Genomic DNA, 132,564 nt, shown 5'->3' on the forward strand with positions numbered 1-132,564 from the left:
CATACATACATAATATGGGACTTTTGGTTTTTCATGAAATTATGTAAACTCTTATCAAAATATTTTCAGCATATCAAGAGATTACACAGACTGTCTCCCTGCAATATCACAGTACAGTGCTCCGGACTAGCCCTCCATCTAACGGTTAGAGCTCGAGCCTGCCAGATATTTCAACTGTACAGGATTCGAAAGATTGCTTGGACTAGGTAGTGAATAGTGTCTTCTTCCTGAAGCCTCCCCCGTTTCAGCCCTGAATTATGGGGGGAGGCTTTGGGGATGGTGGCTCAGGCGGTAGAGCTGGTGGTCTAGTGATCTAAAGGTTGCTGGTTCGATCCCAGGCTCCTCCTGCTAGCAGGCTGTAGTGTCCTTGAGCAAGACAATTAACCCCTCATTGCTCCTGATGGCTGCGTCCGTCGGTGATTGAACAATTGTAAGTCGCTTTGGATAAAAGCGTCTGATCAATGACTAAATGTAAATGAATTATACCCCCTCAGTAACCCTACAAACGAAAGGATATGACTCAAAAGGCCACTCCAGTTAACAACAGCTCTATTCTAATGAGTGCCAGTTGGTGTGGTTGCTGGGTGTTCATTTAACGACAAGTATACTTTTGTCCAAAGGAGATGTTTCTAATTGGGGGCTAGGCTAACCATTATGATCCTATAATGCACTCTTGCAAACTTTTTACCATCTACAAGAAGGGTACTCAGGCTTAGGTGTCTTGTTTCTCAAACCTAAAAAAATAACTAAAACAGATACTTTTAATGCAGGTAAAGTATTTATTAAAGCAGTGCAAAAGGGTAATTAATCATTACATCTTCTTCTTCTTCTTTCGGCTGCTCCTGTTAGGGGTTGCCACAGCGGATCATCTGCCTCCAATACCTTCTGTTCTGCGCATCTTCCTCCCTTAGACCAACCGCCTGCATGTCCTCCCTCACCGCATCCATAAACCTTCTCTTTGGCCTTCCTCTTTTCCTCTTGCCTGGCAGCTCCATCCTCCATCTCCCAATGTAACTCTCATCTCTCCTACACACGTGTCCAAACCATCTCAATCTCGCCTCTCTCACTTTTTCACCAAACTGTCCAACCTGAGCTGTCCCTCTAATGTACTCATTATTAATCCTGTCCATCCTTGTCACTCCCAATGAAAATCTCAACGTCCTCAACTCTGCCACCTCCAGTTCAGCCACCTGCCTTTTTGTCAGTGCCACCGCCTCCTAACCATACAACATAGCTGGTCTCACTACCATCCTGTAGACCTTCCCCTTCACTCTTGCTGGAACCCTTCTGTCACAGATCACTCCGGCCACTCCTCTCCACCCACTCCACCCTGCCTGAACTCTCTTCTTCACCTCTCTCCCGCACTCTTCACTGCTTTGGATAGTCGACCCCAAGTACTTGAACTCATCCGCCTTCTCCACCTGCACTCCTTGCATTCTCAACATTTTGCCGCCCTCCCTCCCTCCCATTCAGGCACATGTATTCTGTCTTACTCCTGCTGACTTTCATTCCTCTTCTCTCTGATGCATGCCTCCACTTCTCTTCAACCTGCTCCCTACTCTTGCTACAGATCACAATGTAATCCGCGAACGTCATAGTCCACGGAGGCTCCTGCCTGATTTAATCTGTTAACCTTTCCATCACCATTGCAAACAAGAAAGGGCTCAGAGGTGATCCTTGATGCAATCCCACCTCCACTTTGAATGCCTTCGTCACGCCTACTGCACACCTTACGACTGTCTGACTGCCCTCATACACATCCTGTACCACTCTTACGTACTTCTCTGCCACCCCTGACTTCCTCATGCTCTACCACATGCAATACCACACTTCCTCTCTTGGCACGCTATCATATGCTTTCTCTAAATCCACAAAGATGTAGTGCAAGTCCCTCTGGCCTTCCATCAGCATTCTTAAAGCAAACATCGCATCTGTAGTACTTTTTACATTACATTTAGCAGACGCTTTTATCCAAAGCGACTTACAACTTACACCTCTGTGTAAAGACGCACGTCTACCTCTGCACGTCAACCGAAGCAAGGACACCGAACAAGGCAAACCTGCCTTCTTTCTCTCACTCCATACAAAATGTGCTACTACCGCATCCCTACAACTTCAAGGTCACCCAGAAAGCCTCGTTATACCATACGCCGATGCAGTCCGGGTAACCTCAGGTCCCTGCAGCAAACATCTTCTGCAAAGACCTCCTTCTCTGTTGGCTTGTGGAATTGTCGATCTGCAGTTAACAAGGCAGACTTCATTTCTGGTCATGCCAACTACCTCTCCTTGGAGCTCCTTGCTCTCACTGAGACATGGATTAAACCGGAAGATAGCGCAACCCCGGCTGCACTCTCCACGAACTACACATTCTCCCACACATCCAGACCATCTGGCCGTGGCGGTGGGACTGGCCTGCTAATTTCCAACACATGGAAATTGAATCCACTGCTGCCTTTAAACAACTTTGCCTCCTTTGAATATCACGCCGTCTTGGTGACTGCTCCGGTGAAAGCCTATGTGGTCGTCATCTACCGTCCACCAGGACAACTAGGTGACTTCCTACATGAGCTTGACACCCTGCTGTCATCAATTCCTGAGCATGAGTGTCCCATGCTCGTCCTCGGAGACATGAACATCCACTTGGACAGTGTGAGCTCGGCTGACTTCCTGTCTTTGGTTTCGCTCATTCGACCTAAGACAGGTCCCGACTCCACCGACTCACAAGGCTGGCAAAGGGCTTGATCTCATTCTTGCTCGGAGCTGCACCACGGACAACCTAAGGGTCACTCCTCTTCATCTCTCTGACCACTTCTCCACCACTCCTCTCTGCAGGTAAATGATGCCACTGACTCTCTCTGCTCCACCTTGAGCTCATGTCTGGATAGCCTGTGTCCACTATCCACCAGACCTGCTCGATCTACCCAGTCGCACCCTTGGCTGACTGACACCCTCCGGACAACGCAAACTGACCTCAGAGCAGCCGAGGGGAAATGGCACAAATCCAAAACAATTGAGGATCTTGCAAGCTACCGGACACTGCTGTCCTCCTTCTATTCCAGCATCACTGCTGCCAAGAAGGCCTTCTTCAACGATAGGATCAACGGTGCCACAGACACACGTAAGTTATTCACCACCTTCAAGTCTCTGCTTTACCCTCCATCACCTCCCCCAGCTACTAACCTCACTGCTGACTGCCTTGCCTCCTTTTTTACTAACAAAGTGGCAGCCATCAGCAGCCAATTCACTAATCAACTTACTCAAAACCTGTCTTCTCCAGCCCTAGGCTCATCATTCCCTGGTTTCACCCCCCTCGCTGAAAGTGAAGTATCTAAACTACTAACATGTAGCCGTCCTACTACCTGTCCGCTAGATCCAATCCCATCTAACCTCCTTCAAGCCATATCACCGACTATCACCCCGGCAATCACACATATGATTAATTCTTCCCTAACTTCCGGCACTTTCCCTTCCGCTTTCAAAGCGGCTCGGGTCGCACCACTGCTCAAATAACCCTCACTCGATCCCAATCAAGTAGAAAACTATCGGCCGGTCTCTCTCCTCCCATTCCTTTCCAAAACCTTAGAGAGGGCGGTTTCTAGGCAGGTTACAGAGTACCTGTCAAGTAACAACCTTCTTGATACACTTCAATCTGGCTTCAAAAGTGGTCACTCCACCGAAACAGCCCTGTTGTCTGTGACAGAGGCCTGAAAAACTGCTAGAGCTGCTGCCAAATCCTCGGTTCTCATTCTGCTAGACTTATCAGCTGCTTTTGACACTGTCAATCACATACTCCTGTCCATACTCTCAAGTATGGGCATCTCTGGCAGTACACTTTCCTGGTTCGAATCTTACCTCACCAGGCGCTCGTTCAGTGTGACATGGCGAGGCCAGCTGTCTGTGCCTCACAACCTCACCACAGGGGTGCCCCAAGGCTCGGTGCTTGGACCCCTCCTCTTTGCCATATACACCACCTCACTGGGCCCGATCATCCGCTCACATGGCTTTTCATATCACTGCTATGCGGATGATACTCAACTCTATCTGTCCTTCCCACCCGACGACCCCACTGTCTCGACGCGGATCTCGGATTGTCTCGCTGACATATCCACATGGATGAAGGATTATCATCTTCAACTAAATCTGGCGAAAACGGAACTGCTGGTTTATCACACATTATCACACATTTATCACAACATTGATATTAAAATCGACTCTCTATCTCTTGTTCCTACCAAGGCTACAAGGAATCTTGGTGTCATTATTGATGACCAACTGACATTCTCGGACCATGTTGCCGCCGTCTCCCGGTCCTGCCGCTTCGCACTACTCAACATCCGAAAAGTCAGGCCGTACCTGACCCAATATGCCACTCAACTGCTGGTACAAACCTTGGTGATGTCCCGTCTCGACTACTGCAATGCCCTCTTAACAGGCTTGCCGGCCTGTGCGGTGAAGCCACTACAGATGATACAGAATGCGGCGGCGCGACTGGTGTTCAACCAGCCAAAGAGGGCACATGTCACTCCGCTGCTCATCGAGCTCCACTGGTTACCTGTAGCCGCCCGCATCAAGTTCAAGTCTCTTATGCTGGCCTACAGAGTGATTGCTGGGAATGCTCCCGCCTACTTAAATGCTCTTGTAAGAGCACATATATTGATATATAAATATATAATCAATATGGGGTTAAGTGTCTTGCTCAAGGACACTACAGCATGCTAGCAGGAGGAGCCTGGGATCGAACCAGCAACCTTTAGATCACTAGACGACCAGCTCTACCTCCTGAGCTACCGTCCCCCCTTATACACATGTTGTCCCCCGGATGCTGCGCTCCTCAAATGAGCGTCGCCTGGCTCTGCCGGCCATACAGCCACGGCAATCCAGGCTCTTCTCATTTGTAGTTCCACGTTGGTGGAACGAGCTGCCAAAAATGACCAGAGCAGGGACCTCCCTCTCTGTCTTTAAGAAGCACTTGAAGACCCAGCTCTTCAGTGAGTACCTCCTGTCCTAACCTACAATTACTTAGCACTACCTAGCAGTATTTATTGTTACACACCTCTCCTCTTAACCTAGCCTCGTTTTCCCGGAGCTTCATGCTGTGGCTGATCAACTTTATTCCCCCGTATTTACTACAGCTCTGTACGTCTCCCTTATTCTTGAAGATGGGTACCAGTACACTTCTTCTCCACTCCTCCACCATCCTCTTCCTTTCCAGGATGGTGTTAAACAGTCTCGTTAGGAACACCACTGCCATCTCACATAAACATTTCCATGCTTCCCGACGTATGTCATCGGGGCCAACTGCCTTTCCACTGTTCATCTTCTTTCATGCTGTTCTCACATCATCCTTGCTAATTTGCTGCACTTCCTGATCCACTATCCACACATCATCCCCTCCTCTCTCCTTCTAATTTTCTTCATTCATCAAGTACTCAAAGTACTCCTTCCACCTTCTCAACACACTCTCCTCACTAGTCAGCACATTCCCATCATTATCTTTCATCACCCTAAGCTGCTGTACATCCTTCCCAGATTGGTCCCTTTGTCTTGCCAATCGGTACAAGTCCTTTGCTCCTTCCTTACTGTCCAACCTCTCATACAACTCGTCCTATGCCTTTTCCTTTGCCTTTGCGCCTTCTCTATTTGCTTTTTCGCCGCATCAGCTTGTACTACTGTCTACTTTCTTCATCTCTCTGACTATCCAATTTATTTTTAGTCAACCTCTTCTGCTCTATGCTCTCCTGTACTTCCTCATTCCACCACCAAGAGTCCTTGTCTTCCTTCCTCTTCCCGCATGATACACCGAGTACCTTCCTGGCTGTCTCCCTCACCACTTCTGCAGTTGATTCCCAGTCATCTGGTAACCGTTCATTCCCACCTATTGCCTGCCTTTACCGCTTCCCAAAATTGCATGCAACACTCCTCCTTTTTGAACTTCCACCATTTTATCTTTGGCGCTTCTTTCACGCTCTTCTTGGCCTTCTTGGCCAGAGTCATCCTACAGACCACCATCGGATGCTGCCTAGCAACACCTTCCCCTAAAACCACTTTGCAGTCACTAATCTCTTTCAGATTGCATCTCCTGCATAAGATGTAGTCCACCTGTGTGCACCTTCCTCCACTCTTGTATGTTACCCTGTGTTCCTCCCTCTTCTTGAAATACGTATTCACAACAGCCAATTCCATCCTTTTGGTGAAATCCACCACCATCTGTCCTTCCACATTCCTCTCCTTGACACCATACCTACTCACCTTCTCGTCAACTGTGTCACTGATCCCTTGGCCAACATGCCCATTGAGATCTGCTCCAACGACCACTCTCTCTCCCTTGGGGACGTTCACCACCACTACATCCAACTCACTAAAGAATTCTTCTTTCTCTTCCATCTCACACCCAACTTGGGGAGGATATGCACTGACCACATTCATTATCACCCAATCAAGTTCCAGCTTCATGCTCATCACTCTGTCTGACACTCTCATCACCTCCAAAACACTCTTGACATATTTTTCCTTCAAGACTATCCCTACCCCATTTCTCCTGCCATCCACTCCATGGTGGAACAGTTTATACCCGGCTCCGATACTCCTGGCCTTACTCGCCTTCCACCTGGTCTCTTGTACACATAGTACATCTACCTTCCTTCTCTCTATCATGTCAGCCAGCTCTCTCTTTTTACCCTTCATAGCGCCAACGTTCAAAGTTCCTTCTCTCAACTCTAGTCTCCTTCTTTGTCTCCTGCTGTCTCCGGACACGCCTTCCTCCTCTTCTTCTTCGGCTGACAGTAGTACAATTTTTTTCGCTGGCACCCTGTTGGCTAACGGCACCAGTGGCAGTTGTTGTCGACCTGGGCCTTGACAGATCCGGTATGGAAATCAGATTTGTTCTCGGCATGTTTGATTTGGCATGGTTTTTATGCCGGATGCCCTTCCTGACGCAACCGTCTCTATTCATCTGGGCTTGGGTCTGGCACTGATGATACACTGGATTGTGCACCCCAGTGGCTAGATTTATAATTAGCCAGTGGCTAATAAGATTAATAAATTAATCTAATAATTAGGGTAATTAATCATTACATGACCCAGAGCAATAGTAATTATTGGTATAAATATAATCAAACTGATTATCAAAATTGGTAAAATGAGAAAGAAAGGAAAATATTTAAGACATACCCTCATGCTTTCCCTACCCTATTCTAATTTGGCCTAATTTCAGTTTGGAAGCCAGCCGACGGATCTGATCAGGGACCTCCAAGCTTACTTTACCAGCGGCGATTGGAGTAACGATGTCTTCCAGAACAGCCCCCCAGTACATGGAGCCCAGGCCTCACTACAGTCGAACAGCTCACTGGCTAAATGCACATATCTGTATATACATAGGCATATTCCTTCTATCTATTCCATTTTATTTCAATTTATTTTTATTGTATTTTATTCTTTATATTTTTATCTTATTCTATAAGTATTCCACTTACTGTATTACGTTTTAGGAGTCAGTTAGTCGGTCTATTAGAAAGGAATTTTCTACTTTTTATTTTATTTTATTTTTTATTTTTTCCTAGGACTTATTGTGTGCTATCACCGGGTGCGTTGCATTACATTTCACTGCATATATGTATGGAAGTATGTATATGTATGTGACAAATAAAAAAATCTTGAAATCTCTCTCTCTTGAAATCTTGATTCAGGTGTCCGAAAAATCCAGAGAAGGGCTGCCCTGACAAAGTCCCAGATTCCAAGTTGCTTCTTGGTCCAGTGTTGCAATCCTCTTTCAGTTCTTGCCATGTCTTCCCCAGAGCAAAGAATCCCAATGTATTCTGCTCATTTCCTCTTTTCATAACTTCTGCCAACATCTCTCTTTTTACATTACGCAGACGCTTTTATCCAAAGCGACTTACAATTATTCAAACACTGACGGACGCAGCCATTAGGAGCAATTAGGGATTAAGTGTCTTGCTCAAGGACACTACAGCATGCTAGCAGGAGAAGCCTGGGATCTAACCAGCAACGTTTAGATTACTAGACAACCAGCTCTACCTCCTGAGCTACCTAGCTCCTGAGCTCCTGAGCTACCATCCCCCTCTTTTTGGAACACATGATCGGTTACTCGGTTACGTTATTCTATTCTGTGCGTCTGCAAAGATAACGTGTTCTGGTGTTCTTTCCACATGATTCATCCCCCCGTGATTTCTCCAACGTTTTAGGTTGTCTCCTAAAATTGCCGTTCCAGGTCAGCCCATATAAAGCCCCATATTACATGTAAAATTAGATTTTACCCTAAATACATTCATTCATTTTTTCTGACTTCCCCAGAGTATATATATACGTTTTTCTTTATCTTACAATTCTCTTTCCCAAATTCTTACACATCATCATTCTATCAATTACAACATTTTCTTCTCACATTAAACCATTTGCTAAACATGGGCACATCATTACCGTTCGGTAATTATCTATCAGTATTACTTGTAGAAATAAAGTAATCCCATAATAATTTGTTATCTCATTTTATTTCATTTTATTTATCTATTTTTTTGTTAAAGATTATTATTATTATTATTATTATTATTATTATTATTATTAATATTATTATTATTAATATTATTTTAAGACATCTTTCTTAATTGATTCATTTCATTCATTCTCTTCTTCCACTTCCCCAAGTATGGGCAAGTCCATCAGATGATCCGATAGCTCCCACTCCAGAACCCTGGCTATCCTCCCGCAATTCTTCACATAGGCCTGCGAGGCCTTCGCTTCTTGCCTCCTCCACCTCTTTCACTCGGAGTGGAGATTCCGCTGGGGATATGTCCTCTAATCCTTTCTCTTCACTGCGTCTGGCTCTGGTGTCAACTTCGGTGGTAGCCAATCTTGTTCTCCTCCCCTGGTCCCAGCGGATGATTTCTTCTTTTTCTCCCTTCCTGCCATTGTCTGGGCCCTGGTCTTTGGCTTTATCTTTCCTATCTCTTTCTTCTTGGGCTTATCAGTACCTGTGCTGGGTACTGATTCTGGTGTGCTGTCTTTCACAGGAACTAGCTCCTTCTCCTTACTGCAGTCCTGTTTCGGGTCTCACCAGGGACGACGCCTCCATGTTTTGCTCCTCAGCCCTTTTGGTTGTACCATATCCTCCTTTCTTAGCGGTCGTTTATCCTTCAGGGTCCAACGTATCTAAGGTGCGTCAGGGTGGTGGAAGCCCATACTCCGGCTTTTGCCGACAAGACACATGCTTGGAGTAAGTATCATCTTCATATATATATCATGTGAAAATTACATCATATCAATCATATATTTGCAAAAAATATATATAATAATATTATTTATTACTGCTTTTGATTCTATTGCAACCCAGGGGACTTCCCAGGGCAAGATTCACAATAAAGTAGGCAACTCAGAGACAGTGGACAGGATAAATAATTAGTTATTTTAATAAAACTGTGCATTTACGTCTCACACTGGGACAACCTGAGAGTCCCCCAGCCTCTCCATGGGAATCGGCAGAAAGGGTCCAGGGTCCAGCTACAGACCTATCAGCTGAGGCCCGTACTCCATCCTGAGTCCACTAGTTCTGTGAGCCACTGGTCGGAGGATGTATTTTCTTTTGCCAGGTCATGTTCGCAAAATGTAATTATATGACAACTTTATATTAGAAATCCAATTATAAATACATTTAGATAATTAAATGTAAAATGCATTACAAATGTAAAAAAAAAAATCAATATTGGTCATTAAAATAATTAATGCACAAAAAATCCCCATGTATTCATATCATTAATATATTCATATGTATGAGTTACTTTTCAATCATTCTAAACTACAGGGGATAAGTATGAGCTCTGAAGCTCCACAAACTTTCATTACATTGATAATTCTCACACAGTTATGTAAAACTTATCAGAGTAAGAAATGACAAATTCCAGTGTAGCTGCAGGCGGCGATTGTAGGTAACACAATTGGTAGGCTAATGGTTCCCAACAATTAAATTCTAGCGCACATGGGAATGTCAAGAGAGTCTCTGACTTCCAACATGAACAATTTGCAGTCATCTCGACGTTCAAACTCAAACAAAAAATTCCCTATAAACTCCTGACATTCTTTATCATGTACTTCAAGCAGTTGCTCTTCCCGTTCCTTTTGTTGTCTTGATCCCAACATGAAATGGTGGCTGGGTGTTGACATGGGCAAACCACAGGCTTGCAAATGCCTGCATATACTGTATCATCTTTCCTTATTATTGTGACATGACAAGCACGGCAGTGGAAATGACCATCTGTCTTGCAGCCTTGGTGGCACTTGCAAATTCTCATGTATACAGAAAGAAAGAGCATTTTAAAGTACAGTGGATCTATACAGTGGATTACACAATTTGCTAAAATTATTTGGATTGTTTCTCACAGACCTATACCATTTATATGAGGTTACAACTTAAATAAGTGGAAAAATAGGATGACCAAAATAATCAATCATTGTTTTATTAGGGGTTAACAATCTTGATTTCACTTTGGATATACATATGTATATCCTTGATTTCTGTCTTGAGATGTATTCCCCAATGCTGGAGTACTTTGGATCTTTTTGTAGATTTTATGCATGGACAGATGGTGCAGTGAGAGAAGCTACAACATGTAATGCCATGGGCACACTAGATGACTTTCAAAGTCGTGAGATCGCTGTACTGTTCACACTACACAACTTTCTGTTTTGTGATTGGGAATCTTGCAGTCTTGTGGTTTCACATTACATGACTGATCAGCGACAGGGGGTCACACATTACAGGAGGAATCCCAGACGAGTCTATCGGGTCTCCAAACAACGTGTTGTTGCGAAAACACAGAGACTGACGTGGGCGCAGACCAAATATGGCGGACCTCCCCCATAGACATTTTCGTCAGGAAACACGTCACATCAGCAGCGAAAGTTGGCGTTAATATCTGCACTCTCATGTGTGTAGTCCACTCATGTAAAAAAGGAAGACAACGACTTTACAGCTTATACAAAGTTTGTTTGCTTTTCAAAGGTTTTCTTCAATGTTGTCTATCAAAATGTAATATATTGAAGAATCCAGTGAGCGGAGGCAACTCTCTCTTTCAACGTCTCTGTCCATAACTAGACCACAACTAACCATCTGTACAGTAGGGTCATTGTTTAATCACTGTCCGGGAAACCAGCTCATAATGTAAGCTATGTGTGTGTTAAGTCACTTTAAAATAACAACCTAGAATGACCTGAAATAACAACAATAATAATACTAAACTGTTTTCCAGAAACCCCTTTGAGAAATCCTAATATGAACCATAACCGGAACACTCAGTGGATATTGACTAGATACTGTATATTCACTTGGAAACCCAGCTGTGTTATGAATAACATTATTAACTGTTAGTTCTTCTTTTCAGGAATTCAGCCAGCCATCTTCTTGGCGTGGAAAAAAATACACTTTACTCAGCTCTACAATTAAATGGTGAATAAAAAAATTAAGAAATTGTGGTATGTATGTATATGGTTTATAAGGTGTATAAGGTAAGTTTAATTTAGAATGGTTTAAATGTATATTTAATACAACACAGACAATTAATGCTATTATATAATTATAGAATGCAGAATCGTGATCGTGGTGCCGTCCTTTGCGATCGCCTGTGCGAGTGCCTTTGTGGGTTGCAATGACATTTCACTGTATATATGTATGAAGGTATGCATATGTATGTGTCAAATAAACCTCTTGAATCTTGAATCTATGTATGGGAAACCCTGGACTGGCAGGCCAAAGGTATGGGGGTGCTAGGAGTATTGGGGCATAGGAATTTGCTTAACCATCTGAAAAGGTTTTAAGCCTAGTGCTTTTAAAAGAAAAAATTGGGGGGCATATCACAAAGGGACTGGGAAGCTGTTCCAACACATGGGAGCATAAAAAGAGAAGGCTGCTCTGCCAGCTTCAGTATTAACTCTCGGAATGTGTAAAAGGCCAGAGGACCTGAGAGACCTAACCTCCGGCCCGGAGCCAGGTCCCGCGCTGACAGAAACGACACCCCTCCCAAACCAGCGGGGCCAGTGCTCCAGGTGTTTCCCCACCTCCAGCAACACCCTGCGCAAAGGCGAGGCCTGCCTTACCTCAACTGGCCCCACCCAGCTGAAAGCCCTGAGCGCCCATCAACATAGTTACATCACCATCCCCGGCACCCGGGACACCAGAGAAGCCACACAGCGGGAGCAAAGGGCGACAGCCGCCTCCCGCACCCCAGCCCACACCCAAGGCTGGACTGGGGTGCGGGAAGGCACCAGGTGCCTTCCGGGGCTCCTTGGAGTCTGCTGTCGTGGGTGTAGGTTGGGGTGCAGAAGGCGGCTGTGTCCTGTGCTGAGCACAATTGGCTACACGCACGGGACTTGCGGCTGGATGGGGCGCCTGGCCGGTTGCGGTGGGGCAGGCCACGCCCTTGCGCTGAGGGTTCGTGGACATGGGGGTCCCACCGGCTTGCCTGTGGTGTGGCCGTTTGGGGCGGGATGTCGGTCTGTCAGTGCGGGACCTGGCCACGGGCCTGCAGTCCATGCCTGGCCTGCATGTGGGGGTGGGTTGTATGTGTGCGCCTCGGGGGGGGCAGTGTCTCCTCGGGTTTTCTGGGACTGGTAAATGCTCCTCTGGGCTGGGCATGGGTATTGGGCATTGCTCCGTAGGCTTCCGGCTTCTCTGGGGACTGACAGGTCTTCTGTGGCTGCAGGCCAGGGTGCTTGGGGCTTTCCTGCAGTCATGGGGTGTCTATATGGCTACGACATAATACCGACTTTATACACCAGAATCAATTTGGACAAGTCCCGTACACTCACCCGTGGACACATCACACGGAGACACACATCACACGCACGCACACACACAAACACACACACACACACATACATACAGGGGGACTCATCACCTGGACACAGGCATACACACACCACCAGCATCTGGTTTGAACATACCCCCAACACCCTCCTGGTTTCCTTTCCTCCCTCATTTACTGCCATAACTAGGACAGGAACAGGCCACGTTCCACCAGCATCTGGTTTGAACATACCCCCAACACCCTCCTGGTTTCCTTTCGTCCCTCATTTACTGCCATAACTAGGACAGGAACAGGCCACGTTTTGAATTGCTGTTCCCGTTTTCCTGGACTTAGTTAACTCTGTTTTGTCAATACATGTTGTTACCTGACGTTTCTATGTTTGTTTTACCATGTACATGTTGTTGTTTGTTTCTATGTTTATTCATATCACCTGTAATGATTCTCCCCCTCTTGGAGTAGTAATGATGATTAGTTGTTTAAAGACCAAACCATGGTAAGACGTTCTCCAAAGAGGGGGATTAGTGGTGGTTCTGTGTAACAAAAAGCTGTGCTATTGTCATCCTACAGATTGTCCACAGGACAGAGTTATTACAGCAGTTCTTGATGATTAAAAAAAATTATATATATATATATATATATATATATATATATATATATATATATATCTACCTTGATTCTTGATACACACACACCCACACACACACACACACACACACACACACACACACACACACACACACACACATATATAAAAAGAATATGAGCCAAAATATATCCAGAATCAAAATATATATTTATGTCTGTATTTAGAAGGGACAATTATAATAGTATACAAATGTACTCTCACGTGCTTTGCCTGTGATAATAAAGTGGAAATTTATCGCCATGTTCATAAAGTTTGAATACAAAAATTCCAGAATCGCTTTTGTGACATTACGGGATTTTACGCTTTTACGAGATTATGGCGGATAAATGTACATTTAAACCAGCATGTTTGGAAACAGACACTTTGAATAGATGACAACGAGATTAATAATATATTTCTATAATAGATATTCTAATATGAATTATAGACAATTAATAAAGATCACATTGAAAATATAGTACATTTTTCATGTGATATTTATTAATTTAAATAATAATAAAATTGTAGTCATTAAACTTGAACTTGTCATTTGTTTTGTTAATAAAGTTTGACTTGGCAAAAGAACGCTCAAGAAGAAAGTACGACTGCGCACGCGCGGCTTGGTGACGGCTGGTGTCATAGCAACTGAAGCAAATATCTACATGGTAAGTGATTATGCCCTATGTATGTATCCAAGTCGAATGTCTCGGAACGTTTGGATAATTCAATTTGCATTCGCGGATCAAGTGACGTGTTGACTACGTGTTTCCCAGTCGTTGAATTAGCGCCATTGATTTTGGTTGGCTTGGGTTAGGAAATTAGCCACTGGAAGCTAATTACCCAGGTGGCTCATTTACTATGACTTTAAATTTGTTCAGTTTTACGAACGAACGTTTACGCGGGTTGACGCATCCCTAGCGCTTGCCGACGTTAACAAACACGGCGATGTGTCTGACTGATGGGAAACATAAGCCTGTAACATAGCCTGACATCTGTTTGAAAATGCCTGCGTGCCTGCGTCTGTTTAGGGTGGACAGCTTTGTGTATCAGGTTTGTCTTATCTAGCTAATTTTTTGCTATGTCACCAGGCTAAAGCAACGACCATAAAGGAGGCGCTAGTGAAATGGGTAGGTGGTCTGCAAACACAAAAAGATGTGATGATATTAGTGATAGATATTTGTGTACATCTACAATGAAACGTGTCTTTGTGAAATTAGCTTAATCGTAATTGTAGTAAAGTTACAATTATGCTGTCCAAACCCCACGGTGAATGATGGTGAATCTTTATTTAAACAAAACTTTGTGGATACCCTACGCTTTTTATTCACACAGTATGATCTGTAAACATAAAATCATTACGTTAAACTTTGACAGAAACAAGAAAACATCCAGTACTACTCGCATCTGTAACTGCGACTTTAAATGTCCACGTCAGCTGCATTAAGCTGATTCAGATAAGCGAGGTTAGGCTTTAGCAGGGTCCTGCTTGAGTCATTTATGTTTTGTCTGTGTCTGCATGGATGGTATGGATGTCCAGGAGGAAAGGGCCGGAGAGAAAGCTGGCGAGGCTACTGCGGTGAAGCTGTATGGTCAGGCTCCTCCTATAGAGAAGATGGACGCCTCCTTGTCTACACTCATCAACTGCGAGTGAGTGCCGGTCCAGCTATTGATCATGTGATTCAAGAGGTTTATTCGTCACATACATATACATACTTTCATACATATATGCAGTGAAATGTAATGCAACGCACCCAGTGATAACATACAATATGTCCTAGGAAAAAATTATTTCTAAAAGACCTACTAACTGACTCCTAACACGTAATACAGTAAGTCAAATACTTATAGAATAAAAATAAAAATATATAGAATAAAATAAATGAAATGAAACAGAATAGATAGAGGGAATATGCTTATGTATATGGAATAGGCAATTATGTATATACAGATATGTGCATTAAAGTGGCATGTGAATTAAAGTGGCATGTGAATAAAGTGAGGTAGTGTTTGGGATAATACAGCACAGTATACAGCAGTACGGCGCAGCAATACGGCATCATGAACAACCCTGAACAGTGACACAGTATGCGGTACAGTATGCTACATACAGTACAGTAGGTAGTGGAGCCTAGTGCATGGCTCAGTTAGGACCCCTGGTGAGGTCAGCGTTGACAGTTCTAATGGCTTGCAGGAAAAAACTCTGACTCAGTCTCTCTGTTCTCGCTGTGTGACTGCGGAGGCGCTTGCCTGACCGCAGCAGCTGGAACAGTCCGTTGTTGGGGTGATGAGGATCCTTCATGATCCTGCGGGCTCTGCTACTACACCTCCTGGTGTATAACTCCTGCAAGGGGGGGAGGGTAGTTCCAGTGGTACGTTCAGCTGAACGCACCACCCTCTGCAGGGCCCGCCTGTCCTGAGCATTACTGCTCCCAAACCAGGGAGTAATGTTGCCTGTCAGGATGCTCTCCACTGCTCCAGAGTAGAAGGACTTGAGGATCCTCACCGAGACCCTGAATTTCCTCAGCTGCCTGAGGTGGTAAGGACGCTGCCTCGCCTTTCTCACCAGAGTGTCTGTATGTACAGTCCATGTTAAGTCCTCTGTGATGTGGACTCCCAGGTATTTGAAGCTGCTCACCCTATCGACAGAAGTCCCATTAATCACCAAGGGCGTGTGCGTCCTCGATTGTGATCCTCGCCTTAAGTCCACAATCAGCTCCTTAGTTTTGCTGGCATTCAGGTGGAGGCTGTTGTCCTGGCACCAGAGCGACAGGTCAGCCACCTCCTTGCGGTAGGCCTTCTCATCGCAGTCGGTGATCAGGCCCACGACGGTGTCTGTGTCGTCAGCAAACTTTATGATGGTGTTGGAGCTGGATCCTGTATTCAGGGTGAGGGAGCTTGACATGTGCTTCCCCACCCTGACCACCTGGGGGCGGGCTGTGAGGAAGTCCAGGATCCAGGCACACAGCGGAGCATTCAGTCGAGCTCCTTCAGCTTGACAGCCAGTCTTGTAGGGACTATGGTATTGAAAGCTGAACTATAATCAATGAACAGCATTCTCACATAGGCCCCCTTCTGGCCATCCAGGTGTGTGAGCGTGGTGTGCAGTACCTGGGAGCCATTGATCATGCAATGGATGACCTTTTTTTTTTTTTTTTTTTTTTTTCCCCCCCCTCAAACATTTGACATGATTATTTTCCCTCCACAGGAGACTGTCCCTCTCCACAAACTGCATCGAGAAAATCGCAAATCTTAACGGCCTGAGTAAGTTCATACTGTGCGTAGATTGCCATCCCCACATACATACATATTCAGATGGGGGATTGATAAGATGTGAGCTTACCTTACCAGGTCCTTGAGGTGTTTGAAGTTCTTGAATTTTGTCCTCAGAAATGAAAGTACTGGAATACCTTGAAAAAAGCCACTTTTGTGCTGAAGTGCTTGAAAAGTTCTTAAAAAAACATGATCATTGAAACCTCTGATATTCCCCTGCTTCTATTATTCAAATTGTAGCGTAATAAAACATTTACGACAAACATCTTTTTATGACATGATATATACATGACATGACAGATTATGCCTGGGGAATGTCAATTGAATCCAGCATGATTGGAAATTGACACTTATAACAGTAGATGACAATGAATATATATATATATATATATATATATATATATATATATATATATATATATATATAATAGACAATGAGACTAAGATTGTATTATATTTTAAATAATAAAGATCAGATTGAAAGTGTACTATCTTTGCTTTGCGTGAAGTGCTTGAAAATGAAAAAAGAATGCTTTAAAGTCCTTGAATTTAATTTTGTAATGCCAGAATGAACCCTGTGTAGTGTCATGTTTGAATTTTGTTTGAGACAAATCCCTTTTCATATCAGAATCCGATGTAATTGCCAAGTGCATGTTCAGACACATGGCACATAAAAGGTTAATAATGACGTTAAGTCATTGGGAAAGCATAAGATAACACGTATCTAAACCAAATCTGAATATGATGATGACTGCTTTTTCTGTTAATTAACTATGGTTGGACTTAGCTTTCTCAAACTCATTGATGTTTTCACGTGCCGATCTCCTTTGCAGAGAACTTGACAATATTATCCCTTGGGAGAAACAACATCAAGAATCTCAACGGATTAGTAAGTTTGGCACTGTATAATAATGATACAACAGCAACTTTTGATTTTTTTTTTTTTTCTTTTTTCATCAGTATGTTGGATCCTCTCTCTCTCTCTCTCTCTCTCTCTCTCTCTCTCTCTCTCTCTCTCTCTCTCTCTCTCTCTCTCTCTGTGTAGGAGGCGGTAGGAGACACGCTGGTAGAGTTGTGGATATCTTATAATCTCATTGAGAAACTGAAGGGAATCCACATCATGAAGAAACTTAAAGTGCTCTACATGTCCAACAACCTGGTCAAAGAGTGGGGTAAGGCTCCACTTTGCCCTACTTACAACCCAAGATGGCACCTTGTACGGTCGCCTCGGTCGGTGCACGTTGTTTTGTTTGTTAATTTCGTTTTTTGTGACAATTCCGGGAGCTCGTACACCAGAGAAGAGCTCATGAATATCAGGGCTGCAAGCCCTGTGGATTTATTTCCCACTTTCATAGCCACATCCGTGGAATTACTGAGCATTCTGGTCAAAGGTGCGCTCACCTTTGTGCACCGAGTGAAACGCCGGAGGAGAGGAAGACGCGCCGGTGCACTTCTGCGTCTCCGCCGACGCGGACATCACACACCGTTATCTGGAATATTTCTCTCTAATAAGCGTTCACTGGGAAACAAACTGGACAAACTTCAGCTACTGTTGGGGAAGAACAGAGACTTTTCTTCATCTTTTGTTTTGTGCTTCACGGAGACGTGGTTGAGTCGACTGATACCAGACTCTGCGCTGCAGCTGGCAGGCTTCCAACTCTCGAGAGCTGATCGGGACACAGAACTCTCTGGCGGCAAAACCAAACGTGGAGGTTTATGTTTTTACATAAACAGTAGCCGGTGTAATGACGTGACAGTGATCCTACAGCACTGTTCTCCTGATCTGGAATCTTTCTTCATTAACTGCAAACCCTTCTTTTCTCCCCGTGAGTTTGTTTCATTCATACTGGCTGGTGTTTACATACCACTGCAAGCCAACATGTAGGATGCACAGCGCATGCTTGCCAACCAGATACGTTGTGTGGAATGGACAAACCTGGATTCCTTGGTCATTGTCCTTGGCGACTTTAACAAAGGAAATCTCAGCCATCAACTCCCCAAATATAGACGGTTTATAAAAGGCCCCACCAGAGAGGAGAACACTTTGGACCACTGCTACACCACATGTAGCAGTGTCTGTCACACCGTCCCCCAAGCTGCACATGGTCCACCTGATTCCTGCATACAGGCAGAAATTAAAGCTTTGTAAACCTGTGGTGAGGACATCAAAGAAGTAGACCAGGGAAGCTGTGGAGGATCTTCAGGGATGCTTGGGCTGCACCGACTGGGACGTTTTCAGGACTGCTACCAACAGCCTGGATGAGTACACAGAGGCTGTGACATCATACACCAGCTTCTATGAAGAGAGCTGTGTACCATCACGCACCAGGATGAGTTACAACAACGACAAGCTCTGGTTCACAGCTAAACTCAGACAGCTAAGGTTAGAGAAGGAAGAAGCATTTAGGAGTGCAGACAGAGACATGTCGAAAGTGGCTACAGGTTTAGCAAAGGGTTGCTAAAAGACTGTACTGAAAGAGACTCCAACAACAGTTTTCAGCCAATGACTCTGCCTCTGTCTGTAAATGGTTCAGACAAATCACAAACTTCAAACCAAAAACAACTCACTCCATGAAGAACTCAGGCCTGGCCAACTTCTACTGTCGCTTTGAAAGACAATGGGACAGTCGTGAGACTGGACCTCTTCATAACTACTTACCTTAGAGCCCCCCCCCACCCACCCACCCACCACCACCACCACCACCACAGTGACGACTCTTTCAATCCTGGAGAGGGACGTCAACAGGCTTTTCAAGAGGCAGAACCCCCGCAAAGCAGCCGGACCAGACTCTCTCTCCATCCACCTGAAGCACTGTGCTGATCAGCTGTCTCCGGTGTTGACAGAAATTTTCAACGCCTCACTGGAGACATGCCATGTACCAGCCTGCTTTAGCTCCTCCACCATCATCCCAGTCCCAAAGAAGTCAAGGACCACATGACTTAATGATTACAGACCTGTTGCCCTGACCTCTGTGGTGATTAAGTCTTTTGAACGTGCTTTCCCCACCTCAATTCCATCTCCTGGACCCCTTGCAGTTCACCTACAGAGCCAACAGGTCTGTAGACGATGCTGTAAACTTGGCCCTCCACTTCATCCTCCAGCACCTGGACTCCTCAGGAACCTATGCCAGGATCCTGTTTGTGGATTTCAGCTCCGCCTTCAACACAATCACCTCTTCTGCAGGAGAAGCTCTCCCAGCTGAGCGTGCCTGACTCCACCTGCAGGTGGATCACAGACTTCCTGTCTGACAGGAAGCAGCACGTGAAGCTGGGTAAACACTTCTCTGACTCCTGGACCATCAGCACCAGTTCCCATCAAGGCTGTGTTCTTTCTCCTCTGCTCTTCTCCCTGTACACCAACAGCTGCACCTCAAGCCACCAGTCTGTCAAGCTCCTGAAATTTGCGGACAACACCACCCTCATTGGGCTCATCTCTGGTGGGGATGAGTCCGCCTACAGGTGAGAGCTTGGTCATCTGGTGACTTGGTGCAGCCAGGACAACCTGGAGCTCAACGCTGTGAAGACAGTGGAGATGGTTGTGGACTTCAGGAGGAACGCAGCCCCACTCACCCCCATCACCCTGTGTGACTCCACAGTTGACACTGCAGAGTTTTGCCGCTTCCTGGGAACAGTCATCTCCCAGGACCTCAAGTGGGAGCTGAACATCAGAGGACGTTCAACCTGCCTGAGATGATGATGGTGCACTTCTACACCTCCCTCACTGAGTCCACTCTCACCTCCTCCATCACCATCTGGTTTGCTGCTGCAACCACCAAGGACAAGGGCAGACTGCAGCGTGTCACTCGCTCTGCTGAGAAAGTGATTGACTGCAATCTACCATCTCTCTCCAGGACCCTGAGGCGTGCAGGTAAGATTGTGGCTGACCCCTTCCACAAACTGTTTGAAACACTTCCCTCTGGCAGGAGGCTGCGGTCCAACAAGGTCAAAACCTCTTGCCACAAGAACAATTTCTTCCCGTCTGCAACAGGCCTCATCAATGACCAAGGACAAGGTCATTGATGACCCCCCCCCCCCCCCCCCCCAACTACACGGTCCTGTGCGCCTTAAATTGAATGGGTATGTCAATGCATTACATTAACACATATTCCTCATTCTTCTGGACTCTTATCCATGAACATTGCACATACTGTTACACTTTAGACAAAACATTTTCAAATTCCTGTACAAACTGTATAGCTTTAAAAAAAAAAACAGCCTTATTTACATATTCTTATATATTTTACTTATTGTGTTACATTTGTGTTTAATGTATGCACTGTACACCAAGACAAATTCCTTGTACGTGTAAACTTACTTGGCAATAAAGGTGATTCTGATTATTGCGCATTCTTTTGAATTTAATTTTGTGTTAAAACTTTTTGACGTTGTGATTGTATTTTGTCCTGTTTTCCCATACCTATGGTTTGTGAAACCACCATAAAACTGTCACAAAGTGTCCCAAATGAATTGATACACATTAATTTAATACTTTTTTTGATAAGAAAACCACATGAAAAAATGTCATCATTTAAAAACAAATAAGTGGCCCACTAGTAGGCCTTACACCAATCAGCCACAACATTAAAATATATATATTACGCAGCAAGTGAACAGTAGGGATGCAACAGTACACGGTATATTATCGAACCTTCGGGTACGCACCCTACGGTTCAATACGGACACCTGAACCGCTCGGTATTTCGGTAGCCCACGCGTAAGTGCTGCTTCCTATTGAATCCACTGTTGCAGCTCCACCGGCTACGTCAGCTGTGTGGGGCCTGCACAGAGCCGCGTGGCATTCTCTATTTTTGCGCAAGTTATTTTATTTTTTTTAACTGCATGCGGCCTTGCAGCGTTTGCCATAGAAACCGAAGGTAAAACAACATGGGGGGGGGATTAAAAAAAATAATAATAATAATCATATATATATATATATATATATATATATATATATATATATATATATATACTCACTCACTCACTCACTCACTCACTCACCGGCCACCTTATTAGGTACACCTGTTCAATTGCTTGTTAACAAATAGCTAATCAGCCAGTCACATGGCAGCAACTCGTTGCATTAAGGAATGTAGACATGGTGAGGATGACTTGCTGAAGTTCAAGCCGAGCATCAGAATGGGGAAGAAAGGGGATTTAAGTGACTTTGAACGTGGCATGGTTGTTGGTGCCAGACGGGCTGGTCTGAGTATTTCAGAAACTGCTGACCTACTGGGATTTTCACGCACAACCATCTCTAGGGTTTACAGACTGGTCGAAAAAGAGAAAATATCCAGTGAGTGGCAGTTGTGTGGACGAAAATGCCTTGTTGATGTCAGAGGTCAGAGAAGAATGGGCAGACTGGTTCGAGACGATAGAAAGGCAACAGTAACTCTAACCACTTACAACCAAGGTATGCAGAATACCATCTCTGAACGCACATGTCGAACCTTGTAGCAGATGGGCTACAGCAGCAGAAGACCACACCAAGTGGCACTCCTGTCAGCTAAGAGCAGGAAACTGAGGCTACAATTCACACAGGCTCACCAAAAGTGGACAATAGAAGATGGAAAAATGTTGCCTGGTCTGATGAGTCTTGATTTCAGCAGCGACATTCAGATGGTAGGGTCAGAATTTAGCGTAAACAACATGAAAGCATGGATCCATCCTGCCTTGTATCAACGGTTCAGGCTGGTGGTAGTGGTGTAATGGTGTGGGGGATATTTTCTATCTAAAGGTTGCTGGTTCGATCCCAGGCTCCTCCTGCTAGTATGCTGTAGTGTCCTTTAGCAAGACACTTAACCCCTAATTGCTCCTGATGGCTCCGTCCGTCGATGTTTGAATAATTGTAAGTCGCTTTGGATAAAAGCGTCTGCTAAATGCAATGTAATGTACCAATTGAGCATGGTTTAAATGCCACAGCATACCTGAGTATTGTTGCTGACCATGTCCAACCCTTTATGACCACAGTGTACCCATTGTTACAGAAATTAAAGGGTTGCTTTAATCTGCAGTTTGTCAATCGGTGGTCGTAAATAAAGAGGCAGACAGACGTTGGTTTTACTTGTCACAAGGGTAGGATCAGAGTTGTGCTAAGGAGCAGCTCTCTGAGTCCAACAGTTTATTTTGGGAAGTCGGAAACCGTATATAGTCAGTTTGGCGTCACATATTCGTACTGTTTAAAGTTAAGGTGAACTCTGTGACAAATGTTTTTCTCGCTCTCCACAGCTGCGTCGCGGTGAGGTCTGATAGCTGATAGCTGTGTCTGGACTCCAAGGCTGGGATGTCTGTGGGAGTTAACACTGTGTGCTGAAAACAAAAATATGTGACTGGGGTTATATTAGATTGTGTTCGTCATTATGTGTGTGCATATATGTTTATGTGATTACATAGATTTATATATATTGTGACATTATTTTGGTCCACCATCTTCTGATGGCTACTTCCAGCAGGATAATGCACCATGTCACGAAGCTCAAATCATCTCAAACTGGTTTCTTGAACATGACAATGAGTTCACTGTACTCCAATGGCCTCCACAGTCACCAGATCTCAATCCAATAGAGCACCTTTGGTGTGTGGTCGAACGGGAGATTCGTATCATGGATGTGCAGCCGACAAATCTGCAGCAACTGCATGATGCTATCATGTCAATATGGACCAAAATCTCTGAGGAATGTTTCCAACACCTTGTTGAATCTATGCCACGAAGAATTAAGGCAGTTCTGAAGGCAAAAGGGGGTCCAACCCGGTACTAGCAAGGTGTAGTGTGTGTGTGTGTGTGTGTGTGTGTGTGTGTGTGTGTGTGTGTGTGTGTGTGTGTGTGTGTGTGTGTGTGTGTGTGTGTGTGTGTGTGTGTGTGTGTGTGTGTGTGTGTGTGTGTGTGTGTGTGTGCACTCTTCCCATCTAATTAGATGAACTTATGCAAGTTATAATTATTGGCCATAAGAAATAAAATAATTGAATTAACTTTACAGGGACTTTAAATCTCCTTTTTGAAAAAGGGGAACTAACGTTGCCTAAGTGTATTTGTGTAGAATTGGGGCAGCTTCCTGTTTCTAGTCTCATGTTTGTGTATAGGAACGGATAAAGATAAAAGAGATGATTTGTGGAAGTTCAGAAGAGTCAATTAACCCCCCCCCCCCCCCCAAAAAAAAAACAACCCTGTAATGCACAGGGTGTAATAGAGTGAATAGATCACTACTAAAAAAACAGGTACCATGGAGTTCTGAGCTGTCATCCATGGTTTTATAGCCATAGCCAATAGTAGAAATATAGCTTAATGCAGCTTTAATAATTAAAAATAAGTAATTATTTCATCCATTTATTGTATTAAAGCAACACTTCAAAATCATCTTGATGGTACACTGTAATATGGAGACTGCCTTTTTTTTTTTTTTTTCCAACCAGGAAAAATCTTTGAGAGTTGTAACAGTGTAAAGTGCAGTTTTCTGTGTTCTGAAACGGCTGGGGAGAGGAGGCTCTCGCTCTCTCTGCTCTGAGCTGTCGAGTCACCACTGGTGATCGGGTCTCATTTTCCCGCTGCAGTCGTGTATAGAGACTCTTAGGGGCAGGTGCTCAAAAAATAAAAGAAAAGGCACAGACCCCCAGTTCCAGTTCTAGGCATTTTGCCGCTCTGGGCAAATGGAGCAGCATAGCAGAGCCGCTGTACGCACATTGCAGGTGCACCGAGGTGTGAGGTACATGAGGTGCTCCTCATTAATATATCTTTCTCAGACGATCTGCTACCTCGATTCCCATTAATTAAAAGGAGGGGGAGAAAAAAAAAAAAGCCTGATTAAAAAATGGCACCGCGGGGTCCATGAGGCAGGTGCTTGGACACCCTCCCCAACCTGCATGTACCTGCCGCTCAATATGCAAATCTTGTGATAATAATATAGCAATATATAACATGATCTCATAGAGAAAGATTTAGATTATTTTGTTTTGTTAGTTTCTTACTTGTATGGGAAATGAAAGACGTAACTCAGAGAATTGGAGCAGTTTTTTTTGTTTCTCCTCCAGACAGCGGTTTGGCCCGCTCCCCGTGCCTGTCTTTTTATTTTAGATCTATTTATTTTTGTTTGTTTCCTACATGTATGAATTTTTTTTTTTTAAACACAACTGAGTTAAGGGACTGTCCAAATCCTTACTCCGTACTGTACCAAAAAAACCTGTGCCTCCCCACTATTGGAACACACGTCTCCTTGTTGCTTTCCGTTGCTATGGGACATAATTCAGTAAAAACTGGATGTTTTGTGTATATACTTGTAAATAATAAATCCTGCACTTCTGGAACAGGGAGACTGCATTTCCCGCATTACATTAAGTTCTATGCACGCACGAACCCCAACGCACGCCCCTGATAAAATCGCCGATGCAAAATTCCAATCGCCAATTGCTGCCTCCCAGCGATTGGAATTTTGCATCGCCCAAGCCTACTAGGTGTACATTATATTTGCGTTTGTAACAGACTGTTATTGAAACATAGACGATATGGTTCAAATTTGTCCGGTTAAAATATACAACTTTTACACCACTTCGACAGTGGCGTAAAAAGTGCAATTGCACTCAAAGTGTTGGGACGCCAAATACCAAAAGTTACAAATTAAAGTTAAAAGTGCTGCTTTAAAGTATGGTCTTCATATACTTTACACCTCATAAGATGGAAGTTGAAATTCCATGCATCTCAATCACCAGTCTGTGTTCCTTAGGTGAGTTTGCAAAGCTGGCCGAACTGCCCTGTCTGTTGGACCTGGTGTTTGTAGGAAACCCCCTGGAGGAAAAGTTTTCGGCCGAGGGAACCTGGATGGACGAGGCCTCCAAGAGGCTGCCTAAACTGAAGAAACTTGATGGTGAGGCCCAAAGTTGTGGATTTAGATTTTGAGAATCCTTTTCAGAACTGCCTGAGCCCTTCCATGTACTTAAGTGGGGTACACACTACAAGATAATCAAGCCGTTTAGCCCTTAACACACCCTTTCAACAATCGTGAGCAAAGTCCAGATTTTTTTAATCGTTCTAAATATTATCATGTAAGATCATCCTGTGGTGTGAGATATGTCATGTTTGTTCGCCCGATCTGCTCGGAAGTCTGTCCTGGCGACACCGATCGCAAATATTAAACATCTTCAATATTTACAATCCAGTGTGCGGTAGTGTGGTGGGAACTCCAAGAACGCGGCCTGTGGATTGTCACGTGGGAAAGAACAAGTCATTAACACAACAGCAGGCATGGCGGTAAATGCTGCGAAGAATAAAGTAACATGTACTGCCCATGTTCATGCCGTCTCCATGACTTCATCCATTGTCTTGCTTTTTTAGTGTTGGATTTTCTGTAAAATATAGTGCAAAAAATAGCATCTCTAGTTCTAGCCTGTCTTTCGCCATGTTTGTTTACCCTAGAGTTTTCGTTAGAAATTAATTGAGCTGGTCAACGTTTCCTGGAAGATTTCAATTTCCCGGACAAATGGCAGAGATTCCGGTCAAATATTATCTGTGTTTATTGAGCTTAAAAACAATTGATAAGCAGTCCATATAGAGAATGACATCAACAAGGCATGTAGATTGATTGAATATTCAAAATAAAACAAGTCCTGTCAGTTAATGCCATTTAAAATAAATAAATATTACGAATATTACTACTTGAAATCAACTCATTTCCATTTGTGAACAATAAGTAAATGCAGCTGCTTTAATTAAAATTTGTATAAAATAACATTTTGATCAAATCAAAAACAAAATAAATGACAAGTGTGGTGTTGTCCATATTCGCAGGACGTCCCGTCGACATATTTTACACAATGAATATTTACCGTCTGCTTTGGGTCGGAACTTAAATATCCCAAAAAAACGCCAAACTATGGATGTATGTGTCCCTGTTGTCAGCGACGCATCATCTTTCTGCTTCTCTTCTGGACGCTGTGCTTTGTGTCCACTCCGCCTGTGTGTCTACTGTGTTTACAAGTGCAACCGGAAAGGGAAAGGGCGGGGATTAGTTCTATATCGACAAACGTGATTGGTCAGAGGTGAAGCTTTCAGATCAGCTTTAGATTGTCCAAACTGATTGCGGAGCGCGGAAATGAACAGATGTGCCGACTTTTTTTTTTGTCAAAGTGATCCATCCAGCACAAATTCAAATTGTGCTTGGAAGGAATTATTTTCACTAGACATTATGCCCGGAGAGAATTAAATATGTCGGACTTCAACAGATTTTCCCAGTCAAAAACCAGCAATTACCAGATAACGTAAACTCTGGTTTACCCTAAAGTCACGTTCGATCATGTGAGAATTCTGGTTTTGGAGTTTTGGAGTTGGGCCTCTGGTAATCTTGCGTAGCTGCACCTCTCTGTCAAATGTCGTGTGGCTTCTGAGATTAGGATTCTGGTTGTTGGTGAATGGAATCTGTGAGTGTGATGTGCTGTTTTTGGCCAAATAGTCGCTCTCCACACACTATAGGAACAAAACTTTTTTATTAAGTTATCATGATATGTTGTTATGTGTGGGGTCTCTCACATTTTCATCATCTGTTGAGATTTGAAAAAATCTTGTATTGTGGGCCAGGCTTTAGTAAAACATTTTACTAGGACAGAAGGCTGACAGAATGTATCTAACCCACTCTTACAAAGAAATATGTTTTGTGCCTTTGTTGCTCACTCAACTTTTCCTTATTTTCACTATTTCAGTTAGCTCCATAGATATATGTCGAGCTGGGGTGGGCGTGGTAATATAGGTTCCCATTCCAGGTAATTACAAGCCTTGGGTGCATATGAAACTAGTCTACCGGCTGTCTCATTGGCGCTTACAATTTCCATCAACCTGAAAAACAAAAATTGTGATTCCCTGAAAAAAGTAGAATGTGTGTACCGAAGACTGTGAACGTACCAGCGTTAGAAGACGAGTCCCACACAGAATTGCTTCAATCACCAATGTCCATTGTCCACACCTTAGTTTGCTATGAGATATTTTCAAATATTCAGATTCCACTGGACTGTTTTAGTGAAATAGAGGGTTTCCAAATGCCGCCGTGGCACTAGTTTGTCACTAGTCAGACCAAATTCGGCTGGTAAGAATCTTGGCTCTTGCCGGTTCTGCTCGGCACATCACCATAGCAACTGCTGCTGAAGAGCATTTGAACTGTATTTTAGAGCATTTTATCATTTTAGACACTGAACTGACAGAAAACTCCTAATGGGGTCCAACCATAAGTAACAGAGGTCTGTGTTGTGATGTGTTGCTTCCCAAACTTATCGTTTGAAACCAAATCATATACTTCTGGAATCAGTAGGACCACCCCTGTTTTTTCTTTATAGTTCATAATAACAATAATCTGAGTGATCCTACAGTGGGTTTATTGTTTTAAATGTCTTAGGTTTAGTGTATATTGCCTTTTTTCTATTTTATTGCTTTGCCTATTTGTGCCTATCTGCTTTGCTTTTTGGGTGGCTTAGTACAATGGTTTATTTCTTTGGCTATGTATGTTTCTATTTTTTATTTGTCAGCATTGGGTTTATTGTACTGTATATTTCCAGATTTCATTGGCAATCACTTATTGTTAGGCTTTTTTCTATTGTTAATTTGAGGTTAGATAACACATAATTTACGTATGTCGTAATATTATTTATATTGTTTATATTTTGGTTTATTTTTGTTTATTTCACATTCCCTATCTTTTATCTTCAAATTAATCTTAAGCTTTACTGTATATTCTTTAGGTTATCCTCAGGTTTATTGTTGATTGCATATTTCAATTCTGTCTTACTATTCGTGTTATTATTAATCTATGTCTGTTAATCATGACTTCTTACCTTATTATAATAATCATTTGAATTTTCTGTTTGACTTGTCTCAAGGAACCCCAGTCATTAAAGCAGAAGATGACGAAGGAGAAGATGGCTAAGAATATTTGTCTGACCAGCCCACCATATTTTTATGATTAATATTTTCCTATTTTTTACTCATTTGCACATTTTACACACTAAGGCAAATCTCTCTGTCAGGGAGACGAGCACAGATAAGCAGCAGATACATGTAGCCTGTACCAGTATGTGTGAAGAGTAGGGGGGGGGGGGGGGGGATTAGTAGCTGGTGTGTTTGTTGTGTTATGTGGTAGCTCCAACCCTGGGTGGAATTGAGGCTTGTTGACAGGGGAGACAAACTGAATCCTGGAAAAAAGGCTGCAGTGCTCTGTGAGCACGAACGATATTTAGAAGATAAGTACAACCCTGGATGATGTATGTAATTGTCAAACTGTGAGGGTAATATTGAAGGGAATTGTATTACATAAATAAATAAAACGTGAAGGAATTGATAGCCAGGGCTGGAGCGTATTTCTCTTAATATTTCATCCGCTAAACTGAAGTCGGCCACTGGTTTTTGATGGATCCAAATTTAACTCGTAACGATGAGTTCATTTGGTCACTTGGTGAAATTTTAAAGTACAAGAGTTCTGTCTTTAATTTTCAAAAATATATTTTTGAAGGAGGGTACTGACAGATTTAGTGTTTATGGTAGGGAAATCAGCCAGGACAATGACACCTGGCACACTCCTGACCTTGTGGCAAAAGGTACATCTCCTATTTTGGAATGGCCTTAACCAGATTTCCTTCCAAAGATCCTTTTTTTTTTTCCTCTTTCTTTTTGTCAGGTAGATATAAAGCACAGCGTACCATAAACCTTCAACCGAATGTGTTTACACTATGGGGGAGTTTACATTGGCCACTTTTATAAAAACAAACAGTAAACATGCCATTGTTTACCTAATTCTGGAACGGTAGGGAGGTGGCCAATATGTTCATGATGAGCTTCAACAATGCTTCTTCTATTTCATATTGCAATGAATCGGGAGTTGTTGAGCCAAAATGCCGCCTCTGGCCCTCAAGTGATAGCTTGCTTTGTTACAGTTTGATGAGGTGTTCCTGACTTTATAACATTGAGGCCATGGTGCACTATTTTAAATGACTAAAATGCCGGATCCAGTGTCACTATGCATTTTATAAATGGCTTTCTTTGAAATTGAAGTTTTAGAATAATTTATCCTCTACATTTTTCTCACTTTCTTCCTCCATGCATCGTATCCCCATTTCCGTATTTTGTCTGGAGTCCTGATATGTGAATTAAGGGGAGTACTTTAAGTTAACAAATTGGTATCCATCTCTTAGTAAATGGCTAACATCACTGCATTCTCAATGTTGTAATACTATTTTTTTTTTGTAATACAAATTGTTGGTGATTTGTAATCTTTTAATGGCTCCATGTGAATGGAATGTTGGCATGGGTCACATAAGGTGTACTATTTGTCTGTATCAATAATATGAATAAATTGAATCATTTCAGGTGATTTTTTTTTCTTATCGGTGTGGTGTTTGGGTGCAGTGACCTATTTTTGACCAGCAGATGCCAGCAGTGTACAGTGTGTCGAGTGTTTTGAAAGCAGCAGTGAAGTGTGTTTTTTTGTTTTTTTTGGGGGGGGGGGGTTGTGTAACGTGCCGAATGGTTTGTTTCGAAATCGGTATGTTGTACAATTGCAATTTCTAATAAACCGAAATTGATTCACCTTTAGTTTGGTTCCATTAGTAGTAGTCGGCAGAAAAAAGTTATGTGAAATCCACCTTTCTTGTTTTCACAAATAGAATAAAGGTTTCACAGATCTTAAATAGGGTTATACATGCTGTTTAATATCAATACAATAATACAAATGTTATGTTTTTATTGAAGTTCAGCCATGCACAAGTCAAGAGGCACAGTATGTTACTGAAAATTCCAAGGTTTTTGAACATTACTCAATCCAAGGTTCTTCAACGCCTTAGCTCAAGATTCAAGACGTTTGTCACACACATATACATACGATCATACATATATGCAGTGAAATGACATTGCAATGCACCTGGAAATTATGCCCAATAACTACTAACTGGCACATTAGCTATCTAACTAAACTAACCGATTCCTAAAACGTAATTCAGTTAGTAAACAAAATAAAATGAGTAAAAATGTAATAAGTGGGAATACAAATAAGAAACATACTTATGTACATACAGAAATGTGCAGTAAAGTGGCATGTGAATAAAGTGAGGTAGTGTGTGTGGAGGTATGCCGTACAGTATGCAACATACAGTACAGTAAGGCAGTGGGGCCAATGTGTGTGTCTCAGTGGGGGTTCCTGGTGAGTTCAGTCTCTGTTCTCACTGCGTGATTGCGGAGGTGCTTGCCGACCACAGCAGCTGGAACAGTCCGTTGTTGGCGTGTGAGTATCCTTCGTAATTCTGCAGGCTCTGCTACTACACCTTATGTATAAGTCCTGCAGGGAGGGGAGGTTAGTTCCATTGGTACATTCGGCTGAACACACCACCCTCTGCAGGGCCCGCCTGTCCTGAGCAGTACAGTTCCCAAACCAGGCAGTGATGTTGGCTGTCAGGATGCTCTCCACCGCTCCAGTGTAGAAGGACTTGATGATCCTGCCTGAGGTGGTAAAGACTCTGCCTCGACCTTTTCACCAGTGTCTGTATGTATAGTCCATGTTAAGTTCTCCATGATGTGGACTCCAAAGTGGTTGAAGCTGCTCACCCTGTCGACAGACGTCCCATTGATCATCCTCGGTTGTAATCCTCTCCTGAAGTCCACAATCAGCTCCTTAGTTTGGCTGACGTTGAGGAGGAAGCTGTTGTCCCGACACCAGAGTGACAGGTCAGCCACCTCCTCACGGTAGGCCTTCTCGTTCAGTCCTTGCTCCCGCAGCTTGACAGCCAGTCTGGTGGGGACTATGGTATTGAAAGCTTAACTGTGGGAGATGAACAGCGATCTCACATAGGCCCCCTTTCGGCCATCAAGGTGCGTGAGCGTGGTGTGCAGTACCTGGAGACCGGGTCGTCCGTGGATCTGTTCGGATGTAATCCTTAATCCGCCTCTCGAAGTAGTTCATGGCCACCTAGGTGAGGGCCACCGGACGGTCGTCACTCAAGCAGGCTGGAGAGGCGATCTTCGGCACAGGGATGACGGTGGACCTCTTGATTACATTTCACTGCATATATGTATGAAAGTATGTATATGTATGTGACAAATAAAAAATCTTGAATCTTGAATCTTGATGCAGGACGGGACCACCGACTCGGCCAGGGAGGTGTTGAATATTGTAGTGAGCACCGGGTCTAGCAGGTTAGCACAGGTCTTCAGTGCTCGACGAGATAGGCCATCTGGGCCCGCAGCTTTCCTGGTGTTCACACGCGTCAGAGCCCTCCAGACATCATGCTCTGACACTGAGAGTGTTTGCTCATCCCCAGCGGTGTAACTCCAATTAGCCGGCGAGCTAGCGGTGCTGCCGCCTGCCTCGAACCGCGCATAACGCGAGTTGAGTTGGTTGGCGAGGGAGGCGCTAGGGGGTTTGCCATGAACGGTCACGTGATTTCCATCTTGTTTTCCATTGGTTGAAATGCAGCCTTTTCCCTACGACACTAGAACCGGATGCTGCGTGACAACACGACTCCCATTTTTAAGCGTTAAAAAGAAAATAATAGTTTAACTGAGGATTGTAGTCTTTTTGTCCTGCTCTATGTTACATGTACAGCTTCATACCCGCTCTAAAATCGTTGCGGCCCGTTAATATTTAGCCAAGCAACGCCACGGCTGTCTATCATAAACAGGAAATAAGTTGTGAAAAATTCTTAAGCTAGTAGTAGCTAACTATTGCTAGCTTGCGTTATCTTCATTTACGCGGAAAAAAGAAGCAGCAGAGAGCTGTTGAGATGCAGCCCGGTCACAGGGCTGTGAAAGTGAAGGATGTCATCGGGGCTCTGTGCTCACTGCTCACAGCAGGCGGCGTGGAGTCTGTCCCCACACCGGAGGGCTTCAGACGGGCTAAATTCAACTGTGGAAGCGAGGTGGCGGTAGTTCACTACTCTCTCTTTCGACTTTTAATCACTAACTTTCACATTTTTTACATAATCGACTGATCTCAATTGTTTATTATAATGCTAATAATAAAAATAAACGTTATTTCTATAGCACCTTTCATACAATATGCAAGAATACGTTCTTTTCAGGTATTTGAGAATAAATAATTTACAGTAATTAATGATTTAAAGTGAATGAAGTGAATCGTAGTTTAATGACCGAAATCATTGTCGTCTATCCAATGTTAAAAAACAATATAATGTACAAAATGTCACAGGTGCATTTCCATCATACATACACACATTTTGATTGTGTATCACTTTTGCTTGTATTTTCTTTTCTTATTTTGTGATTTAGAAATGAAAAAAATGTGCCATTCATATTAAACTGGCTGTTTAATGTGGAGTATATCTTTACAAGGTCTCTTGTGAAGCTCTTGCGTTTCTGCAATTCAGGAAATGATAGTTGCACACAAATAATGGTAAATTGAGGGTAGCTGTATGCACCTGCATTGGGTTTTCCAATATAAAATAAAATATTATTACATCAAGTTGCTGTTTGTAAAATGACCTGGTTATTTCTTATGTGTGTGTGTGTGTGTGTGTGTGTGTGTGTGTGTGTGTGTGTGTGTATATATATATATGTATATATATATATATATTATTTTTTTTTTTTTAGGATGAACAGTTTTGGCAACTGCTAGCCAATGTCCTTCAAACATCTAATATTGTTTCGGCTGAAGCTTTCTCACAACTTACAGGAGGTTGGTATTACTTTGTGAATCTATGTCTTTGTGGCTCTCTAATAAAGGAATTTGGAACATTTTTTTAACGATCACCTACCCATGAGTGAGATATTCGAGCTTGGCTGCCTGAGTTGCTTGGTTAAATTCCTCTTGATTATAATTATGACCTTTATTCATCACGTCGATTTTCCGAATAGAGAAATTAATTTATTTAGCCTGTCAACTCTTAACTGATTTTGAAAATCCCCACACATCACGACATATGATGAATTTAACAGTTTTTTTCCTATAGTGTGTGGAGAGCAACGATTTGCCAAAACAGCACATCACACACAAATAGATTCCATTCACCAACAACCATAGTCACGAAGCCACACAAGATTTGACATGGAAGTGCAGCTACGCAAGATTACAGATAGTCCCGATTCCCAAAACCGGAAATCATGCGCTGTCCAACGTGACTTTAGAGTGAACAAACATATCAGGCTATTTTTTTAAACTATTTTTTACAGAAAATCCAAAACAAAAAAAGAATGGAGTCATGGAGATGACGTGAACATGGGCTGTACGTGTTACTTTATGCTTTGCATTTCGCATTCGCCGCCATGGCTGCTGTTGTACTTATGACTTGTTCCGTTTCAGTCAGCTTGGCTCCAAATTGGCTTTCGATCTTTCTCATGTAACAATCCACAGCCTGCCTCCTCGGACTACAGGATATCGGATCGTAAACATAAGACTACCGAGCAGAACGGAGAAGTAAAAAATACTCCTAACATACCTCACACCACAGGATAATCTGCCATGATAACCTTTAGATTCATCAAAATATCTGCACTGCCCACGATTGTCGGAAGGGGGGAATCGGGGCCAACATCGACTTGAGTGTCTTGTAGTGTGTAACTTGCTTTAGTCTTGTTCTGTCCCTCGCTCTGTCCAGCCTCTGACTGGAGGGCGCTGGTGGCTTTGGGCATGTGGCAGATCGGCTATCATGCTGAATGGATATGTGTGACGGAAGGAGAAGAGTCAATCGTGGGCAGTCGAGATCTCCTCCTGGCCCTGGGCTGGCTCCTCGCTACAGGAACACTGGACCGAGTGCTGTTGCATCGCACGCAGCAGCTAGACATCACGCTGCTGAATCTTCCAGCAGTAGGGATTGTTTTGCTGTACAACGTTAGCATCTGACATACTGTTTAATTTGCATTTGTAACTAAATAGACCTATAGATATTACTATGGCTGCAATTAATCAATCTGTTAACCAGTCAATTAATCCGTCAATTGGTTCATTTATGTGTCTGTGGGATTAATTTACACAGTAAAATTATGGTCAAATAATGATCAAAACCAGAAGTCAACTGATCTTAAATAGACATTGACATTGCTTTATGGATTCATCCAGCAGTCTGAAACATAACTTTTCATTCTATAATATGAAACCAAGACAAGAATTCCCATTTTGGAAAATGTACACATTACATTATCTGTAAATGGCAACACATGAATTAGACTACATTTTTTCTTGACTGATCCATTCATGTATTATTATATTTGTAAAATTGCATGCTGTGGGAAACTCCTGCTCAGATCAGGTATATTACATCTCACAATGTTGGAGCTTGTTTCTTCATCTGTGTGCCTCAGGTGAATCTTTTGACTCCTCAAGCAACCCAATTGGACCATGCCTCCTTGAGGAGACTTCAGTGGCTGATTGGCTGCCTGAGGTTCCAAAGGCGGAGCTTGCTGTCTGTGCAAGAAGAACGAGCCAGGCTGCTTCATGCGGTAAGCAAACCCCGCCCCCACACGGCCACGTCTCGCACGAACGTTGACATTATCAAGGTTATCATGAACAAAAACTGAAATTGATATATTAAAGAATGGGTTGAGAAAGGTGCGACTCTGCTGCAGCTTCTCACTATGTTCAAAGGCAGTCTGTTTGGGCAAACGTTTAACCCTTAAAAAAACACCGTAAATCTCCTCTTTTGATAGTCAATTGTCTCCTTTTAATATTATTAAAATTGGACAGTTGCAGGTAGGAAAAATTAGCACATGGGTTTATTTTGTGCCTTTTAGGTGTCATGAAAGTCCAAGGCTCCATTGAAATAAGAAAATAATTAGCTGAGGAACGCTTATTGGGAAGTCCCCACTAGCTGATGACGCTAGCTATCCAACCAGTTAAAAACTCACAAAAACTCGACGACAAAGGTGTTGATTCATGAAGTTAACTCAGAATCTTGAAGCGGTAAGGACAGAAATATCATCAAACTTACTAAACAGTAGGCAGACAGCATAGAGATACCGTGTTAGCTTAGCCACATGGCGATTTAGCTACTATAAAATATATGCTTTGACAGTCGTTCAAACAAAAAAAAAACATGCCGGTTATGTTACTCTATGTTGCAAGATGAACCATCTACACAGACATTGCTTTAGCGATCGGAAAAATTAAGAACAGCGTTTAAATCCAGGAGCTGATGACTACTAACAGAGCGTATCGCCGATCATGAGTTTTACTTTTGCGGTATTATTACTAGAGTCGGGTTCACACAGGAATAATGGAGTCTGTGTACTACCTTGAATTGTACTAAGGAGTGCCTGGCATTCATAGAGCTATGGTGTATTCTATCAAGAATTGCCTCCCAGACAACTTCAGAGATTTCAGTTCCTGTTCCCACTTGGTTTTCAGTTTAAGGTTGAGATTACTACAATCGCCTATAGAGTATCGCACAGAGAAGAGGCTGATCCCTTAATGCCAGGTGCATGACAAAGGATTCTGTCTAGTGTTTTATGTTTGGCCATATGTTCAAAATGTGGTGTATGGGTCGTAATAAAATTCCTACCCTGAAGGTACCTATAAAAACGTGCTGCCGGCAGATCATAGGTCAGTTGCAGTTGGAAAGAAGCAAGGTACCCCTCACCATACATGTCCCTTATTATGGCAATATTTCCGCCCTTCCAGATGGAGAAGATTGGGTCAACCAAAGCAGGAGGAAAGGCATGGTTGTGGCAGATTGGGGCTGTCTAAGTAAACATTAGGCAGTTTAAGGAAAGATTGGATTTTTTTCATATCTTTATTGAGTGAAGAATAATTGGGTTGTTTATATAGATTGGAATCTTTGTCCTGACTCGGTTATTAAGTAGTGCAGGGAGGGAAGTACGACTGCATGTGGCCAGTTCAATTTGAAGCCATGAGGGTCTGCTCTCATGAGTGCGGCAGGCAGCCGCGCCAAAAGCTTAGTGCATTCAGATTGTCTGCCTAGTAGTAGGGTTTGAATTGCGATAAACCAAAGCCACCTTCTTTTTTGTATTTACATAGATGTTTTTTCGATATTCTGGCCGTTTTTTTGTTCCAAATAAAAGATGATATGATGGAGTCCAACTTCTTAAAATAGTAAAGAGGAATAAAAAAGGGATGGATTGAAAAATGTATAAAAGTCTAGGGAGGGCAACAATCTTTATGCCGTTTATTCGATCAACCATTGAGATGGGCAATGCATTCCAAAATTCAATATTCTGTTTTAACTGATGCATCTTGGATTCCCAGTTGCTTTTCAAGAGTTCCCTGTGCTCTCTTGTGGTGATAATGCCTAACGTACGAATTGGTCCCTTAAAATTTGAAAGGGAGTGGTTTGTAGAAAGCCTAGGACTACTTTGTCTGATATGGGCATCAGTTTGCTTTTCTCCCAATTTATCTTGAATCCTGAAAAGCAGGCACGCCTCTCTGAAGATGGAAGGGCTGCAAAACCTCGCAGTTAGTAATAATTGATGCTTGAGGGTGGGCATACTGTATTTGATATCAATCCAGTCAATAAACCCTTTACCAAAACCAAAGTGTTTCAAGGTGGTCAACATATATTTCCATTCGAAAGCCTATTGGGCATGCAAGGGAATTACCTCAGACTCTTCTGTATGTTTATGATACATGATGTTAAAGAGGCGGCGTAAGTTGAAGTATACAGTATGTGTGTTTTAATCTCATCCAACGTTATATCAGAATCCATTACCTTTGCTGCTTCTTCGTCGAGTGTGGGAAGTTGGCTGTTGTCTAGGAATTCATTCATTATCTGGGGATCAGTTGTTTTACATTTGGATTGGTATAGCTCCTCATAGAATTGTGCAAACCATTTATTAATCCCAACCGGATCTGTTATAGATTTACCTTTTCTGTCCTTTATTTTATGGATGGCACGACTTGTGTGTGTCGCAGCTGCCTTGCGAGTAAGCTATGGGGTTTATCACCCAACTCAAAATATTTTTGTTGCATCTTAGCAAGCAGTGAGCTTACTTTTTGTGACAGGATAGTATTGTATTCATGTTTTTAGTTAGTGATTGACTCAAGAGAAGCATCATCAGGATTGTTCTTAAATGACTGTTCTTGGTCTCGTTCTATACCTTTCAGTCTACTAATATCCCTTTTCCTTTTAATAGAGGCAAAAGCTATGATGTGACCTCTGATCACTGCCTTTAGAGATTCCCATAAAATGGAATCATTAATATCACCGGTGTCATTCTCAATGATAAAGAGGGAAATCTGTTCTTGGAAGAACGTAGTGAACTTCTTATCGTATAAAAGTGTAGGAGGAGATTTTGAAGACAGCTTATCTAAAAGAGGGTCTAGGATGCAGTTAAAGTCTCCCCCAATTAGAATATTCGTCTCTAGCCTTCTTGAAGAAAGAAGGGTCATCAAAGTTGGGGGCATACAAGTTCACTAAGGTTATAGGTACGGAATTTAAAACGCCAGCTACTATAAGGAACCTACCATTGGGATCGTTGATTGTGGAAAAGTGGATGAAAGGAACATTTTTCCTAATCAAAATTGCCACCCCCATCTGCTTTAGTGCTAAACATTGATTGATATGATTGGTCAACCCAGCTAACCTTGAGTCTCCTTTTTGCGTTATGCTTTATGTGCGTTTCTTGTAAAAACATTATGTCCACCAATGAAGATTTCAGGTAAGCAAATACTTTGGCCCTCTTTATTACATGGCCCAATCCTCTCACGTTCCGACTCACAAACTTATAACCTCTCCCATGCACTTGAGATGCAGATGTATTATGTGTTGTCCTCTAGCCTTGTTAAACAAGGAAAACACTCGCTGTCAAAAAGGAAAAAGTATATTATACTTATATCAGCTGGTACAAAAAGAAGAAATATAAAGCCCCTAAGAAAACCTCCCCCCACCTTCTCAACTGGGTAGCTACCCCAAATGTAGTCCCCGCTACCTCTTACCACCATTAGGGCTCGCTATTCTTGGACCCGCAACCCACAGAATTGTGAGGGTGCCCAAAAATGGCAAGATCCAATAACATCAGTTGAACATTATTTAACACTGGCATTATCAAGTACAACCTTGACCACATTATTGAGTTATAGCAACTAGCTGTCCAGTAAGATGAACTGTGGTGAATTAAAAAATGTTTGTACAGTAGGAGCCACTGGAAGAGGGCTCTTCCAGCTGGCTGACAGCCGAATTGCAACCAGTTTCCAGTCAACTTCCAGTCAACCACAAGGCGCCTCCCAGCCGGCTGCCATTTGGCTGGAATCCCCTCTCCTTCTCATATGTCCTGACAGGGCGTGTTTAATTTCGACTGTAAACACACCTATTTATTCAATTGCAGTGTGTCATCATGAGATGGCGCTAACATCACAAAAAATACAATCACATTCCAGAGAGAGATTTCAGATTTTCAACCCTAACCCTAACCCTGAGATATTGTCCTTTGAACCTTGACCAGAGGTCATCTTTCAAAGTTCAATAGTTTTTTTGTCATATGAATAAGAACGGGTCTTAATGATTTATTTTAATCTACATGTTGCACAGCTTTTCAATTTCAAAATGGGAGCTGTTTTATTTTATTTACATTTTTAAAACTACAAAGTTCAATAGCTTTGTAATGAGAGCAGTCACACTAGGTTAATGTAATTATAGTTTCAAGTTTATTGTCAAATACTTGATAACAATGCAAGCATCATTACCAGTAATGAGATTCTTATTCTCAGAGCTAACTCAACTTTTCACAATATGTAAAATAAGGGTATAGTAGTGATTAAAATAAAACAGTATTTAAAAACAGAATTTAAAGAGTACAGAGAAAAAGTTCATTTTTAAACAAAATTTTAAAATCTAAAATGGAAAGAAGTTGTGTAGTTTAAGTAATATAAAAGTATTTACCCAAAAGAAAGACAAAATAAAATGCAGGCTATAATTGACAGCAAGTCAACTTGATAGTGGACATCTTAAATAGTCGTGGGCCACAACAATGCAGTGTCATACTGAATGGTAATATAGACACAGTGTTGTTAGACAAACTCTGCAATGTACTACTAAGATGTATGTAACAAATAAACCTCTTGAATCTTGATCTTGAATCTTAAGAGGTAAGACAAAACAGGTCTGCAATACTTGATAAATTAAAGTGACTAGTTTTAAAGTTTTACTATTTTTTTTTTTAAATGGCCAAGTGTGTGGATTTAAATAAATGTCAAAATAAAATGTTAAAAATCAATCAATAAAAGTTGATTGAATAAAATCAAATTATATATATATATATAATAATTCATACAAATGTTAAAGAGACTAAACAGTATATGGGTCCTTCTGAACACTCAAGATTGTTTTGCTGTTGATACAGTTTAAACTGCATGGTTTGCTTCACGGATTATTTGTCAACTATTTAATAAATCGCCATATGATAGTAAACCGGTTATTGAGGAATTTTCACCTCTCAGTGAGAAAGGGGTGGATTTCTCCATTGAGATGTAGAGATTTTCGTCAATGGGTTGCGGTCTGCGTTTGCATATGTATGGGTTAGGTGTGAGGGCTTCCAGACCTGTTGAGTTACAGTGACCGGCCATTAAGTGTAAACAAAGAGATGGCCCAAGGATTTATCTGCGGTCTGCTTCGTAGTCACTCAAAATATGTGTACTGTGGCAATTAGAGACCCTTGTGTAAAAGTTGTAGACTGGGAGGCTCTGATACAAATGATTATTATAAAAAAGAACAGTGTTTTCACTGTGAAGTCCTTGCTAGCTGATGACACTAGCTATCCAACCAGTTAAACACTCCTAAAAACTCCACGGCAAAGATGTAGATTCATGAAGTTTTCCGAGAATCTTGTGAAATGGTAAGCGCAATACAGAAATGTATTTTCACTGTGAAGTCCTTGTTAGCTGATGACGCTAGCTATCCAACTAGTTAAACACTCCTAAAAACTCCACGGCAAAGATGAAGATTCATGAAGTTTACCGAGAATCTTGTGAAACAATAAGCGCAATACAGAAATATATCAAATATCAAACTTAGTAATCAGTACAAACGATGAGCATAGAACAGGTTATGGTAAGTACTGTATATGGCAGACAGCATAGAGATATGGAGTTAGTAAGATATGCTTGGAGAGTCGTTCAAACAGAAAATAACCTGCTAGTTATGTTAATATATGTTGCCAGATGAACCCTACTCACAGACTTTGCTTTACCTATCAGAAAAATGAAGAACAGTCTTTAAATCCAGGAGCTGACGACTACTAATGGAGCGTATAGCCGTGAATTGACTTTCGGAGTATCCTTACTAGAGTAGGGTTCACACAGGAGGTGAATATGTAAATAAAAAACGGACCTGTACATACATTACCACAAGGTGGTGCTATTATATAGGATAAACAATTTAAACATATTAAACTACATTGTAGGAGCAGGGCACTTGTTTTTACCCCTAATTTATTTGATTTCTGTTTCATTATTTTATTATTCTACTTTTTAAATGCATTCAATTAAATGTCATTGTCATTGACACAATGTGCAGGCAACTTAAGTAAACAAAAAGAGGGTTGCGGCTTCACCAAACGATGCAAGGGAGAGCGGGCACACGAGTCATACATAGCATTAAATAAGTGCAGATAAAAACACAATAATATCAACATATTTACAACCTTGCACTGGATGTGGTAATATATATCTGAGGTAATTGTAATTGAGCTGTGCAAATGGAATTGTAAACATGGCGTTAGTGCAGTAGTGCAATGCTTTGCTTGCATTGTCACTATCTGATGGCCTTTTAATGTAAAGCACTTTGAGTTACATGTAGTGTATGAAAGGTGCTATACAAATAAAGGTTATTATTATTATTATTATAGTGACAATATAATAATATAAAAAATGTATGTATCTACTGTATTTGTTTTTAGATGGCAAAGATAAGATCTTTGTGTCATTGGATGCTGATGCCCGCATCAAGGTCTGCGGCGGGAAAAGATACCTGTGTGTTACGGATTATATATTTTTTATTTTATTATGGTAAAGGTTACAAAACTTTGGTTGTCCTTTTTATGTAGAATCAGCTGTTTGTGAAATACTGAAGATTGAGGAGCAATTTCTGAATTATAGTATTATACTCAGGTCCTGTCTGTGGACTCCCACTCTTCCTACTCCTTCTCCTCTTCCTCCAGTCAAATTTCCTCAGCACTGCAGAAGGTACAGTATGTGTGCTCATTTGTGTGCTTGTTCATTAAGTTGCACTGTGGTAGCAGAATATATTTTTGAACTGTAATGCTGTAATGTCATGCAGGACTATACAGCGGGTGGATGAAATCAATTGTCGATAGAATTTTTTTTTCCCCACTTCAACTTAAAGTTTTGTTTACAGTCTCAACATTGGACCTTAAAATACACTTCCTCTGTCAATAGTTGATAACATGCCTTGTACTATCAAATTCATTTTTTATATCCCTGCATTGGATGGTTAGACCTGCTCAGTACTTTTTTTTTGTTTTTTTTCTACTTGATTTGCAAAAGCCATCAGTCAATGGAGAGAAGGAAAAAAAATCATCTTCATTCGGTTTTGTCCTTGTTTTGAAATAAGAAAGATATACAATCAAATGTTCCATGTAGCTTTAAATACTGATTTGAAATCACCTTTGGAACTTGACAGGTTGAAATGATCGTACACACACACACGGTGTGTGTGTGGGGGGGTGTGGGTGTGGGTGGGTGGGTGTTTTTTAAATGTTTGTTTGTTATTTAGGAATGCACACGATTACAGGAGCTGTTTGATCTTCTAGAGGCATTTGTGAACTGGAAACATGTAGAGAAGCTGTTCTGGGCCTGGATGGTGAGTCAGATAATTGAGGACCATGCACATTGCAAATGACATTGAAAATGTATTTGTTTTGCATGAAGTCCTTAAAAATGAAAAAAATAGTGCTTAAAAATGTGCTTGAAAGTCCTTGAATTTCATTGTGTAATGCCAGAATGAACCCTGCTTGTACTGTTGTAGAACACCTGTAAACATACTGGTCAATGTGACCATCTTTTTTCGCCCCACATTTTCTCCTCAGCTACATTGGCCAAGGCAGTGCTGACTGCAAAGCTTAGAAAATTGTCTGAACTGTTTTCAGTCAATGTTTATGGTTAAGGGAATGAAAAAATGAGTAGTCTCGGCCTGTGACTTAGAACGTATAGAAATCTTCAAGGAAGATTTAGCTATACAGTTGATATTGACATATCCCTAAGGTTACAGAGTGCATCACCGGAACCTGGAGCCACTTGGACCAAAATTCAAACTCATTCAAACTCAAGACAACATGTACTATACTGTGTCCGTGTATAGGACAGTGTGTTGGACTGCCATCTCCTGGCTAAGGTACATCCCGCAGTCGACAGCGCCAGGCTCATGGCCAATAGAAGCAGCGCTGGTTGTCTGCACGGAAATCAGGGGCTGGAGAGGTTGGACAACATGCTGCTTGGACTTCCCACTGCACAGGTATACACACACACACACACACAGCTACATGCACCTACAAATGCATCTTGTATTCTTGCAGTAACTCAATGCACAAAAGCATGCAGTCATGATCAGGAGATTCGGTTGTTGTTTAGACCAAACATTAGAATTGGGAACAAATATGATCTAAAGCTGTGTTTCCACCCAAAGCACCTGGAACTTTTAGTCCCAGGAACCTTTTTCATGGAAGGAACTAAAAGGTTCCTTCAGCAGTTTAGCAGTTGTCTATGTTTCCACCACAGTCTAAAGACCTGTGACAGTTATGCAAATTTGTCTGCTGACATGAAAAACGATACAACAAACTGTTCAACAAACTGGTATTGCAGAAGACTATACAACAACAAGAAGAATAAAATGTATAAAGTAAAGTAATCTAAAGTGAAAGTGAAATATCACTTTGGTTGTCTGTCTTTATTCATTTTATTTTTCTGGCCTTGTATTTACTATTAAAAAGAACCCTCACCCTCACAATCAAGATTTTGGAACCTCGGATCTGCTGTGTAGGAGGGCAAAATGTTATTCCCTAGACTATAAGTACCATGTGTCACACGTGTTTTTGTGTTCATATATATATATATATATATATATATACACACACACACACACACACACACACACACACACACACACACACACACAGTGTATATATATACACTCACCGGCCTATTTATTAGGTACACCCTGCTAGTACCGGGTTGGACCCCCTTTTGCCTTCAGAACTGCCTTAATTCTTCGTGGCATAGATTCAACAAGGTGTTGGAAACATTCCTCAGAGATTTTGGTCCATATTGACATGATAGCATCATGCAGTTGCTGCAGATTTGTCAGCTGCACATCCATGATATGAATCTCCTGTTCCACCACACACCAAAGGTGCTCTATTGGATTGAGATCTGGTGACTGTGGAGGCCATTGGAGTACAGTGAACTCATTGTCATGTTCAAGAAACCAGTTTGAGATGATTTGAGCTTTGTGACATGGTGCATTATCCTGCTGGAAGTAGCCATCAGAAGATGGGTACACTGGTCATAAAGGGATGGACATGGTCAGCAACAATACTCAGGTATGCTGTGGCATTTAAACCATGCTCAATTGGTACTAAGTGTGCCAAGACAATATCCCCTGCACCATTACACCACCACCACCAGCCTGAACCGTTGATACAAGGCAGGATGGATCCATGCTTTCATGTTGTTTACGCCAAATTCTGACCCTACCATCTGAATGTAGCAGGTGAAATCAAGACTCATCAGACCAGGCAACGTTTTTCCATCTTCTATTGTCCACTTTTGGTGAGCCTGTGTGAATTGTAGCCTCAGTTGCCTGTTCTTAGCTGACAGGAGTGCCACTTGGTGTGGTCTTCTGCTGCTGTAGCCCATCTGCTTCAAGGTTGGACATATTGTGCGTTCAGAGATGGTGTTCTGCATACGTTGGTTGTAACGAGTGGTTATTAGAGTTACTGTTGCCTTTCTATCGTCTCGAACCAGTCTGCCCATTCTTCTCTGACCTCTGACATCAACAAGGCATTTTCGTCCACACAACTGTCGCTCACTGGATATTTTCTCTTTTTTTGGACCATTCTCTGTAAACCCTAGAGTTTGTTGTGCGTGAAAATCCTGGTAGGTCAGCAGTTTCTGAAATACTCAGACCAGCCCGTCTGGCACCAACAACCATGCCACGTTCAAAGTCACTTAAATATCCTTTCTTCCCCATTCTGATGCTCGGCTTGAACTTCAGCAAGTCATCCTCACCATGTCTACATTCCTTAATGCAACGAGTTGCTGTCAAGTGATTGGCAGATTAGCTGTTTGTGTTAACAAGCAATTGAACAGGTGTACCTAATAAAGTGGCCGGTGAGTGTATCTATCTATTCACACACTGTTGTTTTTTGTTTTCTGTCTTTTGTTATAAAAAAAAACAGTGAATGTATAATTTGAGGTCCACTGAATGTATAATTTGAGGTACCACCCTAAAGTTCACCACTTCACTTCACTTCACAGGTCCTGTCCACTAGCAGAAAGAAGGTTGATGCTGAATTTAACAAACCGTTTTTATTTTATTTTTATTCTCAAGTTCAGCGTTGAGTTTGCAAATGGAGTCGACCCCAATTGCGTTTTCTTATCGGAAACGGTTCGCAGAAATTGACGGGATGGAATAGAGACGAAACAAAACGGAATAAACTTGGTTCTCACCATAATCTGCCCATTCAGTGCCTTATTGGGTAGCTCCTATTGCACCATCAACCAGGGAGCAACGGTCCATTTTGTTTGTTTTATTTATTTTTTAGAGAGGACAGAGCCGTGAAAATGAACCTCGGCGCAAACGGTCAGCAGACCAACCTACAAGAAAACTGGGAGGCGACGGATTGCAGCAGGCTTCTGGGAGCTCCGCCCTCTCTCCTTTGCTCGCCGCCCCCCTCCTCCTCCACCACCCTGTGGCTGCGCTACCCCAGATCTACAGGATCTCCAGGCTTCAAGGAGAGAGGCCTGCCTCAAAAAGATTCTCCCCACCAGAGGACCCTGCTGACGGGGCTTGGCCAGCAGGTAAGGTGCAGGCCTTGCAGGCCTGCCGGCTGCTGCTGCGGCTGGAGGCCCGACTGCAGGAGAGGAGAGACACAAGCAGACTGGCCAGTAGGATGCAGCTACAGGAGATTATTGGCCATTTGGATGCACTGGTGCTGATACCGCCATAAATCATTCGGACTTCAAGATGTTTATTTGTCACATACACATACATATATATACATACAAGCATACATATATGTAGTGAAATGAGAAGTGATTTTAATCACTTCTCGGCATACAGTAGAACCTCATTTGTCCAAACCTCGCCAAAATTACAGATGAACCAAAAACACAGCTTTTTTTCTCCTCTTTTCCCTATATCTGCTGCGAAGCCCAAACCATTTATCCATTGTTCACCATTGTCTAAATGCGTATTGAAGACTTTATGGCTGAAGGCGTTACACGCGCTAAGCAGGCTACAGCTAAAGATGTGTGTGAAGAAGTATCAATGTTCAGATGTTTGTTTGTACAAATTTTGAATGCATTGAGTTTACATTTATTAATCATTAAGGTGTTGGTTTGATTAATTTAGCAATGGTTTTCACGTAGCCTATATCCATTCATGTTTCAAGTCTTCTTTTTTTACTTACTGAAACTTAAGCCAAAAATATGTTTTTTATTCAATAAAATGTTTTTTATTTTTTACAACTTATATCATGCTATATTATAGAATATGTTCACTATTTTTCAACCCAGGCCTTCTTAAAATGTTCGTTCCCATCATTCATAACTGCTGAACTACATTGGTTTAGAGTAAATTATTGATTGATGTTAGATATGATAAGTGTATTATTAAGTGCATTATTTCCCAGACATAATATAACTATATATGGTAAATAAATATGACCACATAAATATTACCATATAAAGGCTATTAACAATATAATAATCAAATAACTGTTTTTTTTCCAATCAATCATCTGTAGAATCATCTAATCATCTGTAATTGTGCATTTTTTTCCCCCTGTAAGTCTAAAGTAGCATCTACTCCCACCATTAGAACAAAAAATCATTTGGGACATATTTGCATACAAAATTTTATTTGACCAAACTCGTCTCTATTAGAGTTCAGAGCACATGTTCAATACCAACAAAAACTTAAGTTAAATTACTTTAACGTAACACTTTATTCACACTTTTCAGGGAATTCAGGGTGAATTTATGAAATCAGTGATCATTCTTTCTTTCACATATTTTTAAGGGGTTAGGTCTTTACATAACAATATGATTACAATTATTCCTAGATATAGCTTTGTCATTTGGTTGACACCCAGGTTGGTGGCCGATTTGGTGGCATGTGTTACCACGGTCACTGAGAGTTAACAACCAGAAGTTTCTGCATGTAGGAGTTCAGCCATTTTTGCCTCTCCATTGCTGTGAGCAACTTGCTCTTCTCCCTGAAGGCTGCGTCATCGGCCACGACCATGTTCCTCTTCCCCATTTCCACCCTGGCAATGCAAAATAATACAAAAAACAACCACATTTTTTAAAATGATCAAATATTTTACTTTACGAGAAGAAGTAACTAACTCTAGGGCCACAGCTACTATCTGAATTGAGCTGTCATGATTATTAGGTAATTCCTTAATCATGTTTCCAAATTGTCTACTAGGTTTCTTTCACTTGGGTTGAGTCAAATTAAGCCTTGTTTCTACCCAAATTTGTATGTTCAACTGTCAATAGATGGCTCTTCTGCAATAGGTAGACATGTATTATTACATTGATCTCAACTTAAGACTATGACAGTGGTTTAAAATGAGGTAAAGGAGAAATTGTTTTGAGCGATTATTTGTATGACCATGAATCAACTAGAACATCATGATCGCTACAGCCCTCGGCTCAAGGTCCCAGGACAAGATCATGATTATTTGCGGTTATGTCATTATCATGTGGTAGTATTAGCAGTAGATGTATTACCTTGTCCCAGCGTTCTCTAAAAGCTGCGACTTGGGGGAAGACAGCCACGCTTCCTCCACTAGATCTGCCTTCCTATTGGTTGGTGCCTCAAAGCCGCCGGACGCCGACATCATCTGAATGCTCCAATCACGGAGGGAGATGGAGGGGAACAGCACGTTGTAGTCATCACGTCTGGGTTCATCTGAATCATCCAGGCTTCATTATGACGTAGAGAAACAGGAATCTGGTGTTAACAGGGCTGTCGCCAGAGCTACATATTTATTTTATTACAAGCCATCTGCTTTAAATGATTCACAACTTTAGATATTCGGAACTCAAGGTGACCTAGCACACTGACTGACAAGCATCTAGGTGATTAATATAGTATAAAGCTGATGGCTGAGAGCAATTTACTTATTTATTTGAGGTATTTAGACACGGATTGTCTATTATCTACAATGACCGTTTACAAACACAAATTGCAATTGCGATGCGCCTGGACACATCATCAGTATTGTATCCTGGATTTATTAGGTGTTTCGGGTCTTGCAAAAGACACCCTCGCCCAGGCAACCCAGCCGGGATTGATCAAGTCCCGGCTTGTGTCCAGGTAGCACTACCTCACCCACGCCTCTCTTCTCCTGATCCACAGCCACCTTGAGGCAATTTCAGCTGCCTCTGTGACCATCTTTATGGCCCTCGCTTCCTCACTCCTGTGATGCCCATGATCCATTGCTTTGCATTAATTTACATCTAGTGTTCATTGTTTTGCATATATATATATATATATATATATATATATATATATATATATATATATATATATATATATATATATATATATATGTATATATATATGTGTGTGTATATATTTTTTTATTTAATACATTTTTAATAAATCACAACCTTCATTAGAAACAGAAAAAAATGGTAATTTTATTCTGCAAAACCTATCATTAGGTGCACCTTTATTTTGAACGCATTTCTTTATGACACTTGTAAAGTATCATTAACAAACAATGACAACAACACATTGCTTAGCGTTTGCTGGATCCTAGGGCATGATTCTGCCTTTAGGTGAGATTGTCTTTTTTATTAATTCACTGCACAGTCATTGGCGGTCGTCAACCTGGGCAGCAAAGGGTTGTTTGTTACCTATACAGCAGGGCATTTTAAAGTTATTTCTCCTGTTATTACCCGAGTTGCAGTTGAGGTTGAGGGAACCCGGTGGTCACCAGAGTCATACCCAGAATGCAAAGCAGCAGGAAAGAAGTGCAAGGAAAGGCAGGCAGCTTGGACATCCTCGGAAACCCCAAAAAAACAAATGCCAGAGTTAATCAAACCATGTACATTAATACGCAATGCGATGTTAACCTGTTCAACAAATTATTTAGGGAAGTAGTTTAAGGGGCCCTAGATGCAAAATGTTAAGTCAGCTTTTGTTTTGCCTGCTGGCGGTTTGTTGATATTCGGAGACTCTCTTGTTGTTTTTCACCCCTTGAAAGCTTCGTGATTAAAATTCAAATTAACATTTTTTAATCAAATGTTTGTAGCCCCATATGGCAAAGGATATCTTTGAGCAAACACAGCCGCACACCTTGCATAGAACGAAACACATACTTACGCCAAACTAAAATGAAAATAAGTTTGTTGCCGTCAGAACAAACTTTGGCAGCATCAGGGTAGTGTCAAGCCAAGTGCAAACACGGGGAACAAGAACACTGAACACGTTTTCTTCATTTTGATTTCTTGGTGTGTACGGGTACTTTTTTTTGGTCTCATCGTCCAGAGGAAAAGTTTAAGTAGAGGGAATTTTGTTGGATAACAGGGTCCCGAAGTCTCGACTCATTCGTGGCTCCATTTTCTTTTCATGCAATAGTACTGGAATACATTTAGGATTAGGGTTAGAGTAAAGCTGTGAGAACGTTGCATTGCATTACATTACATCAAATAGCACATGCTTTTGTCCAAAGCGACAATTATTCATACACTGATGGACACAGCTTTCAGGAGCAGTTAGGGGCTTCAACATGCTGCTAGGAGTCTATAGTAAAAATATCAAAACATTAAGGCACTCGGTGCCTTGGCTGCATCGCTTACCTGGTTGCTGGACGGACGAACCAGTTGAATAAAGTGGCTTGTTATGGTCACACTTTGAAGAAGTTTAGCTTTAAATTCTAGTCTTTCAAGTCTTTCCCACAATGACTTCAACAATTACAATAAGAATATGATTTCTTTGAGGGCTGCTTGCGTGCATGAAGAGTTGCCTGTGTATGCTACCTGCTCTGCGTGTTCCTTCGCTTGTGGAAAATGCGGTCTAACATACAGTTATATATACTTATAGTGCATTGACCAACCTGCACTGCCTTTGAACCCCATTCTATACATGCACCCGCATGCGCGCGTGCACACACACAGCTCTAGATCAAACCAACAGTGAATGGTTGAAGAATCTCTGTGTCTTTATGATAACACTGAGGCCCCCGAGTAGCAGAAGTCCTATCAGCTTGTTAGTGTCCTATTGCGTGGATGCGCGGTTCGAGCGACAATGATACGATCACCAGAAGTCATTAAATGCTGCCTGGCGAGGCCACAAACTCGGCCCCACAGCCGGTTAAGCCTTGTTTCGGAGGGTACAGAGAAAAACGGTGGGTGTTTTACTCCCGATTCTAAGGTCTACGGCAACACTCTCGTTTCCTGTCTCTTGGAAGCGCTTTTTTTGATCCCTCATATCCATAGCAAAACATGACAGTGACATCTACACCACACAATGGCCAAATGATGGACAACGAGGCTTGTGCACAACATTATTCTGAGCGTCACAAACCCCCGGGCTTTGTGGGTAACTTTGATGACAAACACGTCTGACCTAGGCCGTGTCTGGCCAGGTGACCTTTCCACTAATGGTATGCCCCCTGACGCAACACACACACACACACACACACACATACACAATTTTCTCACCTGACCTGCGACCCGTGACCAGTCTTTTGAATGATGGTGGAGATAGGTCTAGGGCTAACCGTTGTTTCCGGTTGCCAAATGAAGACCTGATTTTCGGACCCCACATAAGCAGGCCGTTGTGGCTTTTGTCACTGATTGGCCAGACTGGAGTCTTGAACAGTGTCCCTCTACTTTGTGCCGGTGTTTGATGCAACAGCTAGGGAGGCACTGCCCCTCTGCAATAGTCTACCACTCATAAGAGATCTACTACATCTGCCATAAAATTAAAAAAAAATAGATATAGTTGCAGGCAGCAATACATAAAGTCCAGTTTAATTGGTATGACATCTGTGACGTAATGATGTTCCAAGGCCTATTTGCAATGCTGTAGACGTTATTAAGATGAATGTTTTCACTAACTACAAATCATGACGACATATAACCAAATAAATTGTCTGTAATGGAATACAAGCTTGTTATATATATTACATGTTATATTTTCAACAAATCTGACGGTGGTCATTCTCCAAGTCTTCTCTTATTCTCTCAAGTCTTTTTTGGAGGTGTTTTTCCGGTGAGTATTCAGAATGCAGAGCTGAGTTTGTCACAATTAGCTCTGAGACACTACCACTGACTTTATGTAGTAGAGGGGAAAAGCATGACAAGTGTTAAGCAGGATAAGTGTTTCTGTGTTTGTGTTATATTTAACAAGTGGCAAGTGGCCAAAACATTTGGACAAAACAACAAAAGGCCAAAATATATCAATGTGTTTAAATGTCATCTGACATATAATACTTGGTATAACACGATCCCTGATTAATAATTGTACATGTATTACCAGAAATTGTTAATAAGCATGCATCATCATTTACCAGTGATACCTCTGGATTGTTTTATCAACTGACATGGCTATATTCCGCAATGCAGAGTCATAGTGATCATCACCAATATGGAGAGTAAATGCCTCAGCATACGTTAATTAGAATGTTGTATTACAGAAGGTATGTATCCTTGGCAGTTCTGGTATTGCAATATAATCTCTTCCTAGAACATTATCTTTTATTCCACCCGATGTTTGCGAGTCCTGATAAAGGCTAGTTCCTTTTATTAAAACATCATTTAGGTCACTTACTGCTCAGGTGAAATCATTCTGGATCCTGCTCTTAAGTACTGCTGTCAAACTAACAGGTGCACATTGCTGGTTCCTGGAGTCTCCAAACTGTGCATAACCATGATTCAATTTGCCTCTTAACACAGAGATGTGTGCAGTAAAAGGTATATTTAAAGGCATTTAATTTCCATCAAATAGTGTCAGAGATCTTGTAGCAACTTCTGTAGGCGTTTTTCCAGTCGTTATTTCAGAGATTTTTGAAGTCCTCGTTTTAGAGTTTTCTTTTCCAGAGTTTTCAGAGAGTATTTTGCTCTATTTTTAAGAAGAGAGTGGCTGACCTCTAAAGCCCATTCTTTGCTACTTCTTTGCTGCCTTGGAATGTTGGTTTCTTTGAGACATCTGGAACCCAAAAAACACAAAAAAGAATGAAATTATTTAATTTAACGGACAATTTATACATGTTCCTTAAACTGAGCAATCGCTTATGGTTATTGTTACAACTAACTATAATTCAGGAAGATTGGATAAATCTATGTAATGTCTGTAAATGTAGTAATTAGTTATTAGTAATTTACCCCTGGGATTATTAAAGTATTTCTGATTCTGATAAATTCTGAAGGTGAAGTTATTGGGTTTTTGTTTTTTAGAACCCTGGTGCATGTCAGCTGTCCTCAAAGCGTTTTTGTTTATGATGTCTAATAAGCTGTGCTTTGTTTAATCCAATTGTCATTTGGTAATACTTGAACCTAATGATATTCAAACATAATTAAGATTTATAGTAATAAAGTAATACAAATCACTGTGTAATTTTCATTGCAGAGATGAGAAATGCCACATTTTTTACTAACTACAAAAATGGACCAATATGGATCAAACTTGGACGACGATGTGTAGGAACTGCCCCAAATACATAACCCGCACTTTGAGTTAAGTCCAAGATTCACCAACTTATTTTAAGATCATTTCTATTTTTCCATGTTTCAAGAAATCATTAAAACCCATGGGGTTTTTTTGTCTTTTTTTTTTGCATTGCTTTTGACGAAGGGCAGCGCAGGTGTGACAAAAAGCAAACTCATTAGACTGGCCTTTTTAGTGTAAAAATCAGGAGCTGCGAAAGTGATGTATTTGTCAACAACTGGCCCTGTTGCATGTTAAGCTTAAATGCACGTTAGGCTTCGCTCTCACGTCATGCAAGAACTTTCAAGAAGGATTCAAATGAAGATAGGCACTGTAAACAGGAAATGGAGACTCGTTGGCTCACAGGAAGCTTGTTAGTATTTAGGGTTCCTCGTTAGGTGACCTCGTCAACATACAGGAGGGTTTGTGAAGGCCGACAGGTGGCCGTTAACGATGCTTCCGGAACCCCGCCTGGCTCTAATGAGGCTAACAAGCGTCGGACAGTCTCAACAGGAGCCACGGCAAATATGTCCCAAACCTATTTCCTACTAGCATGTAGTCACAGGGCAACTGACCTCACCTGTTCCCCCCAGTTCCGGAAAATGAAAAAGAAGAAAAAAGAAAGACATGGCATAGATATGTAATTATGTTGTGCTGCTTTTCTATCACTGACATGAAGTTGTTCTATTTTTTTTTTTTCTGCGCTGAATGTGGAATTGTTTCATTTATTTTTTACATCATGGCTGACGCATCCACTTGGAAACCCGATAGCTCTCACTACAAGGTTCAGAATAATTTCAGTTTTGTTTCTGTGCTGCTGTTTCAGGACACCGTGTGGATAACAATGGCTTTATTTCACAGAAAATACAGATAACAAGACATGCTTACAGCTTACAGATTACAAGGGCCATTGTCCAGGTCTGGATCAAAGGTGATGAAGTGAGAGAAGACCAACTGATGATGGTACATTTGACCAATATACGTGTTTCAAGATCATTGTGACAAAATGTATGCTAACATTCCCCCTAAGGGTAACCTTCCATTTTCAACATGTGAAATCATATTAATGCAAGTAACTAATTAATTAAGTAATTAATGTGACTGTTTAGGTAAATAAAAGCCTGTCCTTCAGACATGTATTTCAGATTTTGCATACACACACATCTCACAGTGAATTGTAATATTTTTCTGGTCTCAAAATGATCGTTATCCGCTCAAGCTCACACAATCTCAACAAATTCAGGGAAGAACTTCCAAACTGCTATTCTGTCGCTGAAATGACAATTCTAATGGTCTGTCCACACATATACGGACTTTTCTGAAAAGGCTTTTTTCCCCTCTCCGTCAACACGAGAATGCAAATATCTCATTAAACTTGATGTCAAACACCACAGAAGAACATTATGCGTATTGAGCTTCTTCATAATATTCATACACAACACTGTATGGGCGCGTATCCTTAAGTAAGAGAGACTTTTAAACATTAAACAGGCGACACTGCGGACAACACAACGGTTGTCCGCCATTGCTCATAGTATTCTGATGCATGCGCAAAAATGTGAAAGTTGAGGTCATGATGTTGGTGTTTTCAAGAAGCTCCATTTTACTTTGTCTACAAGAATACACAGAAATTGAGTTTTGAAAAATCTCCACCCTGGCAGGTGTTTTCCAAAAGCTCAGTTTCCAGTGACCTAAAACAGGGGTTCTAAAACTTCTGTCTGGCAACACCGAAAAGAAAAGTAAAAAAAGTCTTGCGACCCCGTCATTCCGGCTCACCACTGTTCGATTGAACAGCAGCATAGTTATGTACACTTACAAACCTCCTAAAATCATTGCCATTTCTGCTGCGTGATTTGTGATGTAAAAATTATAACTTGTGCCATTATGGTTTTTGATATATTTAACACTATATTTCATGAGCTGTTATGTAACTTTCATAATCGTCCGTATTGCTCAAAAACAAGCTTTTTTGTTTGTGCTACGTTTGTGTTTAGGTTTACTAAACATCCTGATTTGAGCGGGACAATCCTGCATTTTGACCAATCGTCCCGCAAGCAGAAGGAATGTTCCGCATTTTGACCAATTAAAGCTTGTAAATTGAAATATATACATTTCTATAAAATTGACCTTCCCATGCATGCTGCTCAGAGAGTCAGCAAAGTGTCTCCTCTTCTCCTGCGCAGGCTGCACTGTCAGGGACAGGAGTGGGAGAGTTAGTTGCTATGGTTACACACACACACACACACACACACACACACACACACACACACACACTCTTTTTCTCTCTCTCGCTCTTATGGAGAATGTAGCCTACTGAAGTTATTCATTGTGTATCTACTGAATAATTTAACTGAGATAATTATTTCTCAGAATGTATTTTTATTTTGTGAAACATTTTCCTTATTTTTGTGCATGTTCAGAAATTCATCTGGCAACCCCCAGAAAATATTTGGCGACCCACAATTTGAGAACCCCTGACCTAAAACACTGTTTTCCTGCGGACAGAAGGCCAAAACGCAGAGAAAAAAATATATATACTTTTTCAAAAATATACGTATACATGTGGATGGAGCCTAATACTGCTGACGTAAAAACGCTGATGTGACAGCATCCTTACACAATGGCGCTGCAACCACAAGGCTGCATTCCTTCAATGTTCTTGAGGAAGAGTCACAAACTGATCAGGCTTTCCTCCTCCTCTTCCTGCTCAGCCACGACAATGCCACTTGGGGACGTGTCATCTCCGGTGTCGGGCTGAGGCTCATTGAGGCCGAGGTCAGTCGCGTCGGCCGGGTGGAAGACGAAGCAGTAGCGACCTTGCGGCAAGCACTTCTTGACACCTAGGGCCAGCTCCGCGGGGTCTAGCCGGCGGTCAGCACCGTCCACCAACGCACTCAGCATGTAGGAGTCTGGGGTGGGCGAGAAGCAAGATAGGTATGTCAGACCAGACCGATCGAGCTTGGAGAAAAAAAACTTGCGCTATCAATTTTTTTCTCAATCAATTTCTCAGAGAAAATACTAAGCAATGACCTTTTTCAAAGCGGGCCGCACACTGATCTGCCAGCTCTTGGACGGTGGTGGTGGGGTGGACGCCCAGTGTGCTGGGGTTGGATCCCATGTCTGGGCAGCACACGGTTAGGAAATCCTGCAAAAACCATAGTAATGGAGCAAAATTCTCTCACGGGAACGGATATATATTTAGTTTAGCGCTGTCAAAATGAACATGTTAATTTTGTAATTAATTTAAAACATGTAACGTGTCAAGAAAAATGATGGCAATTAACGCAGCAATCAACCCGTGGGCCACACCAGAAGCGACACATCATCAATGCGAAAGCGGCACGTCATTTGATGAATTCCCACTGGGTCCGTTCCGTCTACGACACGCCAGCGAATGCAGCATTCTCGAGACTTTTAACTTCAAATTGTGAAATTTCTCAACTTTCAAAGGGTAAGTTAATCTTTGCTTTAATTTTCAACCTTTTCATTTCATTTGCATTTGGAGTTTGTTTGTTTATTGACATAGCTGGATTAGTTTGTGAGTTTAGCATTCATTGTTTATATTTCACACAGTAGCTTCTGGCTTGAATACAACATGTTATCGCTGGAATGAGTAATAATCTCTAGATCCATTTCAACTATTGACAGGAGGAAGGCGGTGCTGATTCTTCTCTGTGGGTCCGAAGGAGAAGGCAGAGGGACAGCAGCGGTAGGTTCATCCCATTAACCAGAGGAGGATGCAAGGAGATTTTCATAATGTATAAATGTGTACCTATTGAGCTGTTTCTGTAATAAAGCGTTTTCCGATTGTTATTATCAGTTATTTTTGGTTCAATTATTAAATGAAGAAAAACATGCAATTGATATATTCTTGTACATATTTATAAAAACATTGATAATCCCTAAATTATCATTTATATTATAATAAATTATTGCCTTCTAAGCTGATATCTAATTTTAATGGCCTTGATGGTTTTAAAATTCATCTGGCACTTTAACATTTTTGCCTTAAACAATAGTATTGCAATTGAAATAAACTTCCTTTGTGTTGACTCTACATTAATACCATGATTTTACATATAAATATCCATTATTACAAGCTTCAGTCTTAAGGAGAAAAAAAGTGATTAATCGTGATAAATCACAGCAAATTGTGCGAATAATAAGTAAAACATGATCTATGGACAGCCCTTATTTAGTTTTATTTATTGAGAAAATATAGTTGAATAGGTTACAAATACATGTAATTTGAACAAAAATACATGTGTCCGCATATATGTGTTTATAATACATGCCAATATGTATAACTTTACTTTAAGAATATTTTTTACAAATATTTATGTTTTGAATATCTTAGTAAATAGGATCAACATTGTTTCATTGTTTCTGTGATAATTTTATATATTTGGCTACATATGTATATTTTATATATTTGGCTATTTGTGTATATGTGCCTCTTTTTATTTAGTTCATTCTTTTTAATGATTTTTTATCAGACTGTTAAGCTTCTAATTTTTACACTAATTGTCTGTAGAGAAATGCACCAATGCTCACCACGACAAAATCCATGTATATGAAAATGGATCTGACATATATGTATGTGACATGTATTTGCCATTTCATGCTGAAATAAACCACCATATGGTCATTGGGTAAAAAGTGTTTTGATTAGATTAGATTAATTTAAAATAATTGTCATTGCCAAGAGTACAAGTACTGAGGCAATGAAATGCATTTCTCTGCATTTTACCCATCCTAGTAACTGACGTGTCTAGGACACGTGTGTGTGTGTGTGTGTGTGTGTGTGTGTGTGTGTGTGTGTGAGAGAGAGAGAGAGAGCGAGAGAGACACTGTGTACTTGTATAGATGCCTGGGCCACGTGCTCCTTGTTGAGTGTGCGTCTCCTCTCCCAGCGGTGGATAGAATCCTGCACCTCTCTGCTGAGCTGCCGCGTTGCTGCTCTCTGCTGGTCAAAGCACTTCATGTGCTCCAGGGCCCCGTAAGTGGTGGTCAGGTAGTAGGAGCCTACACACACACACACACAATTATAAATGCTCTCAAATACACACACCCGCACGTACACTGTCTGTGTGTGTGTGAGTGTGTATGTGTGTTCCTACCTTCCCCCAGCGTTAGAGAAGGGTCCATTAACTCCATCATATACTCTACATCCAACTGCAGATTGGCAACATTGGATCGAGCCAGGACATACATCATTACAGGCAGGAAGTCATCAGCGCCATAGGTCCGCCCTGGATAACACACACACACACACACACACACACACACACACACACACACTGAAATCAGAAATGTATTTTTATACTTATTTATTATTTTGTTGTTTTGAGATCAATTCACTGGTGTGTATTACAATATTCTTAAATATAACACAAATTAAATATAAACAAATGTTTTATGGACTGTTTCATAAGACCGTGACTCAAATAAATGGACTCGCTGACCCGGACCTGGACCGCTGAGGGACATGGAATCGTAGATAATCTTGCAGGTCTTGAGGAGCAGGTCGATCTTCCTCTGAGGCGAATACTCAATGTGGAGATTTGTCAGCTTGGTGGCAATCTTCTCCATGGCTTGGACCTCAGGGATAGCAGTGGTCACTCCCAGCGCTGTGGTGGTACTACTCAGGACTATACTCTGAAGTATGCACAAAATATGTTATTATAGTAAATACTGCTATTACTATACTAAAATGGATCTTATGATTTTCTAGTTAATCTCTTAAATTCTTGCATCCCCCATGCTACCTGGTTCTGTGCCAGTTGTTGCAGGCCGCCGTGCTCCGTGTGCAGTTTCTCCAAACTTCGGTAAATTGGCTCCCTCAGAGGCTTCAGTACGCTCTTACACAGCGCCGCCTCCACAATGGTCTCTGAAATCACCCAGAATAACAAACACAATGCCTGAACAAAATATTTAAACATTGTTCTTCAGTGATGCATTCAGTGATGCATTCATGAGGACACAGCAATAGATGTCTCAACTAGCTTAATCGCAAGTTGGTCCTTTTTTACATTCAAGTAGTCGTCTTCAACTATTTTGGTGAAAAATCTTAAAATGTATTTTAGACAAAAAATATATAGTATTGAGTAAACTCCAACCATTAACACCAGAAAATCTGTGTTTTTTTACTTCAGTAATCAGCTGACAGCGAGCCAATTCCCAACTTCTGGTGTTACGGTGCCTTCAGAAACCATGGACATGTACTGTGTCTCTGATAGACATAACTGGTACATGGCTGAGCTTCAATAAAAACACATGGTAAATGGTTTGTATTATTGGAATGATATTACCCAGCATGTAAAATCCTAACCCTAAACCCTATTTCAGATTTGTGGAAACTTTTATTTTATTTGTGAAAACAGACAAAATGTGGGATTTCACCATTTTTTCTATACAGAAAATACTGTACTTATAGTCAAGCCTGGACTAGATTATGATAAAAAGCTTAAACAGCATAAACCTTTATTCTAATTTAAAACAAGGTGGTGTATTTTTCCACATAGATCAGTCACGCACAGTGACTGGACTGTGTGAGTCAGTCTACTAATGGTACTAAACTAACAGAAATAATTCTAAATCTAAAATAAAAAAACACAGGAACCATTATGCTGCTTTGTAGCTTTGTAGCATGGTGTGGAAACAACCACCTCCTCCTGAATGCAACCAAGATGAAGGTTGTGGATTTCAGGAGGACCAGGACTAAGCTGAACACTATTTCCATCCTGGGAGAAGAGGTGGAGGTAGTGGAGGGTTACAGGTACCTGGTTCTTCAACTGGACAACAGACTGTACTGGAAAGGCAACACTGAGGCTGTCTAGAGGAAGGAACAGAGCAGACTCTACTTCTTGAGGAAGCTCAAGTCCTTCAATGTGTGCAGCAAGATGTTGCATATCTTCTACCAGTCTGTTGTGGCTAGTGCAATTTTCTTTGTAGTCATCTGTTGGGACAGCAGCATTAGAGCCAGCGACTCCAAGAAACTGAACAAACCGATAAAGATGGCTGGCTCTGTGCTGGGGACTGGGGGCTAGAGCTGATTGTGGACAACATGATGTTGCATAAGCTGCTCAGCATAATGGACAACACTGCACACCCTCTACACAACCTACTGGTCAGACAACAGATTGTCTTCAGCCAGAGGCTCCTTCAGCTCTGCTGCAATAAGGACCATTACAGGAGGTCATTCCTGCCCACGCAATAGCCACCTACATTGACTCCCATCTGTGTCAGGAGAGGAAACTCCTCCTCTGAATGGCAATACACAAGGCACATTTTTACTTCACATTTAACTTCCACTTTTAAGTTTTACCTTTCACTAAGTTAATGTCTATTTTATTTTATATGTATATGTACATGTGGCAGACAAAGGGGCGTGGTCAATCACCGGCTGCGGAGGACAGCACGGTTCCCTTTCCCACGGCCACCAAGCTGCCTCCAGCCCAATCAGCGCCCCGACTCAAGGCAGGGAGTTTTTATTATTGTTTGTCTTGTAATATTGTGTGAAGTGGACAATAAAAACTCTCGCCATGTTGGTGCACCACGGCCAGAAAGACCCCGTCTCCCTGCCTAAAACCCTTACCAGTGGGCAGGAACTCCCACAGTACAGTAGATTCACACATGCACATGTGTATATGTATGTGTCTATATATATATATATATATATATATATATATATATATATAGTAATTGATTAAAAAACGTGTTTTCTTATGTGTGTTTTGTCATGTATGTCATTACTGCTGCAACACTGGAATTTCCCTTTGGGGATTAATAAAGTATCTTTATCTTATCTTATCTGCATCATAACTGAGTATATAAATAGGTTAATAACGCATTATAAATATGTTATTGTAAGCCAGGCTTAAAATGCAACACTAAATCTAGGGGGCTCCTGCCGTTTCTCTCTCTACCAAGGGGTCCTTGCACAGAAAAAACACCCCTGCATTTAAAGATAGGTTTGCTACTTTTCAACCCAGGCATGGTTTATATGTTGGTTCCCATCATTTATAACGTTTGGGTTGTGCTACAACCCTAGTTTTATGAATAAAGAATGAGAATTCTTATTGTGCCTTAAGCTGTCTCCAGACAGCTCCACTGAATAAAGCTAAAAGCCCTTTTTTAACCGGCCAAGTCTCAACTTGGCCCTGACAGGCTGTGATGACTTCATCTTCCTCCCAAAACTCTTACCTGCGGGCAGGAACTCCCACAAGTGGCGCCTGAGCAGAGACCTGGGAAGGGGCAGGGCGGCGAGTGAAAGGCGCCCTACAGCCGATCCGCTGGCTGCGGAAACGCCTCGCGGAGCTGGAGGAAGAGCGGGACTACCTCACTGCCCGCTGGGGCGCGTCCTTGCCAACCGGGAGCCGGCCAGAATAGCAGATCCATGTCCGACCCCAGGACCCACGCGGGATTTGCCGGGTCCCCAGCCCGTCCAAATGGCCTGGAGGACAATGTCCGGGGGGGCGCTACGTCCGACCCCAGGACCTACAAGGAATTCACCGGGTTCTGTGGTGCTGCGGGACGCTCTCTCCCCTTCCTGTGCTGTCCCCTCTCTGTCCCCCTCAGCTCCCAGGGCGGCGCTGCCACGGGAAATCAAGGAGCCGTGCAGACGTCTGGACAGGGGTGCGGACACTGCGGGCGGCCTAGCCACGACGGCCACGACTGTCCTCGGATGGAACTTGGCCAGGTGCTCTGGGTCGCCGGCCCGCCGGACCCCTCCCCCGGTCGGAAAGGAGCCTACCAAGTACCGGTAAGGCTACAAGGGGGTAGACATCAGGCTTTGCTGGACTCGAACTGGCTGTTCGCAGACGATGGTCCAGCAACGCCTGGTTCGACCCAGGGCTTTAGTGGAGCCGTCACAGGTTGAGATTCATTGTACATATGGGATATTCACATGTATCCGATGGTCTGGCTCGAAATTCGTTACAAGGGAAAAATGCATCGGGTACAGGCTGCGGTTAGTTTCCGCCTGTCGCACTCCCTGATTTTGGGCACGGATTTGCCATGGTTTGACACGTTGATGAGAAAGGCTGGGGGAGTGCATTCACGGCCGGAAATGTGTTGTGTGGCGCACGGTGACGCGGAGGGGTCTTTGGCGGGCGCGACGGGTGCAGGGGCAGCAGGATCCCAAGTAGGGTCTCCCCCGGTCCTTTTAACCTTCCCTATCGACAATTTTCCACTGGAGCAGTCGCGAGATGACACCCTACACAGGGCCTTTGAGGGGGTAGTTAAAATCGATGGTGTATTGAAGCGCCCAGACGCCTTGCTCACCCACCCGTATTTTTCGGTGATTAGGGACAGGTTATATCGAGTGAGCTGAGACACTCAGACAGGAGACGAAATAACCCAGTTGTTGGTGCCAGGCAGCTCACCATAACCCAATGGCCGGTCACCTCGCTCACGAGAAAACATGACAGCGAATAATGGCCTGCTTCTATTGACCGGGCATTTGGGCAGATGTGCGTAAATGGTGCGCTGCATGTCCAGAGTGCCAGTTAGTCAACCCTCTGACCATGAGTGCCGTTGAGACCCCTCCCCTTAGACAAGGTCCCGTTCGAAAGACTCGGTATGGACCTCATCGGGTCGTTAGACCGCAGTGCCCACGGATATCGTTTTGTGTTAGTGCTCTTGGATAATGCAACCCGGTACCCAGAAGCAGTGCCGCTGCACCGTATTACGGCCAAAAGTGGGGCACAGGCGCTGTTTCAGGTCATCTCCCGAGTCGGGATTCTGAATGAAATCCTGACTGACCAGGGCACTACCTTTATGTCACGTACACTTCGGGAACTTTACGAGTTACAGGGTGTCCGCTAAATTCAGACCAGCATTTACCATCACCTGACAGACGGCCTGGTGGAGCGCTTTAATAAAATGCTGAAAAACATGATTAGAAAGTTTGTTCATGAAGATAGACGTAATTGGGACAAGTGGTTGGACCCCCTGTTGTTTGCGGTGCAGGAAGTTCCCCAGGCCTCCACAGGATTTTCTTCCTTTGAACTCCTCTTTGGCAGGAGGGGGGTTCTAGACCTAATTAAAGAAAACTGGGAGGAAGGTCCTAGCACCAGTAAGAATGAAATACACTATGTTATGGACCTGAGAGCAAAGTTACACGCACTGATTCGGCCGTTATCACTGGAGAATTTGCTCCGGGCTCAGGAATGTTAGCCCAATTTATACGACTAGGGGGGCTCAACAATTTGCACCGGGAGACAAGATGTGAGTGTTGCTCCCTATATGTGTGAAAATGTAGAGCTTCAAAACACGGTATTGTTTGTGGGAATCAAGCAAATCGTTCGGAAGCTATGACTTATAAATCGTTTGGAAACTATGACTTATTAAAGATTGAGGTTTTAAAAACAGAAGTTCTGAGAAATTAGGCTTTAAAGTTTTAGAAGCATTTCAAGACTTTTTCAGAACAAAATACACATTTAGGAACACAATTTAAAGTGCTTTAAATGGTTACGTTTAGATAATGCTGTAGTCCTTCAATGAGATCATGTTGAACCGTTTTTTTCTGAAATTATTTGAATCATCATACATTTATAAAGAAAATATTTGAGAATGTATAATGCTTGTATAGCTGTATGATGCAGCTAAATGACTCCATCAGTTCGGGTTAGGGTTAGCGTAACAAGGCTAATCACATCATATGCAAGCTACTATGGCTAATTATATACAGAATACAAATTTATCTCATTAGGATATACCCCTTAAAACGCATCATCTTGTAAAGTTGCAGCTTGTAAAGTTGCAGCTCTAGCTTGTAAACATGTTTAAAGCTAGAGATGCACAGATTGCAATTTTCTTGGTCAATTCAGATACCTGATTTTTTTTTAAGTCTGACCTGCCGATTTCGATTTCCGATCTGCTGTACGTCGATGACAAATGCATCCCGTGATCTGATCACGCTCACGTAATAGGACAGCCGACATATAGACTGCAATTTTCAGTTACCACAATAGTGTAACGCTGGGGTACTGTGTACATGTGTGTTCTGTTGCTTTAATTAAGGGGGGTTGGGGATTGGCTGCAGGTTCTGTTCCGGGAAGGAGAAAAAGGAGGGAAGCGAAGGTGGTGGTTGTGTTTGTTGGTGGTGCGCGCGGGGAACGAAGTAGTTGAGAGACACTGCCGCATCTATCAGTTACCTTGAGCTAGCCACCCTGTTATTTGTTTTAATCCAGTGCCCTCAACCTCGGGTTAGCTGTACGTCAGTACGTGACTGACAGGAAAATAAATCTGGGCTCAGTGTTTGAGTTAGCAACTTGGATCTGGTCTCCACGCCTCGTCTGTCAAGCTACCCCGCTAAACGTCACATTGGTGTCAGAAGTGTTGGATTTCCCACTAATCCACGGTAGCTAAAACGACGACGATGGAGGAGAAAGGAATGCTGAGTGGAGTGCTAACCCCCCCTCCGTCTGTGGAAGCAAAAGTGAGTCAAGCGCGCTCGGATATAACTCCGGCGGAGATGGAGGCACGTTCGGGTGGAACAGAGATACAACGGAGGACAGTAGGAGACGAATCGATTGATTATCAACATCATAGTTCAGCATACACACCCGAAATGGAAAAGAGACTGTTCAGAGAGTGGCTGAAGACACGCTATGCGGCTGCGATGGAACAGCAACCCGGCAGCTCAGCTGCTGCTGCTGCACAGAGACGTGAATCTGGGACTAGTTGGGAGGGTACTATTCCAAAGCTGAGGGTTCTGAGTTTGGAAGACGAGCAGGATAGCCTTATGGGTGAAGATAAACAGGCTACTATTATTAACCGTGTGTTCGCCCAGCCTGAGGGATCAAGGAAACAAAATCATAATGTTGAACCAGTAAGACGCCTTGAGGGCGATTACAGGAGCGAAGGGGAGGAAAATGTGACTCAGCATGCTTACTACACCCCCTTGATGAACTGTGATAACAGGCCCCCTGACAGCTCCCAGCACTCCGGTCAGCGGCCCCTTCCTGACCCTACTGTAATGCTGACTACTGCTCTCACTCAAGCCTTCAATGCAGCTATAGCTCGTGCCTCCTCGTCCCCGAATACCGCAGCAGCGCCGGCAGCCACTCAGAGAAGAGACCAAGTTAAGGCTGGGCGATATGATGGCTCTACTGATTGGGAGACATATTGGGTTCAATTCAAGTTGACAGCCAGAGCCAACGGGTGGGACAAAATGGAGAAGGCGGTCCAGTTAGCCGCAGCCCTGGAGGGGGCGGCTAGAAGGGTTTTGTTGGACCTTTCAGACAGTGAAATGGCTGACTCACAGGCTATAGCAGAGGCCATAGAAAGACAGCTTGGTGATCCAATCAATAAGTCAACAGCCAGGCAAATGTTTAATTAGAGAACACGCAGAGAAGGAGAGAAGCTGGGCGTGTATGCAGCTGAATTACGCCGCCTGGCCCGTAAGGCGTTTCCAGAGTTCAGTGAAGAACAGAGTTTAATCCTTGCAACGGAGGCGTTCATCAGCGGACTGAGGCCTGACAAGCTGCGGGAGCAGGTCCGACTCAGCAAACCTGAATCCTGGGAGGTCGCGCTGGAGCGCGAACAGGAGGTGGAGGATATCTTTACGGAAGGACGGCATTGGAGGCCGACACGCAATGTTGATTCCCTTCCGCGGCGGGACACAGCTAGGCCCCCACCTAGGCCTCAGTATTCTAGGGGGGCACCAGACCAGCTGTCTCAGGTCTGTTGGAGGTGTGGCCAAATGGGCCACATTCAGTATAACTGCCCAGAACTCTCTAATCCTATGCCGCCTGCCCAACGGCAGCCGCCGGTAAACGGGGTGGGGAGCAGAGGTGAGGAAGGTCACTCCGCTCCTGGCCGTTCACCTTCCATGTATTTGCCAGCTATGAATAACTGCGTCGGGGTGGCGGGTTCTGTACAACCACAGTCAGGGCTCAAGGTGTCCCGAGTGCTGTCCCTGATTAATGGGAAGCCTATATGTGGACTTGTTTATTCAGGTTTTTCTGTGACAATCGTACGCCCAGACATGCTTCCAGAGAATTTCCAGGGGTGCTCTACAGTGCGGCCTCTCATCACTGTGAAATTGACATCCAGTTGGGGGAACAGACTTTCCCTTACACTGTGTGGGTGGCTGATATCCATGAAGAGTGCCTGCTGGGGTTTGACTTCTTGCGAGACGCTAATGCCGTGTTGGATGTGGGTCGAAAGAGGGTGACGTTCATGGGTGGTCCCCCACTACCCCTGATATGCGGGGATGAAGGAAGTGGGGCGGTCCAGACGCCCAGCGTATTGGAGAAGGCAGAGACATGTGGGGAGGTTGCCCGAGAGGAAGGGCAATCAGAGGCTTCAACTGTCCCCGCAGAGACCATGCATTCACAAGGACACCTGCCACAAGAATCAGGCCCAGAGCGTCTGGCGTGCCTGTCCATGGAGCCTGCGATCAACAATACAGCAGTGAGTGGGGGCGAGACCCATGGTCTCCCGCAAGAACCACCTTCCCAGGAGCAAGTTATCAAGATGGTTCTGGATAAAAATAGAGAGGGGATGTCAGAAGAACAACAGCAACATTTATGGGATGTTCTGTATGAGTTCCGGTCACTGACCTGGGGAGGACCCATTTGGTGCAGCATGAAATCGACACAGGCACGGGGCACACCATTCGCCAGTGAGCACGGCGCATTCTGCTAAAGAAGCAGGAAGCTGATGAACGATGTGTGGAGGAGATGTTGGAAGCTGGGGTGATTGAACCCTCAAGCAGCGCGTGGGTGTCGCCCGTGGTAATGGTGCCGAAGAAAGGTGATTCAGGGTGGCGGTTTTGTGTCGATTTCAGACCACTGAATGACATAACTGTGAAGGACCGGTATCCCCTGCCCCGAGTTAATGATGCGCTGGAAGGGGTCAGAGGTTCAGCCTGGTTCTCCTCGCTTGATTTGAGGAGTGGGTATTGGCAGGTCTCGCTGTCACCAGAAGACCGGCCTAAGACGGCCTTCACAACAGGCTCTGGATTGTGGCAGTTCACGGTCATGCCTTTCGGATTGTGTAACGCCCCAGCCACATTCGAAAGGCTCATGGAGAGAGTCCTTGCCGATGTCCCACCACAGAACAAGCAGGTCTCACTGGATGACGTGCTGGTCCATGGTCCAGACTTCACCACTGCCTTACAGGCCCTTCGGTTGGCGCTCTCCAAGTTCCAGGCAGCGGGGCTGAAGCTGAATCCAGAGAAGTGCAAGATGATGCAGAGGGAACTCATTTTCCTGGGCCACAAAGTGAGCGGTCAGGGGATGGACACAGAGGAGAAGAAGGTTGAGAGATGTATGGCCCTGAGGTTGGATGTGACGATGGACTGGGCAGGCGAGCAGCAAGGGGACCCTGAGTTGTGTGAGGTCTTAGGCTGGCTGGCTGCTAACCGAAGACCGGATTGGTCGGAGATTGCGGCAGCTGGCCCGTCTCTGAGAGGACTGTGGTCGCAAAGGGATGGCCTAGCGCTTCGTGATGGTGTGCTCCGTAGACGTTGGAAGGAGCTGGCATCGGGAAGAGAGAAGTGGCAAGTAGTTGTGCCGAAAAGCCGTCAGGAAGAGGTGCTGAGCTTCCATCATGGGCAGCCTGGGGTGGGGCACTTTGGCATTAACAAGACGCTGAATAGAGTGCAGGAGGGGTTCTATTGGAGCACCATGAGGCGTGATGTGGAAGCCTTTTGCCGGAATTGTGATCCCTGTGTAGCCCGCAAAGGACCCTCAGGCCAGAGTAGAGCGCCACTGCAGCAGTACCGGGTTGTAGCGCCCATGGACAGGGTCACTGTGGACATGCTAGGGCCCTTCCCCCACTCACGGCGGGGCAACCGCTACGTGATGGTAGCGATGGATTACTTCACGAAATGGCCGGAGGCTGTGGCCGTTCCTGATCAAGAGTCAGCGACCGTGTGTGGGGCGTTAGTTGATGCGATGTTCAGTTGGTTTGGCATCCCTGCGGAGCTACATTCTGACCAGGGGACCAATTTTGAGTCCAAGCTGTTCGGGGAGGTGTGCGAACAACTCGGAATCCGCAAGACTCGGACGACGCCCCTTCACCCGCAGAGTGATGGTCTGGTGGAGAACTTTAACCACACGCTGGGAGTACAGCTGGCCCTTGTGGTTGACAAGGACCAGAAGGACTGGGATCTGCATTTGCCGTTGATCCTGATGGCTTACCGTTCAGCGACACAGGAGACAACTGGGTGCACCCCGGCCCTACTTATGTTCGGTGGGAAGCTCCGGACCCCGACCGCTCTGGCAATGGCCTGCCCCCCGACACTTACCAGGTACCGGCTGGTACGGAGTATGCTATCCTGCTCAGAGAGAGGGTGGAGATGGCACATGAGTTTGCGAGGGCACAGGCTGAGACTGCGGGGGCGCGACAGAAGCGAGCGTATGATCAGCACGCCAAAGGGAATCACTTCGACGCAGAGGACTTGGTGTGGGTCTATGCACCGAAAAGGATCAAGGGGAAGTCGCCTAAGCTGCAGAGTAAATGGATCGGCCCCTGCCGTGTTTTGGAACGGGTGGGGGAGGTGGTCTACAGGGTGAAGCTGGCTGTTCGGGGAAGAGTGGTGGTGCTGCACCGTGACCGTTTGGCATCCTACAGGGGCGCGAGTCAACCAAACTATAGTCAGGCTCGTCGCACCCCTCCAGCTGTGCAGACACAACCTGAAGATGGAGCCTTCTCCCTGCCGCAGTCTCCTGTGGGCTCACAGCGTTCATCTACACGTGCTGAAGGAGCCACATGCTCACCGCCCTCCCCAGGGGAGCCACAGAGTACATCGGGGCGGCAGCAGACGGAGATTCAGGTCACGCCACTGGGAGCAGTTGTTCCAACACAGGATTTCGGGGAGAGAGGAAGCGGGGAATGGGGGATGCAGCGACCCAGGCAACCCAGGAGAGTCCCCCAGCGCTACTTGGATTGAAGTTAGTTAGTTCCTCGAGGACGAGGAAAGGGGGGGGCAGTGTAACGCTGGGGTACTGTGTATATGTGTGTTCTGTTGCTTTAATTGAGGGAGGTGTCAATGGTTGGGGATTGGCTGCAGGCTCTGTTCTGGGAAGGAGAAAAAGGAGGGAAGCGAAGGTGGTGGTTGTGTTTGTTGGTGGTGCGCGCGGGGAACGAAGTAGCTGAGTTTACCTTGGGCTAGCCACCCTGTTATTTGTTTTAATCCAGTGCCCTCAACCTCGGGTTAGCTGTACGTCAGTACGTGACTGACAGGAAATAAATCTGGGCTCAGTGTTTGAGTTAGCAACTTGGATCTTGTCTCCACGCCTCGTCTGTCAAGCTACCCCACTAAACGTCACAATAGGGAGAGTGCTGATTTTGACACTGTTTATTATTTTTCATTATTCACTATGGAACAATGATAGAACATGAAACTGCCACTAAGTTCCAATAAAATAGAATATGGGACTGTCACCAAGTTTCAGTATAATTCAACCTGTAACTCCCACTGAGTTTTAGTAGGACACAACATATAACTAACATGGAAATGTCCGGTTCAAACTTCAAATCTCTTTCACTTTAAGGGAAAATATACATTTATATTATATCTATATGGTACTTTGCAAATAAATTGCAATCATTACAAAAAAAGTATAAAATAAAATAAATGGCCTTCAGATTCTCTTTCACTGGAAGTCCTCCTTCGCTCACCGTGCGTTAAACTAAGTGAATCAAATTGAACAACGTGACTCATCAAGAACCATGTCTCAAAAAAGAGTCAAACTTTTCATCAAGATCATAGCTCCGCTGTGACGGTGATAGAAACGCAGAATGCAAAATCTTGGAATATTGTCAGGGGATAGATAAATAATTGCTCTAATCTTCTTTGTTTACCTTGAAGTACCTCCAAACAGCCGACATTCTATTTATTTAGCTCTTCTGTTGTGAGTGGCAACTACACAACCACGTTACATTATGTTGTATCGGGTTTGGGTATCATGCGTATCAGCGGATGTTGAGTGAGAGGTGAGGGCTTCCAGAACCACAGGTCGTAGCATCTGGTCCAATCCGAGGGATGTAGTTTAAATACCCAATAAATGTATGGTATTGTTTTGTATTGATTAATTGATTTCTGTAATTAAATTTCAATAATATATATACAGTATATATATATATAAATAAATAAAATGTTGCGTTGTTTCAGCTGGCATTTCGTACCTGCGTATTTTGACTAAGAATTGCATAGTTGGTACAAAAAATGCATGCAGGTTGGCAGGTCTGATAAAGCTGTCTCTGAGCACATGGAGCGACACTCTGTCTATGACGACGTATGCAACTTATACGTGCAACATATTTATAAAAAATAACTTTCTGCTGTAATTTTCAGATTCGAACAATTACAAGGCTTGAAGTTTAATCAATCAGTCAATATTGTACTGTGACTGAAGTTTTTTTTTTTACAATTCACTAGTAAAATAAAGATATGTTATTCATCTCAATTCATGCATCAATTAATCTCGTTTCATTATGACATGTAGGTCTGGCTTACAGGAAAGAGCATTGTGGCGGACCAAGGGGCGTGGTTAAGTCGTGGCTGCAGACAGCAGCATGGCTTCTTTCCCCGCGACCGCACAGCTGTTCCGAGTTGGCCAAATCAGTGCTAATGCAATCGGTGCTAATTGGTCCTATCCGCGGCAGGGCGCTTTCTTAATGTTTGTCTGCCTTGCAGAGGGAGATTGATGCACTGGCTCGTCAGCCTACCAGGAGCCTGACTCAAACATAACTCCTCCTGCGCCCAAACTCATTATTCTGTATCATTTATCCGAGCCTTTTTGTTCAGTTTGTTTAATAAAAATCCTCGCCATGTCAGCAACCCACGGCACGAAACACTCCGTCTCCCTCCTTAAAGCCCTACCTGTAGGCAGAGATGCCCACAAGCAGTTTATATGTTGACTGTGTCCAATGCTGTGTTGGTCATACTATAGAAAGATTTATTGCTTGTATTTAGTGAATAATACAGAAGACAAAAAAAATTAAAAAATAAATAGTAAATCGCAATACTGGTCTAGAAAATCGCAATTAGATTATTTTCCCAAATCATTTTGTCCGAGCCAACAGTACAGCGCTGCGAAATGCGCCAGGTTGGGACATGGTGGGTCACAAATGCTAATATCGAAAGCCTAAGACCTGGGATGAAAAATGGCAAACCAAGTTTAACTTACCAAGTTTGTCCTGTGTATACTGATGTTGTGGTTCCATCATGCTTTGCATCTCGGTGCTTTGCAACAGGTAGCTCTTCAGCTGGGTCATCATCTGTCTGATCTCCTGCAACAACTCAGTGGAGGAGGGGTGACGTGACATGGTTTCCAAGGTGAATGCTCTGTGCTCTTTGACCTGCGTAGGGGGGATTTTCTTTTTAAGTTGGCTAAAATATGTCATATCTAATGGTCGAAATGGTGTATTTTTTTCTTTGCCATTCATAGTGTTGGTTTAACTATTAGGGTCTGCTTGCAGCATTCGGCCAATTGAAAACCTTATAGGAATGTGTATTTCCCATCAAATGTATCATTTAACCATTCATACGTAGTAATTTCATAATTTCATAATAATTTCACACCCTTTATGCTGATTTAAACCCCTAGATGGTTTGATGCGCCACGCTTACTATCTGTTATGCCGATTTGATCACATTTGTAATGACGCGTTAATATTATGACCTGGATTTCAGGTGGTTTCATTAGAGAACAGTCAAATACAGTATTTCAGTTTGTAAACACATATTTCACTTTCAAGTTCTAGTGTGAAGTACCTCTTTAAAAACAAATTTTTGCATTGTTTAATCTTCAACCATGTAACAACATTCCCACAAAAAGAAAAACTAGAAAAACTGTTAATAGCTCAAAAAGGGAAAAAAATTTAATGTCTTTGTTCCCTTTTTGAGATATTAACTGTTTTTCTATAAGACACCCTGCTGCAATACAGTAATTCCACAGTCAGACACTTTAGTTTAAGTGGTCGTTATGTTCACATTCGCTCTCCAATATTGATGCTAGTAGCCTTGCATTGGTGTGAATCTGCTTGCTTTTGCTGCAGAGTTATTCATCATTCAAGTACAAATCACACCCCCATTTCCTATTCCGGGACAGAGAAACTAAAAATGCGTCAGCGGAGTGTATTAAGTGTCGGCTCCCTTTCACTCATTTTCCAACAGCCACCAGGGCCATTGTGAGTGCAGTCAGTAACACTTTGGCAACCATGATAAACGAAGGCCATTCTCACCACTGGTGTCAATAATGAAAAGTGCCAGGACTGGTCAGTCCTACTGACCAGATTGCCAAAGTAGGTGAGGGGGTCCCTGGCCAACTCCACAATTCGCTGGGTGAACCGGCGGTCATGGCTGATGAGCCCAGTGAAGACCGATGACAGGCGGTTCTTGGCACGGCCCAACATGACCGTTGTGGGGGTTCTCTTCACCGCAACCTTGAGGTTGCGACACTCTGAGCTGCGACTGAGAAGAAATGCACCGTTCAAGAGTTTAATATCACTCTACCACAGCCTTCATCTCCAAGTACTCTGTAGTTTTCTAGTTTTCTTTTAGAGAGGTACAAGATGGTACTAGGTGACCTAGCATGCTAACCAACTGTAGTTTTACTACTTTGCAAAGATACACAAATTGTGCAGAGTCGGTTACTGGTGTGACTGGGGCCTAAATAATTTACTGGTGCATCCACCCACCCACCCATCCATCCATCCATCCATCCATCCATCCATCAAGAACTCACCTTGGGTTGTGTTCCTGTTCCTGGCTCATCTCCCCTTCTTCCTCTGTGCTGCTGGTAGAGCAGGAGTCAGGTTCTATACCCACCACGGCCCCGCCCTGCGGCGAGTACAGGGACACATCTGGCCGCCGTGACACTGGGGGAGGTGCTGTCCTGATCCCTGCACACTGATTGGTTGACCCAACTCCTCCCGACTCAGGTCGGGGAGGCGGTGGCTGAGTGGGCTGTTTCCTCCTGGGCGGCGGGACGGGACGCGAGGGCTTCTTTGCCAGTGGACAGGAGCCTGCGTCAGGTTCATTCTGTGCCTTCTCGACCTCTTCGTCTTCTGTCTTTGCCAGCTTCTCTTCCCTCTCTTTCTCCCTTTTATGCCCCTCATCTCCCCCCTGCTTTGGTGAGTCTTTGCTCTCTCTGTCTTGGCTGCTGTGAAGAATCAAGTCCCCCTTTGGGGTTGCGGAAGTTCCTTTTTTCCCTTTTTCGCCTCCTTCCCTTCCAACATTTTGAGTGGGGCTGCTTCCTCTCTCTGCTGTGGCATTACCTAGGTCTCCATCCCCTTCCTCCTTGGCGCTCTTCCTGGAGGAGGCGCCCCGCCGCAACGGAGTGGGTGCTGGGCGGGATGCAGCCTGGCTTTGTGAAGGGCCCGGAGGCCTCGTTGGAGGCGCAGACACCAACTTTGACTTCTGCTCTTCTTTAGAACCTCCACCCCTCTCACTTCCTTTCTCCTCTGCACTCTCTTCCTGTTTTTTCTCACTCACCGGCTTGGGTAAAGATGGGGGGTTTGCCCCGGGGACGAACACAGAGGGCAACCGCAAGCCCAGACTAGGTGGCCGAGGGGGCGGGCGCTTGAACCTCGGTGCCAGTTCCGCATTGCCTCGGACCTCTGAGGTTTTGACACACTCCCCATTCGCGAGGTTGAGTTTGTGGGAGGTGGTGGAAGGGAGGTTTCCCTGTTTGTTTGTAGGCGCAGAGCTGGAGGACACACCCACCGGCTTGGGGGTAGAGTCAGGTCTCAGGAAGTTACCCTGTGATATGGAAATGAAAGACATGTTGGTGGATGGATGGAGAACGTCGCTCGGTGCAGAATTGGGGCGGATGGAGGAGGGTTCAGTGGTTTTCATGTGCTCTTCCACGGTGACAGGGTTGATGTAGCAGAACTGGGTCCGTTTGCTGTGGTTCAGATCTGAGTCCATGTCCTGGTCTTCAAATTCGTCCTTTGCCGGACAGGTTGGAGCTGATGTCCAGAAATCAACACCATCTGTAACAACAGAGAGATTTATGAAGAATTTGATGTAATGGCTAAACTATACATCATTAATTTCAACATAAAATTGCTTAATGACTATGAGCTTGGGAGTACAACTTGAAATCTTCCCCCATATACATGCAGTTGTGTCCCCAAACGAAATAACCTCCGGATATCGCTATAGTTCACTTGCTTTTTCTTGCGTCTTCATACGAAATGGGGCCGATTACAAAACCAAAAGCAATTGACAAAATACGAATTGGACAAGTGGCAGTCAAAAACGTGTTTTGATATAGTAGCAGGAAATTATACACTTGTTAAGGTAGAGCAATGAAATTCACCCATTAATTTAGGCGATAGTTCAATGTGGATTTTTCACTGAATAATATTTAAATTAATGATTTCTTTGGTCTCCCAATGATTAAGTGCTACTAATACTATTTTTCCACTGCTCCAAAAGTCCGGTAACACCAACTAACATCTGGCTTTTCTCTTTAGTGGGAATGGCTACACCCAGCATTCAATCCCGGGACAAATGACTCAAATGTCACAGATTTTTATTGGCTCCAGCTCAGATCGGCAGTGATGGAAACATGACACCCAGGTAGACAGGCAAATTTTCAGCCCATTTCTGGACATTGGCTTGTAAATAGACAGAAATATCCATGTATGATTTGATAATTTCATATCCAATTAGTATCCAAAATAAAAATCAGAAGTTATTGATTTTTTTTTCCGGCATGGGGGACCATGAAATGTTTTGGAGGATTGTGAGGCTGCTCCGCTCCTTGCACACAGGGTGGAGAACTCCCATGCTCCCTGCCGGGTTCCGAGCCACTCCAGCACCGGTCCAAGCCGGCCTCCGAACTGGAGGAGCGTCTCCGCTCCCCACTGCCGGAGGACCGGGCCTGCGCACCTCGGATCTTCCGTGCACCAGGCGTTGCCATGCGGACATAGATGCTCCATGGTGCTTTCACTGTTTCTGTTTTTTTCCCCCGATCACTGGAAACATGAAACATGTAATGATCACCACCTTAATCTACCTTCCCCTCCCTCTCCTTACCTGTTTCATTTGCCCAACGCCATTCACCTGCGCACACAGCTGTTCCCGATCAGCAATCTAACCACTATATATGCCTCTCTCAGCAGTCACCCATTGCCAGATTGTTACTCCCTGGAGCCCCGGGTGGGGGTTCCAGAACGCTATGTCGGAGACGCAGACGGCTGTAGTCCGTTCATCACGAACTGTTCCATCCTCTTCGCTCTGCAGCCCTACACCTTCGCCTCCCAGGATGCCAGGGTGGCGTTCGCCGTAAATCACCTGACGGGCCGCGCTCGGCCGTGGGGAACGGCCGAGTGGGAACGACGCACACCAGCCTGCTCCTCCTTCCATGCCTTCGCCGCCGAGCTCCGCAAGGTGTTCGGGGTGACATCACGGGGTCCCGATGCTGCTGGTGGTCTCCTGGGTCTCAGTCAAGGGTCCCGCTCCGTGGTCGATTACGCAATCGACTTCCGCACACAGGCTCGACTGAGCGAGTGGAACCTGGCAGCCCAGATTGACGCATTCCTGATGGGATTAGCAGAGTACGTGAAGGATGAGCTAGTTTCCCACGACCTGCCCACCTCTCTCGATGGCATCATTGAGCTTGGTTCCCGTATCGACCGATGCATCCAGGCCCGGCAGCGAGAGAGGCGTCAGAGGCAAGTGGAGCGCCGCCCCGCAACCCGTCTTCCAGGTTCCTCCGGCCCGCCAGCTGTTCCGGCCCATCAACCCACGAGTGAGGCCTCTCCCATGCAAGTTGGCCGGGCCAGCCTCACCCCGGAGGAGAAGGAGAGACGCCGGGTGGGGAACCTTTGTCTCTACTGCGGTCTAGCTGGACACTACATCTCCGGGTGTCCGGTAAAAGGCCGGGCTCGCCAGTGAGGGAGGAGGTCCTGGTGAGCCACACCTCCAAACCCTCCTCCAACCCCTGTGTCAGGCTCGGCTGCTGCTGCCCCAATGCTCACATTCCCTCGCCATACTTATTGACTCTGGTTCCGATGTTAACATCATCGACGATAACCTAGCACGGCAGCTGGGTGTTGGTCGAGTTCTCCTGCCTTCTCCGGTTCCTGCCACTGCCCTGGATGGCCGCCTCCTCACCCATCAGATGGTGCCCATCCGCATGCTCCTGTCCGGCAACCACCATACAGTTCTGCATCCTGCACTCACCTCGTCACCCTCTCCTCCTGGGGTTCCCCTGGCTCCGGCGTCACAACCCACACCTCAACTGGACCACAGGGGCTATTCTGGGATGGAGTCCTGCTTGCCATCAGGTCTGCCTGAAGCAAGCCGCCGCACCTCAACCACCCACCAGCTCCAGCTCCGCACCCGACACGTTGGGGGTCCCCGCCGAGTACCTTGACTTCAGGGAGGTCTTCAGCAAGGCCAAGGCGACATCCCTTCCCCCGCACAGGCCATACAATATTGCCATCGACCTCCAGCATGGCTCCACCCCCTCCAGAGGCCGCCTGTACTCCCCATGGACACCTATATTAATGACGCTCTGGCGGCGGGCATCATCCATCCCTCCTCATCCCCGGCGGGGGCTGGCTTCTTCTTCGTGGAGAAGGACAAGTTGCTTCGCCCCTGTATTGACTATCGTGGTCTCAACGACATTGCGGTCAAGAACTGCTATCCCCTGCCCCTCATCTCATCAGCCTTCAAACTCCTGAAGGGGGCCATGGTGTTCACCAAGCTCGACCTACGCAACGCCTACCATCTGGTCCGGGTTCGAGAGGGGGACGAATGGAAGACGGCATTCAACACTCCCTCCGGTCACTACGAATATCTGGTGATGCCCTTTGGCCTCACCAACGCCCCCGCTGTCTTCCAGGCCCTGGTCAATGACGTGCTCAGGGACGCTCAACAAATTTGTCTTTGTGTACCTCGACGACATCCTGATCTTCTCCCGATCCCAAGCTGAGCACGTCCACCACGTCCAGACGGTCCTGCAGCGCCTCCTGGAGAACTCACTCTTTGTGAAGGCGGAGAAGTGTGAGTTTCACGCCCCGTCCGTCTCCTTCCTGGGGTACGTCGTAGGGAGGGGTCACGCAATGTCAAACCCGACGCCCTGTCCCGGCAGTTCCAGGAGGAGGTGGAAGACGCTGCTGACCCCGACACCATTCTACCGTCCTCCCGTCTAGTCGCCACAGTCACCTGGGAGGAGGAAGAGAAAGTCAGAGCCGCCGCCGAGGACCCAGCGACCCAACCCAGACCCAGCGCATGTCCAACCGTCTGTTCGTCCTGCCTGACCTCCGGTCCGAGGTTCTCCAGTGGGCCCACAACTCCCGACTCATCTGCCACCCGGGGATCCAGTGGACGAAGGAGGTCGTCCAGCCTCCCTGGGTGAGGACGTCCGAGGGTTCGTCAATGCCTGCCCCACCTGAAACCAGCACAAACCCTCTCTTCTTGCTCCTGCCGGTCTTCTACACCCACTGCCGGTTCCTCATCGCCCCTGGTCTCACATCTCCGTGGACTTTGTCACCGGTCTGCCACCGTCTAGCGGCAACACTACCATCCTGACCGTGGTGGATCGGTTTAGCAAGATGGCTCACTTCGTGCCTCTACCGAAGCTCCCGTCGGCCAAGGGCACCGCCGAGCTATTGTTGTACCACGTCGTCCGCCTCCATGGCATCCCCGTAGATATTGTATCCGACCGGGGTCCCCAGTTCGCCTCTGACTTCTGGAGGGTGTTCTGTTTGCTCCTGGAGGCCACCGTCAGCCTGTCCTCAGGGTACCACCCCCAGTCCAACGGCCAAACGGAGCGGAAGAACCAGGAGATGGAGACGGCCCTTCGCTGCATGACGTCACAACACCCGTCGTCCTGGTCTGAGTAGCTTTTGTGGGTGGAATATGCCCACAACACTCTGACCAGTTTGGCCACAGGCCTCTCCCCCTTCCAGTGCGCCTACGGCTTCCAACCGCCTCTGTTCCCGGCCCTTGAGAGGGAGGCTTCCTGCCCGCCCCGTCCAGGCCTTCATTCGCCGCTGCCACAGGACCTGGACCCGGGCCCGGGCCGCCCTCCTCCGAGCCGCTGGCCGCAACGTCTCTGACGCCAACCGTCGTCACTCCCAGGCCTCGGAGTACCAGCCGGGCCAGAAGGTCTGGCTCTCCACCCGGGACCTCCCCCTGAAGGTGGAATCCAAGAAGCTGGCTCCTCGGTTCATCGGCCCGTTCAAGATCGAGAAGGTCGTCAACCCGGTGGCAGTGCGGCTCAAGCTCCCCAGGTCCATGCGCATCCATCCCACCTTTCACGTGTCCAAAGTCAAGCCAGTCCGGGAGAGTGCTCTGGTCCCCTTGGCGCCTCCCCCGCGCTTCATTGACGGGGGTCCTACCTTTTCTGTCGGCCGTATCCTACATTCCCGCCGGCGTGGGAGAGGCCTGCAGTACCTGGTGGATTGGGAGGGTTACGGTCCGGAGGAGAGGTCCTGGGTCCCTGCGAGACACATTCTGGACCACACCCTGATCAGGAGGTTCCATCAGCGCCATCCTGACCAGCCCTCCAGACCGGGTCAACCCTCCAGACCGCAGACCCCACCACCTCTCTTGTCTGCGCCCTCCAGTGATGGTTCAGAGGCGGACGATGCCGACCCTGGGGGTCCCTCCTCCGATGGGGAGGACGTGGCCCATTTAGCGGAGGTCGAGGAGATGGACGGGATCTCCGACGAGTACTCCGATGATGATCACGTGGCCCATTTAGCGGAAGACGAGGAGATGGACGGGGTCTCCGACGAGTACTACTCTAGGTTGTGACTTAAGAAAAGAACTACTTTTTCCAATTGCCGCAGTACATCAAAAAAGCAGCGTTGGCTACAATAGGTTGCCAGTAGGAAGTGGCGCAACTTGAGACTCCTGAAAAACCTGATAAAATATGTGGTTTTCAACCTTCTTTTTCCATATAACATGTAGATAATGACTATTTCAAATTTTCAATTATTTTAAATGAGATACAACATCTTTTTATGTGAGAAGCTCCTTAGTAAAACGTTCAGCAAGCATGTGTTATGAATAGTTATAAATTATCGGAATAAACATTTTGACGCGTGGGTAAGTCAATCGTTTAAGGCAGAGATCTTCAACCTTTTTCAGCCTGAGGATGGATAGATAGAGGAGCGGACGACAGTTTCTACCTCTGACCCGGCACCCATGTACTGTATGTACCGTGGGGAGCCTAGTCACTACGTTGCTGGGTGTCCTCAGCTTTCGGAAAAAGGATGGGCACATTGCTGCCTGTCCTCAGCTTTCGGAAAAAGGATGGGCACATTGCTGCCTGTCCTCAGCTTTCGGCATAAGGACGGGCCCGCCGCTAAAAGAGGTTAGTGGTGAGCCGATCTGTTCCTCTCAAACAGACATGTCCTTGTATACAGTTGCCTGCCAGCCTGGAAAGACTGTTGGTTTCTGTTAATATTGACTCTGGCGCTGACGAGTGTTTTATTGATCAATTCCTGGTGACTCAACTAGGTATTACCACAATACCATTAGACACCCCGATAGACGCCAACTCCCTAGGTGGACATCCCCATTGGGCTCCTGATCTCCAACTACCACCAGGAAGAAATCCAGTTGCATCTGATTGAGTCGCCCCATGTCCTTATTGTGTTAGGTTACCCTTGGTTAAAAATTCATAATCCACACACTGATTGGGAATCATGCACCATTTTAGACTGGAGTTCCTTTTGCCATGGCCACTGTCAGATTTTCTACATGCCTTCATGTCTGTAGCTGTCAGTTCTTCTGAGTATCCTGACCGCACAAGAGTACTGTCGGTGTATCATCCCCTCAAGAAGGTCAAGAAGGTAAGACTACCACCATGAAGGTAAAAATACCACCATGCCACTCCATCGGTCATATGAATGTGCTATTAATCTTTTGCCATGCACTACTCTTCCGCGAGGACGTCTGTACTCTCTGGCCCAGAGAGGTTGGCCATGGAACAATTTATTGAAACGCCCCTGGCAAACGACATCATTCGGCCATCGTCCTCTCTAGCTGGGACAGGGTTCTTTTTCGTTGCCAAGAAGGAGAAATCGCTCCGCCCATGCATGGACTATAGGGTGTTAAATGATATTACAGTTAAGAACCACTAACCACTCCCTCTCCTGTCCTTTGCTTTCAAGCATTTTCAAGGAGCCAGGATGTTTATTCTGGCTGTACCTGACTCTGTACCCGACTGGCCCGGGCCCTGGTGCTTTCAGGGCCCTCCGGCAGAGGTCAGAGACACAGAAGACGGTACAGGTTGAGAAGTTGAACTCCACTTGCAGAGTAACTCTGTCCTAGATGCAATGGCATACAAATATTCTGTGGTGTCTGCCCAGCATGCTGACAGCACAGGTTTAAAAAAAAATTAAAAAAACTTGTGCATGTGTGAAAACAAAGAATATCTCTGTCCGTAGGATGTCCGAGTTTTCCAAGTATCAACTAGAGTTTTGGGAGTCATTAGGTTATTTTAAACTGTGGAGGAGGTAGACAATTTACTTGTTTGAGCCGACCTGTCCAAGCGATTATCAAGCACACAGTTGAAATCGCCACCTAACATGTGTATCAGAGAGAGATCAGAGAGGGCAGTAAATCAAATATTACTAGGGGTTACTAGGGGTGTAACGATTCATAGATACGAATCGGAAACCGGATCGACCCTGGATCGATGTAAATGTATCAAGAAGCGGCCGATGGGCTGATTCTAAAGTTAACATTAAAGGTTGACTGAAACTTTGCTGCTAATTCTAATTTAGTATAAACTAAACTGCCGTGGAAGACTCACTGCTCTAACGTTACAAGTAATTTTCCTTTCACGCCATTGAAACGACAACCGAACACATCTCCCTCAAGATCTCTTTCCGACTCCATCTCGCCACACACACACACACACACACACACACAACCCCCTGCACCAGATCGCACGCATGCACATTCACTCTTGCGAGACTTGTGAACCACCCGTAGTAAAGCACATTATAACTGACAATTAACAATATCTCAATGCATCCAGGGTAATTACAATATTATATTATATTATATATTATTATATCAGAATCACATCATATTAGATTCTCCTTCTTCTTCTTCTTTCAGCTGCTCCCGTTAGGGGTCGCCACAGCGGATCAGGGGTCGCCACAGCGGATCATATGCCTCCAATACCTTCTGTTCTGCGCATCTTCCTCCCTTACACCAACCGCCTGCATGTCCTCCCTCACCACATCCATAAACCTTCTCTTTGGCCTTCCTCTTTTCCTCTTGCCTGGCAGCTCCATCCTCAGAATCCTTCTCCCAATGTAACTCTCATCTCTCCTACACACGTGTCCAAACCATCTCAATCTGGCCTCTCTCACTTTTCCACCAAACTGCCCAACCTGAGCTGTCCCTCTAATATACTCATTCTTAATCCTGTCCATCCTTGTTACTCCCAATGAAAATCTCAACGTCGTCAACTCTGCCACCTCCAGTTCAGCCACCTGCCTTTTTGTCAGTGCCACCGCCTCCTAACCGTACAACATAGCTGGTCTCACTACCGTCCTGTAGACCTTCCCCTTTACTCTTGCTGGAACCCTTCTGTCACAGATCACTCCAGACACTCTTCTCCACCCACTCCACCCTGTACTCTCTTCTTCACCTCTCTCCCGCACCCTCCGTTGCTTTGGATGGTCGACCCCAAGTACTTGAACTCATCTGCCTTCTCCACCTCCACTCCTTGCATTCTCAGCTTTTTGCCACCCTCCCTCCCATTCAGGTACATGTATTCTGTCTTACTCCTGCTGACTTTCATTCATCTTCTCTCTAATGCATGCCTCCCCTTCCCCAGGCTCTCCTCAACCTGCTTCCTACTCTCGCTACAGATCACAAACGTCATCCGCGAACATCGTAGTCCACAGAGACTCCTGCCTGATTTCATCTGTTAACCTGTCCATCACCATTGCAAACAAGAAAGGGCTCAGAGCTGATCCTTGATGCAATCCCACCTCCATTTTTAATGCCTTCGTCACACCTACTGCACACCTTACTACTGTCTGACTGCCGTCATACATATCCTGTACAACTCTTACCTACTTTTCTGCCACCCCTGACTTTGTTACGCAATACCATACTTCCTCTCTCGGCACCCTATCATATGCTTTCTCTAAATCCACAAAGACGCAGTGCAACTCCCTCTGGCCTTCCCTGTACTTTCCATCAGCATTCTTAAAGCAAACATTGCATCTGTAGCACTCTTTCCTGGCATGAAACCATACTGCCGCTTGCTGATCCCCACCTCTCCTCTTAACCTAGCCTCCACTACCCTTCCCATAGCTTCATGCTGTGGCTGATAAACTTTATTCCCCTGTAGTTACTACAACTCTGTACGTCTCCCTTATTTTTGAAGATGGGTACCAGTACACTTCTTCTCCAATTCTCCGGCTCTCCCTTTCCAGGATGATGTTAAACAGTCTTGTTAGAAACGCCACTGCCATCTCACCTAAACATTTCCATGCTTCCTCAGGTATGTTATCTGGGCCAACTGCCTTTCCACTCTTCATCTTCTTTAATGCTGTTTCCACATCATCCTTGCTAATTTACTGCACTTCTTGATCCACTTTCCCCACATCATCCACTCTTCCCTCCCTCTAATTTTCTTCATTCATCAACTCCTCAAAGTACTCCTTCCACCTTGTCAACACACTCTTCTCACTAGTCAGCACATTCCCATCATTATCCTTCATCACCCTAACCTGCTGTACATCCTTACCAGCTTGGTCCCTTTGTCTTGCCAATCGGTACAAGTCCTTTTCTCCTTCCTTACTTCCGCATCAGCTTGTACTCCTGTTCCACTATCCCATTTCTTCTTTGCCAACCTCTTCTGCTCTATACTCTCCTGTACTTCCTCATTCCACCACCAAGAGTCCTTGTCTTCCTTCTTCTTCCTGCATGATACACCGAGTACCTTCTTGGCCGTCTCCCTCACCACTTCCACCGTTGTTTCCCAGTCATCTGGTAACCGTTCATTCCCACCTATTGCTTGCCTTACCACTTCCCTAAATTGCATGCAACACCCCTCCTTTTTCAACTTACACCATTTTATCTTTGGCTCTTCTTTCACTATCTTCCTCTTCTTGGCCTCCAGAGTCATCCTGCAGACCACCATCCGATGCTGCCTCGCAACACACTCCCCTACCACCACTTTGTCACTAATCTCTTTCAGATATGTATATTAATACGTATTCACAACAGCCAATGCTATCCCTTTGGTGAAATCCACCACCATCTGTCCTTCCACATTCCTCTCCTTGACACAATACCTACCCATCATCTTCTCATCACCTATGTCTCTGATCCCTTTGCCAACATGCCCATTGAGATCTGCTCCAACAACCACTCTCTCCTTTGGGGACGCTCTCCACCACTACATCCAACTCACTAAAGAATTGCTCTTTCTCTTCCATCTCACACCCAACTTGGGGAACATATGCACTGACCACATTCATTATCACCATACCTACCCATCACCTTCTCATCACCTATTTCTCTGATCCCTTTGCCAACATGCCCATTGAGATCTGCTCCAACAACCACTTTCTCTCCCTTGGGGACGCTCTTCACCACTATATCCAACTCTCTGAAGTATTGCTCTTTCTCTTCCATATCATACCCAACTTGGGGAGCATATTCACTGACCACATTCATTATCACCCCATCAATTTCCAGCTTCATGCTCATCACTCTACAACACACTTGTCTGCACAGGTGGGGGTTGAGGGAGGACCTCCTGTGCAAGTTATGTGTAGAGAGAGGCACAATGGCACATACTGGCGGGGTGCAAGACTGCACTTTGCCAGGGGAGATACAGATGGCACCTTGACAAGGTCCTCAGAGCACTGGCTGACATCCAAAAAAACATCGGACCCATGGGAAACCGGCCCCCTCCATCCAGTTCATCAGAGCGGGAGAGAAACCACCGGCCTCCAATAAGACCAGGACGAGCCTCCTGCAGGCAGCTCCATCATGGGAGATGAGGGTAGATGTGGGGAAGAAGCTACACTTTCCTCAGGTTGTCCAAACAACCCTGAGACCAGACATGGTAATATGGTCGAAAGAGCTAAAAATTGGCTGAATTGACGGTCCAATGGGAAGACGGTTGCGAAGCGACCTGGGAGAGGAAGAACACCAAATACCAGGACCTGGTTCAAGATTGCAGGGATAAAGGGTGGCAGGCCTGGCTATTTCCAGTAGAGGTTGGCTGCAGGGGTTTCCCTGCACAGTCTGTGTGGAAGTGCTCATAGCCCTGGGAGTAGCAGGAAGATGGGCAGTGATTTGGCCACCACTGCCGACCCGCCAACCCGAGGACGTTGTGGTTAAGGGTCGAAATGTCTGATTGAGGGTTGGTCACCACCTGATGACATCTTCTCCTGGCCGAAAGCTACAGTCACTAGAAGGTGCCTGAAGGTGTTGGCATCTGGAAGCATCTAGATGTAACTAACTGTAGTAAAAGGTAGATCTTCTTTGGCTATATTATAAGGAGTGTTACATTTAATGATCATTTCTGACTCCTCACTGCTTCGGTTTGCCGCTGCCAGTGCAGTGCATGGCCGGCTGTTCTGCCGGCCATGTTTGCATGGCAGAAGAAGAATCTTTAATTATCACACCACACTACACTACAACACATGCACATGCTTTGGATGATGGCCAGTGAAATGAGGCCTCTGCATTTAACCCATCCTGGCTTGTCCTTCTTCCGGGGGGGCATCCAGGAGCAGTGGGCAGCATTCGTGGACGCGATGTGTGCATGTTTTTTGTGGGGGTCTTTACAGAGGTTAGGTGGAGGAAACCCCATGTGAGCAAGGGCACCTCCACACAAAAAGGCTCCTATTTGGGAGATAACTCGCCCGGAGCACAGTGCCAACAGCGCCCCAGTGTGAGGCTGCAGTGCAATGCACTTCGACCCCCAGTTGAAGCCCACTGCTTTAAGGTTAATACATTATAAACAATGAAAGCTTTTTCTACCTGACGTCTTCGAGGAGATGACTACCAGCTCCTCTACAGTTGCCGCACTGATGACCTTGGGCAAACTCAAGGTGACTGGCAGAATGTCCCTGTTGGGTAGAGTTCACCAACAATAACGCAAGACATAAGAAGTTGTCACAAGAAGATGTATTTGTCTTTGCGAGTAAGTGAATTTTGGTGTGTTATGTTGTTACGTGGTGTGTGTGTGTGTGCGTGTGTGCATCTTTGTATTATATTACCTGCTGACAGAGTAGAAAGTAACTAGTTTGAAGATGTCATCAAAAAGCAGATGAGAACCCTCGAGGTGGAGAACTGGAGAAAAACACAGGTCATTTGAGCGGAGTAGTTAGCGTTTGTTGTGTCATGATTTGCATTTCATTATCCCTGATGCAACAAAAATATTTTCCATGTACGGTCTATCTAGCATTCTACTGTAGATAAACTTTTTATTTTTTGTGATCTCACAATATTCTTGGCATGAAATTACTTATCCTATTGTTTTGCAATATATGTACCATTATTGATACTTCATATGTATGTCTTGTTCGGTATCTTAGCTGTTACTGAAACTGCACCATTCTGAATGGATGGCAATCTCTTGTTCTTGGAGTATCTATATTTCAGCTCTGCATGTCTATCAGTGTGTTTACATGCACTCAATACTCCGATTAAGGTTAATATATGGAGGGGGAGGTGGGGGGGTAAGAGAGTGAGTAAGTGTTTTTAATGAACTAACCCCATTTGCCCTTCATTACTTTTCATATACTTTTCACATGTTAACAAATAACTAATAACTGACACTTTGTATGAATCTGTATGAATATGTTATCTGGAGTGAAAACTTTTACGACCCGCCTCTTTTATCTGATTGGCTAAGCGACCATAATGTGACTTTGACAACGCTGCTGCTGTTTGGCTCGAGTCCCAAGGGAGAGGAAAGTAGTGGTGCATCATACAGAGGAACACAGAGGAATTGAAGCCACACACTCCAAACCATAATCTTTAGTGAAGGCGCATGTAGTTTCGGAACACCGAGGGCGTTTATTTCAGTTGGCAGCTCGTGTATGGCACTGAAATGAGGCACCAAAATCTGAGTTGCGATTCGGTCCAGTAGATACCGATTGTAAAGGAACTGGTGCCATAGGGTTTCGGTACCCAACGGGATGTTTAAAACATCCCGTGCATGCGATTGAAATACGATTTTACCCATTTTAAATAGTGAAAAAAATAAAATAAAAATAAAAATATGCAGCAGTCACTGTTGACATTTAGATTTTTTTTAAGCATACCCCCCCAAAGGTGATGCTTAGGCTTGCCAGGAGGGTCAACTCAATACACTGGGGGAAACCCTTAAAAACTCTATTTGAATCCTAAAATTGCCATTTGATTGTGTATTATTATTATTATTATTATTATTTTTTTAATTATTTATAACAAATAAATAAATAAATTACTATACATTTTTTAGCTAACGTTAGCGAATCAATTTGCATGTGATGAGCAATAAAGTTCAATAAAAGTTTATCCAGTTTATTGCACAGCGAATGCACATTATGCTAGGGTCACACCGCCGGCAACGGGGCTTCTGTGTCCCTGGGGTTTGTGGGCGTGTCAGCTCAAAATTGACTGGCTGTTGCGGGTGCACCAAACATTTCAAATGTCTCTCCCTTTCAACATTTAATATACATTATATAGATAGGTGCCCTGTGTAAAATATGTCCCCATTTTGGTTCTTGAGCCCATCCAACTATCTCGCTATATTTAGCTCCCTCATCTCACACATCTCACACAACTTCACATGAAAATCTGCCGAAACAACAATAAATCGAATGAGTGCATTTACATGCACTTGAATAAGCCATTCACCATCGGGTTAAGGCAATACTTTTTTAATTTTGCAACTGTTATGAAAACACCTTACCCCGTATATATTAATAGAGTTAAACTTGAAATAGGCACAAGAACGACCAGATTAACAGATTTATTAGATTCATGTATTTCTACTCAGTTATTCGATGTCTTGTGGCATGTAAACACCTTAAGCCAGATACGATCGGCATATCCCAGTTGCGCATGCCCAGTAGACCCAGCAATTCCACAACATTTATCTGACCAGGAAAGAGCTGTTTTGGCAGATAAACAATGGACACCATGGCCAGTAAACACTGGCAACCGCCAGTAAACGCCAGTAAAGTTGAGTTTGATGAAGGAGCAAAATATAGAGAGATGGGCGCAAGAACTGAAATGGGGACATATTCAACAAAGTGTCCGAGAGGATTGTAAATGGAGGTTTTTCCCGGACGGTAGAGCAAGTACTTCCCGTCAATAATCCGACTACGCCATTCGCCATGTAAACTTACGATTTTCAGGTAATGACATTACTCCCAACTCATGTAAACATCTTACACGCATAATTATCTTAGGGTGTCCTTGGTTATTGTTGCTACATACAGCAAAGATTGCTGGGAATGAGGAATAATCTGCTATAATCGCCAAATTAACGGTTACGAACAAAGTTGTATCTTTCAAAGAAACTCACTATCACATCTGTGTCCAAGTTCAAGTATCTAATCGTAGTCCAGTGTTTTCTATTGGAAACATTTGCCACCCTCATCCGTTCTGAGCCAACACGTTATATTTATAAGTGCTAATACTATTATTGCTACATACTCTGTAAAACTGCTTTGAACACTTACATTTCTTGTATCCTATGACCCCTACGTTGTGCATTAGTGGTGCGCCCTGTTTGTCAGGCAGGCGCAAAGACAGCTTTGTCACCTGGTCCTCGGTGTACTGAACCAGGAAGACCTGAAAAAAAGGGACAGGGGTTATGGGATGAGAAAACAAAAAAACACAATTCATATCATCAGTGAGTCTGGGGATTTTATGCGCGCTGTAAAAGGATTTTCAATTTTTTTTCTTTTTTATATTCTTGAGTTCTAGGTAATCCCAAACCCGGCTAAAGAGTGCCAGTGTTCGAAGATAGTTGACTTAGTTCAGTATGATAAGGTTGGCTCTGTTATGAAGCATATTAGGAAATATATTTACATTACCTAGTCTTGAATATATGTATGTCTTTATTGCTACCTTCCTCATCAAAGTTGCCAATATGTCCATTATCAACTTATTATCAACATCATCAACTGCATTTATGTAAAAAAGAAAGCCAAATGAAGTATGGTTGATATACACCAATCAACCACAACATTAAAACCACTGACAGGTGAAGTGAATAACATTGCTCATCTCTTTACAGTGGTACTTGTCAAGGGGTGAGATATATTTGGCAGCAAGTGACAGTCAGTTCTTGAAGTTGATGTGTTGGAGGCAGGGAAAATTGGCAAGCGTAAGGATCTGAGCGACTTTGACAAGGGCCAAATTGTGATGGCCAGATGACTGGATCAGAGCATCTCCAAAACGGCAGGTCTTGTGGGTTGTTCCCAGTATGCAGTTCTTAGTACCTACTAAGTAGGAGGAGAAGAGGAAACCGGAGTGCAGCGGAGCAGCAACCGGAAACACACAACATACCTCTTTTCTTTTTCTTCTTTAGGCTTTTAATATGTTTCTTATTTAAATTCTGCTTTTATTTGTTATTTTTACAGTGATCAAGAATATAATAAAAAATAAATAATCCTGTCCCGGGCATGGTATCACGTAATTTCCAGAGTCAATTCTCATGTGTGTTTTTGTGAGAAAACGTGGTTTGGTGACCCGACAGACTCGTCTGGGACTCCTCCTGGAGAAGGATCTTGTAATGTGTGATCCATGTCATCTATCAGTCATGTAGTGTGTAAACCACAAGACTGCAAGATTATTGATTACAAAACAGAAAATTGTGTAGTGTGAACAGTACAGCGATCTCACAACTTTGAAAGCCATGTAGTGTGCCCATGGCCTTACAGGACTTAAAGGATCTGCTGCTAATGTCTTGGTGCCAGATACCACAGGACACCTTCAGAGGTCTTGTGGAGTCCATGCCTCAACGGGTCAGAGCTGTTTTGGCGGCACAAGGGGGAGCTACACAATATTAGTGGTGGTTTTAATGTTGTGGCTGATCGGTGTATATATATGCATGTGTATAATATGAAAAAGAACGACGGCTGTCATATACAGTAGCTAGTCTTGTCCTCACAATGCATTGTGGGATATGTTTGCCAGTGTTATCATACTACGATATTTCACTGGATGCGGTATGTCATCCTTGGGCTTCTCACATTTTATTTGAGCATACTATGGTTTTGGACATAGTAGGCTTGGGCACATTGACAATTAGTCAATCGACGACTGACTCCATCGATTGACAAAACAATAATGACAGACGATTTTTTTTTATTAGCCAGGAAAAATCCTGTAGACTGAAATGGTGTAAGTGCCATTTACTGTGTTCGATCATAGTCCATGTCTAACAAGTGATCTGATCACACTCACATGATACAGGTACTGCTCACTTAATGACCGAGTTCCGTTCCTAGGACCAGGATGTTTAGCGAATCTAGAACATATTGTGTGTAATCACCGGGTGCGTTGCATTAACATTTCACTGCATATATGTATGAAAGTATGTATATATATATATGTCACGAATAAACCTCTTGAATCTTGAATTGGTCGATAAGCGAGGACCCATGTTATTTCACGGTAAGGGGGCTTGGCGATAGCGAATGCTAGTGTAGTGAATACTGACAGACTGCGAGAACGAAACTAAGACTGAGAACGGTGATGAGATGAGATGTATACAGTGTATATATAGTATATATAGTGTATATAGTGTATACAGTATAGAAAGGGTGATGCGCGATAAGATGCTTGACGCTGACACAGCGCACACGCAGCGCACAATACGGACTGATCAGGGAGCTGGTGGTAAGTCCAAACGGTCGTTAAACAGGTAGGTCGTTAGGTGAGGAATACCTGTACTGTAGGACAGCTATGTCAGGAATGGCTACCAGCCGCCAGTTCCTCAAGCGTCCAGCAGAGACCACTAGGAATGTTTTGTCTGTGCAATTAGGATTTCATATGTTTCACCTGTGTTTGTTCGGTATAACCCTGCCTGACTGAAGCTTCTTGCTCAGTCCTGGAGGTTGGTTGTGGACCATGCACTGTTTTTGTCTTGTACTAAAAGATTAAAAGTATTGCTGTTTTTGGTTTGGAAACCTGCCTCCTGTCTCTGTGTTTGGGTCTATTATTCACCCACAGTTGTGACAAGCTGCACATACGATCCATCATGGCGCAAATCAGTGGCAGAACTGCTTTACCGCCATATTTTACATCGCAGTGCTTTACGGTATCTGCAAATAGAAGCGAGTGTAAACAAACATGAATGCATTAAATCAACGCTTCTGGAAATTAAAATTACTCATTGGATGAATCATGGATTATTACAACATTTTTCTCTCTGCAACCGGGCCATGACAACATAAGGTGAGAGTTGACGACTGGGCCAAACATGTTTTACTACATGTAGAACATGCAGCTGGCGTCAGTACCACTTCATTTTCTACCAGCGTTCACCTCTGGCTAAAATAACATCCCTACAGAACAAATAATCCAATTTTTATTGTTTATTATACTTGTTGAAAAATTGGGACACGTTGGTTGAAGTATATGTGACTGTTTTCTTCTAACCCCCACTAGGAAGTGTATTGTCTAAATCAACTACGGCCACAGAAATGCTATCTGACAATGACTTTGCCGCATTACATTACATTCTATGCACGCGCACCCTCCCCCTTCCCGATAGAATCATCTAATCTATCGATTGGCCAATTTAAGTTTTGCACAATTGCCCAAGCCCACGACATAGTAACACTCGCATACTAATTTTGCTTACAAAATAGTATTGTAGTATGCCATTAAAGATGCAGTGCATGTCTCACCCCTGGTGGCTCTCTCTCCATCACATTGGTGATTTTGTCTGTGCATTCGTGCCCTCTCAGCTGCCACACCGAGGCACTAGCAACCAGCCTCTCCGCTAAACTTAGTGTCCCGCCGCTCTCGGACAGCCCGGGTGTCGAGTTCATCACAGGGGGTGACGAAGACTCAGGCGGAGACCCACGAGGACTCAAAGGATTTGGATGAGAGGGGCAAATTGGCGGAGGAAGGATGGGCGGAGGTCCGGCCGAGGAGGGGAGGAGGGCTGGAGGAGAAGCAAATGAGGGAGAATGGGGGGGTAGCTGGGAGGGCTTCACCGTGGGAGGAGCAGGGGGCGGAGGTGGTGGCGGTTTGATTCTGCCGGGCCTGGAGAGAGGAGGAGCAGCGAAGGGGAGGAGAGAAGGAAGGGGTGGAGGGGCGATGGAGGTGGGAGAGACAGGGAGGAGAGGCTCTGGGTCCATGGGTGGTGGCGGGTCAGTGTCCAGAGCTGCCAGGACAGGAAAGGCAGAAGAGTCTGAGGGAGGGTTGTGCGCTCCTGTCGAAGGGCTCGTCCGGCTGTGGAGAACGAAAGCACAGTGTAATTGAAGATAAAGGTCCACACAAGCCTTATTAATTTTGTTAAAGTATAGGATGCAGGGCGAGTGATCCTCCAAGAGGAGCTGGAAGAATCTGTGAGGAGGAAAGGGATGTCTGGGCCGTTCTGCTTGCCCTGTTGTTACTGTGACCCTGACGGATATATCGTTTCAGAAGATGGGTAAAAGGATGTATGGGTGTGAATGATCATTTGGACTTTGCTGTTGAGCGTGTTCAAAAATACATTTGAGAATATTCCTGACCTACTGGCGTTTTTGAAAGAGTTATCGCAGTCTGAAGTAAGTGCAGACTTTGTAAGCTGTACAGGCTTTATAACTATTGTTACAATTAAAGGGTCACTTTAATCTGCAGTTTGTCAGCTGGTGGCTTTTAAAAAAAGAGGCCAACAGACGTTGGTTTTAGCTTGTACAAGGGTCGAATCAGAGATGTGCTCAAAAGCAGCTCCCAGAGACGAATAGTTTATTCAGGACACAGACAAGTTATTATGGTCATGGTTCGCATCATGACATAGGAAGGAGTTTGTCACAATGTAACGTACGATGGGGTGACTACAACTGGTTTTAACTGGTTTCAACGGGAGTTGTCTATTGTGACGAGTGTACACAGTATGCAGAGTATGTGCGTTAAAAAGTGTACACAACTGTGCTTGATATGATCACACAATAATACAGTGTTGTAACAAATATATTTGGCAGGAGTCCAAGGCTGACCGCAAAAATCCTGTTGATTGAAACACTGTAAGTGCAGTTTACTGCGTTCGATCATAGAACCATGTTTAACAAGTGATCTGAACACACTCACGTGATACTGTAGGACAGCTATGTCAGGAATGGCTACCAGCCGCCAGTTCCTCAAGCGTCCAGCAGAGGCCACTATGAATGTTTTGTCTGTGCAATTGGGATTTCGTTTGTTTCACCTGTGTTTGTGTGAGTGGTTGGTTGTACTTCCAGGGTTGCTCAGGCCTGGAGGTTGGTTGTGGACCATGCACTGGCTTTGTCTTGTACGAAAAGAATTTCTGTTTTTGGTTTGGAAACCTGTCTCTGTGTTTGGGTCTACTATTCACCAACGGCTGTGACAAGCTGCACACACGATCCATTATGTCGCAAATCAGCGGCAGAACAGCTTTACGGTAATATTTCGAGGTCCGGGCTGCTCTGCTTGCTCTGTTGCCACCGTGACCCTGACGGGTCCTTAGAAGATGGGTAAAAGGATGCGTGCGTGTGAATGATCATCAAAGACATTTGAGAATATTCCTGACCTACTGGTGTTTTTGAAAAAGCCATCGCAGTCCGTAGTAAGTACAGGCTGTGATGCTTTATAACTACCTTCCAACAGGGTCTTTACTGCTTGGATTGGAGGGTTCATCAATCGTCCATCAGCTGATCTTCTATCTGAAACAACGTAATCTTTACTGTCTTGTGCCCTCTCTCCTGGCGCCGGTCTGTACTCAAAGCTATCCAGCTCTTGTTTTGAATTAAATGTCAATTGTGTAGTGTAAAATCACCAAATAACGTCAGGAAAAACATCAAAGCTACTTTTATTTTAGGTTGAATTCGAATTTTGCTCACATATGCAACACCGCCGTGTGTGTGTGTGTGTGTGGAAGGAGCCTACATTAGCTTGTCAACCTGAGATACCACATCTGTTTTTGTACCCACGTACAACCCCTGAGCTCATCCCGCCCCCGACAAAAATTCCATCGCTGTCTTGACTTTTTTTTTTTTTCAAGCGCGGTTCCACACCTTCCCAGGACAACTTACCCTATTTCCCGAGAACAGACACCAGCCTCCATTGCACTTAAGTCCTCTCAAATCTTAAGTTTGGGAGAGGTCGAGTTGCTCTTCGCAACTCTCTCGGTCTCCGCTTCTCCTTCTCGCTACTCCTCCATCAGAAACTCCGCCTCCTCTCTGCTCCGTTTTCCTCCTCCTTTTTGGCTGAATGAAAGGAGGGGGGGGGGGGGGGGGAGTACACGACTTGTGGAAAGAATGCCCCCCCCCCCCCCCCCCCCCCGCCCCGACTTCCTGAGCTGGGTGACACTCAGGCAGGAAGAGGTCTCCCACCCCCCCCCTCTTATCGCTTTCCCACGCACCCACACACTTCTTTCCTTTGCAGTGGAAATACGTATGTGGCTACATATACTTTTGCTTTTACCTTTTACACCTATACTGCTATTTATTACTGTAACGGTCCTCCTCCTCCTCTTTATCTGTCACGTTCGTCATTCATTTAAAGGTGCAGTGTGTGTAATTTACGGAACGAACTTGGCATAAATGAAATTTCATATTCATAATTATGTTTCAATCAGTCTGTAATACTATGAAAATAAGAATCACTGTGTAGGCGTTACCTTTAGAAGTAGCCATTGTTATCCTCGGCCGCCATGTGGCACCCACCTCCATGTTTCTGCAATTGTAGCCCATAACGGACAAACCAAACACTGGCTCTAGGGCCTTTCGCGTTTTTCAGTTAGTTGTGATCTGCAGCCTCCCCAAATCACCCCACTAGATGCCACTCAATTCTAAACACTGCACCTTTTAATCCAAATTGAGGCGTATACCATATCTCGGGTCAGCGGCAGTTTGTTTTGCAGAGAGAGGAAGTGTGGGACAGAGAAGGGGTGAATAAAAAGGTTGGATGGAAGCATCGGGTGTGAAATCTTTTGGTGTGTGTGTGTGTGTGTGGGGGGGGGGGGGGGTACTACAGGTCAATCACCGTGTTATTTCTGTACATAATGCGCGTAACGGCCCATGACATCATCTGTGTTTGTGAAGATGACGCTTATGGAAATAAAAATGTGAACCGCATACAAAGATTTTCACATATTTTATATTTATAAAAATACCATGATCAAACGTGGACCGCTATCGCTGTGAACAACGATGCTGTTTTCTTGCATAACTAAGTACGTGTCTCTGCATATATACTGTACATAGGTGCTGTACTTGCTCAGTAGACAATTGCACAATAAACTGTGGAGAAAAAAAAAAAATGGCCTAAAGCAATACCACATCCTAGTACAAAACCACAGAGTTTACCAGACAATATACATTTACAATTTTAATAGATCTTTTCTTTCATACCCATTCAGTTGTTATCGCAGGCCCGCATGAAGTTACATTTTGACCAATCCGGCCCCTAAAATGAGTTTGACAACCCTGAGTCCTTGCTAATGACAATTAAATATTGAAAGGTTAAACTTATTGTCTAGAGTGCTGTCTCTGTGGTTTAACAGATTTGAAATGTGCTTGGAAAAAAAAAAAAGTGTGTGTATGTATATGTATGTATGTATGTATGTATGTATGTATGTATATATATATATATATATATATATATATATATATATATGTATATGTATGTATGTATGTATGTATGTATGTATGTATGTGTATATATATATATATATATATATATATATATATATATATATATATATATAATAAAATGTGTGTGAAAATCATACCAATTTAATCATAATTATTTCTGTGCTATCTATGTCTGTCTGCCTTCAATATCAACTTTAGTGAGGCAGGCATTTCATAACTTCTGGTAAATTAGAAAACGCATCCAAGCACGCACCCTGCAGTGCACTGATGTGTCGCTTCCTGTTTTAAGGGCAGCAGCAGTTGAGAGTGTTTTATTGTATTTTATTTTATTTATTTATTTTTGTAGCCATATCAGCGAATCTCATACAGCCTCTTCCGATTCGTGTGAAATGGCGCCGCGGGAGTGGCAGCCTGTTACAGCAGCTTGTGTCAAGATATGTGCAATACACTTAGTACTATGGTTCCTATTTATGGTGATATTTTTTTATGTTTCTATATATTTTATATTGTTTATAGTGTGTACTTGATATGCCCTCTATTTTCTGCTGTCCCCTTTTTGCTGCTGGAACGATGTACATTTCCCCGTTGTGGGACTAATAAAGGTTTATCTGATCTATCTTCAGGAGGAAGTCTATTCCTACTACTGTACTTCCACTAAGCTGCCGCTAGAGGGCATTGCGGTCCAAAACATTGGTTGCATGAAGCGTCTGTCTTATTCACTGAAGAAATTAAAAGAGCACACGATTGTCGTTTGAGTAAACAACCTTAAATTGCAATAAATCTCTCAATTGATGTTCCCTTTGACGAAGCATTGAAATGCAGGTGCTCTACTACCAGGGTAGTGAGCGGTGTTTGCATACAACTTTCACATGATGTCACTTATGTCATCCTAGTACTTTTTACAATTTGAGATTACTATGGTTTTGGACAAGGTAAGTGGTGCCATGTTTCTGTGATGTCAGGTCTTATCTCTGCAAACTCAGCCTGAGTGATCGGCCCATGAAATTCTGACTAGGAATCCAGACTTTTTTTTTAATTTAACCTGTGCTGTCAGAATTCTTGGCATACAACATAGAGTATTTGTATGCCATTGCGTCTAGGACAGAGTTAGTCTGCAAGTGGAGTTCATTCTCAACCTGCAATGCAACTCTTTGTTAATTATTAAATCATCAGAACTGCTGCAATAACTGTCCTGGGGATGACCTGTAGGATGACAAGAGCACAGTTTTTGGTTAGAGAGAACAACCACCAACCCCCCTCTCTGGAGTAACTATCCTGTTTGGGTATATAAACAACTGTTCGCTACTCCAAGAGGGGGAGAATCACCATGGGTGTGACAAATAAACATAGAACCAAACAACATTTACACAAAAACATAAACATTGAACGACAACATGTATATAATATCGTTGCAGGCAGCATACACAGGGTCCAGGGTAGTCGGACCTTTGTTAAAGCTCAATGGACGAGTGGCTCTCTGTTCCGGTGTGTTTTGTGACTGCATCAACGGATTGGAGGGACTCTGCTGATTCGTCCGATCCTAAACCGGGAACTAATATAGAGTTTGTTGTCCCCGCAGTGAATAATGGCGCCGTGTTTGCGGGACATGCCATTGACCGGGCACGAGGAGCGCGCTGCCTAATGCATCAGACCCGTCACACGTGGAGCGCATTTAAGCACCGAACGAACAAGTTAGGTATTTTGCCTGCGAGTATTTAAGTTGTCCTTTTTGGACCATGAGCCACTTTTTTATTTAAACCTACAAATAAATACACGGCAACCGGTGCTGTTTTGCCTCTGCCTGCCTCCTCTTCCTCATTCCCTGGCCTTGGGCCAGAACATACCTCCACAACATTAAATCCAAACCATCTCCCTTGTACAATGTTATTGGTTATGGTTATTGTTACCAGTAATTATAATTCAGGAAGTTTGTATACATTGAAATCTCTGGAATGTCTGTAAATTCTGACAGTTGATTTTATTTGCTTATTCTTTTGTAGAACTTACTCTGGTGCGTGTCAGTTGTCCTCAGAAGCATATATATTTATGACGTTTAATATGCTGTGCTTGTTAAATCCAATTGTCTACTTGTAATTCTATGATTTAATCTTGTTCAAACAAAGTTTAATAGTAATACAATTATACCGGTCCCTTTGTAACTTCATATGGTTAAGAGTTTGTATATTATATTCAAGATTCAAGAGCTTTATTCAAGAGGATTATTTGTCACATAGATATACATACATTTATTCATATATGCAAGGAAATGTCTTTGCAACGCACCCGGAGATTACGCATAATTGTTTCTGAACCAAACATAATAGCTAACCTAATTTCTACCCAGCATTCCTTTAGTTAAAGTCCAATCGCGACTATGTCTGTGTGTCGCTCGACTGCAGTTCTATCACGTGATCTGGACGCACCTGGATGGCTGGAAGGGGGGCTATGTGAGATTGTTGTTCACTCCACTGTGTGCCTGGATCCTGGACTTCCTCATAGCCGGGCCCCAGGTGGTTAGGGTGAGGAGGCACATGTCCAGCTCCCTCACCCTGAACACAGGAACCCCCAGGGCTGCGTCCTCAGCCCCCAACTGTACTCCATGTACACACATGACTGTGTAGCCAGATCGAGCTCTAACACCATCATCAAGTTTGCTGACGACACTGTCGTGGTGGACTTGATCAATGAAGACAATGAGAAGGCCTACCACTAGGAAGCTGTTGACCTGTCACTCTGGTGCCAGGACAGCCTCCTCCTAAACGTCAGTAAAACTAAGGAGCTGATTGTGGACTTTAGGAGGGGATTACAACCGAGGATGCAGCGCCATTGGTGAATAATGAGGCTTCTGTTGACAGGGTGAGCAGCTTCAAGTACCTGGGAGTCCACATCTTGGAGGATTTAACATGGACTACACACACAGACACTCTGGTGAGAAAGGCGAGGCAGCGTCTTTACCACCTCAGGCAGCTGAAGAAACTCAGGGTCTCGGAGGGGATCCTCAAGTCCTTCTACTCTGGAGCATCCTGACAGGCAACATCACTGCCTGGTTTGGGAACTGTACTGCTCAGGACAGGCAGGCCCTGCAGAGGGTGGTGCGTTCAGCCAAACCTACCACTGGAACCACCCTCCCCTCCCTGCAGGACTTATACACCAGGAGGTGAAGTAGCAGAGCCCGCGGGATCATGAAGGATCCTCATCACCCCAACAACACTCTCTTCCAGCTGCTGCGGTCAGGCAAGCGCCTCTGCAGTCACACACCGAGAACAGAGAGACTGAGACGAAGTTTCTTCCCACAAGCCATAAGAACTGTCAATGCTGAACTCACCAGGGGTCCTAACAAAAAGCACTGAGACACTCAAATAGGCCCCACTGCCTTACTGTACTGTATGTAGCATACTGTACTGCATACTGTATCATTGTTGTGGGTTACTGAATACTGCGCTGTATTGCTGTTCTGTTCAGTGTTACTGTATTGCTGTGTCATACTGTTGTATACTGTACTGTATATCTCCATACTCACTTTATTCACATGCACTTTACTGCACATATCTGTATATACAAATAGCCTATCCCATATACATAACTCTGTTCCCCTATATTTTGTACCCCTACTTTGTATTATCTTATTTTATTTTCATTTGATTGATATTATTCTATTCATTAACTGCATTGCGTTTTAGGAATCAGTTAGTTTCAATTAGTTATCTAGGAAGGAATTATGTTAGCTATTATGTTTGGTTTAGTAACAATTGTGCATCATTTCTGGATGCTTTGCATTGACATTTCAGTGCATTTATGTATGAAAGTGTGTATATATAGGTATGTGACAAATAATCCTCCTGAATCTGTGTACACCATCAACTTGCACATGGCGCCATCTTGGTGAGGTGATGATTGTTGATCACAAATCCATCTATAATACTGAACCGATCCGGATGAAACTTAAACGACGCCATATTAGAACTGGCCCGAATACACGTGCACAAATTGTGACAATGATAAAAAATATTTTTTTTTACTAAATTATTCCACAATAATGGACCGATCTGGATCAAACTTGTCATGTTGGGACTGCCCCGAATACATATTTTATTCATCTTGTGTTTGTGAGTGCAGGACATCCATCCATCCAGGATTCATGACATCCGTAGACTACTGACGTCAGTTTTTCATTAAGTGGCGGAACCCCTAATGATTTATTTTTAAACTTGTTTAACCGTTAATCTGTTTGTCTGCTTCGCATGATACTGTGACTGAACAACATGGACATTTTTCATTTTGCTTGTTATGTTTTGGCCGACGCATTTGAATATCTTTCACCAGCAGCCCATAGCAACTGAGAGAGCTGCGAACAGAAACAGCGGACATCTGATGACTACAGAGCGCAGCCGGCCTTACACCGCATATATATATATATATATATACAAATTCTATCTCAGAAAGAAGAAAAATAACTACATTTAGAGAAGCAAAAAACAGTCCACAAGACAATGTGTATTCTTGAAATAAGAGAAAGGTGTCCTGAAATGTCATTTTTACAGAGTGGAGAGCATCAAAAGTCTGCCTTTAAAGCAATCCCTAGTATTTATTTTTTTAAGTGAGACAGATCATATATTTTCTCAAGGATCTATTTTCTATTTTCAGGATTTCCTCATGGCTTGTGAAGAATGATCTTTTACATTGGAGGCAGAAACCAATTTGAGCAGCAAACGGAGTGACAACCATCATAGATACAGTAGAGAGATAGATAGATAGATAGATAGATCGAGCAAAAATATACGTAACAAACGTCCGCGCGGAAAGGATCTCCTGTTCACCACACAGTGACGGGTACCAAGCAAGCGCGAGTGAATAAATATACAGGTACTCCTCACTTAACGACCTACCCGTTGAACGACTGTTCGGACTTACGACCAGCTCTTTGACCAGTCTGTATTGTGTGCTGTGTACAATACCGCGGCGTGCGCCTGCGTGCGCGGCCTCTCTGCGTCAAGCATCTGATCGTGCATCACCCTTTATATACTATATACACTATATACGTTTTATACTATATACCCATTATACACTAATTACACTATATATACTATATACTATATATGCTTATCGACCAATTCGCTCGACCCGGTCCTAGAAACTCAGTCGTTAAATGAGGTGTACCTGTATACATATGCAAAAAAAAATAAAAAATCTATTTTATTTATCTTGGAGAGAGAGCCTTATTCCTATTTTAGTATTGATCCTATTGACGCTAGAATCAATCTTCAAAATGAGACGTAGTATTGGTAGTGTCGATACTTTTGGTATCGATTTGCCCACCCCTACTGCGCTCTGGTTCCCTAGACAAAAAGCCAATGGGCTTATTCCAATGGATTTTGGAATATTGCAGAAAATAAGCTCTGTGGCTGATGATACTTACACGTTTTGTACGGCAAGAAAAATCCACTTTTATGATATTTAAAGCGTAAATGCAATTGTCATAAGAAAAAAGCTAACTTAAGGCTATAAAGGAACTAATTCAATTTTGCGCCACCGCTACTCTACATGGAATAATAGAGATATACCTTACAAAAACACATCTCTATTTTTCAAGGGACGATTCAATAAAAACAGGTTGGTGTTTGGGTAAGTCAACTATTTAAAAGCTCCTTCTTCTGATGTAGCTCACCAATTGGAAAAGTGTGCTTTGACTCATCTGTTTGTAAAAACAACCAAAAGATGCGTGCTCTTTTTCAATGTAATATTGTTTCTGTTCCACCTAGAATAGCTTTTTGGAATAGTTGTGTAAACAATTTACATGTATGCTGGAAATAAGTTTGGAATATCCCGCAAAAAATATTTTTAGTCAATAAGGTTAAAGAAGTTTCATTTAAAATAATTATTAATTAGGTCTTTCGTTGTTAAATTAAAAAACTATATTGAGTAAACCTGTGCCTTCTGTGATTCCCATTTCGAGACTGTTATCCACCTGTTCTGGAAATGTATTCATACCCGTAATCTATATCTATATAAAAAAAAAAAGATAAATTGTGTTTTCTAATCAATCTCATTATATTTTGTGCAAAGTTTTACATTCACAAATGTAAATGTAAAGTTAAACCTCACTTTCATGATTTTACGAAAAAAATGGAACTATATATTAAGACAATAACTGAAAAAAAAACTATTATAACTGTGAGACTGTGCTCCCAATTTAATGTTTTCACCTAAGTTACACTTTTATTAATTTATGTTGACCCCTGGCATGTTTTATTTTTAATTTATTTAACCCTTGTTTATGTTTTGTCCTTTATTTACCTATTTGTATCTTTACTTATACTGTATATCTGACTAAATCAAACTGTAATTATTATTGATTATTTGTATCAATGTATTGTTAAAAGGTCAAATTTAGATTTTGCATGTTTACCTCCTCTACAAAAGCCTGGAAGGTTTGAGTTTAAATAGTTTACAAGAGCGCGAGTATGAAGGCAGAGGCAGTAAAGGGACAAGTAAAGGGACAAGTGAATAGATAACTTTCAGTGTCATGACCTTTAATGTCTCCCACAACCTCTGTAGTCAGTTGTTACTTGCCACTTGTTAGCAACCGCCTTTTTTAAGACACGTAAACGCTTTAAAAGTCATGAGTGGGCTATTTACTGAAATATTTTATGTCACAGAACAAAATGTGAAAATCTCCTAAGCTTGTGTTGACCACAGACATTATTTCAGATATCTAACCAAAAACCCATAAAAAAAACCCATTGACTTCGGGACAAGGGAACCGGCAGTGCAAAAATGCAAAACAATTTACGGGTTTTAGGACTCATTCATGCAGCAGTCTATGGAGTTTGGCGAATTTATTATATATATATATATATATATATATGTATATATATATATATAAATATATCGAAATGTTTGCAATATTTATGATTATTTATTTTAATATTATTTTGTATTAAATAAATAAACATATTGAATAACTTTATTTATTATTTTATTTTGCATTCTTGTAGTATTAAAAGGACAGGTACTGACCATCTTCTCTTTCCGGAAGCGATTGAGAATATACAAAATTATACATTATTCCTCGTAAGCCATTTTTTTATATCCCATTCAATGCTTCCTCCTACCAAATTTTGTGCCCCCTTGTGGATTAGTTTAGGACTTTGGCAGGGCCCCAAAACGTGCGTATGGTATGTAAGCAAAAGAGTTGCGTGAAGACTGGGTTATGCTTCTCCGTCTGCACGTAAACGAACGTTCATGGGTGTCTTTTCAGATACATTCGTGTGGCCGTTTGATTTAATACTTAGTACAATTTTGTGTACAACGTTACGTGTGTACTGGGGGGGTCGTGTCTAGTAAACCATAATGTGCAGAAAACAGAAAAAATATATCTTTTTGGGTCTTTTTATTTCAAACTTTATTTGAAAACATTAGAACTCAAAAATACGGATATGCAAATAGAAATCTATTTTCGAAGGCACTCTTCTATCGGCTATATATTGTTTTCCATTCCGAAGGCGGGTGCCTTCCATCAGGAAGTTGGACAATTCGACCAATCAGCGTGTTTTGATGCGCAGGACCACCCTACACGATTTAGGAGGTGCATGTCCCCATAACATCCTTTGCTGCTTAGCTCCGTAGAGATACTTCCGTGTACCTTCTCAGAAACATAAACCAGGCTTCAGGTCACGTTCCTGTGTTCATGTATTGTAGCTTGCGTAGATTATGTAAACCGGCCTTAAATTTTATGGAGGTTCACCCCCCCCTCCCTGCACGCTCACGTGTCTGCACGCCATCCTGTACTGTACGTGCGCTGAACAATCTTCAAGCAATCTATTGCTCTGGTTACCGAATCGCACACAGAATTTCCTCTACGTGTTGGTGCACGCATGTCCCTCTCTCTCTCTCTCTCTCTCTCTCTTAAACACACGTGCAATCTCTCGCTCTCTTCACCGCCTCCACAGTGGAGTGTTGAGGTAAGTCTGCGAGCCGCGTGGTTCCCTGAGAGAGGTGAGGAGTGGGAGGTAGAGGGCAAACTGAGAGAGAGCTACGGGAGGGATGGAGAGAGCATGTGGGAAGGATAGATACAGTAGATAGATAGATAGATGGATAGATGGATAGATAGATAGATAGATAGATAGATAGATAGATACAGTAGATAGATAGATAGATGGATAGATGGATAGATAGATAGATAGATAGATAGATAGATAGATAGCGTAGAACGGGGAGCTTTGACCGACAGAGTGGGTTCCTTTCAGAGGTGAAAATATATTCCTTCCCAACAGGGCTCTGATTTGCTGTTATGTAATTTCAAATGTGCTTCTTACTCTCAGACAGAGGGGGGATAGATAGAGGGGGGAACGATTTTCAGCACAATCAACACAGTAATGATGGTATTTGGACTAACTATGACATATAACACACCACAGCCAAAGAAATAAAGAAAGCATGATTTGTTGTTGAGATCAGATCAATTGGTGTATCTCTGAAATGTTTTTCTTAAAATAAAATAGATATAGACTAAACTGACGATACAAAACAGATAGATAGATAGATAGATAGATAGATAGATAGATAGATAGATAGATAGATAGATAGATAGATACAACGATAGATAGATAGAATGATAGAACGATAGATAGATAGATAGATAGAATGATAGAACGATAGATAGATAGATAGATAGATAGATAGATAGATAGATAGATAGATAGATAGAATGATAGAACGATAGATAGATAGATAGATAGATAGATAGATAGATAGATAGATAGATAGATAGATAGATCGATCGATAGATAGATAGACCCCTGTCTTTCTTCCCTCTATCATCTAATTTGTATATCATCTAAACTGAATTTAGATGGGGGGGTGACAAAGAGTGAGAGCAATGGTAGATGATGGGCGAGAGACACAAAAATATATGTATACATAAAGAGAGAGAGAGAGATGGGGATGGGCTGAAGGGAATGAAAAAATGCACAAGAAGAGAGGAGGGAGTGGGTGAAGCAGTGTGGCTGAATTGAAGAGAGAGCGAGGGCGAGAGAGAGGGAGAGAAAGAGAATCAGAGAAGGAGGACACTGTGTGTGTGTGTGTATGTGTGTGTGTGTGTGTGTGCGCGCGTTGGTGTATCGGTTGGCAGAGAGAAGGAGCTTGTCAAAAAAACACCTCTGACAGAAGGCATGATTCAGAGCAGGGAAAGAGAGAGACGGAGAGGGGGAGAGAGAACACCAAAGACCATTGGAAAGCAAAATAGACCGAGCTTCTGTTGTGACACATTACTGCGAAAGGGGGCCACATGACTAACTTCAAAATGGATTGATTGACTGATTTTCCGGGCAAACTGGCTGTTCCATTGATGAGGATATGCAGAGAAGGACAGTGCGGCAAGGAAAGAGAGAAGAAGAGGTAGAGAGAGAGAAATAAAGAAAAAAAAGAGGGATAGAGGGTGCTCCAAAGTGTGGGCGACTATGAAAGAAGATGAGATAGAGGCAGAATCAGAGCGGCAGAAGCAAACGCCATTATCAGAAGTGGATCGATGGAAATCATTTCAAGGGAAAGCATTAGGTAAGTTATGAAATGTATGGTTCAATACTAAGGTTTTGATGTTTAGATGTGCCACCTTAAATACCTTCAAATGATAACAACAGACGTTTGGGCAAATGCAGAGCGCTCTCGATATGTCAGGCTGTCAAACTGTTTGGCCATTTAAAATTATCTGATATATTCTTGTAATGAACGTGAGCTGTTACTAACCTTCCTCAGCAGGCAAACCATTCTTTTCGCTTCTCATTTATCTCGTTATCTCGTTAATCCTGTCAATTAGTTGCTTTTGCTATCATTTTGTGATGCCCATGGTTACCCTCAGTGTGGAAGTTTGACAGAATATCCTCAAAAGATGCAAAAAATGTTTCCCTTTGTAATGAAGTTTCCCTCCAATTCAGTATTGGTTGGCAAGAGTTCCGTCGAGTTCCTCTGGACACAGGCACTAATTTGAATAGTCCCTCTCACATTAAATACAGGTTACAATGATGTAAATATTTCTGTTGTTCTGCAGTTTACATTTGATCATTAAAACATTAGTCTGGGTTGACATGTACAGCATTAAGTGAGTGATAATTAAAGCCTCCTATTTCTTGAAAAATTTCTTTTCCTATTTCTTCTTTGGTTCTATTTAGAATTTTCTGTTTGGTTGTATGCTTTGTTTTGCAGACAGACAGGCAGGCAGACAGAGACGCAGACAGACAGACAGAAGCGGCAAAAAGCAAATTGGAACACAGAGCGAGAGAGAAGAGCGGCTTAAGTCAGTCTGGAACCACTCCTCAAACTGTTCTGCCTTCTCTCTCATTCTCATTCTGTCACTCCGCGTCTGGCTAGCAGTCTGTTGGCAGGTGGATAAAGGACTTTGTTGGATCAGGACAAGCAACAAGGGAATCTACAATCATCAAACTCCCCGGGAAGAGAGGAGAGAGTTCAGAAGAATTTTGTAGAAACTTTTGATGTATTTGCATATTTTTCTCCCTTATGTTATCTTTATTTCACAGATTCACTCAACAAGAGAACCTGTGTATGGATGATATACTTTTTGCTTTTGCTTCAGACTCAAAAGGATTAATTTACTAAACATATTTTGGATTTTTTTTTCTTCAAGGTGGCAGTGGTTCATCCATGCTACCTTGGTCAAGCTATCGTGACCTCTTTTTGAATAAGAAAGACTGATATATCTGCCTCATCAGTTTCAGAGAAGCGGAGCTAAGATAATTATATACACACACACACACACACACACACACACACACACACACACACACACACACACACACACACACACACACACACACACACACACACACACACACACACACACACACAGATATATGGAGAAGACAAGCTGACAGCAAACTTTGAATTTGACATCTTCCATTTCCATTTGGAGTAGAAACTCACTGCTTGCAACAACTGCATAGAGACCAGCTGCAATGACACTTGTGTGTTTTGAGACCGTGTATGACACTGTAACACTTTCGATTTCCTGGTAAACGCCAGAACTTTGTGCTTCAAAAATTCCCCTTTTTCATGCACCTCCCCCTGCTGGCCCCTCCCACCGTCGAGCCATACGACCAATCATGGGCAAGCCCCTAAGTCGCCCTGGTTGTTTTCGCAAGAGCTCCTGCTGTCTTGAGAAACATGGAGCGGGTGATGGGGCAAGGGGCGGGGGTGGAGGCAGCGGCGGAGTGGAGGGTGGTTATGGGGATGGCTATGTCCCACAGCGCTCGCTCTACGACACGGTGTGCCTCAACCAGAACATCGATAGCCACCACTACCAATTCCACCGCTACCCTGGGGGTTCCACGCGAAGAGAGGGTGGGGTTGGGGCGATGGAAGAAGAGGGGGGGCACAACTACCCGGGGACTGGCTCCCTCAGGGCCAGCAGATCCCTGAGGGAGCCCGACATGTTTGATCAGCAGCCACGCTCGCTGACGCCCAACCCTTCTTTTGTGCGTCGACTTGATGAGAGAGCTGTCTATGACTCATTGAAGTTGGGGGTCCAAGGGGTTGAGCAGTCCCCGGGACCCTACAGACGGTCAGTGTCCCCCTCCGTCTCCTCTTTCTCCGTGCCGGGCGTGTCATCTTCCTCAAAGAAACACAACCACCAGCATCAGCAACAGCAGCAGCAAGTACTACAACAACACCACCAACACCACCATCACCACCACGGAGACAGCTCTAAGAGCAGGGATGGACGGCACTCGTGGAAAGTTGTAACACCCCCCCAACACTTGGAATGCCTCAAACTTTCTACGGAGGACATATTCGATCGAGGAGGGGGTGGATATTTGAACCCAGGTCTCTACCCACCAGCTGAGGGCAACACCTGCTCAATTACTTCCCCTCTCATTTCACCATTCTCTGGCTCACCCCTCTCTTCAGGCTACCATACTCCTGTATTTTTCTCCCCAGCCACACCTCGGCCTAGTCAGACTCAGAGCTTGCGCTGTTCACCTCCTCAAGTTGTCAACCCGAGACACTACTCTCAAACCCAGAGCCTCAGACTGTCCCCACCACACGAGTTGAGGCGGTCTCCATACCAGGCCCCACTGGTCCAGCTGTCAGCTCGTGACCTGCAAGAGGACCTGAGGGATCGAGGCTGGGGCCGGACAGAGAGGGAGAGAGAGCGGGAGTGGGAGAGAGAGAGAGAGAGAGAGATGGAAAGGGGTTGGGCAGAGAGGGAGTGGGAGAGAGAAAGGGAGAGGGGTAGACTAGAGAGGGAGAGGGCCAGAGAGAGGGAGAGGAGGGAGACGTCGGTAAGCAGTTTTGGAACATTTGGCTATGGCAGAGCCCTCCCACTGTGCTCTGACAGAGACTCTGTGTTCTTGGAGCCTGACCAGGTTCTAGACACCACACCCCTGCTGCTCCCCCAGCCGTCACCTTCCCCATCCCCCAGTGGTGCTCCCAGGATGGGCACTTGCGCTGTAGGGAGAAGCAGACCTGGGTCTAAAGTTGGACCTGATTCAGTGGGTGGTGTGGTGTTAGCCAACAGTGGGGTCATTGAAAGGCCAAGGTTGGGGAGTGAAGCAGGGTCTGGGATTATGGCAGAAGCAAAATTTAGGACTGAAGCCAAATTTGAAAATGCTAATGGGCCTTGGAGTAGAAGTGAGACTAGGCCAGGAGATGGGCATGAAAACAGGGTTTCAATCAAAATGGGATCTCAAGGTAAAACAGGGCGGGAAGGAAATTCATCTGAAACAACAGTGGTACCTGCAACTCACACCGAGAATGAGGTATTCGCTGGAAATCAGGAAAGAGCTAGAGGTGGGTCAAGAGTTGTAAATAGAACTGATGGAGGCATGGCTAAACAGGACCCAAGTGCTGAGACTAGACCACCAACTTTGGCAAAAGCCGACAACAGGATTGTGCCTGAATGTAAAGATGAGAATAGGGACAGATCTGGTCCAGGGACCGAGGGGAGAATTGGGGTTGGGGTTGTAGCCCTACCAAGTGCGAGGCAGGGAGATGTAACTGAGCAAAGGACGGGGTTAGAATCTGAAGGTGTAACTAAAGCTAATGATCAGGGCAGGGCTGGACCTAACTGTAGCACAGAGGCTAAGACTGAAACTACAAACGAGAATGATCCCGGGTCTAAGTCAGGTTTAGAAGCCAATGGTGGCTATGGTGAGAAAGGGAAAGATTTAACAAAATTTCAAGTTGAAAGTATTGCAATTGAAGAACCAAATAGCACCAGCAAGACAAATACTGTTGATCAGTGTAAAGGAGAAACTTATCCAACTGAAAAAAACAATAAAAATACCCTCGATGTGGACAAAATTGATTCCAATCTGCTGTCACCAGCTTCTGGAGCTAAGATGTCCAGAACGTCAGGCTCCAAGCCCAATGCCAGGACTCGCCCTGGCACAGCCACTGGCCTACGTCCGGGTGCTGTCAGCCCTCGACTGAGTTGTGGGCTGGGGGATCTTGATCCCACAGCACCCCCTGAGGGCATGGAATCCACTTGGCCCCGCAGGATCATTGTAAGAAAGCGAACTGTCAGACAAGGCGGTGCACTCCACAACCTACCGATACTGCCACCGCTCCCATCCGTTCTATCAGCTCTGGAGAAGAGGCACCCATATCCCCATCACCTCACGCGTCTAGTTCATTTATCTGAGAACCCCCTGACAAGTTTGATAAACACAGGACTGACCAGCTTGGTGGGACGCTGCTCATTGAGAGAACCTCCCCAGCTAGATACTAGTCACAGTGCTGGTTTGGTTGTCAGGGCCTCCCTCAAGGAACAGAACTTGGAGCAGTGGAGGACCAACAAAGAGCAAGAGGAATACAGGCTACCCAGCAGAGCTAGAGATGTCCAAGCGTTAAAGGAGACGGAAGTGAGTGACGAAGGGAGGGATCAGGAGCATAAACCGGCAGAGGAAAAGCCCTGGAAGGATGGGGAGAGGAGGGGCAGAGATGAGAAAAGGGGTAAAGCGAAAGAGATGGCCGCTGCGGTGGAGGGCCTCAAAAGAGAAAAGTTGATTGGAACAACTGTAGAGGGAAAATGCAGAGAAGGTGTGCATCTGGAGGAAACAGTTAAACAAGAGGTTAAAGGGAACAACACAGGAGAGAAGAGGAAGAGTAGAAGGGAGGATATACGAGAGCAACAAAAAAGAGACGAGGTGGTGGTAGCCACTAAACTGGAGGTAGCTGAGGAGGGAGGAGGTGCAGGGCCAGATGGGTTAAAAGTCAGAGAAGGGGCTGGCGGAGAGGTGGAGAGTTGGGATGCTGTGCTCCAGATGGTCAACACCCTGTGGGATGACGGTTGGGGGAAAGCAGGAGGTCCTGGGGGAAGGGAAGCAGACGACTCTGGCTCTCTCTCGGGCTCACTGCAGCGCTGGCCCCTCCTCAGGCCCCCCGCTGGCTTTGGAGGTTCCCATCCACCATCCTCTGCAGCCTCTGAGCTCAGCTTGACAGAGCTAGAGAGAAGGGCCCGGGACCTTGACTCTGACTTGGAGCACCTTGACCTGTCCCAGCCCCACAGTGATGCACAGGGCGTCTACCAAATCCTCTCAGAAACACAGAAGGAAAGGGGTGACCTCTACCAAACACACCCTGGACCTCAAAGAGAGAAATCAGCCCTTCTGACAGGTACAGTAAATATTCAGTCTGCCATTGCTATATCTATCTATCTATCTATCTATCTATCTATCTATCTATCTATCTATCTGTCTTTCTATCTATCTATCTATCTATCTATCTATCTATCTATCTATCTATCTATCTATCTGTTTTGTATCGTCAGTTTAGTCTATATCTATTTTATTTTAAGAAAAACATTTCAGAGATACACCAATTGATCTAATCTCAACAACAAATCATGCTTTCTTTATTTCTTTGGCTGTGGTGTGTTATATGTCATAGTTAGTCCAAATGCCATCATTACTGTGTTGATTGTGCTGAAAATCGTTCTCGAGAATATTGGTTTCTGTGCCCAACAGATTTTTCATTGCAAATGGGTGGGAATATTTTTTTACCCAACCCCAGCTGAAGTGCTGGGAGGTTGGTTTTTGAAGTAGTGCCATAGCAGTTTTAAATTAAAGCACTGATCAGCTTCCAGACATTGGCGCCCCATTTCCCTTTAATATCAGCACCATCACCAATTCAAATAGCCAAAGAAAGTTTTGCAGAAAAAGCAAGTTGGCAACAGTTAATTTGTAACATAATTACAGTAAACATAATCTGGATCCCCAGAACATGATGGTTAATGTACTTCTGTGAAACTCCCAACATATATTTTTTTTATAGAAAGTTACATTATTATAAAGTAACAAATGTGACAAGTTTATTGAAATAGCTTGCAGGTATTTATGCAGGTGATTATTAATCTTGACAAAGCAACAACCGATTTCCTGACTACGTTTCGAAAGATTGAATGCATAACATTACATAAGTGTAACATAACATTATGTCATGTTAGCAATGAAGTGATGATTCTGCGTGCCAGTTCTCAACAGTGCGAGATAAAAAAAAATGTGTAGGAGAAGTAAAAGGGATACAGCCATGTTAAAGTGACTCAAATAATGTTAAAAACAAACTAAACTAATTTAAGGAATATTTACAGAAATGAATTAAAGAAATGAATGAGGAATTTGGAAAAGTAAGCGTGAACTGAAGTGGAAGTGAAATGTTAGAACATAAATGAAAACAGGTGTGTAAGAAATTGGTACACTGTAAAAAAAATGCTGTTGTTTCTTTAGAAACAACAGCATTTTTTTTCATTTTTTTACGTTGTTAAGATTTAATTCAGTTATATTACCATATCAAAAAACTATCATGTTTTGTGTGACATTTAATACCTTTTCTCGCTCTGATTCTGTCTGATGTCTTCTCTAACTTATAGGAGTGGGGAGCAGATCCCAAGTCAATTTGGAGCTGACCACCTTGTCCGCTGCCACTACGGACACAGAGAGAGCTGACTTTGGCAATAACCGGTTAATAAAGCCTCCTACTGTTGGCACAAGGTACCTCTATCAAGCCAATGTCCTTGAGCAGTTGAACCTCAGTGCCACCAGCAGGATGAAACCATGTGAAACCAGAGATGACATGAGTGGGTGTTAATGAGTTTAACCTAAAAAAAAGCCTTGCAATGTGTAAAAAGGCAGCTAGTGATCACTATCTGCTGTATAGACCTTCTGTGGTCACTGTGGTGACATGAGTTGCAAAAAGTAGGCTTTGTAACAACCTTTTACCTTCAACGTCAGCCATTTAATTTTATGTTTATTTTATTAACGGAACACTTGCCTTGTTCTTTTGCTTGGTCCTTGGTGGTGAACGTTTTCTTTGATTTTAGTAGCAGTGGTCACGGTTTCATTAATATAATTAAAAACTTAAAGCTGCTTTAACTGAAGTTCAAGTTTTTTATGTAAAATAACATGGAGACGTCCCAGTTAGCACTAGAATTCAGTCGGTTGACTAGATTGAACATTTCTGTCATTGCCTAAACTATAAGAAATATTAAATATAGAAAAACATAGTGGTTGAAAACATGTTTTAACAATGGCTGTTGGGCTGGTCTACGCAGATATGACAACTAAACTTTTACTTTTGAATCAAAATTAGTCTAGACCCATGGATGTCTTTCCAATGTCCTTTCAAACTAAAAATGTTGTTAATTGCGGTACTGTCCTGTAACAAAGTGAAAATCCGACCCTGTAGCACCTCCAAAGATTCCCATACCTACTCTATTTTGGTTCTGTGAAATTAGATGCAATGGCGCCTCTGGCACTGGGTCAGATTTCTTTCGCAGTCTTAACAAATTGATCTGGCCCGGTTTCAATTTGCCTGGTGGCAAACTAATCTGTCGTGAAGAAGGACTAAAACTGGCCCGGCCTGTTCTGGTCGGTCCTGCTTCCAGCCTAAATCAAGACCAGAAAAAAAGGGTACACTTATTTGGTGGATCCGGCCCTGCTCCGATCTAAAGCTGCAAGCTTGACATGATCTGACCAGTTCTTAGCCAGATCCAGGCTGAAACAGGTCCTAATGTTAATCACGATGTGCTGCAGGGAAGGGCACCGTTTGATTTATTTTGTCCTTGAAAGACATGCAGTAATCATCACTATTGATGGAGAGACTTCCACACAAAATGCAGCATTAAGTGTTAGCAGAAACATGTGACGCCACAGTCTTGCTGTTGCTTGACTGACTTGTCTTTTATCTAGCTGCGCCAAAGAGGACAGCTCCCCGGACTCCAACCTAACTCTGGAGTCCGACTCCAGCGGTGTCTTTCTCTCCCTATCCAATCAGAGCCAGGATGAAGTGGGCTCCGACAGTGACCAGCAAATGAGTGGCTCCGACTTGGGAAGCAGCAGCACGTCGTTGGAGAGGGATGGGGAGGAGTCAGGATTGAAGGAGTGGGGCCGAGAGGAAAGCGCAGAGCTCCAGTGGTGCTACCCATCGCTCCTTCACAACTCTCCTGATGGGGGAGCAGGGGAAGACGGCTGTGGTAAGACAGTGGGAAGTAAAGACAGCGCTGGGGAAACAGGGAAAGACAAGAACAAAAAAGGGAACACGTCGATCGTTAAGACTCCACTGGACTGCGTAAACTTTGAGGGATCCACTATTGTGGATGTGCCCCGAAGCCAGGAAATCCAGTCTAGAAAGAGAGTGTCTCTACATGGCACTGATTCCCTACTTCCTCTATCTCCTTCAAAGCAACAAATCAAGCAGCCCTTCAATCCAAATGTGCCAATCAGAAGCTCGGGACTGGACTGCGGTGACTTGGACCCCTTCGTCCAGTCAGACAGCTTTGTTTACCTTGCTGTGTCTGCACGGCCCGCCTCTCAAACTGACATCACTGAAATGGCGGATGTCCACGGCCCCGATATGCTACCGTCACACAATTATTCAGGTGGCTTGCAAGCAAATCTAGAATTCTCCCGGCTGCAGAGGGTGACCAAGCCGACCCACCTTGCCCCACAGCAGCCAGAAGAAGGAGACTTCCTGTCCACGGATAGTTTTGTATACCTTGCTGCTCCAGCTTGCCTCCTACTTGGTCCTGAGGGAAGCGTAACTTACAGTGCCAGGTAATTAACTCCAGCATATGAACATGTACTTGGTTTGATGAGGCTTTGTTTTAAGCAAAACATTTTTCTCCCCACTACCACCACTTTTTTACATACAGCTTCCAAGCTTGTGAGAAATTGGCACACTTCCAAAAGTTTGAACTTTTTCAGAAAAGCTCAGAAGACAACTACTTTGTCCAATCAGAAGTAATACATGTGGCTACAGTATCTTATCAACTGGAAGGATGCAGGATTTGATACAAATTGAACAGCTGCTCTGAAATAGGTTATTATGGATTCAATGTGTGACTTGAGCAGTTCATTTTTTTAATATAAAAAACACTGAAAAATGCTACAATATGTCAAAATTGTCTTTGCTTTTTCCAATAAAAGATGGACGATGGCATTTAATTAAACTGTTCAATATTTAATATGGGTAACACTCTTTTGAAATCATTATAGAGCAGAGGTACAACATTTTTATTAAAAGTCCAATGAATCCTAAACAATGTCAAAGGTCCATAACAATTCCAGTTAAATGCAATACATTAATGTCCACAAGTTCTCTATAACTATATGCAACTATATGTAGCATTGGAATGCGATGATTTTAATCAAACGGTCTGGCCAATACAACCAATGCTTTGAAACTGAGCACAGAGCCATAAACAGGCAGTGAAGACAGGTGAGCATACATGCATTCAAGTGACATTTTGACAATTTTAGTATAGCACCAAAGGTAGTTGAAAAGCAACATATTATCATGGATTTTAATGAATACTGAAGGTGCAAGATCGCATGCCTTTCTTGGCAGGCATGCAAAACTAGACATACAATAACACCTAGTTTCAGAGACCTTACATTATGTTGTAGAAGTATTGACTTTCCGAGTTCATTCCAGGCATGCCATGCACAAACTAAATGCAGTCAAGATTCAATTTCATCTGTGGAATTTGAAACAAAATGTAGTCCTTGGAGAAGGTTTGTTAGGTTCTTATGTACATTGCACTTTGATCATGATATATGTTGATAGGTTACTGACAAGTAGTTTATAGGGGATGAAGATATAGCAGTGTTGCGATACCAATTTTAAAGGATAAAGATCTTGACCAAGATCAAGTATATTAAGGTGTAATTTTCTATTTTGTTTTTTGATGATAATCATAATATCTTGTTTCTCTCTTCCAGGGAAACAGACTCAGACAGTTCTGGTTCGGGTGCTGTTGACGTGTCTGTGCTGGGCTGTGGGTCTGTCACAGGAGACAGCGACTGGGACTCGGATCTGTCCGACTCCGACCCCCACCGCCCTTCCAGGATCCCTGGAGCTAGTGGCAAGTCCACTGCCGGTGCCACCTCTGAATGCTCCAAACGCCACCCTGTTGAGCCAGACTGGGACTTGTTTGGAGACGCAACGGAGCCCGAGGTTCTGTCTGAACTGTTCATGGAGGTCAGTGGCTCCAGCAGCCTCAGCGATAATGGTGACTTCACCTCACCGGGGGTTCCCGTGGTGACTCAACCCATCAGCGTGGCAGCGCCGAAGGCGGTGGCAGTGGCAGAGCAGACAACGTCGATGACAAAGAAAGTGACGTGGCAGTTCAAGCCCGCGCAGAGGTCCGTCTGTACGGGAAGCAGGAAGAAGCAGGAGAAAGAGATGCTGCCCTCTTTGGTGAGGTACACCGATCCGGGAGCGTTTGAGGCACCGAAGCACCCGCCCTCATCTTCCTCATCCTCATCCTCTTCCTCATCCTCATCCGGTTGAGCAGTGAAGAATGACGATCTTTACACCTTGTCGCTTCCATCCCGCACTGAACTTAGGATTCTAGAAAGTAGAACACAGTGTCTTCTGATTTGAGCTTCGTCCATTGTTACGAGCCAGACGAGAATATTCCTATCCCGATGTACCTTCCTGGTGTTCGCATATAGTTTATATTTCAGGGGATGTCAATGCAAACATTGCATTAGTTACCACAGTTTTCTTCATTTATTTTGGTTGTGAGTAGTGATGGATGGCTTTCACAAATGAAAAACGGTGGTCAATTCAGGATTGAGTTTGGATGCAAAAACTTCCTGAAAGGTGTCAAAGGCCTGAGCCAATTATCTTGAAGTGTGTTGACGTCACAAGAAATATTAAACCCGACTTTCTGTTATGGTTAACACTAACAGTATTGGACATGTAGTCAAACTGATGACATATTTTGTCCTTCAGGTTGGGTTTGCTGTTGAATTTATTTTTCATGTTATTTTAATATAATCACATATAGTATACTGTAGTTATCGCTGCTGATTGTCAAACACATTGAATGCACTGTGCGTGAGATATATCATTGAAGGCAATCAACCAGTATTTGTTTTTTCAGTATTGAGCTATTATATGATTTTCTCTGGCACCCTCACCCGCAATATATAGATTCCACAGTCACCTTCAGTACATTTTTGCCCCCCCCCAAAAAAATCTGATTTTAGCATCAAAAATTTGAAACAAATCAAGCTATTTTTAAAACATAGCCTGTGAAAATGTGTGATACAGTTATCTATATAGAACTCTCTCACATTGGTGAGAATCTGCTTTGTTTTTCTCTGATTGCCAGAGTGTTGCTAATAGGTGATGTTGGATTACCAATCTGCAACTCCATTTTACATTTGGAGAAAAGTTGAGGGGGGAAATGCAGGAAGTGTAATTGGCTGGAGGTGCCCTTTAAATTGAATATTAATGCTGATCCAGAATGTGCATCCGATGTGTCAGCACTCAGAAAAAATCTTTTGCAACTGAACTGAACGAAGTCAAAAGACCTTTAACTGACAAATATTTCTATCCATTTAACTTGACCATATGCAGGAAGAAGGAATCTTAGAAAGATCCTGTAACACTGTTTGTTTTCAATGTTTTATTTATTACGTAAACAGTATATTGGAGATTGTGAATGTATCATATTCAGCAATATGCTTAAGCATCACACAATATCGTACGTTTTATAGCTGGGGAAGTGCTGTCTGAGTGATTTAACAACAATAATAATAAACAATAATATGGGTGTATTTAATACTCTTTATACAGCAAAATACTTTCACGTATGATCGTATGTTCATTCTTACTCTCTAGATTTACGGGGAAAAAGTTGACTTGGGGAAAGTATGGGCGAAGGCTAGATGCATTTATGCACAGAAAAGATATTCCCTATCAGTAAATAACAAAAAGTTTTGTTGTTACAAGGATATGACAGGTTGAGGCATGTCGTGAGGCAAGATTCATCACAGGAATGGAGCTAAAGTGCTAGTTTAGCTCAGTTTTTCTATAAATTAACAGTTTTTCTCGATGGAATATTTACTACCGCTTTTTCGACATTGAAAAAGTTCTGCTAAGTTCTATGTGCTATGATGTGTCCCGAATGTTCTGATCGGGGAACAACGGGAGTGTCAAATTGTCCAGAGTGAGACGGCAATTTGGATGGATAATACCGCTATAACACTTGGAAAAACAAGCGCTTTTATCGCCTCTGTAACCTTTTGTATTTTAAAGCTGTGAGGTCAGTGGTATTCAGCTGTGTGAATGTCTGCCCTTAGATGTGAATATTATTCGAGTTTGAGGTGGTTACTGGCAGTTAGTTTGGTGATTAACTCTGACTTTATATATAGACTTTATATATTTATATACAGTATGTGTGTGTAAGTATATATATATACTGTATATATATATATATATATATATATATATATATATATATATATATATATATATATATATATATATATATATCAACACATAGGAAGGAACACACAGGAAGGAATAATTAGGCACAGGTGAAAGTCAGATTTGAATAGGTTGGATTTACATTGCCATTGTGTTTTTTGAACTATATTTTCAAATGAATAGGTGATGTTGATGTCATATCGCGATTGTAATTCTGTGATGCAGCAGTGAAGCTATAATTTGTATCTGAACGAATGAACGGAGGATATGGAGCAATGGGCCTTCCTCAAATACGAATGTTATATCAGAAATTTAGGTTTTGACGATTATCATGGGAGTCTTTTTTCCTTGTTCTCCTCTTAGTCTCTCTCAACCAGAATGTAGTTGTGTTACCTGGAGGATGCCATTGATAAAAAGCCAGTCCTTGCTTGCTCAAACAAGTTTGGCCACAACCGCCTGGACCGCCAACTCTATGTTGTGTTTAGGGTTAAGGTAACGGTTATACCAAGAAATGTTACATCGCTTGCGAACGTTACATCGCTACACAGCGAACTGGTACTACTCTCTGAACGTATCAAGGCAGTAATAAATTGGCGAGTTCTCGTTGACTTTTTATGAAGATGCTTTCTCTTTCAATAACAGAGTTTTTTTTCACGTTTGTTGGAAGCCAATATTTTTCTGTAGGCAGAGGTGGGCACCATACATGCACTCGGTACTCACAAAACCACTTTGTTGAGCTCTGAACAAAATCGAAAATAACCATGTTGGCCTGTGGTGTGATTTTATTAATTCTACTAATGGATAGGTTCATTATTTACACCTGGGCCTAAAATGTTGGTTGCTGAGCATTTATTCTTACTATTGAGGAACTCACGACTCTAGTGCAGCTGCTCACTGTGCAAATTAGGTCTAATTGGACAAAGGTTTAAGCATAAAAAGAAAATCATGATAAATCTAATTTTGACTAGATACATTCTCTAGACACTCACCTCAACTTGGTCAATATGTTTTTAAAGTAACCGTACCTTTACTTTACTTAAATTGTTGAGTAATCTACCCACCCCTGTCTTAAACTGCACCGAAAATTTCCATCACTTTAGTGGTTTACCTTTCAATTCATTTTTATTTTTTATCTTTTGCATCAAATCACCATTATAACCAATTGATAGAGATGTATTGATTTGACATTGCTTGCCTACTTACAAGCAATTCTGTATAAACCCTGTGCTAGGCTGTGCACGTAATATTTTGCTGTTGTGTAAACGCTGAAAGGAACTGAACAATCTCAAAAGGGTATTATTTTGGAGAGAAAATATTTGTACGGATCTCTTCTGTGTGTGTTAATAAGAAAGGCTTATTAAAACACATGACAAAAAAATCTGTACAAAAAATCTATATAACAAATAAAGGCTTTTACTGTAACTCCATTGTGGAAAGCGTTTCACTGTGGTCTGTTTATATGGCTTCCATCATTCCTTGGCTATTTCTCTGAGCTTTAGTATCTTCAGATAGTAAGGTGTCGACACCAATGCCATAAATGTAATTTTTACAATAAACTCATAAATTATAACAATATGCTTTTGTGTATCTGCCCAAGCTGTCTGTTGGTCCAATTTAAATCAGGGTTAGTAAACCTCTTCTGTTAGGGCAAAGTAACCTTGCCCTAACAGAAGAGGTTAGATGGGCTGGGTAGAACATCGTACACAGATTGAATGAGGAACTTGATGCGGAAGGGTTCAGCCTTCCACAACTCAGACCATGTGACCTTGCGATCCACTGCCTGTTCCCACCTGGTCCATGCAACCTGCTGCCTCATTTCCACCATCTGGCTCGCAAGCAGATCCTCGACCCCAGCACTTACTTCTTTCTGGACCAAGTCCCGCCTCTCTTTCCCCCTTGCCTTGATGTAGTTGGTGGTTGGTATGCTTCCCAGTCTTGCTCTGCCAACAGCCACAGATCCCACCAGCGCTCTGTGGCATAGACGTGATTCCGCCTGGTCCACTGCTTCCGGTGCCCGCCACTTCCTCCCTGTCCTGACCTCAATGCCTGCCTGGGAGACCTTTGGATCCCTGGACTCCCTGTATTGCAACACCTCCCTTGCTCTGGCAACCTTGATCTCCTCACTCCGACTGTTGCAGGGGAGTGTCAGTTTATTACTATTGCCATAGAGGGCAATGCTGCCCAGGCTTCTTTGCAATCCAACCACCTCCGGAGGTGACGGCTAATCCGCCTCTCAAACCCCTCGACTGTTGGGAATTCAGACACCAACAGAGGCCACAGTATCCTGGGTAGGATGCCATGCTGGTATATCCAGGATTTGAATTTCTAATGGAATCTGGATTCTTCAGAGGGAGAAGCGGAACCGGTCTGTAACCTTTCCTCTCTTCAGCATCAGAGACCTGGATTTTGACGGTTTGAAAGACATCCGAGCCCAAGTGATTAACCTCTCCAAGCCCTGGAGGATCCACTTGCTTCCTGGGACTGACTTGTAACTGTCAAGTTACATCTATGAAAGCCCTGATAGGGGGCTGCTGGACTCCAAATGTGGATACTGGTCCTCCGCACTCCACCTCAGCCGACTTGACCAGCATGTTCATGGCCAGGGCAAAAAGGGTCACTAAAATGGTGCAGCCACTGATGATCCCTTTTTCCAGTCGGTGCCACTCCAATGTGATGGGCCCAGAAGTAAATCTCAGGTTAAAGATGTTATTATAATCCAAGATGAGGTCCTTGATGTTACTTTGGATGTGATGTCGTTCCAATGCTGTTTGAACCAGTTTGTGAGGTATGGAGCCGAATGCGTTGGCGAGGTCTAACCATAGCACTGTCAGGTCCCCTTTTCCTTCTCGTGCCTCTCGAATGAGCTGTGTTACCACACTGCTGTGTTCTAGGCAGCCTGGAACCCCTGGAATTCCACCCTTCTGCACAGAGGTGTAGATGTAATGATTCTTCAGGAGGTACTCTGTCAGGTGTTTGGAGACAATACTGAAAAATATCTTCCCTTCCACACAAAGCAGTGAGATGGTCCTAAACTGCTCAATGTTAGTAGAGTTCTCCCCCTTTGGAAGCAACACTCCTTCTGCAAATCTCCATTGTTGGGCTACCTTCCCCCTCCTCCAGATCACCCTCAGGATCTTCCACATACGGAGCGTGAGCTTGGGGCATCTCTTATACACCAGGTAAGGCACTCCACTGGGTCCAGGTGCTGAGCTGGCCCTGGCAGCCTTGACCACAGCTTGAACTGCTTTCAAACTGGGCTCTTTGGTGTTAAAGTCAGTGGTTGGTATAGGAGGGCTGATCAGGGCTCTGCACTCTCCTAAGTCTACATCTCTTGCTGCATCGCTGTATGTGTTTTGCAGATGGTTGTCAATGTCCTCTTTCGAGCACACGAGTTGGCCGCTGCACTTCTGTCCTAGCAGTTGTTTGGTGAATCCATATGGATTAGCTAAGAAGGCAGCACATTTCCTAGATCTTTCTTTGGTACACCTCCTCCTCTGAAAGAGTTATGAGTCTCTTTCTGAGGAAGTAACAGAGTTCTGCAAGCACGCTCTTCTCCTCCTCACTTCACGTCCTTGAGCTGGCTTTTCAGAAGTCCCAGGTCTTATCTCAACTGAGTGATCTTCTCTGCCCTGCAGTTCTTGATGTATTGGCCTTTGGTACGATGCTTCTCCACTGTACCACACTTCTCAGTGCCGAGGCTGATGATTATGGTCATCATTGCTTTAAGTCTCCTATCTGCTTCCCCCTTCAAGGTTGCTTCCAGGATACTGTCCACGTCCTCATTGAATTGGCAAAACTCGTTCTTGCTGCTGGCTGGGGGCCACTTAACTCGCGGGTGTTGTTGATCTGTGGGTGGTACTAGAGCTTCTGGAACTCAGAATTTCTGAGCACTGTGGGGTGACTTCTGGCCTGGCTCCTCCTATGTCTCACCAAGGTTGCTCCTTGTGCGTTGCTCCAGCTGCTCGCCTACCACACACTGCGTCTTGGCCTGGTGGATCTTCAGTCCCTGCAGGGTTTTGCAGCTCTTGCCACATAGCACTCTCGTTGTCGTTGTTTCAGTTGCATGGGTTGCTGCCTGGTGTCTGTCCATTTGGGGTGCTCATTCCCCCCCGCCCCTCTTGGGCTCCCCTGGGGGTGTGTTTTCTTGGGACTTTTCGTAGCTAAATTGGGTTCTTCTTCATAGAAGATGCAAGTTTGGTTGCTGGCCCTTCCTGCTCCGGTTGCCGTCTTTCTGGGCTGTCAGCTGACTTTCACAGCAGTCGCCACTTTCTTTGTGGTAGTCATCCAGCCTTTTCCTGGAAGTCACTGGCTGAGCCAGGTTGACACAATGTTAAAATACATCTCATGATGCACTTGGACACATCAGTGATAGTACCTCTCTCTCTCTCTCTCTCTCTCTCTCTCTATATATATATATATATATATATATATATATATATATATATATATAAATCCTTTATATAAACTTTACAAAAATTTACCAAAAACAATTGTACGGCTGGTCTCATGGTAATAGCCAAGGATACTGGCCATTCTGATGGATCCAGCCAGATTTTGATGTCTATAAACATAAATTATGATTTTTTTTTGTCTTTATTATAATAACATGTGTTAGAAAGAGTAGATATAAGTACAGACATTTTCTTTAAAACGTAGTGGAGCAAAATAGAAACTCTCCAAAATGGAATATATTTACAGATGCTTGCAAAATGTACTTGAGTACAATAACAAAGTACTTGTACTTTTCACCATTAGTGCATATAAGCATTTCCCAGTGATGAAACATGATGGTAATAGGCCCTGGTGAAAATATTTTTTTAGTTTTTTAGTTTTTTTAGTTTCTTACCACGTGACCTTTTGTGGAATCAACTGCCAATTGCCACATTTTGGAATTTGGAATAATTTTCCAAAATGCCCAGTGCTGAACTGATTTAAATTCCTCCTGGTCGTTACAATTTCCTTTTTTTTTTTAACTTAATTTCATATAGAAATAAAGCCTTTTTGCTTCAGTCACTTTATCTTTGACAGCCTCCACCTCTTTCCTTCACTCCATGCGCACGCGTGTGCTCACACACACACACACACACACACACACACACACACACACACACACACACACACACACACACACACACACACACACACAGATAGAGCCTGTAGTGCCATCTGTGTATTGAATAGGCATGATGTCAGTTATGTAGGTCTGTCTGTCTATTTAGGGCTGATTAATTAGAGCACTTCGAATAAGGCCAAGGCAATGGGCTAGGGAGGGATGGTGAAAAAGAGAGATAGAAAATGAAGGGTGGAGGAGAGAGAAGTATAGAAGGAGAAGAAGATGAGGAGACAGCTGTGACGAATAGTTAAGTCTGTGTGCAACCAAAAGCAAGACTGTACTGATACTGTAGAAGTAAGTGTCTTTATTGACCAGAATTGTTTCTCATTCCTTCAACCGATACACTTTTGACAAGTTTTTTTAGGGACGGGTAATGCCCAAGCAGTGGGTAACACGGTTCACTTGGATCCCCATCTGTGGTGGTCCACACAAGTTTCAAGTTTTTTCCGGCTTTATTACACACTATATTCATAATGCACATGCACGTGCAAAGTAACAGAAAACATGAAAACATGTACTAATAACGGATTAATTTCATACGACATACAGATTATATTTTAGTTAAACTTTAAAATAAATTCATTTAGTTTACCACTGCTGTCGGGCGTCACCTTGCCTAAAACAACTGCTTAAGAACTCCACAGCTGCAGTTCTTAAGTACAGGCATTAACGAGCTCTGGAGGAATAATAATAATAATAATAATAATAATAATAATAATAATCATAATAATTATTATGATTATTATTATTATTATTATTATTATTATTCCTCCAGAGCGATGAAGCAGCAAAAAGAATTGAAAGGCCCCCAGTACAGTGAGCACAGCGGTCAAGAGTTTAAAGCCTTGACATATTTTTCTGCTCGTCAAAAACACGTGGCAGGAATAATTACACCACCGCACAGCCATGCGTTAATCCCAAAGAGAGAGCCTTAAACTGGAGTTACAGTCCCTATGGAGGAAAAAAACCCACGATTATCTTAGTTATCAGTTACACCATCCTCAGCTCAATGTATCGACACCCAGACCTGCGGGCGTTCATCCTAGAGACACCTCAGATCTAGCAAAATATCTGATGCGAAGAGAGATGGTCAGTTCTTTTTTGCTGAAATTTGATGATAAACCAGAGAATTCTTGGGCTTGGAAAACATCTTTCCGAAGGGCATTTCAAGCTCTGAGTCTGTCATCTCAGGAAGCACTAGACTTGCTTTCCAAATGGCTTGGACCACAGTCAGCTGCACAAGCAAAAAGAATTAGAGCCATCTACATCAACAACCTGGTGCAGGTCTCAACATGCACCAGAAATCATAGGGCATGCACTGCTAAAGAAGATTGAGAACTTTCCAAAGATGGCAAACAGAGAAAACCAGCCTTTGAGAGAGCTAGGGGATCTTCTCTTGGAACTGCAAGCAGCAAAGCTGAAAGGTTATCTCCCCATCTTGATACAGCGCATGGAGTCAATCCAATTTTTGCTAAACTCCCATACAACCTTCAAGAGAGATGGGTTACGGTTGCCTCAAAATTCAAGAAGGACCGAGTCCTATCCTCCATTTTCGTTTTTTGTCAGCTTCATAAGTGAGGAGGCTAAGACTTGCAACGATCCTAGCTTTGCCTGTTTCACTAGTGCTAATAACATCAGTCCTAGAACAGAAAAAACGGTAAAGCGGAAATATCAAGTTACAGTCTCTGTCAGGAAGACAGGTATTTCACATGCAGCAGGAGCTAGTCAGATAACTTCTGCAGACAGGAGCAGCATGGACCCTGGTAAACAATGTCCACTGCACTGTAAGCCACATCCTTTGAGAAAATGCCACCTGTTCAGAAGTATGAATTTAGAAGAAAGAAAAGCTCTTCTGAAAGACAAACACATCTGTTTTAGATGTTGTTCTTCAATTTACCACATGGCCAAAGACTGTGATAAAGTACAGTGCAGAGAGGGTGGTAGTAAAAGTCATCCCACAGAACTACATCCAGAACCTCTTCCACAAAAGCCAGAGAGCTCTGCTACCACTGAAGATCATGGCGGGGAGCAAAATGAGCCAAATGCCACTGCTGTGGCCTCAGCGTGTACTGAAATATGTGGAAATTCAGCCAGCTCCAAATCAAGCTCTAAAATATGTTTGGTCAGAGTATATCCTGTTGGTCAGGCAGAAAGAGCAGTCAAGATGTAGGCTGTTCTTGATGAACAAAGTAACCGCTCATTAGCGAAAACAGACTTTTTTGACCTTTTTAACATTTATGGACAGTTGGAACTATATTCAGTAACTTGAAGACATGCACAGGTGTCATGGAGGTAGCAGGGAGATGTGCCAACAATTTTGTCATCGAGTCCGCGGATGATAGAACTCAACTCTCTCTTCCTACTCTCATTGAGTGCGATATGATACCTGATGATAGAGCAGAAATTACATCACCAGAAATTACTTATCACTACCCACACTTAAGACAGTAGTGAACAAAATTGATCCAGATACGGAAATTCTCCTTCTCCTTGGTAGAGACATTCTCCGTGTGCACAAGGTCAAGGAACAGTACAATGGACTCCACAACGAACAGTATGCTAAACGTCTTGACCTTGGGTGGGTCATTGTGGGAGAAGTGTGTTTTGGGGAAGCCCATAAGTCAGCCAGCATCAGAGTCTACAGGACCAACTTCCTACAAAATGGACGAGCTTCACTCTTGAGTCCATGCAAGAACAGCTTCCAGGTTAAAGAGAGGCTCAGTTGTCACACTCCAAACATGAGTCTTCAAAGCTTTCATGCATCACCTGGAGAGAGAGAGAGAGAGATCATCTTGGCAGCCAAGTGTTTCAGAGAACACAGCACGATGATAAACCTGCTCTGTCAATTGAAGATGAGATCTTCCTGGAGACACTAGAGCAACAACAGTATTAAGACAGTTCAAACACCTGGGTTGCCCTCTTACTTTTTACCGCGGTCATTACGGAATCGCCTTCCAACAGCAGACCTCAAGCCGTAAAGCGCCTTTCATCCCTAAGACGTACTCTAGCCCTATAAGACCCAAATATAGAAAACCCTAAAAAGAAAATGATTTTACCTTTCAGATGTTGTTGTAGGAGGCCTTTGATGCAGAAATTAAAGAGTTTAAAAAAAAAATGTTTATGTACGTTTTTAGAGAAATGTTGTAATATTGCAACATCAGGCTTAGTTGGGAGCAAAATTTCTGAATTTGTACTCACGTTGTCTGAACAATTCAGAACAACTAAGGGTTCATTGCAGGGTTGATTGCTAACTTAGCCCCATAAAGGTATATAACATTAATAATAATCACACATTGGTCATATTTTTATGAAGTTATTTATTAAAAAAAAAAATTTAACAAGATAAAACTCTAGCTTTTTTCCCTCTTTTTTTCTTTTCATGACTGACTTTCATTGGTGGTGAAAGTCCCAAAAACAGTCCCTGCCCTCTGAAAAGCAAAGGCGAACATCACACTTGCTGCATTGCGTGTTGGTGTATCCTTTATTGCATTGTCTGCAGCGTCCTCTCCCTGTCTTCCTTGGGAAATGTGCAACTAGGTCCTTGCGTACATCCAATGGGAGATGTGCACATCTCTTGGATGGTCTCTTCTGAGCATTCAGAGGGCTTCCTGATGTCACTGTCTGTGTTGCTGGGCTCCCTTTGCCTGAAGATGGCCGTCCTCTCTTTGGAGTTTGAAGTGTTGCGTTTACCAGGATGAGAGAAGATGCTAGCTGTGCCTGAAACTGTCTCCTGTTCATTGTCTCTTTGCTAGACACCTTGAGAGCTTTACGGTCCCGCTTGTAGAGGAGCCAGGCATTGACCACAGCGAGGATGATGGTGTGCCAGAAGATGTACATGTACCAGCGACGGGATTTGATGGGGAACTTATATTTGGTTAATTTCCCCTTGAAAGGCATCATCATCTCATCCACAGAGTTGTGCTCTTCTGGTACCACCTGCAGGCATTTCTCTCTGAATGAATCAAGCCATGGTCTGAGTTTCCATAGTTTGTCTTTCTTTTCCGTCTCAGATACTGTCATGTTGTTTACAAAATGTAATGACATCAACAGGGATAAGAATCTGTTGCGTGGCATCACATCAGCAACAGGGGAGTACCGTGTCTCTGTCTCCCAATACATACGGGTTCCGGCCATTTGTACCAGGCCCATCATCAGGTACATGCCAAGCATTTTTTCAATTTCCTTTGCAGTGGTGTTTACAAATGTTCCATGCGTCTGAAAGCTGTACTCATTCATGTTTTGTGTCAGAGCCTCAACCATGTCTTCTGGGACTGATCAAATCTTTTTTCAGCCGGCGATACCTGTCACGGGGCATGGAGTGTTTGTTTGTTTTTGGCTCAATGTCCACGTACAGTAATTATCAGCTGGACAGTCCATGGGTGGTTGGTTTTCTTTGTCCACTTGTTGACAGACATCTTCTTCTGAGTCTTCATCACTCTCATAAGTGTCATTGAGTTCCATCTCAACCTCACTCTCTCCATTTTGGACCAAGTCATTCACATCCTGCACACTGTATCGCGGCTCTCTCCTTGCTGGTGGCATTCTGAAAATAAAATATCAATTAATTAACATGTATATACATATATATGCTTTTTATACCTGAAGAAATAGATAGGGTGGTGGACCAAGTGCTCAGGGTAGAAATGTTTTCCAGGCAGACAATACTGTCTGCTTATTGTAAGTCGCTTTGGACAAAAGCGTCTGCTAAATGCCCTAAATGTAAATGTAAATGGCTTAGCCTATGCTCTCTCTTATCATGCTAAATGAAACATGCACCCCAATCACCAGCCATATAGTCACACAATACTGCCTTGACATAACAATACTGCTTGTTATGCTCTCTAATTATCATACTAAAAGGAAAACATGCATACCCCCACTTACATCCACATCCCACATTCAGGAACATTTTCACCTTTCCCCAGAACTGAATTGTCTGTTGATATCCTCTTTGTGGACAAAGTCATGGAATTTTAGGTCAGACTGATACTACATTTAACTACATTTTTCAGAGATAAAACTTTTAAATGAGTCAAATTTGACCAGAACACAACACAAGGGTAGAATGTATACTGTCCATGTATAAAGAAAATACTTTCAGGCAGTGGTGTAGTGGGAGAGAATATAACCTGTTTGAGCCCACTGCAACAAGCCTGCTATTTTGACTACCACATTCACCTAGTGTTGTTAATTGCAACAATTATATAACAAGCTCTAAATGAAATTTGATGTATCTATGCCACAATAACTACATATGTACATGCTTTAGACATTGTAATAACAAACAAAAAATATATAAAAGACATTTTACTTACTTGAATCTGATTAATCCAGTCCAATGAAACAAAGAGATGTTGTTCGAAGGAAACCTTGAGAGGTTGTGTGAGTTCATGGCCAGAAGGCATGACTTATAAACAAATAGCATTGTGAGACTGAACAATAGGACCCAATGACTATGTAAATGTGGTAAAAAATAAGATAAAATATAACAGATTGTTTTTTAGGATGGTTAAAGGTAACGTTGTAATTTTACAACAAGGGGTGTCACAGGGCTGGACAAGAAACCTAAGATGAGAAAACATTGGATTGACTTCATGTAAAACATGTTTGATGCAAAGCAAGCAGAGTCTGCTCCACCACTAAAGGAAGGCCAGGAGTGTTGGTATTTACCCATTATTTGGTGTTTGTCATCCCCAAAATCCAGACCAGATAAGAGTAGTGTTCCACTCCAGTGCCAAACATGAAGGCGTTTCTCTCAACAACATGCTCTTGAGTGGACCTGAACTGAACAATACTCTTGTCGGAGTTCTGATTCGCTTCCTCAAGGAACCAAATGCAGTTACAGCACATGTGCAGAAGATGATTTTTTGTTTCACAGTCTGTGGTCTGTGAGAAACATCAAGACTTTTTGAGGTTCTTGTGGTATGAGGATAATAGCTTGCAGAAACCAGTGAAAGAGTTTCATATGACAGTGCATGTATTTGGCAACAGTCCATCACAAGCAGTTGCCATTTACTGCCTCCGACAAGCTGCCCTGGAAGCAGTAGTCTCCAGTCCTGATGCAAGAGATTTGTCATGCATAATATCTATGTGGAAGATGGACTTGCATCATTCCCAAGTGAAGCAGAAGCCATTAATATCCTGCAAACCTCCCAATAAATGCTAGCCAAGTCAAATATCAGACTGCACAAAATAGCATCCAACAGCAGCATCGTCATGCAGGCATTCCCTTCAGTGGATCGAGCTAAGGATCTGAAGGCCCTAGATTTGGAAGTGGAACCACTGCCTCTTCAAAGGAGTTTAGGTCTCAGCTAGAACCTTGATACAGACAGCTTTACCTTCAGTGTGTCCCAAGAGGAGAAGCCTTTAACCAAAAGAGGTATTCTCTCTATGATAAATAGTCTGTTTGACCCCTTGGGGTTTGTAGCACCAGTCACGGTGTTGAACAGTATGTTTGGGATGCTCCACTTCCAACACCAAGACAGGAGCAATGGAAGCTCGGGAGAGATTCCATGAAAGAAGTGGAGCAGCTTGAGATCCCAGACCTTACATTACTGTTTCCCTGGCTACACAAACACAGTACAGAAAGCTTTGTGTCTTTTCAGACACGCCAAACATAGCTATAGCTCCTGTAGCCTACTTGAAAATAGTCTGTATTGCAGGGGACAGTAGGGTAGGTTTTGTCATGGGAAAATCCAAGTTAGCTCCACGTCCAGCTCATACAGTTCCTCGTCTTGAACTTTGTGCAGCTGTGTTTCAAGATTCAAGATTTTTATTTGTCACATACATATACATACTTTCATACATATATGCAGCGAAATGTAATGCAACGCACCCGGTGATAGCACAAAATATGTCCTAGGAAAAAAATAAAAGTAAAAAAAATCCTTTCTAATAGACCGACTAACTGACTCCTAAAACGTAATACAGTAAGTTGAATACTTATAGAATAAGATAAAAATATATAGAATAAAATACAATAAAAATAAAATGAAATAGATAGAGGGAATATGCCTATGTATATACATGCATTAAAGTGGCATGTGAATTAAAGTGTCATGTGAATGTGAATAGAGTGAGGTAGTGTTTGGGATAATACAGCACAATATACAACAGTACGGCGCAGCAATACGGCATCACGAACAACCCTGAACAGTGACACAGTATGCGTTACAGTATGCTACATACAGTACAGTAGGTAGTGGAGCCTATGTGTATGGCTCAGTTAGGACCCCTGGTGAGGTCAGCGTTGACAGTTCTGATGGCTTGAGGGAAGAAACTCAGTCTCAGTCTCTCTGTTCTCGCTGTGTGACTGCGGAGGCGCTTGCCTGACCGCAGCAGCTGAAACAGTCTGTCGTTGGGGTGATGAGGATCCTTCATGATCCTGCGGGCTCTGCTACTACACCTCCTGGTGTATAACTCCTGCAAGGGAGGAGGGTAGTTCCAGTGGTACGTTCAGCTGAACGCACCACCCTCTGCAGGGCCGTCTGTCCTGGGCAGTACAGTTCCCAAACCAGGCAGTGATGTTGCCTGTCAGGATGCTCTCCACTGCTCCAGAGTAGAAGGACTTAAGGATCCTCACCGAGACCCGGAATTTCCTCAGCTGCCTGAGGTGGTAGAGACGCTGCCTCGCCTTTCTCACCAGAGTGTCTGTGTGAACAGTCCATGTTAAGTCCTCTGTGATGTGGACTCCCAGATATCTGAAGCTGCTCACCCTATCGACAGAAGTCCCATTAATCCACAAGGGCGCGTGCGTCCTCGATTGTGATCCACGCCTAAAGTCCACAATCAGCTCCTTGGTTTTGCTGACATTCAGGTGTAGGCTGTTGTCCTGGCACCAGAGTGACAGGTCAGCCACCTCCTCGCGGTAGGCCTTCTCATCGCAGTCGGTGATCAGGCCCACGACCACGGTGTCGTCAGCAAACTTGATGATGGTGTTGGAGCTGGACCTGGCCACACAGTCATGTGTGTACAGGGAGTACAGTAGGGGGCTGAGGACGCAGCCCTGGGGGGATCCTGTATTCAGGGTGAGGGAGCTTGACATGTACTTCCCCACCTTGACCACCTGGGGGCGGCCTGTGAGGAAGTCCAGGATCCAGGTGCACAGCGGACCATTCAATCCGAGCTCCATCAGCTTGACAGCCAGTCTGGTGGGGACTATGGTTTTGAAAGCTGAACTATAATCGATGAACAGCATTCTCACATAGGCCCCCTTCTGGTCATCCAGATGCGTGAGCGTGGTGTGCAGTACCTGGGAGACCGCGTCATCCGTGGATCTGTTTTGCCGGTACGCAAACTGCAACGGGTCCAAGGTGCGGGGAAGGGAGGCGCAGATATAATCCTTAATCAGCCACTCGAAACACTTCATGGCAGTTGAGTTGGCAGACTTCATCAAAGACGGACGGAAATGGCCATTGACATTCATTCAGTGAAATTCTACACAGACAGCAAAATCGTGCTTGGCTTCATTCATAACACCTTACAACGATTTTATGTCTATGTCTCCAACAGAATCACATGGATCGGAAAATCTTCAAATCCACACCAGTGGTATTACATCAACACTGATGAAAATCCTGCAGACCATGGTACCTGACCAGTACCTGCTGCAGCTCTAAAAGCACCAATTGGTTTTCTGGGCCATCGTTTCTATCAAAACCTCAGCAAGAGCACACTACTCAGACTGACAACTTTGAGCTAGTACATCCAGATATGGATCAAGAGATTCGCTCTGAGGTGAGAAGCATCAGCACGAAGGTGACAGAACGTCTGGATAACATAGGTTTGAAAGGTTCTCCACTTGGAAGTCATTGACTTGAGCAGTTTCCAAACTAGTCAAGAAAGCAAAAAGTGTCACAACAATTACCAATAGTGACAGCAGTAGAGATGAAAGTACACAAACGACAAAATTAATCATCAAGGCTGCACAGCAAGATGTCTTCATAAAGGATGTCCAATGCCTCTCCAAGGGAGATCAAATCCCAAGACAAAGCCCACTTCAGAAGTTGGCTCCATTTCTGGATAGAGATGGATTGTTGAGAGTTGCTGGCCACACATCCTCAACAGACATGCCATTTGATTAAAAACACCCTATGATCATTCCCAAGAAACTTGTTCCTATGATGGTAGTGAGACATTATCATGAACAAGTTGCACACCAGGGATGCCATTTTACAGAAGGGGCTGTTAGAGGGGCTGGACTGTGGCTAACTGGGGGAAAGAGACTTGTTTCCAGTTTGATACATAAGAGCGTCATTTGCAAAAAATAAAGAGGGAAACTGGAGGAACAAAAGATGTTGGACGTTGTGTTGGACGTCTTCGGTCCGTGGACAGTGACTTCTTGGAGGACAAGAGGAGGCCATGCAGAGAGCAAGTGATGGGCCATCATATTCACCTGTTTGAGCATCAGAGCAGTGCACATTGAGGTCTTAGAGACCATGACCACTACAAGCTTCATCAACAGCCTCAGACGCTTTACCGCCATTTAAATGCCCTGATCAGATCGAGGTAAAAATTTCATCTGAGCCTGTAAAGAGCCCAACCTCAACACAGAGGATTCTGACCTGAAGACTTATCTTCAAGACAACAAATGTACCTGGACCTTCAATCCCCCCCACTCTTCCCACATGGGTGGAGTATGGCAAAGGATGATTGGCATTGCACAGCGCATTCTGGATGCCCTTCTTCTCAAGATGAACACATCCTATCTAACACACCAAGTTTTACCATTCTGATGGCAGAGGTCACTGCCATTATAAAAAACTCAAGACCATTGGTTCCAATATATTCTGACCCAGAAGCACCTGCAGTTCTCACTCCAGTAATGTTGTTGACACAGAAGATGGATACACTGTCTGCACTAGCAGGGGACTTTGAGGTTAATGACCTCTCCAACAAGCACTGGAAAAGGGTTCAAGGTCTTGCTGATGCATTCTGGAGAAAGTGGAGACAGGAATACCTAACAACACTTCAACCCAGGAAAAAGTGACATTCTGAGAGGTGTAATCTGCAGGTGGGAGATATCATACTGCTCAAGGACTCAAAGGTCAGAAGAACTGAGGGTCCCACTGGACTCGTTGTTAAGACTGTACCTAGCCAGGATAAAAGAGTATGTAAGGTAGAAGTGAAGGTAATCAAGCAGGGCACTCCTAAAGTGTATTTGTGACCTATTTCAGAAGTCATCTTACTCTTTCATAAAAACAGCACCCATATTGTTTTTGCGAGCGCTTTCACAGCACTCGCGTGCAGAATATCTCTCCTTGCGCAAGCAATATTGACCCGATTCTTGGAAAGCATCCCATAATAACAAAATATCGAAACGACTTGATGTTTATATTTATTTTCACTCGGCAAATGCAATAAAATAAATGAATTAGTGCAATTTTCAACCACTTTGGAAACTACCGTTATGGATTCAGGTAATGCATTTACAAAATACACAACATGTTATTATTTTGAGTAAATTGTGTGACAATTATGACATGTTCCAATCAACAGCTAGGAAACCAGAGAACGGAACAGGATAAAAAACAATCTAGACTGAAACACAAAATCTTAGCAAATACAATCAGGAATTCAATCACAGAATGAAATGTCTACAAAGGTAAAACACTCACTGCATCCACACACATGTAAACCCAGCCACAACCACTATATGACTATCTGCAATGCATTTGAAAAATTGTAACTTTAATAATTGTATTTGATTTAAAATCAGCATGTGGTGTTTTGGAGTTAGAATGTTCAGAACATTTAATAACTATTGCAATGTTTCTCGTAACAGTTTGGGCAATTTTGTCAATTGAAGCCTATGGGGCTCCGTGTTTCAGATATTAAATATTTGCCTCTGACTAGTATTTATTGCGATTGTTACTAGTATCTATTTCAATGTTACTAGTCACTATTAACTGAGTTCTAGTACTTACAGTATTAATTTGTGACTAGTGTCTTTTGCTTGCTGTAAAAAATCGTTTTCCCAGTAACAATGCATTTTTTTACCCACATGAGGAATTAGTAGACAAAACAGCGTGTTGATAGTTTGGTTCAAAATGTTACTCATAGAAAAAAATGTGACTAATAACAACGGGAAAAGTTCTGTGCTGTCCTTTCATTTAAGAAAAACATCCCCACTTGATTGTTGATTCCTGTCCCTAACAAGAATGACAATGGAAAATGTTACACCTGTAACACCTTTTTGGTGCTTTGGGCAGCACTGTTTCTGTCTTCATTGCCTATGGAGCGATTAAAAACAAGGGGCTACAAGCCACAGGTTTACTTATAACAATGGATTGAGTAGGCCTACTCAATTGTGGGGGCTTCTCCACTGATGTTATATACGAGTTGTAAATTGAAAAAAGGTCATCTCGAAACACGACCCTGGTCTGTGCCACTAGGCTTCATGTCTTTTTCTTTTTCCTGTCGAGATACAGTATGTAACAACAGAGCCTGTG

At 43.6% G+C, this 132,564-nt stretch overlaps 4 protein-coding genes across 8 annotated transcripts; 2 read left to right on the plus strand and 2 right to left on the minus strand.

Annotated features, from left to right (window-relative positions):
- Positions 1 to 14,057: 14,057 nt before the first annotated feature.
- Positions 14,058 to 30,129, plus strand: dnal1 (dynein, axonemal, light chain 1). The gene is made up of 8 exons (XM_080012594.1): positions 14,058 to 14,102; positions 14,526 to 14,564; positions 14,975 to 15,084; positions 16,643 to 16,698; positions 17,541 to 17,596; positions 17,753 to 17,879; positions 25,419 to 25,559; positions 28,555 to 30,129. Exons 1-8 carry the CDS (start codon positions 14,100 to 14,102, stop codon positions 28,599 to 28,601), a joined length of 579 nt encoding a protein of 192 aa, XP_079868720.1. The 5' UTR covers positions 14,058 to 14,099; the 3' UTR covers positions 28,602 to 30,129.
- A 4,112-nt stretch (positions 30,130 to 34,241) lies between these two features.
- tedc1 (tubulin epsilon and delta complex 1) lies at positions 34,242 to 46,559 on the plus strand. Of its 2 annotated transcripts, none has more exons than XM_080011974.1 (6): positions 34,242 to 34,481; positions 34,976 to 35,113; positions 41,730 to 41,804; positions 42,355 to 42,441; positions 42,940 to 43,092; positions 45,401 to 46,559. In XM_080011974.1, the coding sequence occupies exons 1-6, from the start codon at positions 34,305 to 34,307 to the stop codon at positions 45,803 to 45,805; spliced, it is 1,035 nt and encodes a 344-aa protein (XP_079868100.1). In that variant the 5' UTR covers positions 34,242 to 34,304; the 3' UTR covers positions 45,806 to 46,559. The 2 variants fall into 2 exon arrangements, with proteins under 2 accessions (XP_079868100.1, XP_079868101.1); XM_080011975.1 differs by having other exon boundaries at positions 42,373 to 42,441.
- Positions 46,560 to 46,929: 370 nt separating this feature from the next.
- pth2 (parathyroid hormone 2) lies at positions 46,930 to 48,874 on the minus strand (the record flags this gene model as incomplete). Its single annotated transcript, XM_080012097.1, has 3 exons — positions 46,930 to 47,125; positions 47,595 to 47,789; positions 48,771 to 48,874. 3 exons carry the CDS (start codon positions 48,872 to 48,874, stop codon positions 46,987 to 46,989), a joined length of 438 nt encoding a protein of 145 aa, XP_079868223.1. The 3' UTR covers positions 46,930 to 46,986.
- Positions 48,875 to 53,378: 4,504 nt separating this feature from the next.
- On the minus strand, positions 53,379 to 93,433 carry rin3 (Ras and Rab interactor 3). Of its 4 annotated transcripts, none has more exons than XM_080012130.1 (15): positions 93,297 to 93,433; positions 92,710 to 92,883; positions 90,361 to 90,910; positions 87,181 to 87,292; positions 84,724 to 84,796; positions 84,485 to 84,573; positions 72,234 to 73,482; positions 71,779 to 71,959; positions 70,674 to 70,845; positions 58,293 to 58,414; positions 57,996 to 58,182; positions 57,645 to 57,776; positions 57,383 to 57,549; positions 55,555 to 55,669; positions 53,379 to 55,433 (listed from the first exon to the last, which is right to left on the minus strand). In XM_080012130.1, exons 2-15 carry the CDS (start codon positions 92,739 to 92,741, stop codon positions 55,195 to 55,197), a joined length of 3,420 nt encoding a protein of 1,139 aa, XP_079868256.1. In that variant the 5' UTR covers positions 92,742 to 92,883; positions 93,297 to 93,433; the 3' UTR covers positions 53,379 to 55,194. The 4 variants fall into 4 exon arrangements, 3 of the variants coding, with proteins under 3 accessions (XP_079868256.1, XP_079868255.1, XP_079868257.1); XM_080012129.1 differs by having other exon boundaries at positions 57,990 to 58,182; XM_080012131.1 differs by lacking the exon at positions 92,710 to 92,883 and having other exon boundaries at positions 57,990 to 58,182; positions 93,297 to 93,364.
- Positions 93,434 to 132,564: the final 39,131 nt, after the last annotated feature.

Source organism: Zeus faber (assembly GCF_960531495.2).
Source record: "Zeus faber genome assembly, chromosome: 13".
In the NCBI taxonomy this organism is placed as follows: Eukaryota; Metazoa; Chordata; class Actinopteri; order Zeiformes; family Zeidae; genus Zeus; species Zeus faber.

What these genes read in the sequence shown, in the direction of transcription:
- dnal1 (XM_080012594.1), top strand. An exon ending in CAACCTGGTCAAAGAGTGGG is followed by an intron (nt 17,880 to 25,418) that starts GTAAGGCTCCAC and finishes TGTGTTCCTTAG; the next exon opens with GTGAGTTTGCAAAGCTGGCC. An exon ending in TAAACTGAAGAAACTTGATG is followed by an intron (nt 25,560 to 28,554) that starts GTGAGGCCCAAA and finishes ACTTGTCTCAAG; the next exon opens with GAACCCCAGTCATTAAAGCA.
- tedc1 (XM_080011974.1), top strand. Translation starts at nt 34,305, where the DNA reads ATGTGGCAGATCGGCTATCATGCTGAATGGATATGTGTGACGGAAGGA. An exon ending in TTTCCTCAGCACTGCAGAAG is followed by an intron (nt 41,805 to 42,354) that starts GTACAGTATGTG and finishes TTTGTTATTTAG; the next exon opens with GAATGCACACGATTACAGGA. An exon ending in AGCTGTTCTGGGCCTGGATG is followed by an intron (nt 42,442 to 42,939) that starts GTGAGTCAGATA and finishes GTCCGTGTATAG; the next exon opens with GACAGTGTGTTGGACTGCCA.
- rin3 (XM_080012129.1), bottom strand. Translation starts at nt 92,741, where the DNA reads ATGGAGGCTGGTGTCTGTTCTCGGGAAATAGG. An exon ending in GTATACACAGGACAAACTTG is followed by an intron (nt 58,415 to 70,673) that starts GTAAGTTAAACT and finishes GGGTGATTTCAG; the next exon opens with AGACCATTGTGGAGGCGGCG. An exon ending in TGGCCCAGGCATCTATACAA is followed by an intron (nt 55,670 to 57,382) that starts GTACACAGTGTC and finishes TGGTTTTTGCAG; the next exon opens with GATTTCCTAACCGTGTGCTG.